Source organism: Trachurus trachurus, assembly GCF_905171665.1.
Source record: "Trachurus trachurus genome assembly, chromosome: 18".
NCBI classification, from domain to species: Eukaryota; Metazoa; Chordata; class Actinopteri; order Carangiformes; family Carangidae; genus Trachurus; species Trachurus trachurus.
The window spans coordinates 27,111,314-27,255,492 of NC_139909.1; the positions used below are offsets into that span (position 1 = coordinate 27,111,314).

Here is a 144,179-nt window from a genome sequence, read left to right on the forward strand (position 1 = left end):
GTTTCACAGAAATTGTCTTGTCTGCTCTCATTTTAGGTTCAGCCAGAAAGTTTGTCAGCCCAAAGTGAGGTGAGTCTGTTTCCACTGAAATGTATTTGAATTTGGCCTGTGTTTTTCAACTTTGTGGATTTTTTCCAGCTATCTGACGAAACAGGCAATGTGACATAGCTCAAATAATTACGACTGATTCAGACTGATTATTATACAACATAAACTCAGAGAGGTTAACTTGTTGTAGTTTTTATTTTGTAGTGGTGGTTTGCAGAGTTGCTCTCTGGATCCCAGTGGTTTTAGTTGATTGGATCTTGTCCTGAGTTGGGTGTGCTCCACTGATCCACTGCGAACCTACAGGTTTCTTCAGAGGTATATTTCATGGTTTTTCGATCTCTTTTATGTTTTTTTAGTCACCTCTTCTTTTTTTTTTTACAGGACAACTGTCAGTGTTTTTTTAATCCACTTAAAGGGACAACAAGGAGTTTGTATTTGGTTATAAAAAAGTCTCATATTAATGTGGATGAATCTACGTTACCCACTTGTTAATGGCTCCATTTTTGATAAATATATCGTTTTGTCTCTATCGTTATTTTAACAGTACAGGTAATGAAAATAAAATGTAACAATCCTAAAACAACAGTTTTAATAGGCCTCCCTACTGTTTTTGTAGCTGCTGAGCTGCACATCCTTACATTGCTTGAAAATGTGAGGGAACAGCAGATGCAGCTGGCCAGTGCAGTTAACAACCTGGCGGCGAGAGTGGGGACTGAAACTCCTGTGGCTGAAATCCCTCCGGATATCAGTCTCCCACTGGCTACCAGGTCTGAAGTTGAGGATCTGGAGCAGTGGCTGAACGACTCAGCAAACTCACGTGCCAAACTCACGTGCTAACCCTCACGTGCCAAGCAAAACATGGTGACTATGATTCTTATTTGTCCCATCATCATCTAAAGCTACTTTATCTTGGCTCTACAAATTTGATTGTTGCTTATATTGTGTTAGTTTTTTGCATATTCAATTCTTCCATCTATAATTGTGTCAAAAGAGCATCACAGATTAATACATTTGGTTTAGGTTTAATTATTAAACCCAGAGTTCAAAATCAGAAGTCAGAAATCCTTTGTTGTAATTGTATGGGACACACAACAAAATTAGAGGCACATCTTACTTGGTGCTTACGTACTGTCAGATCCCAGTAAAAGTCTCTGCAGGGGGCAGAGTCCTGGGGGTCTCAGTCTCACTTGAGTACATACTTAAATTCAGTAAGGACAAAGAACGGAAAGGAAAGTTATAAATCGTATACACTAGTATACTAATAAAGTGCAGTCGATGGCAGCAAGATTCAAGATTCAATTCAAGTTTCAAGAGCTTTATTGACATTGCACAGTCACCTGGAAAAACAAAAAAAAAAAGCAACTGCTATAAGATGCACTCAAAGTAAATTTAATGGATTAAAAGAAAAACAGCAGAATATGCGCAACCACAATAAATACAAAAATCCTATATTTAAAGGGACATTGTGTAGGAATTACTATTATAATTACTATTATCTAGCGGTGCGTAGGGCTGGGTACCGAACTTGGGTTATTTTGTGGCACTGACTGAAATGCTTCTGTAGTACCGATGGGGGTGATTACTGATTAATGAAGCACATCCTTTTGAATTAAATAATTGATTTTCGTGAATAGACGACAAGAGAAGTTACACAATGTCCTTTTAAACATGAAGTGTTGAAATAAATAAATCGAATTTAGAGCAGCAATGGCTCTGGAAAGTTTATTTTTTGAACAGTTTATTTACTTAAGTATATTTACTTATTTTTGTCTTGTTATATGAAATACTTTTATCTTTGCAGATTTCTGCTTTGGGTGCCGTTGGAGGTGGAAACACAAAAAAAATAGTCTGGAATGTCCTCTCCAGGCTGTTCTCCGATGCAGTTGCCAAAATGATCAACTGGAAAGGAGTGAATGGAAAGAAATCATTCAAAGACATGCACACAAGAACCCTGCTGATCAGTAAGTATTATGTAATACACTGGCCTTGAATATGGGGCACCGTTCTTGCAGGGCTTTTCAAGTAAGAGTATTGTTACTTTAGAATAATATTACTGTATTTTCAGGCTGGCCATACTTAGAAGCGACTTATATATATGAAAAATATACGCTATGTCATCTATGACCACAAGAGGGCAGGGAGGCTTCTATTTCTAAATCCTTCCTCATTCAGTAGCTCATCTTCATCTTCCTCACGTGCTGTTCTCCTCGCTGCGCTGTCGGACCTGGGTCTCTGACTGACTTGAATGGGAGTGAAGCGCTACGGCGCAACAGAGACAGAGTATTTTCACAGCATGTTCTGCGGCCCGTCTTCGGTCTCTGCTCGGTCCCGACCAGGCTCCAGACACGTGGCAGAGACCCAGGTCCGACAGTGCAAGGCTGTCTCTCTCTGGATGAGGTTGGCCTCACTCCCGTCAGTCTTCACAGACGGTCCACAAAGAGTTCCTGATCAGATCCTTGTCAGTTTGTTCAGGCGACAGAGTTGTTTTTCTTTTTTCTTTTTTTTGACCCGGCCTGTAGTAGGCTATTTGGTGTAACAAAGCCCCGACCATTATATGAGACCTAATTAAATGTTTCAAAAATAAATGCGACTTATAGACCGATGCAACTTTTTTTTCCTCTTCGTGACATATTTTTTGATGCGACTAAAACTCTGGTGCAACATATAGTTTGGAAAATACGGCCATCTGAATATTTACTTGAGTAAGAGTAAGAAAGTACTACTCAAATGCTGAGTAACTGCTGAGTGGTTTATTTGTTTAATTATCAGCACATGAATGTAATCAATTATATCGAAATATAAAATAGCAATTAACAAATTCAGATATTTCCAAAGAGCAACTCTTAAAAACTAAGACAATAAAGTAAATCTTAACAACGTAACATAAAGTAAGGCAGCCACAATAACTTACATATACTCGCATACAGAGGTCTATGAACTGTCCATAAACTCTTTGTGTGTGTGTGTGTGTGACACTTTGCAACATACACTTCACGCTCCACGTCGACCATTAATTCCTGACCACCTCGTCGGGAATCGCCCCTCACATACCAGGCCTATTCAGTCAGAACATATCTGCTACGGACTACAGGGTGCAAACAATTCCCAGATAAAGTAAGAACATGATATAAACGAGGAGAAATGACACGTCTGTCATTAATTGGGTTTAACCAGAGATTTCTCTGTTTTCTTCCAATGAATATGTAAGTCAGACTTATTTCAGTCGTCGTCCCTGATCTTTTGGTGCCCGGCTCTGTCCGATTTGCGAAATGGAGTCAAACGTCACTAGAAGCTGCATTTGATTGGTGAAATGCAGTCATGTGACAGAGCCTCTGTTGGAAGTATCTTTGTCAAAACCTAAACAAACAGATCATGCATTGGATCGATAAAAAATAATTGGCGAGTAGTGAGGTGTAACGGAGTAAAAGTACTGCTTCTTCTTCACAAATATACTCAAATGTAGTGCGTTACTACCCACCTCTGGCTGCTTTCTAGCTTTTCTTGAAATTCTGTAGTTGCCCAAATCACCACCAAACATTTCACTTCTTCAGCAGACCACTGCAAACAGTTTTTCTATGGGTCGCTGCCTTCCCCAGCAGGTTATTGAAAACTGTTACTCACTGACAACCTCCACTGGCTTCCCCTCTCTGATGGTCATGGACATCTGTCTCTGCTTGGGAGAAAAGGTCACTATCATCTCCTTGGTCTTGTTGATGTTGAGCTCAAGGCAGGATCTTCCACACACCAGAGAGCAGGGAACAGTGTTATCTGCAAATTTAACCAAATTACAGTTCGGTAGATCTGCAATGGCCTGTGTAGAGTATAAAGTGCAGAGGTGAAAGGACGCAGCCCTGCAGGGGTGCCAGTGGAGGTGAAGAGGATATCAAACAAGGAGCTGATCACCATCACTCTCTGTGATCTGTTGGTGTGAAAGTCTGTAATCTGTAGTCTGTGATCAATGCGGAAGCGAGATAATATGCATGGTGTTGAGAAGTTGTTCAAAATGTAACCGGAACCGGCATGTGAACTGCCAGTCAGTGTGAAACCCTGAGGATAAGCAATATACTGTAGATAATGGATGGATGTTGGGGATGCTTATGAGATGTGGCATATTTTCTTTCAACAGGAGCTGTACGGAAGAATGTTGCTGCAACCAGCGCAGCAGACACGGAAATTAATGCCCATGCAATACGCTGGTTCAACCTGGCCACTGACCGTGGGGGTGGCCGGAGAGACCGGGAACGGGCCAGAGACACATCGGCTGAGGTAAATTTTAGATGGAAGTATTTTTGTCGTTTGCGTTTTCTTCTTTAAAGCCCCTACAACAAACTTGTAACTGGATATGCAAAAGTCTCTGGTTGCTGCTGTTGCTTTGCTTTTCGGCAAACGACAGGACTCGAGACCTAATAATAAAAAATATGTGTTTAGGATGATAATTAACCTCCGGGGGCACCGTGGGGAAAACTTATCACTGTCACAAGACAGTGAGACTATCTTTTATCAAGTACACAGATATTCAGTGTGAGAGAATGATTTCATTCCTTTTCAGTGCTCAGATTTTTTCTCCTCACGCTCACATTTTGTGCTCGCACTTAAATGTCTGCTGCTTTCTTTTAAAATTTGTGCTTGAACTCAAAAATCACATACATGTGCTCACATAAAATTTCTCCTTCTTGCACACAAAAATTTAGCTTGCATTCAAATGTGTCCTGTGCTCGCTCAGATCTAATGTCTGCGCGCTCAGATCTAAGTGCACGCACTCAGAACACATACGTGCTCACAGGTCAAGGTGCCTGCTTAGACTCAAGGCTGACCTGCCCTGCCTTTAATACACTGCTCAAAAAAAATTAAGGGAACACTTAAACAACACATTGTAACTCCAAGTATATCACACCCGTGTGAAATCAACCTGGGATGATAATTTTGATTATGTTATTTTGTTCTCAACACACTCTACTATATATTGAATAATGATTTTAAACTGCAATATTTCATTAATTGAGATCTAAGATGTGTTGTTTAAGTGTTCCCTTTATTTTTTTGAGCAGTGTATATTGTGTTACGCCAGCCAATAGGGAGACAGCTAGACCATGGCCAATCAAGTTACGGATACTGCCTTGGGTGCCTTCGTTTTCTTTTTTATGAGCATAAGGCACATTTAAATGCGAGCAAAATTTATGAGATGCAGATTCGCACGGGACTAGTTTTACCACGAGACGTCGGTCTTTGGTGAAATATAGTAGGTAATTTGTGGGGGAATTTTTACTTTGCAAATTACTCCTCCGCAATTATTACACATTACCAGAGGTCCCCAGGTAATACTAATCCCGTGCGAATAGGGCTTATGACTGAACATCCCTTGTAAAATAAATGATTCCACATACTCAGAGGATCTAATATGTGTCTTGAGTATTTATTTAAATCAGGCATGGGCAAATTGTTCCACAAAGGGCCGTGTGGCTGCAGGTTTTTGTTCCAATCTGTCAAAAACACACAGTTTGACCAATGCACTGTCTGAGGTCTGAGATAAATTGATTAAATGAGTCAAGTCTGGTGTGCTGCTGCTTGGTTGGAACAAAACCCTGCAGCCATACAGGCTTTCTGGAATAATTTGCCCATGCCTGATTTAAAGAGACTCCCATGATTTGAAAGATCAATTGGAAAAACTTAAAGCTATGGTCTACGATCTGATAGACGATGAGAAAATTTGAAAAAAGCAACCCCCCCCCACACACCCCTTCCCTCTGAGCCTCCTCAGCAGAGCAGAGCAACAAGCCTGCCAGCAGAAACCAAACATGGCGCCAGCTTTGAATGTGGAGTAAAATGTCGGATTCACAGTCACAACTTCCACAATAAAAATACAAAGATTACCTGTTCAACATAAACTCCGCTGTATCAGCCTGATGGGGATCGCTCTGCACAACGCGGCTCCGCTGACCCCGAGTCTTCCTGCTTCTCTCGCCTACACACGGTCGCCTGGCGCAAGCAGTTTCTCTCCAGCTCTGGAGCTTTCCTCGCCACCGCTAATGGCAGCGGTGCCCGTACCGTCGTGGTGGAGAACGAGCCCGCAGCGCATTACGTGTGCGCATTCCTGGCCAAGTGTACCGTGCCCAAGCACCCGCAACCGTGCCGGGCCAGGGAAGTGTACCGTGCTCATGGTACGATTGCCGAGTGTGAGTGCACCCTAAGTTTAGTAAAAAGACCAGGTAGAGGCTAGACAGGCCAGATAGATAAGAGAGAGTCCAGAAGAGTACAGAGTAGTAGGAGGGAGTCACCTGTTGAGTAACACACATTTCCTAGTTGGAATGGTGGAACGATGGCATGTCGGAATAGCTGTATGTCAGAATGGTGGGATGTCGGAATGACAGGATGTCATGCAGCAAGTAACCGTTCCCTCAGGCCTATATTCCCACATTTCTAACTTTTTTTTCTCCACTGAAAATTAGGCCCTATGTTCCCATAACATCACACCCATAGCCATCTTTCCACATGTAGCAGAGAATGCGCCATGTGATAAATCTCAAATCTGGGCTGTGGGAACATAAAGCTGTGGGAACATAGGCATGGACCCGCCGTAATTACCGGTAGCCTAACTGGTGGCGGCAACGGGACTGCAGATACTGGGGCCACGGCCGCCACTAGCGGCACCGAGGAAAGCTCCAGAGCTGGAGGGAGACTGGTTGCGCCGGGCCGCCCAGCACAGGGCCCTGTGTATCGGCGAGAGAAGCAGGACTCGGGGTCAGCGGAGCCGCAGTGTGCAGAGCGAATTCATGGGTTCATGTGTCTGTGGCTGAGCAGCTCAGGGCGGTTACAAACCACTTGTAGTTTCTAAGCGGAGAGGGACAAGGCCGGGCGTCTCAGGACGACGAGGGGCAGGGGAGTCGAGGGGATTGGATGGAGGGTACGAGAGAGTAATTGACCAAGAGGAGCCACCCAGGCTGCATGGCTCCTCTTGGTCATTTTCAGCTGCTACAGAGAATGAATTTTTTCGTTCCTTTTGCTACTTCACATTGTATAGGTCGTACTATAGGGCCAAAACCACCATCTAAATGACGTTAATAATAATAATCAGTCTTTCAAATCGTAGACCATAGCTTTAAAGCAGAAGTAAGCGATCCGGTTGTTTTGGCTAACTTCCTGTCAGCAGATGGAGTTAGCAGTCCCCGCCCTCGTCCCTACGTCACCACATTCACGCGCATCCCTTGGCTGCACAGAGAGGACCGCCCCTTTATGCCGTTCTCTCTCCTCATTGGATAAAGGTTGTAGGATACAAGGAAAGTTTTCTCCTCGGCTTACAGCAGAGCAGAGTGACTGACAGACCCGTGTTTCGGTCCAAACACTCTATGTAAGTGATTGCTGTCGGAAGATATAACTATTTAAGACTTATATTAACACAAATATATCACTTACTTCTGCTTTAATCGCCCGGGCGTTTAATTGAACCGGCGTTTATTATGCCAAATGAGGTCGGACCCCGGCGTGTTTCAGACCAAACACTCTATAGAAGTGATTGCCCTCGGAAGATATAACTATTTAAGACTTAAATTAACACAAACATTCCGCTTACTTGTGAGACCCAGAATAATTCTTTCAAAATGCCATTAAAGTTTCAATGGAATATTTATTGAACTAGTTCTCTGAAAATTACCTCATTGATTTAATATAAGAAACAAACCTCAGAATCTGATGACAGTCATCACAACATACTCACTTATTCTCTATTCAGTTGGCTCAAACACTGAAAATCCAACTTTTTTCATGATCTTTTTTTCCTTTGTTTCAAAAAAGCATCTTAAAGCTATGGTCTACGATTTGGAGCATTGGTAATTATTATTAACATCGTTTATACAGCGATTATGGTCCTGTGGTCCGATATACACAATATAAATAGCAAAAAGAACCAAAAAAATCCATTCAGTCTATCAGCCGTGGGCCTGCATAGAAATTGACCAATGGGCACCGCGCGCCCCGTCCGGCTCCCACTGGCTCGTACCCTCCATCCTATCCCCTCGTCTCCCCTGCTCCTCCTCGACCCGCCTCGTCCCCACCCCCTTCTGCTTAGAAACTACAAGTAGTTGTAACCGCTCTGAACTGCTCAGCCACAGACACATGAACCCATGTGAACCCATGAATTCAGCGCCTGCTGCCCCCCACCCTCGGTCGGTCTGCCGAAAAAAAAGCCCCGCTAGGATTCAGAGAAGCACAGTACAGAAGCACAGAATGTGTTGCTGCCGTTATTACCGGTACCGGTGCCGCGCTGAGTCTCCCTGATCCTCTCCCCGACACACAGCTGCTTCCAGCTGCAGCTGACCGGTCTCTCTGCACCGCGGCGCCGCGGAGCTCCAGGCCCCGGTCTTTCTGCTCCTCTTCCCCAGACACAGCACCCTGTGGCCGGTCACCCAGCGCGAGGAGTCTCCCTGTAGCATGAGGCTGTGCTAATGGCTGCTAATGGCGGCGCTGCTCGTACCAGCGGTCGCCGCGGTCCCGTTGCCGGGGACGGCGACGACGGTACTGGCACACCGCCTCATCACCGGCAGCTGGTGCACAGCGGCGGCATCGGGACTGGCGCCGCCGCTATTAGTAGGCTGGCGCCGAGCACAGCCTCATGCTACAGGGAGACTCCTCGCGCTGGGTGACCCAGGACAGGGTGCTGTGTCTGGGGGAGAGAAGCAGGCTGCTGCAGCGGCGGTGCTGAGTTTATGTTCAACAGGTAATCTTTGGTTTTATTGTGGAAGTTGTGACTGTGAATATGACATTTTACTCCGCATTCAAAGCCGCGTTTGGTTTCTGCAGGCAGCAGGCTTGTTGCTTGCTCCGCTCTGCTCTGTGAGGGGAGGGGGGGGGGGCGTGTCGCGAGGAGGTCCCGAGGGGCGGGCCATACGAGCTCAGAGGGGAGGGGCGGGGTGTGTGAGAGGTGCTTTTTTCAAATTTTTCTCATCCTCTTTCAAAACGTAGACCATAGCTTTAAGCCGCCCAGTAGTAACAGAGGATGACTCTGTCACAGTTATTGATCCATCATTAGACAGTGTATCTGGCAGCTCACTGAAACCAGGAATCCTTTCATGAATGATTCTGGTCTTGGTGATAGTTTGCAACAGCAGCCCCTGGCTAGAAGAGTTTTTCTTTTCAGACTCAAAAATCTCCCCCTTCATTACCAGTGACCATGGCCTTGTAATGTTCACATAGATTCAGTCTTCACAAATGCAACACCAAATGGCACATTAGCACAACCATCCTCAACGCTATTGACCTGAGTGAGACCATCTCATTAGGAGACAACAGGCCTCCTTCCTCTTCCTTTTTTTTAAAGTATATTTTTGGGGCTTTTTCACCTTTAATGGACAGGACAGTTGAGAGAGAGACAGGAAATGGGAGGCAGAGAGGGGGGGATGACATGCAGGGTGCTCTACCAACTGAGCTAAACACAGCCCCTTCCTTCCTCTTCCTTGATATCAAGACTTCTCTTACAGTATCTCATCACTGCTGTCGGAAGATATAACTATTTAAGACTTATATTAACACAAACATTCTGCTTACTTCTGCTTTAAGTATGAAAATGAATAACGCATTAAAATGTCTTACATTTAACATAAAAAATGTTGAAACCTGCAGAAACCTTAATTATTTATGCTTCTAGTTGTATTCTGACCATTTTGCTTCCCTCTTGATTTGGTAGCCTAACACTGACAACTTTCTTTTGGTCTTTTTTTTTTGCAGATGTCTCCTGGAAATTAAAGTGATTTTCACCCACGAAATATTGTAGGGTTAAGGCAGTTTTAATTTTTTTTTCTTCTTTCTGGCAATGTGTCGCCTAGCATGTTTTTTTGTTTGTTTGTTTGTTCATGAATAAAATAAACTAATAAATGAAAATGAAGCCTGGAACTTTATTGTGAAAAGAAAAAAATGGTTACTGTAAAATTACCAAAATGAGGTCTCATGGTTACTTATATTCCGGTTATTTTGCATATTTATCCAACATTTTCAAAAGGAATAAGTGATGTAATGTGCAGTATTATTTTGAATGTAAGATTACATTAATGTGCTGGCCACGGAGTTATGATATTTTTACTTACTGAAACAAACAAAAATGTTATTTACAGTAAAGTAAGTACAAATACCCACAAAATGACCCGCACCAGTATTGCCAGAGGACACCGGCCCGGGTCCGGTTAGGAGCTGGCCCAGCTGTGGCCCAGATGAAAAAATGGACTCGCGCCATCATTGCCAGAGGACACCGGCCCGAGTCCAGTTGGGAGCTGGCCCAGCTGCGGCCCAAATGAAAAATGGACCCGCAGCAGTACTGGCCCGGTTGTGCCAAAAAGACACTGGCCCGAGTCCGGTTGGGAGCTGGCCCAGCTACGGCCCAAATGAAAAAATGGACCCGCAGCAGTACTGGCCCGGTTGTGCCAAAAAGACACTGGCCCGAGTCCGGTTGGGAGCTGGCCCAGCTGTGGCCCAGATGAAAAAACGGATCCAGACCGGTATTGGCCCGTTGTGCTAAAGGACACTGGCCCGAGTCCGTTATGCGGACCTGGCCCAGAACTTATGAAGGGTCTGGGCCGCATCCGGGCCAAAAGATTTTTGCTATGTGGGAAGCTGCGGCAATCCAGAGGTAATAATTATATACTACTTGCCCAGCAACAATTACTAATGATCAAAATTAAAATTTTAACTGTGCATTTGCATTTGAATCAATCAAGCAAATAACCAATACACCTGCTATGGACTGTATTAGACAGAGTTTGTACCTAAATATTTACTGATGAACTATCCCTACATAGTATTTAGGTGTATACACTATTATATTTTTCTATTTAATCTTTTCACATTCAGAATACAGTAACAGGACACTCAGAGAACTGTGTGTGTGCTTGCTTCAGGAAGAATCGAAACTTAAGACAAATGCGTGGGCGGAGACTTAGGTCACTTCCTGATAGCTGCTATGGTATAAACAGAGGGAGCACAGAGAATAGTATGAGTGATAGAGAGGGAGAGATAGAGAGACAGACAAATACAGAGAACTTTATGCTTTGAAGATTTACAGTAATTCATACTACAAGGGACACTCCACGGTAAGTTTCCCCCCCTAAATTCCTCTAACAGTTACTATACAGTTCAATTCTGGCAACATTAGTTCTTGTGTTGAGGTCTGTTATACTTTCAGATACTTTTGAGATTCCTGCTCAAACAGCGGTGCTTTCCATCAAACCAGGGGGCCTAGGTTATGACTGGGTTTATTGCAAAGAAATGGTCAAGTTTAGGGATACAGACTAGGAAGTTAGGTGAAAAACTTCAACATGGAAACAGATTTCAACTTGTTCGAATGCGGAAGTCAAAACTGTATGAGGGCAAGGTGTGGCACTCGTGTACATTCATATCTAAATAATTACACCTTAACCTGTTGCAACTTGTTTTTTATATGAACACATTTCTGTACTTTGTCAAGGGAGCTGTAAATAACAGCATGTACAACAGTTTGTTGTCACGCAGATTGTTTCTGATGTTGGTACTTTGAATTATCCATTTAAGTACAATTAAAGCAGAAGTGAGTGGTCCGGTCGTTTTCGCTAATGCTGCGTTCCAGGCAGGCTTTTGAAATCGTAAATTACAGCTTCAAGTCACAACTTACGACTTTGTAGCGTTTCAGGCAACCCACTCGTGTTTTTCCGACCTGTTTTACCGGTGAAAGTGCACTATAACGGCCACTCGTAACTTCCGACCGGTGAACTCGTACCAGATTGAACTGGTACCACTTCACGGTCGGAAAAATACGAGTTTCCTTGAACGCACCATAACAGTCACTCGTCCCTACGTCGCCACATTCACGGCGTTCCTTGGCTGCACACACAGCCCTGCATGCCGTTCTCTCTCCTCATTGGATAAAAACTGTAGGATACGATAAATGTTTTCTCTTCGGCTCAGAGCAGAGCAGAGGGACTGAGAGACCCGTGTTTCAGTCCAAACACTCTATGTAAGTGATTGCTGTCGGAAGATATAACTATTTAAGACTTATATTAACACAAATATATCACTCACTTCTGCTTTAACCATGAAGATTTCATTTGAAAATAAATGCAGTCCTATTCAGATTAATTTAATTATCAAATAAATTGTCAAATAAAGTCACGATACACATAAAAATGAACTTTTAAGTTTTAAAAAATCTCATTATTTTTTGCCTGTTTGTTTAAAGGTGTTACAATTTTGCGAGTGCCATAGGGGCTGCTGCCATCTCTGTCAACATGGGAATCAAACCCAATGACCTTAAAGCAACACTAAGGAACTTTTCAACCTTCATAAAATATTTTCATAACTTTTGTGATGATACATCGACTTACAACAAGTTGAATGACACCTCTGTCGTGGTCTGAGGGGGTCTGTATCTCTTTCTCTGGCACTAGCAACTTTGAGGAGCATGGTAGGAACCCTGCTCTCACTTTACTTTCACTTTCACTTTTGCGAGTCACAACAAGGAGGGAACAGGCAAAACAGCACTTTAGCAATGGATTATGTTTGTGTTTTCACTTTAAAATGATCCACTGGAAACAGAAACTTAGTTTTGATGTCTTCTGTTAATTTTAATGCAGGATATTTACAGGGCTTCACGCTAGTGTTCATGGGAAATGGAGTCTTCCTTCAGGCAAAACACTACCACTTTGGTCCACAGGCGCCGCCAAACTCAACCAAAACTGAAAGTTCTTTAGTGCTGCTTTAAAGCAGAAGTAAGCGATCCGGTCGTTTTACTGACTTCTTGTCAGCCGATGGAGTTAGCAGCCCCCGCCCTCGTCATGAATCTATTGGTCCTCGTCCCTACGTCACCACATTCACGCGCATCCCTTGGCTGCACACACAGCCCTTCATGCCGTTCTCTCTCCTCATTGGATAAAGGTTGTAGGATACAAGGAAATAAAATAAAAGTTTTCTCCTCGGCTTACAGCAGAGCAGAGTGACTGACAGACCCGTGTTTCAGACCAAACACTCTATGTAAGTGATTGCCGTCGGAAGATATAACTATTTAAGACTTATATTAAAGCAGAAGTAAGCGATCCGGTCGTTTTGGCTAATGCTGCGTTCCAGGTAGGCTTTTGAAACCGTAAATTACAGCTTCAAGTCACAACTTACGACTTTGTAGCGTTTCAGGCAACCCACTTGTGTTTTTCCGACCTGTTTTACCTGTGAAAGTCACTATAACGGCCACTCGTAACTTCCGACCCGTGAACTCGTACCAGATTGAACTGGTATGACTTCACAGGTCGGAAAAACACGAGTTACGAGTTACCTTGAACGCACCATAACAGTCCTTGTCCCTACGTCACCACATTCACGGCGTCCCTTGGCTGCACACACAGCCCTGCATGCCGTTCTCTCTCCTCATTGGATAAAAACTGTAGGATACGATAAAAGTTTTCTCCTCGGCTCAGAGCAGAGCAGAGTGACTGACAGACCCGTGTTTCGGTCCAAACACTCTATGTAAGTGATTGCTGTCGGAAGATTATTTAAGACTTATATTAACACAAATATCACTTACTTCTGCTTTAACACAAATATTACGCTTACTTCTGCTTTAAGGTCAAGACTGAGCTACCCCTTTTCCACCGAGCTGGTTCCGGTGCTGGTTCGGAGCCAGTGCCTGCTTAGCACCGGTTCTTTGCTTTTCCACTGCCTAAGCACCGGTTCTTGGTTCTTAGAACTGGTTCCAGACCAGCACCAACTTCTTGCTGGGCCAGAGCTAAGAACCGGTTCTTCCAGGGGCTGGCAGCAGGGTTACCATAGCAACAAGACCAGCGCTAAGATATACAGACACATTATCGCTACGTATTAAGTTTTTTTTATCGATGTAAACACAGTTGAAGCTAACTAGCTGAGCTACAGGCAGTGGCTAACAGCAGCTAACGCTCATATCAAAACATATCGCCGTCAAAACGTAGTTGCCGGTCGCGGCGATTACGGCGAAGACGGCTGCTTTTTCCTTCATTTTTTTCAGCCTGGTTTAGAGTTATCGTTAATTAAATGCCTAGTCTGTGCTTCCACGTCGGGTCCGGTGTTCAACACCCGCACGTCGGACCGGGTTTTAATTTTCAGGTCCGTTTATAACTGTAGCAGGCAAAATAAATAAATTAATTAATTAAAAAAAATAACTGTAGCAGGCAGCAAAGACAGGAGCAGCTCCTGGGTGGGGAGCGTGGCTCTGACTTGGCTCCTGATCAGTGGAAAAGCAAAGTGGTTCTTTGGAGGCACCAGAGTTGAACCAGTTAAGCACCGAACTAGCACCAGCACTGGAACCAGTTTGGTGGAAAAGAGGTATTCAGACAGACACAGGATCATCTTTCACTGAGCAATGACATTGAGGAGCTGTAATCACACACACACACACACACACACACACACACACACACTTTCCCACTGGCCAAAAAACCCGTTTAAACCCGCTAACAATCGGCTTTTGGTGGCAGTGGGAAAGGCGCACCGAGCGGGTCGACGCGGGTCAAACGACTCGGCAAGCGACGCGGGTTAAAATCGCCTTTAATCGGCTCGGCTCCGAACGGCTTGCAGTGGGAACGCCAGACCCGCGTCAACCCGCTAATTTACGTGATGACACTGAACGTTACGTGACGCCACGTCATCGCGCCGGTCGCGTCTCATATCACGTACCAAAACAAAGCTCTGCTCCGCTCTGCTCTCATCCGAGACTGGGATCAAAACATCAGAGAACACTGACCAAAAACGATAGAAAAAAAGAAAAGAAAAGAAGCGACAGTCTGTTTAACTGACGTGTTGTGCCGCGGACGTCCGTCATCCGGCCGCAGCAGACTCTCTGTCCTCCGCGGTCCTGGTGCTCCAGGTCAGCCAGCCAGAGAGTCTGCCTCGGCGGACGGACACTCCGCGGCGGGCGGCTGTGGCATGACTGTGTGTCTCTTGCACCGCGGATGAGAGCAGGGCGACTGGTTTATGCTCTGTCTGATCCCTCAGCGGGGGGTCAGACTCGGCTCATTTTGGTCAATGGGAAAGGGGCCAAATGCCGATTGTTAGCGGGTCGACCCGCGTTTAAAAAACCCGCGTCGACCCGCTAATTTTAGTGGGAAAACGGCTACACACACACACTATGATGAACTATGAAATGATGAACTATCCCTACATAGTATTTAGGTGTACACTGTATTATGATTGATGATGTCCCAACAACTTTTGCTATTGCGGCAGAGAGGATTTTCACCTGAGACACAAGACTAAGGGAGAAAAAATATGCTTCATTTGATTTACTCATGACCTCATGTAAAAAAAAAAAAAAAAAAAGACTAAAATTAGCATATTTTAACATTAACATAATATTTTTCTAATATTTGATTTTTTCACATTCAGAATACAGTAACAGAGAACTGTGTGTGTGCTTGCTTCAGGAAGAATCAAAATGTAAGACAAAAGCGTGGGCAGAGACAAAGTGATTTTGTGTGTGTGTGTGTGATTAGCCTACAGCTCCTCGAAAAAAAGCACGATCAAAATAATTTCCTACCAGAAGGAATCAAACCAATTAGTTTGACCGCCACTCTTTTTCAGAGTCGACCCACGATTTTTTTTATTTTATTTTTTGCGTCCGCATCATTACGTGGCCTTTGTCGGTCTGTCACTGTCTGCAACCTGTTAACACTTTCAGAGCATTTGTGTGCATTTGTGGGACCCAGCAACAACAAATAATATTTTCAGCTAAACAGAGCAAGCTGCCTTCACATCATCCATTCATGCGCAGGGGGTTTTATCATTTCTCAGCGTGAGAAATGTCATGTGTGGCATGAGAGCGTGTGAACTGAACTGAACTATGTGTGTGTCTCACAATCAATGTGTGAGGTTTGAGAGCCCTGGCAATAGACAAGGTTTGTGTCTACATGTTAAAGTTAAATCTTTAGGTGAAAGTATGCTGGAGCAGGAAACATTTTGTACAAAAAGTCCAGTGATGTTTTCTGTTTTTGACCTCCTCCCATTCATTCTCTATGGGAAAGTTTCGCACAATTCGTATTCTATAGAGAAAAGTAATAAATAGCACACTGAAACCAATTGAGCCGCACGTTGTGAATTTCCCTGGGTCCTCTCATAACTGTAGGAGGAGTTGTGAATGCAAAATTGACAGAGAAGATGAAAAATAATAAGAAGAAGAAATCCACACAATAGCAATAGTGCCTTGTGCGTTTGTTCCATGGCCCTGATAAAATGCAGTCATCTTTTCTTTCTCTAATGGTAGATTTGTTTTTAATGATAAAATAAAGTCACTTTGCATAAAACAATTAACTTTAAATATTAAAAAAAAACCTTCATTAGGGTCCGGGCAGCATCAGCTGCCAGGACCCTATTGTTTTTTCCCAGTGTTCTTCTTTCTTCTTTCTTCTTCCTAGGAAGTCCTACTTCCCATGCATAATCAGTGAAAAAAACTTCACAGAAATGTTCGACCCCATGCCAGATTTACTCAACTCCAAGGGGGGGTCACAATAAGCGTTTAAATTTAAAAACTTTAAAATGTCTACCAAAGCAACGGTACATGCTACAGTTTTGAAACTTCACCAAAATGACGCCCCAATACTGCTGAAACTTTTGTCCACTTAAACTCATTACAAATTATGAAGTCCATCACTCTGTTTTTTTCAATAACTGTAAGATTTATAAAACCTATCTCCTCCCACAATTTTTACTCGATTGACACGAAACTTGCTAGAGAGCATCTTCAGATTGTCCTCCACAAACGATCCACACAGATTTTTGATTTATTTAATATTGAGTCATGAAAACGTTTGACTGTAAACAGTAGGCTACTGTAAACATATACCATCCAACTCTTGATAAATACATTTTCAATCTTCTGGGGAAAAAAAAGAGAATATTTTGGAGTCGTGGTTGATGAAGTTTGGCAAATATCAGAATTTTATCTCAAAATCAAAATTTTCTAGAACGTTTTGAATTCTGCTCTCATGGTAACAACTGCAGTCAATGTAAGAGTGACATTTTTAAACATCAGATTTTCTCTTATGAAGTAAAACACTTAGAGTTAAAAACAAATCACCAACATTTCCATGGTGTCTAGATGCAATTTATGTTTTATCAGATTTTTGTTTAGATAATGCAATTTGTGACATTTTGACAATTTCAAAATCTGCTACGACAACTGCTTTGACAGATGCTGCCCGGTCGGTGACTCCCTGAGTCTATTTCAGAAGCCACACACCATGTCTCACTTCAAGACAATTAGTTCAGTGAGATAGGTGCTGGTTCTTGGTGTCAAAGGTTGTGGGTTCAATTCCAGTAAGGGTAACACATGAGGACACATTAAAATACCAGATGTTCTCAATGGTAGCATCACAGCATGCCTTTAAATTTAAAAAGGAAAAAAAAAAAACTTGTCCCAGCACCAACCATTGACCGTATTATTAGTGTGAATGCTGAATGTTGTTTGTGTCCACCATTTTCTTTCAGCATTCACACTATTGTTGTTTGTGTCCGCCATTTTCTTTATTATTATCAGTGTGAATCAATGAAAAATCTGACATTCATAAAAGTCTCAACCTCAAATTTTCTCAAGAATTGCTATAGTCCAGCAGTAAGTGGCTGCTTCCCAACCGCAAGGTCATTGGTTCAAATCCCACCATGACAACTTTGTTCGTGTATCAGCCTCCTTGAACTTAAACTACTACCACTGGGTCAGTCTCATTAGCATTTTGCTTGGCTTTCAGCCATCATTGAATAACATCAAATTGATCACAGTGCAAAATCCCTGTTAAATAAGTCTCACTGTAGCTCAGTGTGTATGGTGTCAGTTTGCCAACACCAAGGTTGTGGGTTCACATCTCACTTCAATAACCTTGTTGGTGCATTTTCCAACCGATCTGTCTCTTTACCTCTTTGTCTTTCTCTCTCGGTTTATGTTAGCATGTTTCCTGTAAAATGTTCACAAGACTTCCAGCTAGCATTCAAACAGCTTTCATTCATGACAGTATAGAACTGATGTTGTTCTTGGCAATCGGTGGCCTAGTGGCAGAGTAAACTGATCATGAGATGTGTTCGATTCCTACCTCAGACATGACACATCATTGCTTGACTTTCAAATATTCAGCTGTCATTGGACAGTGTTTGATGGTGGTGATGGTGGCATTACAGCATGTATCTAAACTTTGAAAATAAATTAATAACAAATCAACTATATGTGCTACAGCTTTGCAACTTTCACTTTCAAATTGCCCAATTTTGTCTATAAAAACAATTGCCCGGCCCCGACCATTGCTGCGCAGCAGCTATAATTACCTTTTGCTTTCCCACAGATAATCAGATGAGCCGGAAATGGATTTTTCAACACCAAGAGACACACATCCTATCATTCGGTGTATAATCAACAAGAACCTCAAGACACTCAAAAAAACACTGATGGAAGGTGACATCCACAGAGTCTTCGCATGTATTAAGTGCAAGGATTTTATCACCCCACTGATTGCTGCTGTTGTATATCAAAAGGAAGATATTTTCTCTTACCTCATACAGCAGGGCGTTAATCCTGATGCTGTTTCGCAAAAAGCCCTGACACCTTTGCATTATGTGACAATTTCTCTAGCACCTCTTATATTTGTCAAGAAACTGCTTGAAGCAAAAGCTAATCCCAATGGAAGACCTGGGCCATTCACACCACTACAACTTGCTGCTATCAATGGCAGGGAAGATGTTGTGAAAGAGCTCCTATCTGCTGGTGCACAGGTAACATTGTTACCTGGTACAGATCCTGTATGTGTTATTCACAATGAAAGGATAGTACAGATGATTCATGATTTGGCAGCTAAGGGACATGAACTAAGCTCCAAAATCAAACCTTTTGTGGAGATGCGAAAGGCTTTGCAAAGGAACTCAGTGGAAGAAGTAATCAGAGATTTTCACAGTTACATGTTGTGTGAAGATCCTCAGACCCATCTGACCATGATTGAACTGCTCTTTATGGACGAAAAAGACTGCAAGGAAAGTATAAAATGGCTGAAGGATAATGTGAACTCCTACATTGAAGGGGCAGTGAGTCGCTTGCCAAACATGCTCCCTGGACCTGTATGTGTGGCAATTTCGACTTTACATGCAGTTTTCTGTTCAATGAAGGAGATATCCAATGAGCAAGCTCTAGCTATGATCCCTCAACTACTGGAACTACTTTGCACACAAGAGAATAATGATATTCAAAAAGGTGTTCAGCAAACACTTTATGTGATAACACAGAAAACAAAAGGCATAGATGAGTGGGATGACAGTTTTATTGAGAAATTATGCAACACAATTTCTCCTTTTGTGAAGGAACAACATCCCTCTGACATTAGAGTCCACACATATGGCATATTTGCCACCTTGCTTTCAGTAAAACATGCTGTTGAGACTTTTACATCAGTGGGTATAACATCAGTGCCTGAAGACATACTGACATGTGCAGATATGCAAAGAGATGAGAAGCTGAAAGAAGTGCTCAGACGACTGAAAAATAATTTCAGTGGAGAATGCGAGGATGATACAGTCTCATCTGAGTCCAGCAAAAAGAAGAAGTCAGAAAATCATGAGGAACAAAATGATGAAGTTTGCAGTGTTTCATCTGATCCAGAAGCAGCTCCTGTACAGGAAACAACTACAAATGTAAAGCCATCTCACTTCAATCTCAGTAAATCACAGGCGACACAAAAATGGTCTCCAGTCAGCAAGAGGTGGAAGGAGAAACTAGAGAAGCTTGTGAGCACTGATGCAGGAAAACTCACCAAAATTAAAAGCATTACTTATGTGAATGATGCAGAGTTCCGCATAGCGAAGGGAAGTGATGGGACTGAAGTCTTCTTGGGGCTGAGAGAGGACGGCACTGAAGTTGCAATCAAGAGAATGTCTAAAAGCAACTATCAAGTGCTGAAGAACGAAGAAGGACTTCTACGACTTCCAGAGCTGGATCATCCTTTTATTGTCCGATACATTGACTTTGCAGAGGACGAGAACTTTGGATATCTTTGTCTTCAGCTCTGTGAATACACCTTGGAAGAATATATCCCAAAAACTGATGACAGTCTGAAAAAGGAACTTGTCAGGCAGGTTCTTGAAAGTTTGAATGTGCTTCATAGTCAGAATCCTTCAATTCTTCACCGGGATCTCAAACCACAAAATGTTTTGATTGGTAAGTCAAAGTTAGAAACATACTGAAATGATGGAACTCATGATCTGAATTTTAAAAAACCCAACAATGATTCAATTTGTAATTTTGATGCACAAAATTGTTGTTCTTTTTCTATATGATTTGTCCTGCAGATGTTAAAGAGAGAGCCAGGCTGGCGGATTTTGGCATAAGCAGACGTTTGCTCAAAGGCCAAACAACTTTACGTACATCCAGTGCAGGAACAAAATGCTGGATGGCCAGGGAGACTTTGGCAGGAAAAGTTGATATACCATACAAGTCCAACACTGATGTACAGGTCAGTTTTCCAGCTACACAAACCTAACTGATGACATGGTGAAGAGTATTTACCGAACTGTTAATATGTTGTATTTATTGTTAAGGTGGCAGGGATGCTGAGTTATTATATCCTCTCTGGAGGACACCATCCATTCGGTAATGAACCCTATGAGTATGAGTACAACATTCATAAGGGGTGGTACACTTTGGACCATGTCCAAGACGTTGTGGCAAAGGATCTCATCGAGGGGATGATCCAAAAAGAACCAAAGGAAAGACCTAAAGTTCAACAATGTCTGAGTCATCCCTTCTTCTGGACCTGTGACAGGTGAGGGAGGAATGTTGATGAACTGATGATCAATTCTTGTTATTATTTTCTGTGAAATGGTCCAGAGTGAGATGGTTCTACATGTACTCAACTGATGTGATTCAAACCGTCTTTCTCATACAATAATTGTTGATCTAAGTCCAATATTGATGTTTTGACTTAGGTCATTGTGTCCATATCTACTGTATTTCTAAGCAGTCACACTTAAATGAAGGTTAAAGTCATATTTGCCTGTCTTTAAGCCATGTCTATGTAGCAAAACATGATTTATATAATTGTGTACTAGTGTAGTGATGTCAATTGAAACAATGCTGAGAGTTTGAGGTCATTTTTGCCAAGATGTCTGTTATGGGTTTAGCTAAATTGTCACATCATCATGTCATCAAAATGACAGTGCTGCTAACACATTGATGTGAAGCAGGTTTACCACACTAGTTTAGCATGTTAAAGTCCCTGGAAAGTGAAATTGGAGTTTTGTTTCAAAATATATTAAAAGTGTTCGAAATGTATTGATAAAAACATGCAAAAAGACTCATTTCTGTGCAGTGCTTAATTTTAGAGGTTAGGGTTTCACAGTTTCACTCTGCTTCAGTGGTCTTTGTTTTTAAGGGCAGGCTTACAGAGGGGGCGCCGTGACGCACTGGCGTCCCTACTTTCATAACTCCTCCCATGTGCACAGTAATATTATAAATACTTCAAGAATGCCAACGAGCGTCTGCTGCCACTATACCCCTAGAGCTACCAGCGCCGCCGGAGCTACCAGTCCACTAGCTTGGTCTCTGTCTTAATAAAATGTAATGCAGACTTCAGGTCATTGTAAAACATTTATTTATTGATGTAAATGTGGTGTTATTTGAACATAGTCTATACAGATCCCAGAGGCAGCGCTGCTCTTATGTGAAACATGAAGCTCCACTTTTAATTCAAACAAACTAATGAGACAGCCACAGTGGGACCAGCCGGCGCCCGGTGGCAAAACTCTAAAAGCCAAAACAGCCACAGTCCAGGTGAACCTCTGCAGCGTCCGTCCCACAGCTCACCGCCACAGCAACGGCTACACCGGCAACAAAACTGAGGGCCGCCGCCGTCAGCAGATGAATCTCTGCTTGCCCTGATAGCATTAGCTCGGCGGCTAGCGCTAGGCCCGTCGTCCTGTGCTGACGGTGGCGGCCCTCATTGTTGTTGTGGTGTAGCCTTCAAGGCTCCCGTTGCTGTGGGGGTGAGCCGTGGGTCCGATGCTGCAGTGGCTCGGGACCATGGAGGCTCGGGGTGAACGGGACGAACGGGGCTAGCCGCCGAGCTAACGTTAGCGCCGGGCTAGTCGAGCTAACACGTTAGCGCCGGGCTATTAGCCGCCGAGCTAACGCTATCAGGGTAGCGGAGATTCGTGTGCCCCCAGCATATTTCCCTCACTGCTCAGTGTGTATCCGAGACATTCAGATAAGAGCTGGACTCAGACTCAGGCTCAAGCCCGTAGCTGCTCGGGTACGATGTGACAGTTAGCAGTAGGCCATTTGATTGACAGTTGAAACTTGACGAAGCTCAGCAAGTGGGCGGGGCTTCTGTGCCTGCAGCAGACATCCAGAGCTGCGAGAACTGCCTCATTTAGTCATGATTTTAAAACCTAATTTCACCTACTAAACGAATTTTTCTAGCATCCAAAATTGGATGGTTAATAGGACGAATCGCCTTGTTGTTTACAACTACTTCCGGGTAGAAAACCAGCATTCGAACAATAGTGACGGACGAGAGTTTCGCTATATATATCTACTTTTTCATGTCACTATATCGCCGTTTAGACTAATCTGATGTTTGTAAAGTCTATAAAACCAATGATTAGACAAACATTACTATTTACGTGTGCACATTTTTGTAATTAGTCATGGTTATCAGAGATTAGCTGGGCTAACGGTTAGGCTACCTGTTTAACTTAACTTTAATAACTCAGTGACTCAATAAACGGTCCATGAAAAAATATTTTCTCCAGCGGATATCTTAGTTACAACATGACTGAGCTAACTGGAGTAGTTTCATGTCGTGTCCCACAACGGGAGGGTTTTAACAGCTGACGTCCTGATGTTAGCTTAGCTACCGCCGTTAGCTTAGCTACCGCCGTCAGCTGTCCCTGTCAGCTGCAGCCACTGATGCTTTCTAGACACCGTGATTCCCCCCAACTGAATAAATACAACACATAGCAACACAAAACACACACACAGAAGTAGTAATGTTTCTTCCATCATTTCAGATTTGTCTAAACAGTGATACGGCGTGAAAAATATGATATATATAGCTAAACTCTCGTTCGTTACTATTGATCTCATTCAAATTACGTGCTGGTTTTCTACCCGGAAGTAGAATGTAAACAACAAGGCGATTCGGTCTATAGGACTTATTACACGGCTCTATTGAATGCTGCTCTCTGATTGGTCCAGCGCTGCGTTCTGCGGTCTGTTATTTCTGAATAATGACCGTCGTCAAGTATAACAGACCGTTGCTAGGGACGGCGCTCTGATCAGCGCAGCACAGAAAAGAGAAACTATGCAGGATATTTACATTGTGTTTCATTTTTACCGTCATTAAACAGCTTCGGACTAATAGCGATGTTAGATAAATGACTTGTAACTTGTTACAAGGAGAGTGGAGGCTCCTTCCACATCGTGGCTGGAAACCAGACCTGCTGATCAGAGCCTCTGACCCGGTGTCACAGCTCTCCTCTCGTCTCGGTGGCACCGCGGCTCCGCGACACAAACGCACCCCGTAAACAGTAAAGTTAATCTCTTGTTTATGACAGATACGACTACACACAATACACACACCGTAACACGTGTATGGTAATCTATCGATCCACTGATTGATTATCAAAGGCTTCACATGCACGAACGGGAGGAGGCTCGGCAAAACAGCGGAAGTGACCGGTCTTGCAGATTCGCTAAATTATGCAATTTTAAATCAATGAAAGTCGTATTTTGATCAGAATTATGTTTCAAATTAATTATTTCACTCGTAAACCGTGTAATAAGCGGGATAATGTATAGTTGGTCGGTTGTTATGGAGAAATAAACCCCTTCATGTTGTATGAAACCCCTCCGCTTCGCGTCGGGGTTCCATACAACCTGTCGGGGTTTATTTCTCCATAACAACCTCCGAACTATACATTATCCCTTACATATGTCTGGGATGTGATTAACTCAGAAAACGAATCCAGTGTCACTTTTCAGGGACTTTAACATTTCCTACTCTTTTGGGGAGAGAGGAACTTTGTACTTGTATTTCTTTGGATTTTTTAGTATTTGGAATTCATGTTGTGTAACATAAACATTCTTTTCTTCAGGAAGGAGGATTACCTGAGTAACATTGGTAACAGACAAGAGGTGACAAACTGTCGACAAGCTGACAATGAACTGATGTGTTCGCTGGAAACATGCGCTGAGGGAAGATCTTTCAAACCGTGGAGGAACAAGGTAACAACAACATAACTACTGTAAGTTATATCTTGTGTTCCTAAATACAACAGGTGTGGTTATTTGTGGTGTTGCAGGTTCCACCAGAGGTGCTGCAGGAGATGGACAGCAAGAAAAAAGCCTACCCTGAAAACACATTGGGATTACTGCGCTTCATACGGAACCTCCACCAGCATTAGTGAGTGAAACTGAGTTACAAGTCATTCAGGGCCTCAAAACATTATCAAAGACTTAATCAGAAATTACACACTAGACAAAATAATGTACATATTTTCCCACATATGATTACATGAATTACTGTATATCAATTATAAAATTATCTCATTCCTTTGCAGTGCCAGGTTTGTAGATCAAGTTGATGTGATGACAACATTTCCTGATCTCTTTGGATGTGTTTACAAGTTTGCCAAAGACCGAGGATGGAATTCAGAGGCTCCCCTGAAGAAATTGTTTCATAGAGGAGACATCACCACCAGCTGTGTAATGCTGTCCACAGCCTTGGAGGAGCAACTTGTTTTCCCAGTTCAAGAGTCTGATCCCAGTGACATGAAGTGATGTTGAATTCAAAAAGGATGAAGGACTGCAAAAATGACTTTTCACTTTGACAGGTTTTATTTAAATCTTGCCTTTATCATGAATGGGGACCAAAGGGTGTGAAATATTTCCGTATATGATTTCATATTTTTCAGCATTGGGTTTTCTTTCATTTTTTGTGTCAGTATTCAGGTCTGTCTCCATACAGTATGCACATTATTAGTGAATTATGGTTTATATAGCACACCTTTAATAGGCCCAAAGTGGAATGTAGTGACACTAAATTACTTTGCTTAAATTAAATTGCTTGTTAGGAGTAAGAACAACCCCTTTATTCTGCTTTTCCTTGACATGAAAAATGGACACAGATTTGGAGGATATTTTAATGACAGAAGCAATTTATAATATAATATTTATAATAACCCTCTCCAGATAATTTAGGCTACTTCAGTGTTTTTGTAGTGCAGCGTGTGTGTGTGTGTGTGTGTGTGAATGACACTTGTTTGTTGAGAATAATAATATTTTTTTCCCCTCTTTTACACAGTAATTTTCAATAAAGTTAAGTTTTGAGATTGTTTTCCTTTTTTGAATATGGGATATATAATTTAATTACTCGAATGATGAGCACGTGTGAAAGTTCATGTCTTTTAACCTACAAGTGAACTTGATAGTTAAAAATATAGCTCATGTTAATGACCTGTGACAACTCTCTGCTTGATTTACTCATGTAAGAAAACTGAATTAACTAAAATGAGCATATTTGATCTTCTCACGTTCAGAACACAGTACCAGGACACAGAAAACAGTGTGTGTGCTAACTTCAGGAAAAACTGAAGCGTAAGACAAAAGTGTGGGAGGAGACTGAGGCCACTTCCTGTATAGGGGCTGGAGCCTCTGCTGTAAACAGGGAGCAAGAGAAAATAGGAGAGACAGGGAGGGAGAGATCGACAGAGACAGAAAAATACAGAGAACATTTTGTTAAGTTCTAATATATAATTCATAGAGGGGACACTCCATGGTAAGTGAATTTCCTTACATCCCTCTACCAGTTACTCTGAAGTTGTAGCAACATACGCTGGTTGGTTGGTTAGTTGGTTAGTTAGTTCTTGTGTTGAGGTCTGTTTTAATGTCAGATGCTTTTGAGATTCCCATTGCCCATCGTGCCCAATGGGCATGAAGCTCTTCATAAATGATTTCATACTTTATACTTTGCTGTTTGTTATGTTTCTTATAAATTTAACAGTGTATTATTTTGTGGATGATACAAACTGGGGAGCTCGATGGGGAGCTCGAACACCTTCCGAATACAGTGGTAACAGAACTTGGTTAAGTTGTCTTTAAATGTAAATAAAACAAAATGTATTATTTTTGTAAATTGTAGGCTACAATAAATCAAAGAGTACACATCGCTATAGATAACGTGGAAGTGGAAAGAGTTTTTAGCAATTGTTATTGATCACAAGCTGTGCTGAAAGCCACATATTATCAACTTTTTAAAGAACAGAATATCAAAAACCATTGCAATTTTGTATAAATGTAAAAACACCCTAACAATAAACTCACTAAAAATTCATTCTGTACCAATCTGTAATAAATCCATTTGTAACTTATTATATTGAAGTGTGGGGACACACATATACAGTATAACAATCACAAAACCAACCCCCTTACTCCCAAAAGAGCAATATGAATCATAAACAAAGTGTACTATAATCAACCAATCATTTATAAATTCACATGAACTCAAATTCAAAGAACTGGTGGACTTCAAAACTGCACAGCCTGTTTTCAAAATCAACAACAACATGCTGCCAGACTGTAATCAGAAAATGTAAAAAAATAAATAAAAAAAAGACAGTTATTACAGCCACTGAGGAATATGTATACTCAAAAAGACAAAAATCAGAACTAACATTAAACAAAGATGCACAACCGTGACATATACTATTGTACATGTTTGTTTGTTTTCCGCACTGTTTGATACCACGATGTGTCATTTTGTTGGAAAATTTTTGATAAAAAGATTTGGAGGAAGAAAAAAACGGTAAAAACCATCAACTTATGGAACAATCTTGAGTGACATAAAAACATGCAAATAACTACATTAAAGCAGAAGTGAGTGATCCGGTCGTTTTCGCTAATGCTGCGTTCCAGGCAGGCTTTTGAAATCGTAAATTACAGCTTCAAGTCACAACTTACGACTTTGTAGCGTTCCAGGCAACCCACTCGTGTTTTTCCGACCTGTTTTACTGGTGAAAGTCACTATAACGGCCACTCGTAACTTCCGACCCGTGAACTCGTACCAGATCGAACTGGTACCACTTCACGGTCGGAAAAATACGAGTTTCCTTGAACGCACCATAACAGTCCTCGTCGCTACGTCACCACATTCACGGCGTTCCTTGGCTGCACACACAGCCCTGCATGCCGTTCTCTCTCCTCATTGGATAAAAACTGTAGGATACGATAAATGTTTTCTCTTCGGCTCAGAGCAGAGCAGAGGGGCTGAGAGACCCGTGTTTCAGTCCAAACACTCTATGTAAGTGATTGCTGTCGGAAGATATAACTATTTAAGACTTATATTAACACAAATATATCACTCACTTCTGCTTTAAAAAACACTTAAAAGGGGGCGGTGCGTGGCGCAGTGGTTAAAGCGGCTGCCCCATGTAGAGGCTACAGTCCTCAACGCAGGCGTCCCCGGTTCGAATCCCGCGTCGGGCAGACCTTTCCTGCATGTCATTCCCCCTCTCTCTGCCTTCCCCTTTCCTGTCTATCTCTACTATGTGCTATCGAATAAAGGCAAAAAAAACTTTAAAAAACACTTAAAAGAAGGATGATCAACCGATATAAGTTAGAACTTTGAACTGTGGTGTTACTGTCTATGCTGAACAGATTGCAAGTGTAACAGCCTGTTTTGTAATAGGGTAGGCAAGATAAGCTATGCTTCAGCCTGCACCTTTTCAGTCTGAATGTTTATTTATTTGCTTACTTTGATTTGTTCATTTCTGTTTTGTCTTGGATCTTCTTTAACTGTTGTATTTATGTTGAGTTGTAATTTCTATTGCACAATGAGGTGTTATATGAAACCAAAGAACAGACAACAGTTTGTTGTCATGCAGATAGTTTCTGATGTTGGTACTTTGAATTATCCATCTAAATATTATAGTTGTAATGGAATGCCAAAGCAAAACAAGAACAAAGCTATCCTGAACCATGAAAAATTACATTTGAATATAAAATGCAGTCCTATTCAGATTTCTCTATGGTAGACTTGATTTTAATTATCAAATAAAGTCACTATACACATGACACAATTATGAACTTTTAAGCTAAAAAAAAATCTCATTACTTTTTTCCTGCTTGAAGGTGAAAATCATAGGCGGCGCTATCAATAGGCTAAGGGAAGCTTAGCTTCCCCTAGATTGTCACAGAAAATAAAATAAAATCATCACAAATAATAAAATGAAAAAATAAAATAATGTTTTTTTTTTCGTTGTTGTTTTTAAATTATATTTTAGAAAGAGGTGGGAAATACATTAAAACACACATTTTTAAAGTATTATCTATGTCGATGGTTTATTTATTTTTTATTTCAGTGGTATTTGACTGGTTACCTGCGTCATTACGTACACACGGCGTAGCTACAACGCGCAGCGTAGAAGCTTACCCCTTTGCCTCGCTATGCTTCACTGACAGTCCAGCGAAATTAAAAGAAAAAAGCCCGGTAAAACGGACATTAGAAGGTTTTTGAATATCAAAATTAACGAGTCCGAGAGTCCCATGAAGCAGCAGCAATGAAGCCGACCACGATGCTTCCACCACCGGCTGCCGCCTTCTCTCCTGCCACTGGCCTCCATCATGACACCGGCTGCCTGCCCCCCGGATACCGGCCACTGCCCGCGAGTCACCGGTCTACCTCCGGACAGCCCCCCCCCCCCCCCCCCCGAACACTTGCGCACACCCTCCTCCAGTCACTGGCCTAAGTTACGTCCAGACAGCAGCCCCGACCGCCCGGACACCTGCTGCCTCCCTCCTCCAGTCACCAGCCTACCTCTGGACACCTGTGTGAGCGCACATTCTCAGCGATACAGCAGTTGCGCAACTGGATGAGGACAATGGCACAGCAGATACTGTCAACTCTGTTGCTTCTGTACATCGAGAGCGACAACTAAGAGGATTTAAACCTGAAGAAATAGTTGAGAAATATGACACAAACGCCCCGTGGCGTATGCTTAGGGTAAGAACATTGATTAATAAATTATGGGCTACTACGACAGCAAAAAAAAACAAAAAAAAAAAACAAGTAGCCTAGAGAATGAAAGGAATCATTCTGCTGCATCTCAGTTTGATGAACATCAAAACTATATACAGTATATCTGCCTGGGTAAAGACTTTCTTTTTTCTTTTTCTTTTTTTTTTTTTTTGTCCCGTAGCTTCCCCATTCCTTCTGCCCTAGCGCCGCCTATGGTGAAAATATCATTATATATAATAATATTATTGTTTTTATCTTCCCACAGATAATAAGATGAGCCAGAAATGAATACTTTCACACAGTTTGTGACCATTCAACCAAGTCAAACCCACCCTGTAATTCAGTGTATAATCAGCAAAAACCTCAAGAAGCTCAAAAAACTACTGAAGGATGGTGACACTGACATTGACAGTGTCTTCCCATGCATTGAGTGCAATGACTTTATCACCCCACTGATTGCTGCTGTTGCTAATCACACAGAAGGTATTTTCTCTTACCTTATACATCAGGGTGTGGACCCAAATGCTGCTTCCCAAAATAACTTGACACCTTTGCATTATGTGTCAATATCTCGAGCACCTCCTATATTTGTCAGAAAACTGCTTGAAGCGAAAGCTGATCCCAATGGATGCTCACGGCAGCCATTCACACCACTACAACTTGCTGCTATTGATGAGAGGGAGGATGTTGTGAAAGAGCTCCTGTCTGCTGGTGCACAGGTAACATTGTTATCTGTTGCAGATCCTGAGCATATTGTTCACACTGAAAAGATAGTACAGATGATTTATGGCTTGGCATCTAAGGGTCATGAACTAAGCTCCAAAATCAAACCTTTTGTGGATGTACACTTGGCTTTGCAAAGGGACCCTGCTGAGAAAGTCTTCAGAACTTTTGACAGTTACATGTTGTGTGAGGATCCTCAGGACCATCTGATCATGATTGAAATACTGTTTGCTGTAAGTGGACAGACTAAAGAAGAATACCGCAAGAAAAGTATCAAATGGCTGAAGGACACTGAAAATGTGAACTCCTACATTGAAGGAGCAGTGAGTCGCTTTCCAAACATTCCGCAGTATAGAGTACATCGGGCAATTGAGACTTTACATGCAGTTTTCTGTACAATGAAGGAGATATCCAATGAGCAAGCTCTAGCTATGATCCCCCAACTATTGGAACTACTTTGCAAAGAAACAAGACCTGATATTTGGAAAGACGTTCAACAAACACTGTATGTAATAACACAGAAAACAAAAGGCACAAATGAATGGGATGACAGTTTTATTGAGAAATTATGCAACACAATTTCTCCTTTTGTGAAGGAACAACATCCCTCTGACGTTAGAGTCTACACATATGGCATATTTGCAACCTTGCTTTCAGTTAAACATGCTGTTGAGACTTTTACATCAGTGGGTATAACATCAGTGCCTGAAGACATACTGACATTTGCAGATATGCAAAGAGATGAGAAGCTGAAAGAAGTGCTCAGACGACTGAAACATCATTTCAGCGGAGAATGTGAGGATGATACAGTCTCACCTGAGTCCAGCAAAAAGAAGAAGAAGAAAAAGAAGAGGAAGAAGAAGAAGTCAGAAAATCATGAGGACCCCAATGATGAAGTTTGCAGTGTTACATCTGATCCAGAAGCAGCTCCTGTGCAGGAAACAACTACAAATGTAAAGCCATCTCACTTCAATCTCAGTAAATCACAGGCAGCAGAAAAATGGTCTCCAGTCAGCAAGAGGTGGAAGGAGAAACTAGAGAAGCTTGTGAGCACTGAAGCAGGAAAACTCAACAAAATTAAAAGCATTACTTATGTGAATGATGCAGAGTTCCGCATAGCGAAGGGAAGTGATGGGACTGAAGTCTTCTTTGGGCTGAGAGAGGACGGCACTGAAGTTGCAATCAAGAGAATGTCTAAAAGCAACTATCAAGTGCTGAAGAACGAAGAAGGACTTCTACGACTTCCAGAGCTGGATCATCCTTTTATTGTCCGATACATTGACTTTGCAGAGGACGAGAACTTTGGATATCTTTGTCTCCAACTCTGTGAATACACCTTGGAAGAATATATCCCAAAAACTGATGACAGTCTGAAAAAGAAAATTGTCTGGGAAGTCCTTGAAGGTTTGAATGTGCTTCATAGTCAGAATCCTTCAATTCTTCACCGGGATCTCAAACCACAAAATGTTTTGATTGGTAAGTCAAAGATAGAAACACACTGAAATGATGAAACTGAAACTGAATCGGATCTGATCTGATCTGAATTTCAAAAAAGCAACAATGATCAATTTTTAATTTAATGTTTTTTTTTCTATATGATTTGTCCTGCAGATGTTACAGAGAGAGCCAGGCTGGCAGATTTTGGCATAAGCAGACGTTTGCTCAAAGGCCAAACAACTTTATGTACATCCAGTGCAGGAACAAAATGCTGGATGGCCAGGGAGACTTTGGCAGGAGAAGCCGACATACCATACAAGTCCAACACTGATGTACAGGTCAGTTTTCCAGCTACACAAACCTAACTGATGACATGGTGAAGAATATTTACCGAACTGTTAATATGTTGTATTTATTGTTAAGGTGGCAGGGATGCTGAGTTATTATATCCTCTCTGGAGGACACCATCCATTCGGTGATAAACCCTATGAGTATGAGTACAACATTCATGAGGGGAGGTACACTTTGGACCATGTCCAAGACGTTGTGGCAAAGGATCTCATCGAGTGGATGATCCAAAAAGAACCAAAGGAAAGACCTAAAGTTCAACAATGTCTGAGTCATCCCTTCTTCTGGACCTGTGACAGGTGAGGGAGGAATGTTGATGGACTGATAGTTTGAAGTCATTTTTTCCAAGATGTCTATATTTAGTTGTGGGTTTAGCTAAATTGTCACATCATCATGTCATCAAAATGGCAGCGCTAACACATTGATGTGAAGCAGTTTACCACACTAGTTTAGCATGTTAACATTTACTACTCTTTTGGGGAGAGAGGAACTTTTAAAATAAACAAAACTGCTATGTATTTCTTTGGATTTTTAGGGTCACTATTGTATTCCTAGGAATTCTTCTTCTTCTTCTTCTTCTTCTTCTTCTTCTTCTTCTTCTTCTTCTTCTTCTTCTTCTTCTTCTTCTTCTTCTTCTTCTTCCAAGGAAGTCATACTTCCCATGGGCGAAAACTCACCAAACTTCACAGAAACATCCGACCCCATGCCAGATTTACTCAACTCCAAGGACATGTGCCCCCCCCTCCTAGGGGGGGCACAATAAGCGTTTAAATTTAAAAACTTTAAAAATTCCTACCAAACCAACGGTAGATGCTACAGTGTTGAAACTTCACCACAATGTAGCCTCAATACTGCTGAAACTTTTGTCCACTTAAACTTATTACAAATTATGAAGTCCATCACTCTGTTTTTTTCAATAACTGTAAAACTTTTAAAATGTATCTCCTCCCACAATTTTTGCTCAATTGACACCAAACTTGCTACAGAGCATCTCCAGACTGTCCTCCACAAAACTTGCTTCTCGGATTTTTGATTAAGCAAAAATTGAGCCTACAGTGCATGAAAACGTTTGACTGTAAACAGTACTGTAAACATATACCATCAAATTCTTGATAAATACATTTTCAATCTTCCTGAAAAAAAATGACAATATTCTGGAGTCATGGTTGATGAAGTTTGGCAAATATCAGAATTTTATCTCAAAAACTGAATTTTTGAGAACATTTTGAATTCTGCTCTCATGGGAACAACTGCAGTCAATGTGAGAGTGGAATTTATAAACATCATATTTTCTCTTATGAAGCAAAACACTTATCATTAAAAACAAATCACCAACATTTCCATGCTGTCAAGATGCAATTTATGTATTATCAGATTTTTGTTTAGATGACTGAATTTCTGAAATTTTGACCATTTCATCACAACAGCTGCCCGGGCACTGACTCGAGTTAGGAGCTGGTTCTTGGTGTCAGAGATTGTGAGTTCGAGACCCAGCAAGGGTGATGATGATGATGACAGATCAAAATGTCAGTTGTCCTCAACATGAAACACAAGACAATTGTCCTAATGGTGGCATCACAGCAAGCCTCTAAATTTAAAAATCCAAATAGCTTGGACTGGACCATGTGCGAAGGCTCCTAACATCTTAGACTCATAGTAGATGTTTGACAAATACATATCATTATTTTACCTCAAAAACTGATTTTTCTTTTTACTGTGGTTTCAAATCTGCCTACACGACAGTGAATGGCTTACTCAATTTGTGAAGCCACTGTTGAACTGCCACTTGTCAATTAGCTCAGTGCGATAGACAACACTCTTGATTCCCAAGGTTGTGGGTTCAATCCTCAACTGATACAAATTGAACATTATAAGGTCAACTGTCTTGTCTTCCTATTCTCCTGTTTGTTGCTCAGAATTGCCTAAATTTGCCCAAAAGTAGCCCGGACCTGACCCATCGCTGCGCAGCAGCTATAATTTAGTATTTGGAATTCATGTTGTGTAACATAAACATTCTTTTCTTCAGGAAGGAGGATTACCTGAGTAACATTGGTAACAGACCAGAGGTGACAAACTGTCGACAAGCTGACAATGAACTGATGTGTTCACTGGAAACATGTGCTGAGGGAAGATCTTTCAAACCATGGAGAGATAAGGTAAAAACAACATAACTACTGTAAGTTATATATTTTGTTCCTACAGTAAATACAACAGGTTATTTGTGGTGTTGCAGGTTCCACCAGAGGTGCTGCAGGAGATGGACAGCAAGAAAAAAGCCTACCCTGAAAACACATTGGGATTACTACGCTTCATACGGAACCTCCACCAGCATTAGTGAGTGAAACTGAGTTACAAGTCATTCAGGGCCTCAAAACATTATCAAAGATGAGTCAGAAATTACACACCAGACATGAATAATGTACATACTTCATATTTTTCTACATATTAAAACATTAATTATGTCAATTATAAAATTGTCTCCTTCCTTTGCAGTGCCAGGTTTGTAGATCAAGTTGACGTGATGACAACATTTCCTGATCTCTTTGGGTGTGTTTACAAGTTTGCCAAAGACCGAGGATGGAATTCAGAGGCTCCCCTGAAGAAAATGTTTCATAGAGGAGACATCACCACCAGCTGTGTAATGCTGTCCACAGCCTTGGAGGAGCAACTTGTTTTCCCAGTTCAAGAGTCTGATCCCAGTGACATGAAGTGATGTTGGATTCAAAAAGGATTAAGGACTGCAAAAATGACTTTTCACTTTGACTCGACCTTTGTAGCAAGAACCGCTCAGATTTTGTTTAAACCTTGTCTGTATTATGAATGGGTAACAAAGGGTGTGAAATATTTCTGCTTATATCTATGATTTCATATTTTTTCAGCGCTGGGTTTTCTTTCATTTTCATCAAGGTCTCTCTCCATATATGACTGAAAAAAGGTGTGGTAGCACCTGCTTAAAGCAGATATCAGCTTCACGGCCGTTTCGGCTAATGCTGCGTTCAAGGCAGGCTTTTGAAACCGTAAGTTACAGCTTCAAGTCACAACTACGACTTGGTAGCGTTCCAGGTAACCCGTAGCTCGTGTTTTTACCATCCTGTTGTCTGTGAAAGTTCCCTATAACGGCCACTCGTAACTTCCGACCCGTGAACTCGTACCAGATCGAACTGGTATGACTTCACAGGAAGGAAAAACACAAAGTACGAGTTTCTTTGAACGCACCATGAGTTAGCAGCCCCCGCCCTTGTCAGGCATCAATTGGTCCTCGTGCTACGTCACCACATTCACGCGCATCCCTTGGCTGCACACACAGCCCTTCATGCCGTTCTCTCTCCTCATTGGATAACACTTGTATCCCACAAGGAAAATTTTCTCCTCGGGTTACAGCAGAGCAGAGTGACGGAGAGACTCGTGTTTAGGCTGAAATACTTCATGTAAGTGATTGCTGACGGAAAATAGGACTATTTAGGACTTATATTAACAAAAACATTCCACTGATATCTGCTTTAATTTTCACAGGCCAAAGTGCAATGTAGTGACATTAAAATATATCATCTGCTTTTCCTTCACATGAAATATGGACACAGATTTGAAGGATGTTTTAATAAAAGAAGCAATTTCCTAAATGCCCTCTCCAATGAATTTAGACAGTGTGTTTCCTATATAAAAGGTTGGATGTACAGTATATGTAAATGTCATCAAGCACTGTCATGTTATCTATGTGAATGATACTTAAATGTGTTTCTCTAGTGTGTAATTTACACTGTCATTTTCAATAAAGTTATGTTTTTATTGAGATTTTCTCTTCATTTTTGAATATGGGATATAGAATTTAACTACTCTAATGATTAGCATGTGTCAAAGTTCATGACGTCTTTTTCGTACAAGTGACCTTGATTGTAAAGAATGTAACTTGCATTAATGACCTATAGTAACATCTTTCAGAGGCTGAGATAATAATGGTTGGAGTTGCATTATTGTAGGCTTTATGACATTACAAGGTCATCCAATATTCTTCATTTTATTTATTAATCTTACTTCTACATAGGCAGTTAGGTGTATACCATGTATTGTGATTGATAATGTCCCAACAACCTTTGCTATTGAGGAAGAGAAGATTGTATACCACCTGAGACACAAAACTAAGGGAGAAAAGTTCTCTGTGCTTGATTTGCTCATGAGCTGATGTCAAAAAACTGAATGAACTAAAATGATCATATTAATATTCTTCTACTATTTGATCTTCTCACAGCAACAGAGCACAGAGAACTGTGTGTGTAGTTACTTCAGGAAGAGTTGAAACATAAAACAAAAGTGTGGGCGGAGTCTTAGGTCACTTCCTGTATGGGGGCTGGAGCCTCTGCTGTAAACGGAGGGAGCAAAAACAGAGTATGAGAGATAGAGAGGGATGGATCGAGAGAGACGGACAAATACAGAGCACGGTATGCTTAGTTTGAAGATATAATTTAAACCACAGAGGACACTACACAGTAAGTTATTTGCCCTACATTCCTCTAACAGTTTCTATAAAGTTAAATTCTGGCAACATTAGTTCTTGTGTTGAGATCTGTGTCACTTTCAGATGGGTTTGAGATTCCCGTACAAAAACATTGGCTTCCAACAAGCTAAGGGTGAGGGCCTATGATTAGAAGTAGTAGTGGTCGAGTTTAGGGATATAGATTGCTTCAAGTTGCATGTAAACCATAAAAGGGAAACATAATTCAAACTGTTTGAATGTGGAATTACAAAGCCTCAACTGTAAGGGCAAGGAGTAGCACTCATTTAGATGTACGTATATCTAAATGTCAACATAGCCTATCTTTTGCAACATTTTTTCAGTAAAAACATTTCTGTACTTTGTCAAGGGAGCTGTGAATCACAGCATACAATAGTTGGAATGGAATTGCAGTGAAGCATTGCAAAGTAAAAACAAAGCTAACCTTAACCATGAAAAAATACACTTGAGAATAGAAATTCAGCCATATTCATTCATATTGAACTATCAAACAAAAATCACTATACTGTATCCACAATAATTAACTTTTAAGCTAAAAAAGAATGTAACTTTAGTCCTGCTGGTCTAAAAGTTAAAATGTCATCACATATAATAATAATATTGTTTTATCCCCCACAGATAATCAGATGAGCCAGAAATGAATATTTTCAGACCATTTGTGACCTTTCAACCAAGTGAAACACATCCTATAATTCAATGTATAATCAGCAAAAACCTCAAGAAGCTCAAAAAAATACTGAAGGATGGTGACATTCACAATGCCTTCTCATGTATTGAGTACAATGATTTTATCACCCCACTGATTGCTGCTGTTGTAAATCAAAAGGAAGATATTTTCTCTTACCTTATACAACAGGACGTGGACCCAGATGTTGCTTCCCAAAATGCCTTGACACCTTTGCATTATGTGTCAATATCTCGAGCACCTCCTACATTTGTCAGGAAACTTCTTGAAGCAAAAGCTAATCCCAATGGATGCTCAGGGCAGCGATTCACACCGCTGCAACTTGCTGCTATCAATGACAGAGAGGATGTTGTGAAAGAGCTCCTGTCTGCTGGTGCACAGGTAACATTGTTACCTATTACAGATCCTGACCATATTATTCACACTGAAAAGATAGTACAGATGATTTATGGCTTGGCATCTAAGGGTCATGAACTAAGCTCCAAAATCAAACCTTTTGTGGACATGCACTTGGCTCTGCAAAGGGACCCTGCTGAAAAAGTCTTCAGAACTTTTGACAGTTACATGTTGTGTGAGGAACCTCAGGACCATCTGATCATGATTGAATTACTGTTTACTGTAAGTGGCAACGCTGAAGAAGAATACCGCAAGAAAAGTATGAAATGGCTGAAGGACACTGCAAATGTGAACTCCTACATTGAAGGAGCAGTGAGTCGCTTTACAAACATTCCAAAGCGTAATGTACATCTGGCAATTGAGACTTTACACGCAGTTTTCTGTACAATGAAGGAGATATCCAATGATCAAGCTCTAGCTATGATCCCCCAACTACTGGGACTACTTCGCTCAAAAGAGAGACCTGATATTTGGAAAGATGTTCAGCAAACACTATATGTGATCACACAGAAAACAAAAGGCATAGATGAATGGGATGACAGTTTTATTTAGAAATTATGCAACACAATTTCTCATTTTGTGGAGGAAAGATTTCCCTCTGACGTTAGAGTCTACACATATGGCATATTTGCAACCTTGCTTTCAGTTAAACATGCTGTTGAGACTTTTACATCAGTGGGTGTAACATCAGTGCCCGAAGACATACTGACATTTGCAGATATGCAAAGAGATGAGAAGCTGAAAGAAGTGCTCAGACGACTGAAAAATCATTTCAGCGGAGAATGTGAGGATGATACAGTCTCACCTGAGTCCAGAAAAAAGAAGAAGAAAAAGAGGAAGAAGAAGAAGTCAGAAAATCATGAGGAACAAAATGATGAAATTTGCAATGTTACATCTGATCCAGAAGCAGCTCATGTGCAGGAAACAACTACAAATGTAAAGCCATCTCACTTCAATCTCAGTAAATCACAGGTGACACAAAAATGGTCTCCAGTTAGCAAGAGGTGGAAGGAGAAACTAGAGAAGCTTGTGAGCACTGATGCAGGAAAACTCAACAAAATTAAGAGCATTACTTATGTGAATGATGCAGAGTTCCGCATAGCGAAGGGAAGTGATGGGACTGAAGTCTTCTTGGGGCTGAGAGAGGACGGCACTGAAGTTGCAATCAAGAGAATGTCTAAAAGCAACTATCAAGTGCTGAAGAACGAAGAAGGACTTCTACGACTTCCAGAGCTGGATCATCCTTTTATTGTCCGATACATTGACTTTGCAGAGGACGAGAACTTTGGATATCTTTGTCTCCAGCTCTGTGAATACACCTTGGAGGAGTATATCAGAAAAGTTGATGACAGTTTGCTGATGAAGGAACTTGTCAGGCAGGTTCTTGAAAGTTTGAATGTGCTTCATAGTCAGAATCCTTCAATTCTTCACCGGGATCTCAAACCACAAAATGTTTTGATTGGTAAGTCAAGGATAGAAACATACTGAATTGATAGAACTCACAATCTGAAATTCAAAAAAGCAACATTATTTGATTTTGTCCTGCAGATGTTAAAGAGAGAGCCAGGCTGGCTGATTTTGGCATAAGCAGACGTTTGCTCAAAGGCCAAACAACTTTACGTACATCCAGTGCAGGAACTAAATGCTGGATGGCCAGGGAGACTTTGGCAGGAGAAGCCGACATACCATACAAGTCCAACACTGATGTACAGGTCAGTTTTCCAGCTACACAAACCTAACTGATGACATGGTGAAGAATATTTACCTGACTGTTAATGTTGTATTTATTGTTAAGGTGGCAGGGATGCTGAGTTATTATATCCTCTCTGGAGGACACCATCCATTCGGTGATAAACCCTATGAGTATGAGTACAACATTCATGAGGGGAGGTACACTTTGGACCATGTCCAAGACGTTGTGGCAAAGGATCTCATCGAGTGGATGATCCAAAAAGAACCAAAGGAAAGACCTAAAGTTCAACAATGTCTGAGTCATCCCTTCTTCTGGACCTGTGACAGGTGAGGGAGGAATGTTGATGGACTGATGATCAATTCTTGTTATTATTTTCTGTGAAATGGTCCAGAGTGAGATGGTTCTACATTTACTCAACTGATGTGATTCAAACAGTCTTTCTCATACAATAATTGCTGATCTTAATCTTATGTTGATGTTTTCACTCACGTCAGTGTGTCCACTATGTCTGAGCAGCCACGCTTAAATGAAGGTTGAAGTCTCAAAGTCTCATTTCCCTCTCTTTGTGGTCCCAGTGTAGCAATGTGGAAATGTTTTAGACACCATTAGTGTCTAAGACTGTCTGAAACAATACTATAGTGTGTACTGTAGTGGTGTCAATCTTGAAACAAGGCTGAGAGTCTGATGTCATTTTCTTTTAGATTGTCTATGTTTACTTGTGGCTTTAGCTCAGTGTTCGAGGGGGGTGAGCCATAAAATGCCTATTTTATTGGCATTTTATTTACAGAATTTGATTGACAGGGGAAGTCCCGGAGCCAATCAAATAGGTTTCATTTTGCAAGTCTAATTAAACCCTGAATGCCTTTGTCAATCGCAGGCAGCAAACAACATACGTGTCACTCTCTGACACATCATTTCAGGTCGTTTGTCTTCTGTCTTACAGTACAACCAAGGACTGTCCTTGCATACAATCAATATTTTCAGAACCTAAATGTCTCAAATCAGCTTTCAGGGGAGCTTGTGTCCTTTTCACAGGAGCTCAGCTCCCCTTAGCTCCCCCATCATTCGAACACCATTTGCTAAATTCTCAGGCTCATGTGACCAAAATGACAGTGCTAACACATTGATGTGAAGCAGGTAGGCTGTTTACCACGTAGTCCAGCATGTTAACATGCATTTACTACACTTTTGTTTTGGGGAAGGAACTTTAACAAAAGAAAAAACGCCCGTATTAAGTATTGGAATATATATGTATAAGTATATGGAATCCATGTTGTGTAACTTTTTGTATAATTTTTATTTTTTTTCTTCAGGAAGGAGGATTACCTGTGCATCATTGGTAACAGACCAGAGGTGACAAACTGTCGACAAGCTGACAATGAACTGATGTGTTCACTGGAAACATGTGCTGAGGGAGGATCTTTCAAACTGTGGAGGAACAAGGTAAAAACAACATAACTACTTTAAGTTATATCTTGTGTTCCTAAATACAACAGGTGTGATTATTTGTGGTGTTGCAGGTTCCACCAGAGGTGCTGCAGGAGATGGACAGCAAGAAAAAAGCCTACCCTGAAAACACATTGGGATTACTGCGCTTCATACGGAACCTCCACCAGCATTAGTGAGTGAAACTGAGTTACAAGTCATTCAGGGTCTCAAAACATTATCAAAGATGAGTCAGAAATTACACAACAGATAAGAATAACGTACATAGTTCATCTTTTCCCACATATGATTACATTAATTAATGTATATCAATTATAAAATTGTCTCATTCCTTTGCAGTGCCAGGTTTGTAGATCAAGTTGACGTGATGACAACATTTCCTGATCTCTTTGGATGTGTTTACAAGTTTGCCAAAAACCGAGGATGGAATTCAGAGGCTCCCCTGAAGAAGATGTTTCATAGAGGAGACATCACCACCAGCTGTGTAATGCTGTCCACAACCTTGGAGGAGCAACTTGTTTTCCCAGTTCAAGAGTCTGATCCCAGCAACACAGAGTGATATTGGATTCATTAAGGACTCCAAAAATGTCTTTTGACGTTGACTTGACTTTTGTGGCAAGAATTGTCTCAGATTTTGTTAAAATCTTGCCTATATCATGAATAGGAGGAAAAGGGCATGAAATATTTCAGTTCGTATCATATGATTCCATATTTTTTGGGCACTGGGTTTTCTTTCATTATTTTTGTGTCAATATTTGAGGTCTCTCCATATGCACATTATTAGTGAAATTAAGTGGGGTAGCACATTGGTGAATTTTCAAAGGCCCAGTATGAAATGTAGTGTCACTAAAAACATGGAAATTGTTTGTTAGGAGTAAGAACAACCTATTTTCTTCTGCTTTTCCTTCACGTGAAAAATATACACATGAGGGATGTTGTCATATAGTCTTAGGCTACTAACATGTTATCGATCAGTCAATCAATTTGTAAAAATTGACGTCAAAAGAGCTCGTGGAGAAACTGGACTCAAGGCCAGGCCACGCCGTCTTGCCCTTTAAATTGAAAGCTCACACAGGTAGCAGCAGTACCGTTGTCTTTTACTCTGCTGCTTTGTTTTGCGATATGAAACCATCAGGCCAAGCTGTTATATAATCATATGTGATGAATGATAAGCCCAATAGTTGTGTTCAGATGGTTGTTGATCATGCGATCAAAAGTCCTATAAGCGCCATTACTCCGGTTACTCCTTCCCTCTCCAGTACCTGGCTGCTCAGCTCTGGGACCAGGACGTCTTTGATCCCTCTGGTCAGGGCGTTTAGACCCGAGTGTGGCCTGAATGTCCCACCTGAGCTCTGTGCCATAGCGCGCACCTCCAGCTCCAATGTTGACATAAGAGCAGTTAGTAACAGTTTTTTTTTTTATTCAGCGTTGCATATAGATTAGAAGATAAGTATGATAAGGCTTGCCAAAATGATGCAATGATGCTAGTTAAAGGCCTATGGCTTGTTGAGAGTGCATAATACATGGTTTGTTATTACTGATGAGAATGCACACAACGTGTGGATATGTTTTGTAATGTTAATAATGTTGAAATGGAGAGAGATACATTCTTTTGAATGTTTGTGGGGGTGTAACGCTCAGTTTGTTGAAAATAAATTTGGCACACCCAGTCTTTGCTGGTGCACCTTTTTCTGGCTACGCCACTGCCCTCTACAGTGGAAGTAGGCTACTACTAAAAGGTTGGATGTACCATACACTGTGCATGTTATGCTTCATATACGACACTTGTTTGTTATAAGAATGAATGTTTCCTCATGTATAATTTAAACTGAGTCATTTTGCATTTTATTGAGATTTTCTTTTCTTTTTTGAATATGGCATAGGCTATTGAATATAATGATGCAAAGCCTGTGGAACTAATTCAGGCAGACAACCCAGGCAGCGGCAATCCAGAGGTAATAATTATATACTACTTGCCCAGCAACAATTACTAATGATCAAAATTACAATTTTAACTGTGCATTTGCATTTGAATCAATCAAGCAAATAACCAATACACCTGCTATGGACTGTATTAGACAGAGTTTGTACCTAAATATTTACTGATGAACTATCCCTACATAGTATTTAGGTGTATACACTATTATATTTTTCTATTTAATCTTTTCACATTCAGAATACAGTAACAGGACACTCAGAGAACTGTGTGTGTGCTTGCTTCAGGAAGAATCGAAACTTAAGACAAATGCATGGGCGGAGGCTTAGGTCACGTCCTGGTAGCTGCTACTGTATAAACAGAGGGAGCACAGAGAGTATGAGTGATAGAGAGGGAGAGATAGAGAGACAGACAAATACAAAAAAACGTTATGCTTTGAAGATTTAATTCATACTACAAGGGACACTCCACGGTAAGTTTTCCCCTAAATTCCTCTAACAGTTACTATACAGTTAAATTTTGGCAACATTAGTTATTGTGTTGAGGTCTGTTATTATACTTTCAGATACTTTTGAGATTCCCGCTTAAATAGCGATGCTTTCCATCAAGCCAGGGGGCCTAGGTTATGACTGGGTTTATTGCAAAGAAATGGTCAAGTTTAGGGATAAACTACTTAAAGTTAGGTGAAAAACTTCTACATGGAAACAGATTTCAACTTGTTTGAATGCGGAAGTCCAAACTGTATGAAGGCAAGGTGTGGCACTCGTGTACATTCATATCTAAATGACACCATAACCTGTTGCAACTTGTTTTTTATATGAACACATTTCTGTAGCCTACTTTGTCAAGGGAGCTGTAAATAACAGCATGTACAACAGTTTGTTGTCACGCAGATTGTTTCTGATGTTGGTACTTTGAGGATTGTCACCTGAGACACAAGACTAAGGGAGAAAAATATGCTTCATTTGATTTACTCATGACCTCATGTAAAAAAAAAATGAAAAAAAGACTAAAATGAGCATATTTTAACATTAACATATATTTTTCTAATATTTGATCTTTTCACATTCAGAATATAGTAACAGGACACTCAGAGAACCGTGTGTGCTTGCAAAGTGACAAAGTGATTTTGTGTGTGTGTGGTGTGTGTGATTACAGCTCCTCAAAAGAAAGCATGATCAAAATAATTTCCTACCAGAAGGAATCAAACCAACCATCAGACTACTGTCTGCAACCTGTTAACACTTTCAGAGCATTTGTGTGCATTCGTGGGACACAGCAGCAACAAATCATATTTTCAGCTAAACAGAGCAAGCTGCCTTCACATCATCCATTCATGCGCATTTATCATTTTTCAGCGTGAGAAATGTCATGTCTGGCATGAGAGCGTGTGAATTGATTGATATGTGTGTGTCTCACAATCACTGTGTGAGGTTTGAGAGCCCAGGCAATTGACAAGGTTTGTGTCTACATTTTAAAGTTAAATCTTTAGGTGAAAGTATGCTGGAGCAGGAAACATTTTGTACAAAAAGTCAAGTGATGTTTTCTGTTTTTGACCTCCTCCCATTCATTCTCTATGGGAAAGTTTCGCAAAATTCGTATTCTGTAGAGAAAAGTAATAGCACACCGAACCCAATCGAGCCACACGTTTTGAATTTGCCTGGGTCCTCTCATAACTGTAGGAGGAGTTGTGAATTGAAAATTGACAGAGAAGATGAAAAATAAGAAGAAGAAGAAATCCACACAATAGCAATAGTGCCTTGTGCGTTTGTTCCATGGCCCTGATAAAATGCAGTCATCTTTTCTTTCTCTAATGGTAGATTTGTTTTTAACGATAAAATAAAGTCACTTTGCATAAAACAATTAACTTTAAAGATTAAACCCTTCATTACCTTTTGCTTTCCCACAGATAATCAGATGAGCCGGAAATGGATTTTTCAACACAGTTTGGAGCGACCATTCAACCAAGAGACACACATCCTATAATTCGATGTATAATCAACAAAAACCTCAAGACACTGAAAAAATCACTGATGGAAGATGACATCCACGGAGTCTTTGCATGTATGAAGTGCAATGATTTTATCACCCCACTAATTGCTGCTGTTGTAAATCGAAAGGAAGATATTTTCTCTTACCTCATACAGCAGGGCGTGAATCCTGATGCTGTTTCGCAAAAAGCCCTGACACCTTTGCATTATGTGTCAATATCTCAAGCACCTCTTATATTTGTCAAGAAACTTCTTGAAGCAAAAGCTCATCCCAATGGATGCCCTGGGCCAGTCACACCACTGCAACTTGCTGCTATCAATGGCAGGGAGGATGTTGTTAAAGAGCTCATATCAGCTGGTGCACAGGTAACGTTGTTACCTGGTACAGATCCTGTATGTGTTATTCACAATGAAAGGATAGTACAGATGATTCATGATTTGGCAGCCAAGGGACATGAACTAAGCTCCAAAATCAAACCTTTTGTGGACATGCGAAAGGCTGTGCTAAGGAACTCAGTGGAAGAAGTAATCAGAGATTTTCACAGTTACATGTTGTGTGAAGATCCTCAGACCCATCTGACCATGATTGAACTGCTCTTTATGGACGAAAAAGACTGCAAGGAAAGTATAAAATGGCTGAAGGACAATGTGAACTCCTACATTGAAGGAGCAGTGAGTCGCTTGCCAAACATTCTCCCTGACGTTGTATGTGTGGCAATTGAGACTTTACGTGCAGTTTTCTGTACAATGAAGGAGATATCCAATGATCAAGCTCTAACTATGATCCCTCAACTACTGGAACTACTTTGCACAAAAGAGAGTAATGATATTCGAAAAGACGTTCAGCAAACACTTTATGTGATCACAGAGAAAACAAAAGGCATAGATGAATGGGATGACAGTTTTATTGAGAAATTATGCAACACAATTTCTCCTTTTGTGAAGGAACAACATCCCTCTGACGTTAGAGTCTACACATATGGCATATTTGCAACCTTGCTTTCAGTTAAACATGCTGTTGAGACTTTTACATCAGTGGGTATAACATCAGTGCCTGAAGACATACTGACATTTGCAGATATGCAAAGAGATGAGAAGCTGAAAGAAGTGCTCAGACGACTGAAAAATCACTTTAGCAGAGAATGTGAGGATGATACAGTCTCATCTGAGTCCAGGAAAAAAAAGAAGTCAGAAAATCACGAGGACCCAAATGATGAGGTTTGCAGTGTTTCATCTGATCCAGCAGCAGCTCCTGTGCAGGAAACAACTACAAATGTAAAGCCATCTCACTTCAATCTCAGTAAATCACAGGTGACACAAAAATGGTCTCCAGTCAGCAAGAGGTGGAAGGAGAAACTAGAGAAGCTTGTGAGCACTGATGCAGGAAAACTCAACAAAATTAAAGGCATTACTTATGTGAATGATGCAGAGTTCCGCATAGCGAAGGGAAGTGATGGGACTGAAGTCTTCTTTGGGCTGAGAGAGGACGGCACTGAAGTTGCCATCAAGAGAATGTCTAAAAGCAACTATCAAGTGCTGAAGAACGAAGAAGGACTTCTACGACTTCCAGAGCTGGATCATCCTTTTATTGTCCGATACATTGACTTTGCAGAGGACGAGAACTTTGGATATCTTTGTCTTCAGCTCTGTGAATACACCTTGGAAGAGTATATCCCAAAAACTGATGACAATCTGAAAAAGGAACTTGTCAGGCAGGTTCTTGAAAGTTTGAATGTGCTTCATATTCAGAATCCTTCAATTCTTCACCGGGATCTCAAACCACAAAATGTTTTGATTGGTAAGTCAAAGATAGAAACATACTGAAATGATGGAACTCATGATCTGAATGTCAAAAGAGCAATAATTCAATTTGGAATGTTGATGCATAAAATTGTTGTTGTTTTTCTATATGATTTGTCCTGCAGATGTTACAGAGAGAGCCAGGTTGGCGGATTTTGGCATAAGCAGACGTTTGCTCAAAGGCCAAACAACTTTACGTACATCCAGTGCAGGAACAAAATGCTGGATGGCCAGGGAGACTTTGGCAGGAGAAGCCGACATACCATACAAGTCCAACACTGATGTACAGGTCAGTTTTCCAGCTACACAAACATAACTGATGACATGGTGAAGAATATTTACCAAACTGTTAATATGTTGTATCTATTGTCAAGGTGGCAGGGATGCTGAGTTATTATATCCTCTCTGGAGGACACCATCCATTCAATGGTCAGATGTCCTTTGAGCAGGGACGTGCACATGACTATAGAGGGGCAGGGGCTCAACATCAGAAAAGGGCAGTATGTACAATTTTTTCAGGCCTTAATATCAAAATAAATAAATTAAAATAAATTACAGTCACTATTTAGTCGGTAGAGAAAGCCTGCACGCCTTCAGGACTGCAGTCAACACGCTGGACCAATTTCCCAACTTCCCGAAACAGAGTCATGACTTCTGAACTGGTAGGCTAAGGCTAATATTGTATTGGGTGCACATTAACATTGCAGGAAAAAAAAAATGCAAAATAGAAGTAGGCTAAGCCTACAGGCTACACACACAAAACCAAGAAATGACTACTGTGACTGCTACTGTGCATATTTCAGAACAGCAGCAATATTTACAACAGCAAAGTCACAATTACCAGTAACTCAATATCTGGAAACAAATTCAAATAGTCAGTGAAATCAAGCTGAGTGAGTGATTCCTCCTGTTGCTGCTTCTGTTCACTACATTCAGGTGATGTTAGACAGAGGACGGGGTGGGGCTTAACTCTTAACAAGCAGTGAGCTAAACAAACACAAATGGCGCTTTTCTGAAATCACTCAATAACTCTTATTAAGCTCATTGAATAAGTGGACGGCGACTTGTCAGAACCGACAAGGAAGTTATGTTGGTGGATTTATAACTCACGAGATTCGACACAAGTTGCTCCACTGTCACGTCTCATCTGGATAACACAGAGTTATCGATGAGGCAGCAGCTTCTACTTCTCTCTCTCTCTCTCTCTCTCTGGACGTGCATGTGAGGGAGCGCGCACCGCGGGGCAGCCCCCCCCCCCCCCCCCCCCCGCCCATCAGTGAGGGACAGAGCGGAGCAGCAGCGGACAACACACACACACTAACGTAGACATACACAATACCGTGTATATTACAAGGAAATGCGTACGGTAGATAACCGTGGCATTTTTACAGCGCGGTTGTTTACATCCTCATGCACAACAGGAATGCATTTATTGAAAAAACATTTTTTTTTAAAAAGGGCACTTTTTAATACGAGGCAAAAAGGGCAGGGGCTCAAGCACCCTTTGGGCCCTATGTGTGCACGTGCCTGCCTTTGAGTGTGAGTACAACATTCATAAGGGGTGGTACACTTTGGACCATGTCCAAGACGTTGTGGCAAAGGATCTCATCGAGTGGATGATCCAAAAAGAACCAAAGGAAAGACCTAAAGTTCAACAATGTCTGAGTCATCCCTTCTTCTGGACCTGTGACAGGTGAGGGAGGAATGTTGATGGACTGATGATCAATTCTTGTTATTATTTTCTGTGAAATGGTCCAGAGTGAAATGATTCTACATTAACTTTTCTTTTCTTTCTTTTTTCAGGAGGGAGGATTACCTGTGCATCATTGGTAACAGACCAGAGGTGACAAACTGTCGTGAAGCTGACAGTGAACTTATTTGTTCACTGGAAAAATGTGCTGAGGGAAGATCTTTCAAACAATGGGGAAATAAGGTAAGAGGAAGATAACTACTGTAAGTTATATCTTGTGTTCCTAAATACAACAGGTGTGATTATTTGTGGTGTTGCAGGTTCCACCAGAGGTGCTGCAGGAGATGGACAGCAAGAAAAAAGCCTACCCTGAAAACACATTGGGATTACTGCGCTTCATACGGAACCTCCACCAGCATTAGTGAGTGAAACTGAGTTACAAGTCATTCAGGGCCTCAAAACATTATCAGAGATGAGTCAGAAATTACACACCAGACATGAATAATGTACATAGCCTACTTCATATTTTTCAATTATATCAATTATAAAATTGTCTCATTCCTTTGCAGTGCCAGGTTTGTAGATCAAGTTGACGTGATGACAACATTTCCTGATCTCTTTGGGTGTGTTTACAAGTTTGCCAAAGACCGAGGATGGAATTCAGAGGCTCCCCTGAAGAAATTGTTTCATAGAGGAGACATCACCACCAGCTGTGTAATGCTGTCCACAGCCTTGGAGGAGCAACTTGTTTTCCCAGTTCAAGAGTCTGATCCCAGTGACATGAAGTGATGTTGGATTAAAAAAGGATTAAGGACTGCAAAAATGACTTTTCACCTTGACTTGACTTTTGTGGCAAGAACTGTCTCAAATTTTATTTAAATCTTGTTTATTTAACATGAATGGGTACCAAGGGCTTGAGTTATTTCTGTTCATATCATATCTTACCATATAATATGATTTTATATTTTGTCAGTGTTGGGTTTTCTTTCATTGTTATACTGTATGTGAATTTGAGGTATCTCTCCACATCAGGAGGTATGGTGTGGTTGCACACCATAGGCCAAAAGTGAATGCAGTGACACTAAAATACATGGAAATTGCTTGTTAGGAGTACAACACTTTTCTTCTGCTTTTCCTTCACATGAAAAATAGACACAGATTTGAAGGATGTTTTAGTGACAGAAGCAATTCCCTAAACTCGTGCTACAGTGAAAGTAGGCTACTTTAGTGTGTTTGTGTATACCTAAATATGACTGTGCATGTTATCTTTATGTGAATGACACTTGTTTGTATGTATGATTTTTTCCCTTCTTTTACACTGTCATCTCCAATGAAGTTAAGTAAATTCTTGAGAATGTTGTTCTGTTAAAAAAAAAAAGGTCTAGCATGTGGGTTCATGTCTTAAAAGCCTACATAGACCTAAAAACGCCTGGAAATAGTTCTATATTTTTGCCCATATTGAGCTTATTTAGGCAGTACCAAGTATTATCAGGAAAACTTGCCATTTTATCTGCTGCAGCTTCACCTTTGGATGAGCATGCCATATTTCACAAAAAAAGTAAAATTGCCCAGTAAAGAAAACTTGTGTTTTGTTGAATATCTCCCTAGTCAACCAGGGGATTTTTATTTTTTTCAATGTGAAAAGTTATACTTCGGTGAACTACTTGAAGTTTTGTGCAAACCCTTTTTCTTCTGTGAGTTACAGCTTTGGATCAGGATTGATCATGACCATAGAGGCAGACTTTACCACTAAAAGCCTACTGTATACACCCACAATACTAAACATTAGCAAAAATGTACATTTTGTCAACATTTATCATATACCAACAATAGTTAAGTATGTTATGATGACTTTGGCTCTCATACATTGGAAAATAGCCTGCTGATAAATGGAAGACCAGAAAAATAATTTTTAAGCCTTCCAATGGAAACTTTCAGAAGACAATTATTGATCGTAATGATGATAATAAAACAAATAACAGTAACAATGTGCTTCAGAATAGTAACAATAATTATTATAAAAGATGAAGTAATAATAATGATGATAAATATATCTTTTTCATTTAGCCTATTCATTTTTAAATACATTTCAACATATTCAGTGCAGCCAACTTGTTTTATGAGACACACCTCTTTCTTTCAAACTTTTAATGCATTTAATACCCATGTCTGAAAGTATTTGCCATGAAATCGGCAATAAGGCGCACTTGAAATTGTTGGAGCTGCTGGCTTGACTGCACAAAAACGAGAGGTGGCTGCTGGCTGGCTTGACCGCAGTCAGCACTTCCTGCACGAGCGATACGGCTCACGGCTGCAAGTCTGCCCAGCCCATGGATGTAGCCCTGATGTAGCCCTGTACCGCCTCTACTCAAATTACACTTTCAGACCTCTGGCTGCTATTGGCTCGGGAGGCCCCGTCCCACACCGTTCAACCAATCAAATCCCGAAAGGAGCGAGGGTTGACCAGTGTCTCCGCCGCTGCCTAAGTTGACAGCAAAACTTTTTTTTTTCTAGCTGAAGGATGGCTCGTTTTGACTAGATTGCAACTCGCTGGGAACCTTTCCAAGGTAGGATTGATGCTTTGTTTGTGCCATAACTACGTTTATTTTATGAGTTAATGAATCAGGAAGTTGTCAATGGTCCAAGCCGTCTGCGTCGAAAAAAGTTTGTGGGTCGAGCATGGATGTACAGTATTATGGGGTCGAGGCGCCGAGAATCAATATCAGTGCAGCAGATGATCGGTGGAGTTGTTTTAGTTTGTGTCAGACATGCCTGTAGCTTCTAGAAATATTCACACAGGCGTTGCAGGTTGTTACGGTGTCGCCGTAACTGAAAAGACAGGATGGAGCCTACAGGCAGCTATAGGACTTGTTGATGTGTAATGAAACCCGCATAACATCCTGGTGGCAGGAAGCTGACAAGGTGATGTGGTTGACAGACAGAGGGCTTTTTAGGGCAGACCGGTGTCAGAACTGGATGCCATGGCCGACACTGTATTAAAGATAGGCCTACTCTTAAGCCGTCTTTGACTGTATGACATTGCATCATCTTAGTCAGATGAAAGATGTGAGGACCAAAAATGCCCATTACCGCTAATGACATTAAGTTAAGTTAAAGCAGAAGACAACACAATCACACACACGCATCATACACAGAATACACAATAACAACATGCACAGCCCGTTAAAGCATGTATAAGTGAGTAAGAGCAGCAAGGTCTAAAATAAGATTTAAAAAAAGGAAAAGTAGCAAGGTCTAATAAGATTTTAAAAGGGAGAGACACTATCCCATGATTACATTGAATAAGTTTGAGAACATTTCTAGGGCAGTATTTTAATTTATTCTACACTACCAGTGCGTTATTTAAATATAGATAGATAGATAGATAGATAGATAGATAGATAGATAGATAGATAGATAGATAGATAGATAGATAGATAACATTGATGACTAGTTGATAAAATAATTGATAGATGAATTAAAAATAGGCAGTGGCTGCCCCACAACATTAAAATGACCAGGGTTTCTTCTATAGCCTTTTGTTGCTAATAATGAATTGATGCAGACATAGAATATTTATTAACACACACAAGTAGAATCCCTGGTCTTTATAATAATACGATTAGCCCACTAATTAAAGATGGGGACAACATAGTTTTTGCAATCAGGCTAAAATCTTTTGTATAACATTATATTACACTAACTTCATATTCTTGTCTTCCCAGATACTTTGAAGGATTAACAAATGGAAGCCGATTCAAAAGAACATGCATTGCCACGCGCAGGTGGCAGCAGCCTGCAGGAGATCCAGAATTTACCAAACAACAAAAAAGAAAAGCACAAAGACACAAATGAAGAAGTTTGCTGGGCTTCAACTGATCCAGCAGCAACTCCTGTTGAGGAATCTGCTTCAAGTGTAAGGCCATTTCCCTCCAACATCACTAAACCTAACAGTGGGAGGTGGGGGCAGAAGCTAGAAAAGCTTGCAAGCACCAATAAAAGTAAACTCAGAGTTGAGAAGTTGAACATTACTTTTGTGGATGATGACGAGTTCCGGATAGCGAAGGGAAGTGATGGGACTGAAGTCTTCTTGGGGCTCAGAGATGATGGCACTGAAGTTGCAATCAAGAGAAAGCCTAAAAGCAACTCCCGGTATCCAGCGCTGAAGAGTGAGAAAGAATTTCTACAACTTCCGGGGCTTGATCCTCATTACATTATTCGATATATTGACTTTGTGGAAGATGAGAGCTTTGGATATCTCTGTCTCCAACTCTGTGAATACACCTTGGACGAGTACATCAGAAAGATTGATGACGATCTTCTGGGAAAGGAGGAACTTGTCCGGGCCATTCTGGAAGGTGTTGAAGTGCTTCACTGCCAGCATCCTCCGATTCTTCATGGAGATCTCAGACCTCAGCATATTTTGATTTGTAAGTTAACAAGTAGAAAATGTAAAAATGTTATTCACTTAAGTATACAAAAAGTATAGAATGTATGTTGTTGGCTGTTGTTAACTGAATCTATCTATTCATCTTGTATCTTACAGATACGACCAAACAATTGAAATTAGCTGATTTTGGCAAAAGTAGATGTCTACTGAAAAAACACACAACTCATCGCAGAGCCAGCACAGGAACAGGAGGCTGGATGGTTATGGAGACTTTAGAGGATGACGATGATATCAGACTCATGTTGAGCACTGATATACAGGTGAGTCTGTCTGTCATACACATACCGTACTCTTGATTAGATGCAAAGTCACTCAATTCATTAAACTGCTATGTCAATGTTTAAGGCTGCTGGGATTCTGCTTTATTTTGTCCTGTCTGGGGGGCAACATCCATCCACTGCACAAGAGAACATTTTGGACCATGTTCAAGATGTGGTGGCAGCGGATCTCATTCAGGGTATGATCCATGAAGAACCAGAGCGCAGATTTAAAGTGGAACAATGCTTGAATCATCCCTTCTTCTGGAAAGAAAGGAGGTAAAACTTCTTTTAAATCCGTGAACTCAGATTTTTTTCAACTGATTTGTTTTTGTTGCTTTATTGTTTTGCTGCTTGACATGCTAACAGGGCCGGCCCCTGGCATAAACACTCTATGCGGTTGTTTAGGGCCACAGCCGTTAGGTGGGGGGCCACATGATCAGAAAGGTACCGGGGTTCATCAAGTCATTTAAACATCATGAAGTCTGCACGTGCACGCTATAAGCTTTATATGTAATGTGAAGTCAATATTCAGCTTCTTTATCTCACATTTGAGACATTTGGTGAAAATAGAACGGCAGAATGACAACATTTGTGCTCAAAAAGCAATTTTACAAAATTTCATTTTAGACTTGTTTTCTACACTTATCTATTACTGTATTCATATCCTATTTCAAGCACCAAAACAGTTCATTCTCATGACTGAAGGAGTGTTTTCACAAGAGATTTGAAATTTTTCAAAAAGCAGACCTCAAATTTCCAACATTGGCCTAAATGATTTCTTTCTACAGTGTTGTAGGACAAACTGGCCTCAGTGTGCTTACAGCGGAGGTTCTAATATTTAGACATAAAACACTTGAGTATTGTTACATCTGCAAGTATCTTAAAAAGATAAATTTAAGAAAATATGTAAAAGTTGAGAAAATGGCCTCAAACCTCAGAGGGCATAAACACGTCTGTGTTCAGTTTTAACCAGTGATTTGGTGTTTGCGCTTAGAGTGTAGGCCACAAACAAAAATCTTGTTTAGGGGGCCACGAAAATCCTAGAGCCGGCCCTGCATGCTAAGCAGGTATTACCATGGTCACCATCTTAGTATAGCCTGTTAGAATGCTTATTTTTGTCCACTTTTACTTAACACAAACTTGTATGTATGTATTTGGTCCTAAACTAGAGTACTGGACAAAATTTTCTTTGATTAATTGACAGGGTTGTGTTTGTTAGAATCATTTCTATACACAATTTATTTCTCTGTATGAAATGGCTGTCTGTGTATTCATTCAAACTGCAAAATTGCCTCCATTTTTTTGTTTGTTTGTTTAACATGCTCCCTTATGTACAATCTTTTTCAGCAAACTCGAATACTTGGAGAAGGTTGCAAACAGAGAAGAGTTTGGAAAATGTCGAACAGCTGATACAGTTTTCATTTCTGAAGTTGAAAAATGTGGTAGGAATGTGTCATACGAACAGTGGAAAGACAAGGTAACTGTAACCTAATTTAATTCATCTTTTTTAAATTTTTAACGCCAAATAATTTCAATTCAGCATGCAGTATAGTTGTAAATAATGTTAGGCACTGTATTATAGTTTCCCAAAGAGTTGGTGGAGAAGATGGATGGCAAGAAGAAGAGAAAAGCCTACCCTGAGCACATACTGGGTTTGGTTCGCTTCATCAGGAACATGCGTCAACACTAGTAAGTTACAATGGTGAAGGACCTCAAAAGGTCATACATGAATAAATACACTCAACAAAATACATGCTGTGTTTGATATAAATTATTGCCTTTTCAGGGGTTTAAAAATTCTGAGTTTAAAATATCAGTGGTTCAACTATTCACAAGATGCAAATGATGATAACTGTTGACTGTTGAGATGCTAAGGATCCGACTTGAAAACGAGGTGATCCACCTCAAGGGGCTTTTCCTTTAAATAAATAAAGTTGATAATAATAAGGGATTACAGGTAGAAACTGCTTCTTCACTGGCACAAAGTCTAGGGACTGTTTGTGTACTGTACAGACAGACATAGATGCTTTGCTATAACATGTTATTTTTTCTGTTTGCAGCCCCGAGGAAGCAGCTGAAGTTGATGTGATGTCACTGTTTCCTGGTCTCTTTGGATGTGTTTACATCTTCAGCAAGAGCCGAGGGTGGAATTCAAAGGATCTCCTAAAGGAGATGTTCACAGAAGAAGAGAACAGAGGTGCCAACAGCAATGAAATGCCACTCACTAACGACGAGGAACATCTCAGCGTCGCAGTTCAAGAAGATCAGCGCAGTTTTACTCAGCCAACTGCAGACTGATGCCGGACTCTTCAACGCGGCCCTTCAGCTCAGTGTGGTATTTACTAAGTGATGGTGGGGATATGGGGGTTGTGCTTCATCTGTACAAAGAACACTATGGACAAAATTTGTCCATACAGTGTTGTGCTTTACCATGAGCGGGATAGAGCAAGACTGGAGCATTATCACTCACAGGGGAGGGTGTATCTGATAACCAAGCTTTAAAAATTTAAACTAATAATATGAAGCATTTGGTTTCCCAGCGACCTCAGTCTACATGACTACATGTACATCTGCAAAAAACAAAGAAAAACACGCACTCTCCAACAAAACTCTCAGGAACAAACTAAAGAGTTCAATGTAAAGCTATTATTAGAGGTGAATATTTCTCCCATCCTCACTCAGGTCGTAAATTCCCTATAAAAAGCAGGATTTCCTGTAGAACTAAATTTGTTGTGTATCTTCTAAAATGTCCATGCGGCCTTTGTTATGTTGGGAAGACTAAAAGAGAGCTCAGAACTCGCATTTCAGAACATAAGAGTAGTATTAGAAATTCTGATGAAAAGTCTTCTGTGGCGAGACACTTTAACAGTGCGGGGCCATGATGTATGTTCATTGAGATTTCAGGGCATAGAAGAAGTGAAACCTTTGAGAAGAGGGGGAGACAGGGAAAGAGTTTTACTGCAACGAGAAGCATTTTGGATACACATGTTACAGACTGAGTACCCTAAAGGGATGAATGAGGAGTTATTGTTGGGATGTTTTCTATAATATGTGTCGGTAAAGTTTTCTACTGTGTGCATATTGTTGGTAAAGTTTTCATGTGTATATTGTTGGTAAAGTTTTCGTCAATGGTGTGTATGATGGGGAGTCTCATGGAGTATATGTTGGATTCTGTATTTTCTATTTTTTTGTCCAGTAGGTCATTCATTGTGATACTGGACGTTCATTTTTCATTTTCTATACTGGATCATTTTTTATACTGGATGATTATGTTATATATAGAGGGAGCTACGGCTTTTCCAGCGCTTTATGTTTTCACTGTGCTGTTATGCTTTGTCTCCTTTTAGTATAATGGCTGACCAAAAGTTTTTTAATGGGTCTCTTTTCCTGTGGATTTGCCTGTGATATTTGATATGTCTGGGTTGTTGAATATTTGTTGTTTTTCTATATATTGTTGTTTTTCTATATATTGTTACATTTTTCTACATATTTCTATTTTTCTAATGTCTGTAATGTGGTATTTTTCTCGAATGTTAATACTGATCAATCAAGTGATTAACCACACCTGTGAGTATTTAAATGCATCACTTCCTGCTGTATTTTGCACACTGAGGAAGACGTTGTCGAAACCGGTTTGTGCATGCTAAGCGCCGACGCAGTATGTAATAAAAGACAATGAGAAGGACACGAGTGCTGCTGGCCTTTCTTTTGTTTCTACATGTACATCTGCCCCATTCACAAGAACCATTAATGGTTTTGGGGCAAAAATGTCTTTAAGGTATTAATTTATGTAGGTACTTCACTTGCCCAGTTGTGTTCTATGAAACAGGGACCCAGTCCATTTCAAATACAGTGATTCGCTTCTGTGATACTTCATCAGGGCGAACTGTATGTGGTACAAGTATTGTGAGGTTATTTGAACAAGCTTCATCCTTTACTCAAAAGGTCCTAGTTTTTAGTTGAACTTTTGTTCATTTATCATGCTCTGCTTTCTGCTTTATCTGATAGAATCATTGGAAATCAGAATGACTATATCTCAAGATTGTTTACTGTAGGATACGTAATCGTTAATTGGTTAATTAATTTAATGAAACCACTGTATTTTTATATCTTTATTAAATTCATTTATATTTTGATGTATGAATTTTGTAACACTGACAAGATCAGGTAAATGTGTCTTTACGATGAGCCAGAAATATTTAGAATTTATTTATGTATTGTAAATAACTGTTTTCCATGACACTGTTCTTCATAAGTGCAATTTTATTGGATGTTTTCATCATGAATTTTGTATTTGTATTTATGTATATTTATATGGTTGAAAAAGGGGACACATTAAGATGAATTCAGTCTTATCAAAGAGCTTAATGTAAACAGGACATTTTTTGTATGATGTGTATTACATCATGTTTTGCCTTAATAAAAAGACGCTCTTCTGTCATTTTTGTGACTGATTTCGTGCTTTTATTGTGAAGGAAACTTCCATTTCCTCTGATTAAAAGCCATCCCATGAATTCCTCTCGGGGCGTTATTTCCAAATGAAAGAGAAAACTCAGTGTATCATATTGAAATTGAATAATTGCGCAAAACCTGTTCTTTGTTAATTTTATTTTTATTCTTATACCGGAAGCCATTTTTCACCTCAGTCTCATCCCGCGCGACTTGACAGAGGAGCCAGCAAAAGTGACGTTGCAGGATAAACAAACGGGAGTAGGTGTTGTCGAGGCTGCTCGGACGGAGGCTGAGGGGGGGCAGCCTGTGTCTCGACATTGTGGTCTAATATTTCGGATAATGCAGTCTTCCAAAAGGAGCGAGAGCGACTGGCAGGGGCTCGTCAGCGAGGTGAGTGAGCGGCGGACACCGGGGAGAGCAGCCTCTGAGGCGGGCTGTCTCTGTGGACGCTTCCCTCTGCTCCATATGGAACGAGCTCGGTCCGTTGGATGGAAACACGGAGGAGCTGTCACATATCACATTACCAAACTCTACTTTGTCGTGTTTAGCTAGATAAGACTGGTTATTGATGGGGTGAGCTAGCATGCTATTCTGTCAGGCCGATAGCATCCCACTGTAATGACGCTCCTGCCCACCTCTTCTACACATGGTGATGTTAACCAGATATGAGCCACCTGTGGGACCGCGTTTAACCACTGACAGGCAGACGTTTTGAATATACGAGTCATTGACAACGTATCATTTTGCGGTTAAAAGGCAAATAAGTCCATAAATTACCCGAATTAGCAGCTATTGTAATGTATTTACGGTATTAAGAAAACAGCCTTTAGATAGGCTACCTAACTCTCCGTATGAACTAAATGGCTGTAGTTAGTCGCACTCCACATTAAAGAAACAGGAATGCAGAGGGAGACACCTACCTGGTCAAGTAGGAGTGATGTATTTTTTAAATCAGCATAGAGAAACATGGATGAATCATATATATTTAGAAAATCTTCCTGCCCTGAGGGTCTGTTCATTCAGATGTGGTTAACAAGGAACATCCTCCCTGTGAGTGAAAGAGGTGACTGATAATCTAATGATGAAAACCACTTCTTCTTACAAGTGTGTGGAGCAGGCTATTCGAAATGCTTGGTTGATCAGAAATTAAGTTTAAAGTTTAGAATTTAGAAAACTTTACCTATTGGGCTAAATCCAAATCTACAAAGATATAAACCATACTACAAACTTTACTACACACTGCTGTAATGGCCTCTGTGAAAGCAGCTGGTGTTTAATTTGGTTATGAGCTGGTCTGACAGCTATCAAGGTTTACTCTACCTCCTGCTCCTGTCTTATCTGCACTTTAAACACTTGATCCCAGTGTGTGTTTTTCAACCTGCGTGGAACTGGTCTGGGTTGGTATCATTTGTGCAGTCAGGTTTTCCATGTCACATTAGAGACTGTAGGAAATTACCAAGCAAAATAGATACAGTTAACTGTATATCTGATGATGTCTCTTCTCCCTGTTCTGTCCTTGTGTGTGTGTGTGTGTGTGTGTGTGTGTGTGTGTGTGTGTGGTTAGTTCCTGGTGTGTAAGCGTAAACTGGAGAGTAAGAAGGAGGCCCTGCTCATTCTGTCCAAAGAGCTGGACACGTGTCAGCAGGAGAGAGACCAGTACAAGCTGATGGCCAACCAGCTGAGGGAGCGCCACCAGGGACTCAAGAAGAAGTACAGGGAACTCATTGTGAGTGATGTTCATCTGTCTGTCTATCTATTCATATGGCTTCATTGTGCTGATGAGGATGTGTAAGGAGATAGTTGCTATTTGATGATGAAGCTTATTCTAGTTGTGTAATTCTTTTAATGTTTCAGGATGGTGATCCGTCGTTGCCACCAGAAAAACGCAATCAAGTAAGTTTCTGATTTCATACTTGCACTAGTGCTAAAAAAAATATTTGCTTTTATTAAGTTACAGTGTAAATTCTATGATGTGATTAAATGATATTGTTCTTGGAGGGCACAAGAACCTGAGTGCAAAGGATCTCAATGGACAAACAACCTCATATTACTAAACAAACACAGATCACATGATGACTTGGGGACAACGGAATAGGTCAGCTTTCACCATGTAGACTTGAAGGATTACTTGACAGATTACTTCAGTTAGGAGTGACATCTCTCCCAAGGGTGTGGGTGGATCCTGTGAGACACTTGTGCAACTGCATAGTGGTGCTTTCAAGGATATTTTGCCAAGAGCTGCAATAATAAAAAATGACTCATATTTTTAGAGGACAAACAACCAGCAGACATGAGTGAGCATTATGAAGGATAAGGCCGACATGCACACAGTAAATAAGGTGTTTATTGCAATGTGGTTGTAGAAATGAAGAACAAATACGAGTATGTTATGATGTAGACCAGGAAGTGACTGAGAGAGTTTTCTGGTTCTGATGCTGATTTTATATGGCTCATATATCAGCCAGTTTATTATGTGATTATGTACTGTACTTCTTGTATTAGTTAAATTAATTAAGATTTGATATTTTCATATTTTCAACGTTCCATCTGTGATAGTTGTGAAAAGAGCTGTGACTGCTCTGAGTGATTAATACGGAGACATTAGTCTTTGCCAAGAAGTAACTGAGTGTGTTTTCTCTCAGCCTCATGCTCTATCTTTGTCCCTGCAGTCTGTTCATCCTGAAGTACACTATTTAGTCGTATGGGCTCAATGTGTTTGATGGCACGTAATGGTTTACCTGTTATTCCTCTGTAAGTTGTGGCCTAATTGAATGGTTTTTGGTGTGTTTGTTTCCATTGTTGTGTAAGAGGAATTGAACCAGCTGTGTTTTCTCTGTCCATTCATGTTTTTTTTTCTCATCCTCTCCACCATCTTCTCAGGTGAACCTGGCTCAGCTGCTGAGGGACTCGAGGGAGCGAGCGAAGCAGCTAGCAGAGGAGGTGAAGGAGCTGACTCAGAGGCTTGCAGAGGCCCAGGGGGACAACAAGGTGAAGTTACCAGTGGCACCACACATAAACTTAAATTGCAGTTTAAATACCACTCATTTGACCCGACCACCTCACTGTGCCTGTATAGATGTGTTTAAGAGAGGCAGTGAATTTAACATGTTTTATTTGTTTCTACAGCTCCTTAGAATGACGATCACTCGCCAGAGGCTGGGGGATGAGGAGGTGGGAGTGCGCCACTTCCCTGCTCATGAGCGTGAGGATCTGGTCTGGCAGCTAGAGAGAGCAGGGCTACAGGTTTCTACATTTCTCTTTCCCTCTATATAACAATATAAAACTTTGATGACTGTGTCACATTGACATATTTTCAGCGCAGATACAGTGAATTTTCAGTTACCCCAAAACACTTAATGAAAAAGACATTATCCTACAATTAACCTTTTTTTTCTTTTTAATTTTGATTGGAAATTTAGACCCAGATGACTGTCAGATCCCCTCTAGAATAGTATTACTTTATGAGGAGTCAAATTATAGGAGTTGCAACAGGTTTGGGTTGGCTCAGCATTGTTTTGTTTTTTTAAAGTATATTTTTGGGGCTTTTTTGCCTTTATTTGACAGTATAATTGAGAGAGAGACAGGAACTGGGGAATGACATGCAATAAAGGGCCGTCCGATGCAGGATTTGAACCGGGCCTGACTGCAGCAAGGACTATAGCCTCTGCATATGGGGCGCCTGCTGTACCCACAGCACCACACGGTGCTCCATCGCTCAGCATTGTTCTTGGAGTGGCAGCCAAATAGACATTTCTTGTTGAATTGATAAACATAAAGAACCAACTTCTGCTGTCACCTTCCTCACTAGAATGATAGATGTAGGATAAAGAGAAGTCATTCTTACAATGACCAGGTTGGGACTCTGCCACTATTGTCTCTTACTCTTAATTCATTATCAGATTAATTTGGCCTTAAGTGCAAAAGAGAGTCTGTGTTTTTATTCCCTGCTTAGATTTCTGAATTTGGTTCCTGTGGCTCCACAGTCCCTGGAACTACTTTGTCAAAAAGTGAGTAATGATACAGAGAGAAATCCATCACATATTTCTTAAGCAGCTTCAGTAGTTCATAACACAGTTCATTCACATTGTGCATTATGCATCAGGGACATTGCTCACTTCAATTGGAAAGACTCTCACCCCACCACTCCCATCATTCTCTGTGCTGTACATACAGCCTTCACGAGGCTCTTAAGATTTACCCCTTTGAGGCTGTGAGGGGGTCGTATTGGACTGTGTTATATTGATGAAACAATACCTTTTAACCTGCTGTTGATGTTCTCAAGCAAGACACATGATTTCTATCTGCCCGAGTGGAGCCACTCGGTTGCAATAAGTTGTGGAGTTGCAAGTTCCTAAGGTGCTGAATGCTGAAAACAGTGGATGCACTCTCAGCAAACTCTAAGTAAACAAAGCTTTGAAATATCAGTCATTTAAACCTTTCAGCAGCTCAAGCACTTTTTTTTTTGTTTTGCCCGATTCCAGATGGAGGAGATGGAGCAGCATGTGAAGGCTCTGACAGACGAGCTGCAGGACGTGAAGGCAGAGCGCAACGTGTTCAGGGAGAAGGCCGATCGACTCAACGTGGAGCTCAACCACATCCTGGGCAACCGCGAGGCCCGCATCATTGATGTGGACGCCCTCTGCATGGAGAACAGGTGGGTGGGACCTCGAGGAAGATATCTAAAGGACAGAGCCACTGTCATTAGTCACATTATTTTAAGCCTGATCCACAAGCTTGAAACATTTGCTAACTGGATAAAAAATGTATTGCACTTTTTTTAATCAGTCTTTATCACAGCATATGATTTGAACTACTTATTCTTATCTGTGATTAGTTGTTTCCAAATTTCAACAGTTTTCCATGTTTCATATTGAAAATATTCATTATTCTCTGAGCTTCAGTTAAAAAAAAAAAAGAGTCTCTGTTATGTTTTGCACGTAATCTGCATACTCATCTCATCAATCTTGTTATGTGTGCACGGACTCCTCTGATTGGGAATTTAATTGTTGTTACTGTAGGTATTTGCATGAGCGTTTCAGCCAACTGCAAGAGGAGGTGAATCTGCTCAAATCAAACATCATGAAGTACAAGGTACAGATGGCGCAGCTCTATTAAAATGTAAATGTAAAGGTTTTTTTTGCAGGCTTATAAATCCTGACAAAATCCATGTGTTTTCACAGAATTTGTATTCTTATGCATATTCACTAAGTGTAAAAGAGGCTGCTTTTTATTTAAAATGTTCATCAAACATGGCAGGGCCCGGCTTTTATTCTTGTGTCTTGCGCTTCCCCACAGACAGCTCTTGAGAGGAGGAAAAACTCCAGCACATATGGGAAATCAAACAGCAGTCCCCTCACCGGAGTCCTCTCAGCCAAACAAGGTGGAAAACACAAACGCTTCAGCTCACTTTGAATTCTCTTTAAACTCAGACACAGATAGGTGCCAGAGCAGCGCATCTGAAAACCGTATGAAACATTTTCCCATCACGTTTGTTTCAGAACATGTCGGATAGGTTTTGATCAGATAAACTCTGCAACTGATTCTTCTTTTAGTTTAACAAACCGTCTTAAAACACCTTTTTGTTACAAACCGTGAATCATTGCATTATTTAATGAAACTCTCTTTTTTTTCTTTTTTTTTTCTTTTTGCCGATCCTTCAAGCCGCCGCCCGGGCACCAGCTGGGTTACTAATTGTATTCTGAGTGGTAGAGAGCACCACTGGCAGGGAAATGAGCCTGCCATGATGACTGACAGTTGCTGGCAGAAGCAGCACAGTGGGCTCTGGAGTTAAAGTTAGGAGAGTGTCACCTAGTAGACAGCTGCTTCTAACTCTGTCTTCCTCTTGTCGTGCTGTTTTCCCTGTCTCTTGCTATATCACCCTGTTCTTTCTTTTATCCCTTTTTTTTTTTTTTTTACCATTTTGTCAAAGTTTTATTGCTGCGTTACTGACAGAATTTAAGTTATTATACAAAATGCCGTCAGTATGCGAGGCCATGTTTTCATCACAGACATCTGGCTTATAATAAAAATAACTTCCTCCCCTCTCTCTGTTATTTGCTTCTATTCACTCGTATGTTTCCTCTGCCCCCCCCTCCTCCTCCTCCTCTTCAGTCCAGGAGATGCTCCTGGAGGAGCAGGGCTGCAGTCTGCCAGCCACACCTCAGTCCATCTCCGACCTCAAGTCCCTGGCCACGGCTCTGCTGGAGACCATCCACGAGAAGAATCTGGTCATCCAGCACCAGAGGCACACTAACAGGTACCGAGAAGGCACGTTATAATGATGTTGGAGGAACTCTCACCTGCTCCTCTGCTGACTCACTGCATAATGTACTTTTTTTAATATGGGTCATCCTTAAAATTCAATTACCTCCTACTTTTACGATGTTTGCCGACCTGTTCTGAGAATCCTCCTCCACCTCCAAGGCAAACACTCCACATGCACACACTATTCATCAGTCACCAGTAACCTGAGCTTTCCCTACTTGGTCTGCAGGATCCTGGGAAACAGAGTTGCAGATCTGGAAAGAAAGCTGAAGACCTTGGAGGTTTCAGGGCTGTGGAGCCTTCCAGGTGGGTTTTAAGTCCGAGAGTTAAAGCTTCTATCAAAAACCAAAAAAAAAAACATGAATGAAATCTTGAAAGTCTCACCATAATTTAGTATATCAAGTAACATCAAGCTCAGCTCAGTTATTAAACAATTACAGTAATAACAGTAATTTGATTGTTGTTCCGAGCTTATGAAAGTATGAAACAAACAACTGGTCATTCATTTCAAAGCGTTCTCTCTTAATGAGCTGTATTCCAGCAGCACAGTCATTTGTCATGGATACAAATTACTGTAACTTGTGTGTAAAATAATCATGATAGTCAATCAACTTGCAATTATGTACATTTGTTTTTGTAATTCAGGTTGTAAGCTGTGGGTTTTAAGAATATGTAAACACAGCAAAGTCTGTTAGGAAAAAAAAATCCAGCTGTGGTTTCTTCTGAAAACATCAACTGCTCCATATGTAATGCACCAGTCTCAGTGTGTGTGTGTGTGTGTGTGTGTAAGCAGCACTCTAGATGAGAGAGCGGTTCAGTATTACTGCATATTCCTCAACCTGATTGGTGCGTAGCATAACAAAAGAACCTGCAATCACACTGCACCATTAGCAAACATAACCGTGTGTGTGTGTGTGTATTTACCGTACCGTAAATGTTAAAAAGAAAACTTGCAAGTAACTCATTGTAAACAGTGCTATAATTACTGTTCCCGTTATAGTTAATGTGTTTTGAAATTTTAGAGGAAAAGGTTTTTGAACCCTCCCTATACAGTAATCTGCTTTTGATTAATAACCCAAGAATGTTTTATGTAATTGTTAAAGCTCGGCAGCTGGTTTAGATCTATTTCACTTCTTCTCTGTTTCAATCCAAATACATTAATGAGGATTTATGTTCATAACAGTTTGCTTTCTCTCCTCTCTCACTGCGTCTCAGGCTTGACCTACCATGTATCTGTGGGAATTGGGAGTATGTATTCCTTCTGCCCCACTTAGCCCATCCATGCCCTCCACTATGTCATGCCAGGACAAATCTGGGCAGACGCCCAGAAAGCATGTCACCTCATGCCCACCGTTTGCAGTGTGTCGACTCCATTGACCACCCGCTCATGTGTCCGTTCATGACACCACTGAATCAGCCAGGCAACCTGAATATCACACACTGACTCTTTTTGGTCCAGTAGTCCTGTCTTAAATTATACACCCAAGACAAAAAAAAAAAAAAAAGATTCACCCCAACATTGGGGTTGGGAATGTTTTCAAGGCAGTGGAGACCTTTTTAAGGCAGCACATTACTGTTCTGTTCGTCCATTTTAAAATGCATTCAGATTCTCACCGACAAGAACTTGAATCATAAATCATAACAGAAAAGGCTGAAGGCTGCCTGAGAACAGACAGATATACAGTATGTTGCAGACTGTCAGAAAAGAGAAGAAACTGATTGTGATCAACAGAACCAAACCAAACAAGAGTGAGAGGAGAAATAAACAGAGAAATATGCTCTCAAAACTCTCCTCAATAGAAAAAAATGCTCCTTTAATTTGTGGAGCACAGTAAGAATTCATGACCCAAATATTTGTATTCAAAACCACAATTACATACAGTATACAACACCTACTTAGTTTTTTTGCGCCCACATTCATGCGTTTAGAAGAAATACTTTGATGTACACTGTATCTGTAACAGCCTTCACTTTTGGCTAAGAGACACGGCTGCCAACTGTTCCCCTCCTGTAAACAACTCCCCCACCGTCCTCAGGGAAACTAAACCCAAGTATAAAAACTGAATGCTCTCCCTCCTAATTCAACCCAGAGACAGGTTTTTACCCACCCAGAAAACAGTTCCCCTTTATCCCCACTGGAGGGAGATGTTGCGTCGCGTATGAGTGGAGCCGGCGAGGCGGAGGGGCTGCGGCTGGATGGAGGTGCCCTGTCATGAGACCGTCATTCTCACTGCCATAAAACTGACAAGCATCCATTACTGAAAATGATTGCCCACATTACAAACACATTTAGGGGAATGTGCCGTTATTAGGGAATTTGTAGGCGAGGGCCCAGAGTGCCTGACGACCACGCTGTCCACCACAGTTAGGGAGACGGAGATATCGAGAGAGATGTGAGCGTCTGTGGCCTTGATGTGATATGAAGTTGGGCTGATGGATATTAAAGGCAAACAGGATAGGATAGAGGGCCTTGGCTGGCCTACCTGAGGCCCGGAGAGCACTAGAGGTGACTACATTGTCTCCGGGTGAGAGAGAGCGGAAAACAATAACAATCACATTGATGCAGTGAGTCAGATAAAGTTGTGATTGATAGATCCCCTCCTTCCTAGTCCACCCCCACCCCCAAAGCTGAATGAACACAAGCTGATATGTAACACAGAGTGCATCAGATATTGAACAGACAGAGAGGTGGATACTGAACGCACCCACATCGCTCGTTTTGGTTCAGTGACAGACTTTTTTTTTTCTCCCCCTCCCTCCCCTCCCCGTCTTTTCCGTCTCTCATGTCTGTGATGTAGAGTTTATGATCTGGTGCGTTGGGGATGTCGTGTCGAGCAGAAAGGTCTGTCATCCTTTGCAGGATGGGTGCATATGGATCTACAGTACGCTGTATATTTGTTGTGAGAGAGTGGTGAGGTGGTTAGATGACGGGGCGAAGTCACTGATGCTTCCTGCCTGCTGTGCTGACAGCCTCTAGGAAATACACCACTATGCTGAGTCCCTGGCCTTGCTCTGCATACCTGATAACCAACATCACCATATTACTGGCTTTAAAAGAGCAGTCTGCAGAAATCCCCTCAGGCCCCCTCTCTTGAAACTTGAAAAATGGGCTTGGATGCAGTGGCCTAGTCTTAACACTACAGGCCAGTTATCTGCACTTAGTGAAGGACTCTTCTCCTCTCTTTGTCTTCAGACAGCTGTGGTGTGACACTATGGCACTGAAGAATCTGCTATTTTCTCTAAAAACCAATACAGCTCAGGGCAAAGGCAGAGTTTAGATGCAGAAATTCCTTTGTATCGATACATCATGAAACCACAGACATGTGATTATTATACCAATCACTGATGTAGAGATTTTTTTGTTGCAGTTGATATGACCGTTAGGAGTCTGGTTGTACTGGGTCGTTGTGGGCAGCGTTGCAAGTCAATGAGTCCAACTGCTTAATGGCTTCATTTTCATTAATCACCTAGATTTTTCAGATTTCATTGACTGAGTTAAAATCCTGTCGAGACATTTATCTACACTGAAATTTTAGAAGTTAAATTGTTATTTTGTAATTAAAGGGTACATTTAGGAAAAACACAACTTTGACAAACTAAACTCTTATGTTTAGTTGAGTTTAGTTTAGTTTATTTATTCATTTGGTCGATTAAAAAAGAAGAGACTGATAAAATGCATAGATTGGTCAATTACATGCAAGCAAAAGGTGGAGGCTGAAGCAATAGTTTATTATGCCTACCCTTTGTACATAAGATTTCCATTTACATAGTGAAAATAAAATAAAAACAAACAAAAGACAAGCAAACAACTGACAACAAAACAAACAATGTCAACACACTAGTGTGCATGGTGGCAATGCTAACATGCTGCTACAGTATTTAGTGCAATCAAACAAATGTGGTGAATCTGGAATCTGACAGCTAACTTTATTTAGCTCAAACACAGTTTACTGATGGGAGTGTTATTCATCTGCAGGTATCTGATCATAAATCAAAAAAACTTGTTGAAACTTTCACCTGGGGTCAACAGAGTGATCATTCATCCTGACATCCCATCCAATAGATGCTTAGACATTCAGTCAAAATCACAAATGATAACCTCATGATGGCAGTAGAGGAAAAGTTAGCCAACGCCAAAGTCTTAGTCTTACGGATTAATTCTCTTTGGTCCATGAATGTCTGTACATTTGTGGCAATTCATCATATTGTTGATGCTGTCTGGCCCTCTCATCAGACAGATTGTCATCCCCTCAGCCACACCGCTGAAAATCCCCAAACATGATGAATCAGTTAATATTCTCTCTAAAAGAAATAAGGCAACATCACGACACCTTTATTTGCAGAAGCCCCAGAATCCAAACAGCCCTGCGAGTGTAAACAGCGAGCATCCACAACAGTACGGACTGCATTCATAACAATATGGTCTCCGTTCACCATTCATGATTCTCACGCATCGTGTCACCCAGTCATCCATTTTCTCATTCTTTCTGTTTGTTTTTGTGCCTCACACTCGGGCGGTCAGAGAACCAGGCGGGCTCGTGTCTATTCGCAGGGTTTCTCTGAGGCAGAGGCTGATGTGCACGCTTCCAGATTTTTACATGCTTCTGTGCATATAGTTTTGCTGTGTGTATATTTGTGATGTCTGGTTTCGTGGCGCGTAGTCTCCTATGAGTAGCATATGGTGTCAGCCTAAGAGGCACGCAGCCATCACTAATGAAGACAGATGACAGGGAGCTGAAGCCACTTCCTGTAAGCACTCCAATGCATACATGTGTTTGTACGCCATGTGAAAGCACTTACATTGCAGCATCATACTTGTGCTTGGATGAATCCCATCCATTCCCATCTTGAGCAAACCTTTCGTCAAACTCTTCCTGTCACTCACTTTGTGTCTATGTTTTCATTTGCAAGTGAAAGTAACGATGACTTTATGTCCTCTGATGGCGGTGTCACAGGGACGCGAGACAGCATCGCGCTGAACGAGAACCATCAACCGCAGCTTCACCCGACACGTGTCCCATCGCAGCCGAGCCGAGCGCAGCCACCCAAAGGTGAGTGTGTAATTGTGTGTGCAGCCGGCTTCTCCTCCCATTGATAAGAGCACCCACCGCTAACGGCATAAACACTGTAATTAGCCGCTACGTGCTAAACACTCCTCGCTTTCTTCCATGTTTAACACCAAGTCCTTCCCCTTCCCGCCTCCACTCCGTCTCCGTTTCTCATTGGTGCAAGCTGCCCAAATGCCATGGCATTTTGGAAATGTGAAGCAAATTCTCGCCCGCTGACATTCAGAAACTTCTGCCATCTTCTCTTTGAAAGGGGAGGAGGGTTGGGGTGAGGGGCATTAATATGGATGCCAGTTCAAGTAACGTTGCTTTTCTTCCTGCATGTGTTTGTGTGTGTATGTGTATGTGTATGTGTGGGGACAAGGTGGCTGGGATTCAGTGTGCAGTCTTTAACCTTTTTGTCTGCACATCCACGAATATGGGTCAGTAATCACCAAAGTGAGAGCATATTTTGGCAGAAAGAAGCAGAACTAAGCTGTTGCTGTTGCTGAGATGCGGGGCGTCACACTTGTCTTGTGTCCCGTTGTCTGGGGCACTGCTGCTATATTTAGCCTGTTGCCATGGAAGCACTTCAGTCACATAAGTAATTGAAATAACTTTCTACATTGACACAGTGGTATAGCCCCGAAAGAGGAAAGTTTCTCTTATGTTTTCCTCTGAATTGACTTTTTTTTTTTATTCTATCACATTTTCATTTCAAACTTTGGGCTTGAAAAGACTTCCTGGGTCGTGAAGGGATAGACGTAGCCCATTGCCCTGAGAATCAACAGGCAGAGCTTTTTTTTTTTTTTTACCAAACTCTTTGTAACAGCATTTTTCCTGCAGCTAATACATTACCATGGTGTGTGCTCTCATCAGCATCTCATCGCTCTCATCCGCATCAGTAGAAAGAAAGAGCAAGCAATAGTAAAATATGCTAAATAAGACACCCCAGTGGTGCATCGCTTTAAAAAAGAGATCATATATTTTTGTCATAAGGACAAAAATATATGATTTTCTTACAGTAATGTAAAAGGTTTTGTATTTTACACTTGTCTTGTGTTCATAGTGTTGAGCTATGAGAAGATATATTTGTGGTTTAAGTATCAAAAACCAACTCAGTGCTTATATCTCTCTCAGGCTTTCTTCCAAGGAATAACTGATTGTGACTGCTTTGCTGTGACATCACAAATTTACAGCAGCCTTGACAGCTTGTTTTTAAGGTTCAGTCTCTGAATAAAAGCTGTGTGTATTTCTCTGTGAACCAAGCTTTTTGATACTTCCACGTTATTACTGTAGAATCTAAATGGGCTTTATAATCAAGAAAGATATGAAAATCTCAATTGCTGCAATATGGGACCTTTGATAGACTGCTGGTAATATTTTCTAAATTATCACTGGCTGTTTTTAATTGCCTTTATATGCATTTTTTTTCTTCTTCTTTGAAAATGTATTGTAGACCCTACAAATTATGCCATTCAGGAAATCAATTGCAGCAATTGTAATCATCAGTTTAGCCTTTTATCCTTCATCAACAAATTATGAATTGCAAAACACACATTTGGTAGAAAGGCATGCAAACCGTGCCAGCTAATCAAAACCAGTCTTATATTTAGAGCAACCAAACCGAGCAAAAGTGCTTGTTTTCTAATGACCGCAGATCAAGCGAGCAATTAAAATGACCAGTTGTCTCATCACCCATCTCCCAGTTGCGTCGGACGACAGGAGTTCACACGAATCGCCATGGGAATGCCGCACGGCTGGCAGCGACCTCGGCACAGATGGCGTCAGCGGGGAAGACACACCTGCGCTGCTCAACCGTCTGGAGCCTCTCGCGGGGGCGGAGACGAATGGGACGGACAGGAGAGGGGGAGAAACGGTGACCCCGGATGGAGACGGAGGAACGGAGGAGGGGCGGAGTCCGGTGGAGGAGGCGGGGCACGAGGAGGAAGGGGTCGAAGATGAAGAAATAGGTTCCACGGTGGAGGAAGGGGAAGAGGCGGCGTTGGCTCTGGACGTGCTGCACACCGAATCAGACCTTCCATGGCTTCCAATTAAACAAGCCTCTGTCAATCACTCAGAGGTGCGAGATCAGCCCTGCCAAACCCAGGACAATGAGTCTAATAATGCACCAGAACATGTAGAAGTCTCTATGTCAATCCCAGAGAACCAGGGCACAGAGGTGTCAAGTAGAGGGGAGAGAGCGCCGAGTGACACCTGTCATAGCGCCAACTTGGCTTGATCTTAATTCACAGAAAGCAGTTTATTTAAATCCCTGTCCGTCTCGTCCTTATTGATGATTGCATTAATCATCCCTAGTTGCATTCTCACAACGTAGCCACCACTCACCAGCTCCCCGTTCCGCCTGACAGCTCTGTTTTAGTCAATAGAACACAGAGAAAACACTTTCACACTTTCACTTTTCATCCACCGTTGACAGAGCCGGAGGTGCATTTGTATCTAGACAGGCTTGTTACTGCGCAGGAACAGACAATCTTGGAATCAATGGAGTTGCAAACTTCGTGCCCTACAGGAAGAATGTAGCTTTGAAAATAAAAAATGTGGCAGCCTCAACTCCAGGTCCCCATATTCCCTCCTTCCTCTCCCTTGCGATAAGATAATCCCAATTGTTTGCTTCTCTCCCTCTTCCTTGGGGACGCCAGTAAAGGGTTGAGTGCTGCATTTCTCTCACGGGGGAATCCGAATTGGCTCACCAAAACTTGTAATGAATGTGTTGTAGTCATATGTAAATGAATCATATTGACATAAAAGATTTTATTGATGTCAGTCCAGCTGTACAGGTGAATCCTACCAGTCGTTTACTTTTTATTTTGCCTCATTTAGAAGATGATATTCAGATGAGACTACATGTGCCTTATATGTGGAAATATTAACTGATATTTATAAATATGAATGCATAAACCTGGAGTATTGATGGCTGTTTTTTCTTTTCTTTCCATAATAATGGAATAATAATGTAATAATCCCATGATCCATATCAGAAAAATACCTTAAAGGGATAGTTCAACATTTTGGCAAATTGGCCCATTGCCATAATCCCTTTAGTCATAGCAGTAGGTTCATTACTGTACCTTTAATTGGCCAGATCGCCCTTGAAAATGAGATCTCGATCTCAATGGGTCTTTTTTACCTGGTTAAATAAAATAAAATAGATAAAAATAGTCTGTGTAAGATATTTTTTAGAGCCGTGAGCTGCTCAGAGCTACACTACGGAGGCTTATGGGATTTTTTGGTTTCCCTCAACAAATACACAATCCAACAACTCCAAAACGCTCTGATAGACAAGTTGTGACCTGCACATTCACCACACTATGAGATAATAACGGAACGTTACCAGACCGAGTTGTTTTCGAGGTAAATTCATGCAAAACCGCTGATGCGCGTTCCCATCGCGTTCATTTGCCTCGAAAACAACTCTGTCTCGGGCCAAAATGTTGAACTATCCCTTTAAGCACAGGAAAAAATATCAGATTTGTCCAGTGCAGAACCCCAACCACAGGGCCCTTGTGGAAAGACTGTGACTCAATACATAAATTATTTGGTAAGATAAAGAAGAAATGGTTCAGCTCGTGCTGCTCCAAATGAAAACTTGACCAGCCTGTCAGTTGTGTGAGAGGCTGAGCGCACAATAACAATATTCACTTTGGCATAATGGATGTCATTTTAACACCCAGCTCCAAATCAGTATAAATTTTGGAACATGAAAGCAGCATATCTGAAGAGAAAGGTTGAGACCCACTGGTCTAGTGACATTGAAAGTTGGACTGATGTTGGTATCAGCTCCCTCTTTCAGCTAGAAACCACACAAGTAGAGTTTTATCTGATCACAACTCCACCTCTGTCACAGGAGCTGACTTTGTGAACTGGGTGTAATATTTGTTTGAATGTGCTGTTTGATGGTGATGTTCTGAACCAGAAAATGAGGCCAAATCCGCAGAAAATCACTCTGACTAATTTCTAAGTGTTCACAAGGTTGGTCTCTCATTAATTCTAAATGCAGCAGCCTCAGTCTTTTGATTGTTTTACAGATTAGAGCAGCTTAACTTGATTCTCTTCCTTCCAGCCTTGGGAGAGCATCGTTCCAGCATCACAAATCTACAGCGAGATGTCACAGGAATATTCAAAAATGCCAACACCATACCCAGCAAGCACTGCAGCGTGGTTGTGTAACTTGGAAAAACAAACTTATAAACAGCAGAAGTTTCCCAGCAGTGTAAAATGGATGCACGGACACGCCCGTTTTGTCTCCCAGCCAAAGTCCAGAGCCCACTGGGTATTGAGAATCAGTGGTGAGGCCTACTCTTCCTGCGTGCAGGTGACAGCTGGCCTCTCCAGGCAAACGCAGCGTCAAAGCCAGAATCCATGAACTGCTTATTCTGCAGAAGGCCACTTGCTATTTTTAATCTCTGACACAAAATAGAGGCGAGGAGAGAGACAGAATTCGAGCAAGGGAGCCATGGTGTGTACCCAGTGTCGGCCATGTGCCAGGCAGCTGATTTGGCACACAGCAGCGAGACTCTTTTTTTTTTTTTCAAAAGAGTTTGTTAAGTTTATAAACCAGATGGAATCTGAGCTGAAATTGCAAGATGATACCATTGGGTTCCTCATAAAGTAATTTACCAGATTTTTCTCCTATGCATATGAATGCCTCAAAGAAATTAGTGAGCTTTGCATATCTGTCAGGAAAACCCAGCAGTGAGATGCATTGTCTAATTCAGGGAGGATGCGACTGTGGCTGTGGAAGCCCTATCGGCAGCTCCTGTGGGAGACTTAGACATTCATGTGATGTGAATTGAAGCTGACAATGTTTATTGTCTGTCCTGCCTTAAGTTCCTTAACCATTAGCCATCGCTTTCATCATTCCCTGCAAGGCTTTATCACTATGCAACTTGATTATCATTATAATCCAAATGAGGTTGCACTAAAACCTGTCCACCAGTTTGAAAAAGTAACTCCCAACAATTTATTATGACCAGAAAGCACTAAATCATCTTTATTGATCGCTGTTTGACAGGTCTATCATGTCAGTATGTATGTCAGTAAGTAAAAAGGGATTCCTGCATAGAAACAGAAGTGTTTGAAGAAATCCATATCCGTAAAGCACACACTATATCATATAGGTCAGGTTTAACCAGAAACCACAAATCTTAAGGTTGTTTTCAGTTATAAAAAAAAAGGTATTTAAAGAACGAGAACAGGATTAGGTGTCACAGGTAAAGACAAAATATCTGGAAGTGTGTCTGTGACTTTATCAGTAACTTCTTAAATGAACCTCATACAACCATACAAACAACCGTTTTAGATGTACTATATGTGTTGGTACCTGCTGAAGATTCATCAAAGACACCCCCCCTTTCAGTGGCTTCCTGTCAGGGTCTGACTGGCCAGTATCTGCTGGTGTCACACAGCTGAAAGATTCCGGCTCCTTCTCCAGCCCCCCCAGAGAGCAAAAAAAGGATTGCTGAGAGCTGTTGTAGCCAATCATCACCACCGCCGATAAAAATGAGGCTACGGTACCAGCAAGTAGCCCATGCCAGAAACTAATCTTACCCCCTTATCTGTGACAGTAACATCCCCCAACAGAGGACCAGTAAAAAATGTGCATCGCAAAATGCTACCGATTGGCCCCACGCTGCTGAAATCACTCAGGTGTGTGTTTGCCTCTCTATATTTGTGCTTGAAAGAGAGATCAAAGGAGGAATCATTTATACGAGTGTGCATGCCTATCTTGTGATTTTTGTAGCCGTGTGCTAAGCTGCTGTCCTTTCATGCTTTAGATTTGGAGATGGGTTGTACCGTATCATATATATACCGCTAATCTTATCACAGTATCAACTTGCTTTGTTCTGATCCCAAGCCCCCCACTTATCCCACCCTGGAGTCTGGCTAGTGAGGAAGAGCAGCCGGGTCACAGCAATGCACACCGGCTCTAATAAGTGTGACCAGGGATCCAGAGGGGGGCTGCTGGATGTAGGAGGGTTTGACACCCCATCATATCTGGGTCCTCCAAAGGTTTGAGGGATGGGGGTGGACAGGGGCATTTGTAGCCAGCAGTTTCCAGGCCAACCACTCAGCAGGGTTAATTACTATACCAACCAGATGCCCCTTCCAGTGATGGTCAATGCCCTTGTGATCCATGCTTCATTCACTCACCTTGCCTTTTTTTTTTTTTTTTTTTACGCTTACCTGAGTTCTATCATGCGGTGCCTCACAGACACTGGAGTTGGCCGAGCCCTGCGGGTTCTCTCCCCAGGTGCTGCGATTTGAGGAGTGTAACTTTCTGCTCTGTTGCTGACAAGGCTGTTATTATCGGAGATAATAGAGGAAAGAAAAGACCAGGCAAAATATGTCAGTCATCTTTTTCCTGCTTGTTTCATGTGGAGTTAATAGTTCTAATGTATCATAGACATGATACGCATAGCTGCACCATTTGCTCGGTTTGCAATTTAATCCAGATTTGATATCTGCACTTGTTATGTGCATTTTCAGCTGTCAGATTTGTATAGTCAGTTGCAGAAAGGTAAATTTGTGTCAGTCTAGACCTCGACTCCACTTTGTATTGGTCTACCACATGATGTCCTCCCACATGGGATTGGTATATTTTGTAAGCTTTAGGTTGTTGATTGATTTGCTTGCTTTCCAAGAGTCAGATGAGAACATTGACATATATACTGTATCGCTCTCATATCTGTAGGATAAATATGAAGCTACAGCCAGCAGCAATTGAGCGTAGCATTAAGACTTGACACAGAGGTGAACAGCCAGTCAGCTTCTGCCTAAAGGCAGCGTTAGATATGATTGCAGAGTCCAAAACCAAATTCCTCATGGAGGAAAATAAAGGGTAAAGTTTAAACGCTTTGATGTAGAAACTATGATTCACTTTTTACACAGGGTCATGCTGCAGTATTTCATCACCAAGTTGCAGGTTGCACTTTCAGGTTTAATGTTAACTGGCTGCTAGCTGGAGCCTTGTGTTCATTGAAGTCTCTGGAATTTGGACTGTATGGGACCGGCCTTCGTATGGTACATATAGGAGTTTACTTGATCACAGGATGTGGCCTGCTGCTGCTTGTGGTCCTTCGTCCCCTCTGACCTCCCTCAGTAGCTTCCGCACTTCCTGTCGGCAAAACTGCAACAACATCAACAACAACATGGCTCCCAAGGCCCTGCTGGGAAGCAAGGCAAGCAAAGTCGCAGGATGTTGGAGGAGCGAGGAGCTTGCGGACAGCAGATAAGCAGAAAGGCCACACCGGGGGTCAGCACGTCGCCACGGCATACAGTCAGATCTCTATTAAGATAGAAGATGGTGGTCCAGTGTGATAAGAGCCGACGGGACCTAGTGATGTGATATCAGTGATGGGGCACTGGCAGAACATGCCACTGTCCCCAACCAGCAGGGGAATCAGGGCTGGGCCGAACCTTTGGGTATAATGATGTGGTCAAGGTGGTCCTCAATGATCTTCATTCAAATTTCACGGTGTTAGGGGGAAAGAAACCATGAAAATTTTCACCCTAACATTCTTACATTTCGATTTAAACTTGAAGGAACAGTGGTTGAACTTCTTGACGGTATATTTGGTACATTAAACATCTGAGCTTTTCCAGCATACTATAAATTATCAGTTCTGTTTTTCAGAATATGTATACGTATTGAACTAGTGTTTTCTTTAATTTCTCCCAAAACAGTATTCGCTTCGTTCAGACATCTTGCACAGCTGTTCTAAGACAAAAAAATAGCACAGAAGTAGATATTAATGAATGGATCCGTTCAGGAAGGCAAGCCACTTCAATGTTTCATTTAAGTTCAAGAGTCTCAATTCATAGGAGCTCAACATTTCCTCTCAGATTTCACTTCAGCGCTTGTTCACCAACATAGTGTGTCATTAGCCACGTGACATCAAGATAGCAGCGTTCTTGGGTGTACTTTATTTGTCAGAAGCTTTATCACAGGAATATTTTGCAACAAATGGGGCTTTTTTACTGCACAAACAGGCAGACTGACTTGATTGTAAAGGACTTTTCTGTAGATGGCATGCTCGCTCACAGTGTGATGCTGGGTTTCATTTCATAAACAGCACTGCATTACTGTAGCGCATGATTTTCAGAGCGTCCATTTCCTACTGTTTGCAAACGTCTGACTGTAAGCAGGATAATAGTGAAAAAAACACATCTTCAGATATAACTTAATCTACTCTCTGATATCATAACCATCAAAAAGTACCAAGATTGTAGTTTTTGAAATAAGTGATTTTTGCAGTTCAATTGGGTTTCTCATTTGTGATTGAAAATACATTTGAATGTTTTGCAAAGCTTTAGCATACTTCCATAAAACCTCCTGACTACCTCCACGCCAAGCACTTAATTCTGTGTTGTCCATTTTGATGAAATGCGTCATTCTTCGAACAGTTCACTGGTTGTTCAAACTTCTTGTTAATCCTAAATTAGCACATTATGCAAACCCACAAAATGCACTGAGCAGTGGACTACAAATAAGTACTGATGCAATGGAAACACACAGCCTGACAGACAGAAAGCATTTGACTCTAAACTACAAATCAGAATCTGATATTTTTTATTGTGTGTTGTTGAATGTGCTCCTCCTGACTGTCAAATAGCGTTTTGCATTTCTTTGAAGTAATTTTGCATCTGTGTCACTGTTTTACTTGATGTAGAATGTTGTGTCTCTGTAGCCCTTTTGCACCTTTTTGTGGTCACTCTTTATCTCTATGGTCATTTTGTGTCTTTGAGTTTTGCCTCTGCATTTCTAGCCCATTTAGTGTTATGTGTCTTTGTACTGTTTTGCATCTCTTGTGTTCATTTTGTGTCTGTCTGGTTGATTTATTTCTCTCTGTAGTCATTTTGAATGAGGGCTTTTGGGTCTTTTATAGTTGTTTCACATTGTTTTGTGTTAATTCTACTCCTCTTTTGTCTCTGGTTTCTCTTTCTTTATAGTTTCTTGTTGCTTCGTGTCTTTTTCATGTTCTTTTGTTTTTCTTTTTGTGACATTCTAAAAGGGAAACCCAACAGCAAAAATACAAAAATGATTAGATTGGATTCGGTTGGAAGATACTCAGTATTATCAGGAACAAATGAGGACATCACTACTTTCAACTCAGTTGCTTATGCCTATGCCTGTTAATTCATCTTCCAATAATGAAAGTATAATAGGGCAATAAAGGGTTCCCTTTTGGATTATATTTTCTCCTCTGGACAGATGTAGCCTAAATTATTGTTGTAGTTTGGATTCATGTAGCAATATTGTAAATGCTCAGGCCCTGGCATTGTCCATGCTCTCCCCACCAGCTCGGCAGCTATGTTTGCCAGAGCTATTTCATACACAATTGGACTGCTATTTAATAGCCTGTGAAAGTGAGACAGACAGAAAGGTGGAAAATCCCCAGTATTTTAAATTATCCTTGAATATTAGAGCATTATGACTTTGTTCTAACGCTGACTTCTCCTTAACCATCACCATCAATCCCCCTGCTATAAGCAATGAGCCATTCGCCATTATGCAGCTTGTTAGCAATGTCCAGGCTGTGTAATTACCTGTGTCAACGGCAATGATTGTCTTCAGTAACAGATTATTCATCACTTTATAATTGTAGAGGTTGAAAAGGGTTTTTAAGCTCATCTAATAAAACTTAAAACGCAAAAAATGTTCACGCCTCTCACTGTTCTTGGTTGCACCTACCAGACTGGATCAAGTGTTTGCACATGATGAGTCCTGTAACTAGGCTACTGTCCAAATAAAATAACAAAAACTGAGTGACTTCTGGGATTTAATTTGAAATGCACCCAGCATGATCTAAAACATAAAAACAGGAGTGAAGAAAATACGCTATATTCAGAAATCTCCTTATAATCAGCTGCAAGCACAGCATTTGTGTAAGAAAAAAAAAAGATTTTATTGAACACTTGCAGTAGGCTATTTCCATATAAAAACAGTCTGTTTTCCTGTTTTTTGTCTTGTCATTTAAATCCCACTCAAAAAATGTGAAACATGATAAACACATCGGCTACTGCAGCTTTCAGCTCTTCCAGCATCAAAGCAAGAAACACTTCAAGAACTCAGCTGTAGTCTGTTAGATTGACATTTACCAAAACCCACCATTCTTTCAGATGGGATGCTCTCAGTGCATGAGACAAAACACAGACCTGCTTTTACTGCAGTGAACCAGGCTTTGCACTAAAGGGGGCGAGGCTGGCTGTGTGTGTCTGTGTCTCTGTGTCTGTTGTTTGGCGGGCACATCCTCGACCGAGAGGCAGCAGCAGCAGCAGCAGCAGACCTCCTGCATCCTCCCCCACACATCCTGAACCGCTGCACTGTTTCTGCGGGCACGGCCACGAGCTTTCACGGGCAGCATCATGCGCGGGACTCGGTAAAACAGGGACCTGCACCGTGCTCACCTGCTCTCACTAATAAAACGCGGCTTTCGAGTCATTTTGTCAAGGATAATAATGATGAGGTAAGAGCTTCCGGTCGCCATTTTGCCGGTGTTTAACGGTTTATGGGAGAATTTGCATGGAATAATCGTCCGTTAGAGCCGTTGTTTGGATCGATACCAGCGGCAGGATGTCCAAGCGACACCGGCTAGACTTGCGTGACGACTACTCGTCGGTTAAAAAGAGCTCCTCTGATGGGTATGTAGCGTTAGCGTTGCCTAAAAGCGCCAGACTGTTGCAGTGTCTTTGAAGTGTGCTGCAGACTGTTTGTTATTGTCCCGCTGCTAGCTAGCTCGCTAGCCGCGCTAATGTAAAGTAGGGACGAGTTTAGCTAGCGAGCTAGCAGCGGCTAACCAGACAGGCTGGCTGCAGACGGAGGCTAACGTGAATGGAGCTAACTTAGCAAACAGTTACCCAGCAGCCATCGGCCTGGTCTGCACGTGGCTACATGCTAGCCGGTGCTAGGATAAGCTCAGTGTTTAATAGATAAAGCATAATTTTACGATACAAAGTGACATAATGAGCACAGACGCTTGGTTGTAATGTTATGTGGCGTTTAATAAATAACGTTATAAGCATTACGACTGCACGAGCCAGGCTGGTGTTAGCCGCTCAACAAGATGTAGGCTACTGTGAGATGTCACCGGCAAATCTGAGCTCTCTATCATTGCTATCAAGATAAGCACAGTCTGGGCTGACTGTAGGACTGCTGCATGTTTACATGCATCTTTACATGAGACGACAGGCCTGTGGAAGTTGAAGGAACCTGGGCTGATGGCGCCCCGGCTTGTCTGTGGACAAGTGACACCGGACCGGAGGGTACAAAGCTCAGGGTCACTGCTCCGGATTTGACTTTTAATTGCTCTTGAGAGAGATGCTAAATAAAAATCCCCACCAGGATAAATAAAATGTGATTTGTGTAAAGTCTGACATCAGTAACATACACAAACAAAGAAAAATAGCATCATATCTGGAGTGGAGACTGCAGCTTCCTGACAGTCAAGGACACTGAAGGTAGAGATGTCTCCATCCAGACTAGCTGTTTGGTCATGATGTGCCCCAGCTCTCTGGTTGTCACCTCATTTCTGTTACCCTGTCTGTATGGGCAAACCTGCATCATATTTAGTTGAATGTTTTTATCTTGCAAACACAATTATTCGATAAATCATTCTAACTTGAGCAGTTCATTTGCATATATGCAAGATCAAGCTGTTATTCATAACCTTGATATATTTCTGTTGCTGTTCTGTGCAGGGAGACACATTCACACATTTCACACAAACCGTCCTGTACATTTGGGCCGTGTGCAGCCAGCCTCCCTGCAATACTTGGCTGTAAATACTTAGCTTGAGGGTACCTCAAAGTCAGCACTGTGCACATCTTTTTTTCAGCTCACGTGGGGATATAAATAGTTCATATTTTCCATCTGGACCTTTTAAATTTTGCAATTGGAGAAAAAAAATAGCTGTGGATTGTGGGCAATTAGTTTATTCATGACCTTTGCATGCTACACTTGATTAGGCCGCAGTGAATAAGAATTTGCTGTAACCTTTTCATGAGATTTTTTTTTTTTTAAAGGAAAACTGGACACGGGCAAATATTTGTGCGCTGTCAGGTTCATGTTGTGCCTTTTTATCTCTGGTTTAATCTCCTGTTGTGTATTCACTCAACCTTTTCAAGGCCTAAATGGTTGCCCTCATCCCATGTTACAGTTGTTTTGCAATGCCTCATCAAATATTCATCCTCGTGCATCTTCCTCTCACAGGCGTGACTACGGCAGGGACAGAGATCGTGATGAACGCTCCAAGGACAGGGACCGTGACCGGGATCGGGACCGAGACCGTGACCGAGGCGGGGACGCGAGGCCGTCCGGGGCGTCCAACAACTCGGCTGCGTTCGGCGGAGCCTTCCTCAGGCAAAACCCCATACAGCAGCAAATGAACCCCTTCACCAACCTGCCCCACACGCCGCGCTACTACGAGATCCTCAAGAAGCGGCTGCAGCTGCCAGTCTTTGAGTACAGAGAGACCTTCACCGACATCCTGATGCGGAACCAGTCTTTTGTGCTGGTGGGAGAGACTGGCTCCGGGAAGACCACACAGGTAGAAAGCCAGAAGGTTTAGCACAGCCAGAATTGAGTTGTCAGTTACCTTAATAAATACACTTTAATTGGGATTTGACTGAAATAAGTCCAAAATGTAAAATTCAGTAATAAAATTGGTGTAATGATAAAAAGAAAAACCCACAAGGTGCAGTGAACAGATGCTGCATTACAAACAGTGTCTCTCTGGAGCTGATTCACAGTATGTGGTTATTAGATTTATGTTAAGTTCTTGAAAGAGCTGGGTTGTCTGTTTTAAAATTTGCAAGAGAGAAGATTAGAGTAATCACTGGTTGGTCTCCTCCTGAGGGGAATATAAACTATCTTTCAAACGCCTCTTAAATGAAATGGTGTAATCTCGTCTGTGCTTTTCTGGCTTGATGCAGGAAAGCGTGTGTACTCCACACATTGATCGTGAGGTTTTGAACTCCACTGTTAAGTAGGGGCTACATTCATGGATGAGTTTTAGGGATCATCGTTCTTTAGATGAAGAGAGGAAAAATAATCAGACGGTTGTTTGATGCTCTATTCAGCCAAAAACGGATCAAGGTGATTGTGGATGAAACAACAGGTTTCTCATGTTATCAGAGGAGAAAACACTGTGTTCTTTTATCTAGATCAAAGTCCAGCCAAGTCACTGTTAAATACAAATAATAGTGGCAGTTGAAATTATATAATCAATATATTATTAAACGTTCTGGTGTTTAGAGTCAGGTTTGTTAAGTACTAATAACAGCTTACTGAATGTGAAATGTTTATGTCCTCCAGTCCTCTAATTAGATCGGAGACATTTCTAAACTGCAGTGATCCAACCTTCAACCGTATTAGAGTGCACGTACGTGTCTCTACGTTCAGGCTCGTCTTAGCAGGCTGCTTCTGTTTTGAAGCTCAAAGCGAGAGCGTTCCTTTTCATGAAATTGTGACGGGTATGATTTACAAAGGTATTTGCTTTGCAGGGAATAAGCGACTGTAGCAATGCACTTTCAAGTGGTAGCGCCATGTTAATCCTTTATTTTTGAGGAATATTAGTAATAGGCTGGTGCACCTGCTAATTAGTTTCATCCCCCCTCCACCCGCTCGCCTTTGATTCCTCTCACTTCTTTGCTTCCTTTTTAAAGTATTCTTTCCACACGTTTTATCCGTTCAAACAAAAAAAAAAAAAAACCCCGACGTGTGTCTTCCGTCTTCCAGATCCCTCAGTGGTGTGTGGACATGGTGCGCTCTATGGCGGGACCGAAGCGAGCGGTGGCCTGCACCCAGCCCAGGAGGGTGGCGGCCATGAGCGTGGCCCAGAGGGTGGCGGATGAGATGGACGTCATGCTGGGCCAGGAGGTGGGCTACTCCATCAGGTTTGAGGACTGCAGCTCGGCCAAGACGGTGCTCAAGTAAGAAATCAAGAATCCTGATTGGTTTAAGAATCAGTTTTAATACTCTTGGTCCCAAGGGAGGGTATATGGGGAGGGAGTGGGGGGGGGGGCTGGTAATAGTACATTATGTTAAAGGGATAGTTCAACATTTTGGCAAATTTGCCTATTCCCATAATCCCTATAGTCATAGCAGTAGGTTCATTACCTTTAATTATCAGTGCATGTTGGTCTGAGATCCACAGGGAAGAGACACGAGCTGCTCAGTGAACACAGTGGAGGTGAATGGTACAGGTCCCCTGTCCCTCATCAAACTCATCAAATACACAATCGGAACAACTCCAAGACGCTCTCATGGAGAAGTTGTGACCTGCACATTCACCACGCTATGAAATAATCATGTGTAATTATGCAACATTACGACACATGAAGTAAATACTCTGAACTACTACCACACTACCGTCTCTGGAATGTAGCTACGAGGTTACTGGCCTCGAAAGCAACTCTGTGTCGTAATGTTACATTATTATTTCATAGCGTGGTGAATGTGCACGCCACAACATCTCCACAAGAGCATTTTGGAGTTGTTGGATTGTGTATTTGATGAGTTTGATGAGGGACAGGGGACCGGTACCTTTACCTCAATTGTGTTCACTGAGCAGTTTGCTCCCCTGCCCGCTGATCTCAAAACAACATGCACCGATAATTAAAGGTAATGAACCTACTCCTATGACTACAGGGATTATGGCAATAGGCAAATTTGCCAACATTTTGAGCTATCCCTTTAACGGGAATTAACGTTTGTATATATATGTATGTAAGCTTATGTTTATATCATCGAAAATGCCTTAAATTAAGTTATTTAAAAAAAGAAGAAGAAAAGAATCAGCTTTAATTTATGAAAATCCATCTTTATGTTTTTCTTATTGCCCCGGTGCATGGAGGGGAAGTGTAATGTTTTTTGCCCACAGCACGTTAAAAAGGATTAAATCTATAATTTTTAAGCAGGGATTTATTTAGATAATGAAAATGTACATGGCGATAAAACCTTTTGTGTGTAACTGTCTCTGTTCCTGCCTTGCTGGATCTCCTCTGTTCACCCACAGGTACATGACAGATGGGATGTTGCTGCGGGAGGCCATGAACGATCCCCTGCTGGAGCGCTACGGCGTCATCATCCTGGACGAGGCCCACGAACGCACGTTAGCCACAGACATCCTCATGGGGGTCCTCAAGGAGGTGGCCCGCCAGAGGTCTGATCTGAAGGTACAAACCACTGTCTTTCGTTCTTTATGGCCTTAGTTTCAGGATTTGGTAGCAGGTCGTAGAGATTCTTAAATCTCAATGTAGCTATTTATCCAGCGTTCGCCGTTTGTTCTGGGAAATCAAGTGTAGCTCACTTTTATTCTGTCCTATCCCCTGACTTGGTGTCGAAAGTACTCCTGACTGACATCTGATTTGTTTCCATATGTCCCACCTAATGCCAACAAAACGCTGTTAAAGCTCTAAATATTACTTCCCCCCTCCAGGATAAATCCAGTGACATCCAGTGTTTATGCCCCTCTTTTGTCACTCCTCCCTTTTGTCACATTTTTTCCCCTGACAGTGTCCCCATGTCTGACAGCTGTGTATCTGTTGAGGAGAGAGAAATGTTGCTGTTAGGCTCAGAGATGCACATCTATTCTGCACCGCAGCACTAGCGGAGATTGCTCCCAGAGTCAGCCCCATTTTAAGCCAATCAACCGGGAGGGGGGGGGGGGGGGGGGGGGGGGGCAGCGACGTGTCGGATGTGGATGGGAGTGTACAGGCAGGCAGAAGTTTTATAGGCGGTGTGTGCCAGACATAATTCTCGCACAGCAGATGGATAATGACTAGTTGTTTGTCAGTGTGGAATCAAAGGTTAGATTGTTGTTCGCGGACTGTTAAATGAGGTCTAGGTTATTGGGAATGATCATCCACCCACACCCCTCTATCTCCTTCATCCCCCATCCCCTACCAAATTTGAAAGTTTAATTTGCCTTGATTAAGAGCAATTATGATGTCTCGCAGAGCGTAAAGCGAAATGCAGAGACGCTGGCCCCTGAAAATGTTTGAGATTGAAAATGGGAGACGTGTTTCCCATCAGAATCCTAATGCGCTCTATCTAATGGCTCTGGAGAGAACATTGTGTACCCAATATCAGGAACAAGGACTGCCATAGCTCTGTGTAGGTCAGTGACTTGGCCGGTAATGCCAAGTTCTACATTATGGACACCATCTTGGGTTTGTGCCAGCGCGCTCATCCTAAATTCTTATTCAGAGTGTCATCGTCCCCGTCTAACTTTTTACACTCTTCGTCTGTCCTGTGTTTGGTTACCAACTTGCCATGTGTCTTTATCTCTAAAGAGTTAACTCATTTGTCACTTAAATGGATACTTCAACATTTTGGCAAATTGGCCCATTGCCATAATCCCTATAGTTTTAGGAGTAGGTTAATTGTCGGTGCAAGCTATTTTAAGAACGGCGGAGCAGAGCAAACTCATCAAATACACAATCCAACAACTCCAAAATGCTCTGGTGGACAAGTTGTGATCTGCACATTCACCACACTATGAGATAATAATGGAACGTTACGAGACAGAGTTGTTTTCGAGGTAAATTCATGCAAAACCGCTGATGCACATTGCTGTCGGGGGCAGTTTTTGGGCAAGCAGTCTCTGTATTTACCCCGAAAACAACTCTGTCTCGTAACGTTCCGTTATTATCTCATAGTGTGGTGAATGTGCAGGTCACAACTTGCCAACGAGAGCATTTTGGAGTTGTTGGATTGTATATTTGAAAAGTTTGATGAGGGAAACCAAGAAATCCCATGAGCCTCCGTAGCGTAGCTCTGAGCAGCTCACAGCTCTGAGCAGCTCACGGCTCTGCTCCGCCGTTCTAAAAGCAGCTTGCACCAACAATTAAAGGTAACGAACCTACTCCTAAAACTATAGGACACTATCAGCCTCAAAACATGGGGCGGGTGCTGTACCAACTGAGCTAAACACCGCCCCGTCTCTCTCTCCTGTGTCCTTCTCTGTCCAGGTCATCGTCATGAGCGCCACGCTTGACGCCGGCAAGTTCCAGGTGTACTTTGACAGCTGCCCACTGCTGACCATCCCCGGACGCACGCACCCCGTGGAGATTTTCTACACACCGGAACCGGAGCGGGACTACCTGGAGGCGGCCATCAGGACCGTGATCCAGATCCACATGTGTGAGGAGGACGAAGGAGACGCTCTCCTCTTCCTCACTGGACAAGAGGTATGGGGTTATTGATATTTAATGAGTTTTTCATGCAAAGCCTGTTTTGTTCTCCAGGTAATCTAGCTGTATTATCTTCAAGCACTTTCATTAGATGCATGTAGAGCTGCTGCTGCTAATGATAATGATAATTTCAAGTCAGTTGGTTAGGTAGTGAGTCGGTCAGTGGGTACGCCCTGAGCTACCAGTAGTGATGATAGACATCTGAATGTGATCAATCAGACCCCCCGACCTCAAGGTTGAAAAACACTGACTTAAATGGTCTACTTAAAGCAGAAGTAAGCGATCCGGCCGTTTTGGCTAACTTCCTGTCAGCAGATGGAGTTAGCAGTCCCCGCCCTCGTCCCTACGTCACCACATTCACGCGCATCCCTTGGCTGCACACACAGAGAGGACCGCCGCTTTATGCCGTTCTCTCTCTCCTCATTGGATAAAGGTTGTAGGATACAAGGAAAATTTTCTCCTCTATATAAGTGATTGCTGTCGAAAGATATAACAATTTAAGACTTATATTAACACAAACATTCCGCTTACTTCTGCTTTAATATTAGTCTCACACACTTCGTAAAATATGTTATTTTGGTTTGGTGGCTTGTTGAGCTGTGACACATTGAACAAGGTGGGAGGCAAGTATAAACCCCAGGTGATCAGTGTCTAGAAGCATTCATTTAGATCTAGCAATAGTGTATTTTTTAATAAAAATCAGCCAAAAATGATTGGCAGCCAATCAATCAAGGCGTCTCTGTTTCTACTAATGTTAGAAAACTGCCCATCTGAATTTTTTTCAAATTTCTGTCTGCTTCAAAACACATATATTGTTAATTCACTATACTGTAAATAACTATTAAATGTTTAGTATTTGTGGTTGAAAACAAAGTCGCAAAATAGTTGCAAATGAAACTTAATTGTTTTAGCAATAGATTGATATATATAATATTGTTATTTCTGACCAATTAAATCTACAAACTTAAAGCAGATATCAGCTTCACGGCCGTTTCGGCTAATGCTGCGTTCAAGGCAGGCTTTTGAAACCGTAAGTTACAGCTTCAAGTCACAACTACGACTTGGTAGCGTTCCAGGTAACCCGTAGCTCGTGTTTTTACCATCCTGTTGTCTGTGAAAGTTCCCTATAACGGCCACTCGTAACTTCCGACCCGTGAACTCGTACCAGATCGAACTGGTATGACTTCACAGGAAGGAAAAACACAAAGTACGAGTTTCCTTGAACGCACCATGAGTTAGCAGCCCCCGCCCTTGTCAGGCATCAATTGGTCCTCGTGCTACGTCACCACATTCACGCGCATCCCTTGGCTGAACACACAGCCCTTCATGCCGTTCTCTCTCCTCATTGGATAACACTTGTATCCCAGAAGAAATGTTTTCTCCTCGGGTTACAGCAGAGCAGAGTGACGGAGAGACTCGTGTTCCGGTCGAAACACTCTATGTAAGTGATTGCTGACGGAAAATATGACTAATTAGGACTTATATTAACAAAAACATTTCACTGATATCTCCTTTAAGGCCGTTCACAAATCTAAAAACATATTTTAACTAGGGCTGGGTATTGTTGAGCATCTCACGATTCGATTCGATTTCGATTCATTAGGTCACGATTCGATTCGATATCGATTCGATTCGATATTGATTGAAATGCTTCGATATCGATTCAGTATCAAGCAGAAATACACAAATAAGAGTACCGTATTTTCCGGACTATAAGTCGCGGTTTTTTTCTAGTTTGGCTGGCCATGCGACCTATATTCAGAAGCGACTTATATATTTAAAAAAAACCTACGCTATGACCACAAGAGGGGAAGCAAGGCTTTTATTTCTAAATCCCTCCTCATTCAGTAGCCCATCTTCATCTTCCTCACGTGCTGTTCTCCTCGCTGCGCTGTCGGACCTGTCTCCGTTGCGCCGTAGCGCTTCACTCCCAGTCAATTCAGAGTATTTTCACAGCGTATTCTGCGGCCCGTCTTCGGTCTCTGCTCCGGTCCCGACTGTGCTCCGGACACCGGACACGGAGCAGAGAGCCAGGTCCGACAGTGCAAGGCTGTCCCTCTCTGAAGCAGAGGAGAGGTCGGCTTCACTCCCGTCCGTCTTCACAGACAGTCCACAAAGGGTTTCTGATCACAGGGTTTCCCGCAGCGCTTTCCTAAGAAAGAAAGAGCTGCCGCCTAAACTAACGTGTTAAAAAAAAAAAAAAAATAGCGATATTCGCCGCCGCCGCCCCCCGTCGGACGATCGCCTTCATTCATCTCCGCATCCTCTCCGCATCCTCACACACACATAGTAGCTACACACCACAGAGAAGCGCGTATGCATAACAGCAGCGCGCTATAGGTGCCGGCCTTTCGTGTAAACAAAGCCCCGGCCATTATATGAGACCCAGCTATTAATTAAATGTTTGAAAAATAAATGCGACTTATAGTCTGGTGCGACTTATATATGTTTTTTTCCTCTTCATGACGTATTTTTTGACTGATGCGACTAATACTCAGGTGCGACATATAGTCCGGAAAATACGGTACCAGTTTTTTTTTTTTTAATAATTATTTGTTTAGTTTCATGCCTTATGAACAGCCATAGTATAACTCATAGCATAACAAAATATGACACTGCTTTAACACTGAACTACAGTGCAGCTAAATTTAAATTAGGCTATGTGTTACTTTCCTAAATAACTCATAACATTTTGAGTAATAAAACAATACAAAACAATATTATTAATAATAGCCTACTGCACAACTGAAAATATTGTAGCGACCCCGCAGTAATGTTCTTGTTATGATGTTTAAGTTCTGTGATTTCTGACTGACTGTCAATGTGTATGGTACGGGCAGGTGGGATGAGAAACTGAGGGGCTGGGGTGAGTGTGAGGAAGACAGAGTCCTGTCTGTGTGTAGGTGAGTGAGTGAGGAGGAGCAGAGGAAGAAGTGAGAGCAGCTGTCAGACAGTGTTGCCAACTTGGCGACTTTGTCGCTAAATCTGGCGACTTTCCAATCCCTCTTGGTGACTTTTTTTTGTCAAAAGCGACTAGCGACAAATCTAGCGACTTTTTCCAGTGATATTACAAACGTTTCTGGACCTGAAATCACGTTATCACAGCTGTTTTCAACGAGCAGCGGCGCTGCCGCGGGCACTCCCAGGTAGTCAGCCCACACAGTAGTGTCACGGAGCTGCCTCCGCTGCATTCAGAGACGCGCTGCTCCACGCCACAGACATAAAGAGCGCCGCTGGCCGCCGCTGGCCGCCGCCGGCGCACCCACGGAATCGGCGCCTATAAATACAAAATTAATCCCCACATCTGCTTTCAGGTTTGAAGGTGCTGGCTTAACGCTGCTGCTGCTACTCACTCCCATATTGTTATGGTTTGGTCTAGTGCGGCCCCCGTCCGTACAGCGCGAATCACACGAGGGTGTTGCTCGCAGCGCCCCCACTGGCCAGGGGCTTGAATCGATTCAGAAGATTGCTGAATCGATATTGAATTGCAGAGAAAAGAATTGCAATGCATTGCTGAATCGATATTTTTACCCAGCCCTAATTTTAACTACTCACGCACATGCCTCCTCTGCATAGGAAATGATTAATCCTCAGACTGATAGCTGTTAATACATGTGACTGTGCCTGTTTGGGAAAATACCAGCATTTGCACAGTGAAGGAAAAAAAAATATATATATATATATGTGTAGTATATATTTTTTTTTACGAGGAGTGACCCAGATTCTGCCCTTCCCACGGATCTCTGAAATTAAGTCATTTATTATTTTTTTCTCTCCTCCTCCCTTCCCTGCAAATGTTGTCCACTGATGTGTAATGGGGGGCAGGGTTCATGCCCAAAATGATGAATTTTGTCACAGCTGGGTGGACGGACAAGCGCGTGCTCGCAAACACACACACACACACACACACACACACACACACACACACACACACACACACTCACACACACTCACACACTCACACACACACACACACGGTTAAAGAGTAAAAACACCAGCAAATATGTCAATCTCCTGATCATTGGACATGAGGAGCCCGACAGAGTCTGTGCAGTTTGATTAAATGGTTTTCCAGAACATGTGATAACTTGTGTTTTAAGATTCTTCATCAACTCAAGGAGTCAGTGACTCCTCCAATCCTATATACTAACAGCATGTTTATTAGCAGTAATTATTTGTCACCCAGCAGCAGCAGCAGCAGCTTGACTGTTGCAGTACACCTTCGTCAGTTTTCATTAGTCAAAGCATGATCAATATGCAGCTTGTTAAGAAGGGGATGAAGTCATCGGAGGGCACGGCGTTTGAAGTGGTCTCCTTTGAGGGCTGGTAATTGATTTTCGATTACGTGGTATCCCAGCTGCTCGGACGGCCAGAAACACCGATAGTCTCTCCTCCTGAACGTGTAAAGTTTTGGAATGTGTTAGTCTTTTATTTTTTCTCTCTCTCTCTCTCTTTTCGCAGTTCGATGTAATTTGTTGATGCATATTCCGCCCCCTCTGCACTGTGTCAAGCTAAAGCATTATTGAGAGCACTCCCACGGCGAGTTCATTATCAGCCCCCCCTAATTGGGTTAAAGAAGTTAATGTGTGGTAGGTCTGGCAGAGATGGGTGTTCAAAGGGGTGCTGCAGCGTGCCCCCTCAAGCGCTCCTTAACCTCTTCAGTCTCCCAGCAACATTGATGCAGACTAATGATCAGGAAGGCAGATCCATCGCACAGCCATAGACTCTTTTTATCCCACTGTTTAATTTATAACAGACGAAAGCAAAAACGCTCAGCGGCTGGCCTCTTCTCTCTTCCACTGTTTTTTTCTTTTTTTCAGTGAGATATTTCTCTCCCACAAACAAATAGAACCGAAGCACCAAACCCCAAACAAGAAAGTCGAAACTTATCACAGCTGTTGAGCAAAGATAAGTCCTAATATTTAAGCTTACCCCTCAGCAGCTGACATCAAAACACGGGGATTGGCAAGGGGGGGGTGGGGGGGTTGGTGTTTGCTAGTCAAGAGGAGCTCCTAAATGTGTTGGTTATTAGCTTGGCTGTAGATTGTTGCTTCTGGGGTCGCAGGAAGAGCTGGTGGACAGGTTCCCAACACTGGCCAACTGCCCCCGTGTGTGTGTGTGTGTGTGTGTGTGTGTACGCACAGACGCACACTCTGTCTTCGTGTCCCTGAGGGACAGACAGCCAGCTTGCTTCCAGCACTTTGGCAAAGAGGTCCATTTTTTTTCCCCCCTCCTCCGTGGCAGCTGCTGCATCCAGAGGCTTGATAGGCTATTAATACCCAGGATAATTTTACCAATCCATTCAGATTTACCGTTTTCCACTTGTCACCGTGTTGATTAAGAGGCACATGGCCATCAGCGGGGTTTGACTTAATGCAATGAACAAGGGGGCAAACGGGGCTAATAACACATTTTCAGTTCGGGGAAAAAAAAACAGGAAACATCGCCACAGTGATTTCTCACGTTGTGGCAAGTGTTACCAGCTTCACACAGTGGTGCACAGGAAGTCACTTTCAGCCAATGCTTTAACTAATTTAAGCACAGCTTTGCTTTTAGAAAATGACACAACGATGTCGGGGAAGTTTTCCGCCGTAGGAAATCAAAACGGTTGCACACGTGTCGCTGTGATGCTTGTAATCTGTTACCACGACCACCAGCAACATCATTTTGTTAACCCGAGGGCGCGTTTTCATCAGCACCTCCTCCGTGGTGGTGGTGGTGGCACTTTAAAGAGCTGCTGCATTGTTCCCATGGGCCTGCAGGTGGTGCAACAGCACAGGCTGTAATGTGACACATATAGTAACTGCTGCTTCATGAGGATTAAATGATTGTTGTTAGGAAAACAAGGAAAACGCTTCACAACAGCGGAGAAAGAAAAGCTGTTACATGTTGTTCAGGGCCACACCAGAAAGTACTTAAAAGCTCCAAGTGTGATCGTGTGTGTGTGTGGCAGGTAAAAGAAAAGACATTTTCCCATGTTAGCGGGGCGCTTGTGTCTGCGGGGTATGTGGGTGTGTTCAGTACATTTAATATTGTACTCCAATAGGCCCTTTGAGAATAGGCCCCGGCCCTGCGCTCACCATCATGCTTTTCTTATTCCTGGTGCTACTCAGGTCCTCTGTCTGTCTGCCAGCCCACCGGCTCTAGAACGTTCAGCTCCACTAAACTGATCTGCCATGATTTGCCGCTGGTTATGCATCAGTGCTGCAGTCTCATCTCACATTCCCCCTCTACAATACTGCACTGTGGAATAATGAACCCTGTTTGAGTCTGTCTGGCTCCGGCGTGTGTGTGTGTGTGTGTGTGTGAGCGGGCGCGTGCGTGCTGGCCGTGCCCATGTTTTCCGTGATTGCTGCATTTGACAACAGAGCCACAGGGAGTTCAGCAAAGCATACTGCAGTCCAGGTTTAATTTCCTCCGTCAGATGGAGCGATAGTTAGAACAAATGTACTGTAGCAGGGAACCACGGTTTCCCCCGGCCGCCCTTTCCCCTTATCATCCAGTTTTGCCGCCATTGTTTATCCAGGTGTTGTTGAGATCCTCTTTTGATTTTTTTGTGGCGTTTTTTTTTTTTTTTTTTTGCATACGCGTGCGACGCCCCGGATTAATCGCCACGCTTCTGTCTTTCAGGAAATTGACGAAGCCTGCAAGCGGATCAAGAGAGAGGTGGACGACCTGGGGCCTGACGTCGGCGATATCAAAATCATCCCATTGTACTCCACGCTGCCTCCACAGCAGCAGCAGAGGATCTTCGAGCCACCCCCACCCAATAAACCAAACGGCGCCATCGGAAGGAAGGTATAACTGCCTGGTTGCTATAAAAACACTCAAGAGGGGGAGGTTGAGGCAGGGAGTCTGAGAGAGAGAGGGTAAGTAAAAAGGGAAAATTGAGTGGGGTTGATGTAGAAAGGACAGATGGGGAATAAGGTGGGTAAAGGAAGAGAGCTGGAAGGTAGGGACTGAAAACTTTTTTTTTTTTTTTCCCCTTTCTCAGCTTTAGTGCAGAACTGACTCACACAACATATGCTGCTTTTGTCAGTATGCGATTCTCTGCTCTAAATTATAACTGGGGTATTACTCACGCCCTCTGAGCCTGAGGAAAGTATTGCATTCTCAGTCATTTTTATCTTTCCACTACATTTGCACATGCCCTGCTGCTGCTCAGAGAGGAGGCCTAAGACCTTTGCTGTCTGATTTTTGGGGGAAGGTTATATAAGCTGACCAAAAACGTGGACTTTTTTTTTTTTTTTTCTCCCCCCTTTCCGCCGTACACTACGCACGAGGATGTTCTTCCACCTCTTAATCTCAGAGGAGTTGGATGATCCTCTTATTGATACAGACACAAGACAATTCCTGCGTTTTTTTGTGTGACAGCTCCTATTCAGATGGGGCTCATCATCAGAGCAGCAGCAGCACCACCTGCGCTGCCACACTGTTGGCCGGGGATCTGACAGAATATCAGAACATCATCACTGCCAGCGAATGAGCAAACATTCACCCCCAGCATCTGATAGGGGACGGTGTTGATGAATGACTCATCGCTACAACCCCTCTAATTGAGGCAGATCAAGCTGACATACGAGCAGTGAAAAATATTTATGGGCTGTCAGAGTTAAACAAATTGCGATACTTAAAAAACGCTGAATTCAACCTGTTTTGCCATGTGAATAAATATGCACCGAGTCAAAATTTAAACCGTATTATTTGACTGTGAAACAGACACTAAGTCTCTCTCCCAGTGTTTTGGCTCTGCTTGTTCAAAGAGATCCTGACATGCAGCAGCGCCATCGCATGTAGCTCCTTCCTCCTGTTGAACATCTTTTCCTGACTTCTCCTTAATTCCCTCGACTTAAGTTACTTCAGAATATCAAGCGGGCGACGGCGCCGTAACCTCTGAACTGTCAACCCCGGTGATCACTTCTAGCTTCCGAAACAGCGCCGACTGATTCCCCGTTTTCCCCTCAGACCAGATTTGTCAGGGACTTGTCGAATTGGCCGAGGTCGCGATCGGGGGGTGGGGAGGGGGAAAAAAAAGTTGCGGCGCTCGAAGTAAATGTGCTTCTCCTCCATATCTGACTGAGCGACTCATCAAGTGAAGAATGCGGAGATGTCATCCAAGCCAGCCCAAGAGGAAGTAGTGAAAAAGGATTAATGTTCGCCACGTCTGCCGCTACGCATGCTAACGACTGCATTAGGCACCCCTCAATTAACATAAAGCACTGGCTCGTCATTGCTCTATTTCTCCAGGAAAAGCCACTGATCTTCCATTTTTTTGAACAGTTTAATCATTTAGAGCCAAGGCGGCAATTGACTAATTACAAACAAAGACTATAATCTCACTTTGCTTCCCAGCGTCTCAAAGATGGTCTCTAACAAATGTGCCGTGATGAGTGTTGGGCTTGTTGTTTTTTTTTAGCATTGTCACGTTTGGAATATTCCCTCAAATGTCACTTGTGATTCCGCCACATATCCATTTCAATGAGCTCCGAGTGTGGGCGCGTCAACACAGCTCAAGGCACGTTCCTCCCTTCCGCAGTTGGGGGAAAAAGGCTTTATTTGTCAACAAGGCTGCGTCTCCCAGCAGGGAACGTGAAAGATGGCCCGTGTTAGCCATAGTACTTGCTCTCCTGCAGGTAATAACCCAGAAATAACATGCAGAGATGATGCTCTAATGATATTACTGATGAAGAAGCCAGGATTATCCAGTGCTGCAACAGACTGGAAGGAGCCAGCCTGCGTTCAGTGTAATGGCCCCAGCCTGGATAATCCTTCAGAATCAATGCAGTCAATGAGGCCACCCATATGATCATGAAATGTGAGAGGGTGTCATGTGCGGCATCTGCTGGAGCACCGACTGTGTCCCAACACTCAGGGCAGCGCAACCTCACCTATTCTTTTTTTTTTTTTTTCAATTTTTTTCTAACTGGACTTTGAAGCATTCCGAGCCTTTGGTTCCTTGCTGGGACGTTGGCATATAGTGTCTGTCATGAGACACCGTCTGATAGCCTGGTCTGTCTTTGTTTGGCCAGCCACTTTATTCTCAGACTGCCACAGTGTGGCTAATTGCTTTCACAATGTGACTCCTCTATACCTTTGGGCCTCTGATAGCTCTTTTCCACTGCAGGAACTTAACAAGCTGTAAGCTGGGGCTTCCCACTGAATTCTGGGAGAAAGTGTGAGTCTGTGTCACAAGGTTTTTTTTTTTTTTTTTTTTTTTTTTTTTTGCGTTTTCATGGTGTTTTTACAACCTGAGACATTTTGGATAGGCTGAAGGACAGCATCTTGTCTCACCTGCAGATTTTTTTTCTCTGCACATTTTGACTGTTGGTTGTATCTCTGTGTCGACCAGACACTTTACTGCACTTTTTCATTTCATACTTTGCTTGCTCCAATCGGCCTATTTAATTCTTTTCCGTTGATTATCTTTTAATTCATATCTTTTTGATCCAGATGCACTAGAACAGGAGGCTGGGGCCGTTTAGTGGCTGTTTTGGTAAGCAACTGGAACCAGGGTGAGAGAGACGGGTCTTTTCGTCAAAATAAAAGCACCAAGCTAATAATTTGTTTATTTAAAGAATATAATTTACAAGAAAATCCCAGAGCCATTAAGTTAACCATTTTCTTTTATTGTATTTAATTGTATTACAAGTTATTGTCTATTTTATAGGTTTTATGTTGGTGAACACTTTTACTTTGGTGAATTTGGTGATTTCTGGATCCGCTCTCTAGACTGGAACCACCAGGCTCTTCTCTCCAACCTACAACCTACAGAGTTGTACCACAGGTTGTTGTTTTCTGGGGGGAACTAGTTGTGGCACACGTACCATTTTAGTAAAGGTCTTATGAAACGACTGGGAATATTTACTTATCATCTTGGAAATAAATTAATAAATGTTTCCACGTGCCCCTGGTTGGGAATAACTGCACTGGAACAATGAAGGTTTTCGTTGTGTGTGTGTGTGTGTGTTAAAGCTGTCTTTGTTGTGGTGTGACAACACATCTACTCAACTACTGAGAGTCGACTCCCCCGCTGGTACCTGGAACTTGGATGTGGAGTTGTTAGAAATGCATTCTGAGGAACTTGTCCACAAACAGGTGGTCAGCGGTATAAAATGAAACACTCTCACAGTTCTCATGTCAGTCACGTCCGGACCGCCATTCATCGAAAAACTGCATGAAAAATGCATCTATTCTCCAGATAGCACCGTCTGATCAGTTTCATATGGATATGGACGCTCACTTCCTTCTCTTCATCCCTCTGTTTGAATACTAAAGGGAATGAGTCTTTCGACAGGTGAATTACCTGAGGTCAAGGGCTGAATGCAGGGGGAAAAAAGGCCCTCCCTGGCATTAATAACTTAACAGTCAGGCATTCTCAGGCTGGAGAGAAATCCTCACTTAAAAGGTGGGATTTAAAAGTCTCTAAGGCTCACAGCTTGAAGACAGCTGAAGAGGCACAGCTACAAAGGAAGTGTGTCAAGTGTGCAAAATTGGTTCTGCGGACCTGTATCAGCAAAGACTACAGAGAACTGTTTGGTTTTGTGCTTGGCGTTTTATCATAAAGACTAGCAAGGAAAGCAGACGGCTACCACCAAATGACTGCTCAGGTCAGCCTACAGCTTGTTCCTGTCTCGGTCGATGTCGGGGGAGTGAGCCAGGAAAAGGATTGTAAAGTGTGGAGAGGCGTGTTTTTTTTTCTTTTTTTTCTCTTTTTCCCTTCCCAAACACCCACTTCCGTATTAAGCCGTGACACTGCAGTGGCAGTTGCCAGTAGAGTGGGCTGTGACCTGGCTGCCACACTCTGAAGTGCTATGATGAATCTAAAGGATTTCTCTGTCCAGTCAGTTTCCACTGTTATATAAGGAGAACTCACCCTAGCGGCGGTCAAGGTTCGCGTGAGAGCAGCTGCAAATCTGTCTCCCACTCCTCCCCTCTTCCCTCCTCTCCCTGTTTGTGAATATGCTGACAGCTAGTGACCCACAGGGTGATGAGAGGTTTTTTTTTTTTTTGCTCCAATTCAGCTGTCATTTCTCATAGTCAGCCTTGCCATAGGGGATAATTGTAAAAGAAAAAGATCTGAGACTGGGAAATGGTGCCGGTTCACGGTTTAGCCCCCCACCCCATCTCCCTGGTAACAATAACATCTGCTCTGATACTTCACATCTACTCCCACCTGTAGTATCACCACACTTGTAACCCTAACCCAGAAAATTTTGGTTTGAAATTTGCTACGAAAATATTTCACAGCACAAGACTTAACAAATCAGTGGTGTGAAGAGCTGAAGAAGGAAGTGCTAATAATAACTCTGCTGTCGCTACGGAGGCATGCGCGTATCCTCCATCGTTTTGCTGCGGGCTATGCCGTGGCTAACGTGTCAAAAATATGTACCATGTCAGTTAATATCATGTATCAATACATCAGGGCTGTGGCAGCTACAAGAACTGCAAACGATCGACTTGTTTTCTTCCGCAAGTGAGGATTGTTGCAGCTGAAGGCAGGAGATGGACGGAGCCGCTCTTTAAAAACAAGTATTCACTATTAGACACATTTTCAGTTTAGTTTTCTCAAGTTTGCCTGGATCTACATCATGTTTCTATGGGAGATCACACTAAATGTATAAAATGTCCTGATTAAGATCTGATCTAGTAGTGGGTTGGTATCAACAGGTGAAATCAAACAAGGCAAGGCATCTTTATTTATATAGCACATTTCATACCAAGGCAACTCAATGTGCTTTACATAAAGACAAAACTTTTTTTTTTTTTTTAAAGAACAGCATAAAACAGCATAAAAACAAACAACACAGGAGCAAAGAAGAATAAAAGTAAAATAAAATAAAATAGATAAAGTTTAAAGTTATTAAAAAGAGCTCAGCTATAAGCACATGAAAAGAGAAATGTTTGTAGCCTGGATTTAAAAGTGAAATATGATTTAAAACTGAAATATGAAAATCAACCCTGTCTACACTATAATGTATACCTCTGTTAAACTCCTGAAAACCTGTCAAGAAGGAACCTTTTTATTTGGGGATCATCTGCTCTGCCTCCATGTCTTATCACATTAGTTGTAGGACTGTGCAGTTTTCATATTGTAATATTTCAGTAGCACATATAAGTGGTGGTAGTAGGCAAGTTACTGTCAAATCTCTAGAGCACATACACTAATAATAGCAGGTTTGCTGCAGAAACACTTTTCTGGTGGTCAGGTCAATGACTATCAAAATATTTCATTGCCCTGGCACTTTGGATGCTGTGTGTCTGCGCCGGTGTTTGCAGCGCAGCTTCGCCGGAGCCAGCTTTGCGTAGCGCACAGCAAGAGCCAATCAGCGACAATGAGCTGTGCACAGTTGGTGTGTCTGCAAGACAGCAGTGCTCCAAATTTCCAGACGCGCACCGGGTTCACATAAGAGATCTACAGCGGCCGTGATTTTTTTTTTTTTTTTTTTTTTAGGGGGGGAGAGAAAAGATGCTTGGATGAAAACAGCAACCATTGTTGAGCTCTCAGTGTGCTAAAAAGCAGGTCACCTCAGAGGAACCATTACATCAACTATTTTCTGCCCCTTTTTTTCTTTTTCTTTTTTTGTTGAAAATCTCTGGAAAGAGCTTTGTAAGAGAAGGAAGCCGGCCGTTTTCCTCCAAAAGCAGCAACATGCTGAGGACAGTCGGACAGAAACTCAACCTCACACACACATCATAACACAAAGGACAGAGGTAATGCATTTGGATGGCACAGTGAGCACCTAGCCAGCTCTCTCCACAAATACACTGAAAGCACACTGAACTTGATTGCAGGAGCTGTTGTGGTACTCCCCTGTTGGGTTGCATTAGACAGAGTGTGCACAGAGCACTGCAGAGACATCTCTACAAGCTTCTTCAGTCAGCTCGCTCACATCAGGGAATATTGTTCACGTTAAAGCAAAGCTGATATCTGGACTTGCTTCTCTCTCTTTTTTTTTCCTCCTCCTTGGGCTCAAGAATTACTATGATTTTTATTTCTAAATTTAGCTCTGCGCTTTGTATTATTTCGCAGAAAGAAAAATGTTCCGATGCCTGACACGTCCGAGTTGTTGAGTTGTCTGTATTTGAATGCTTGCATGTTGGAATGGATTTTCTAAATAACCACACATATTAGAGGCTGAGGTCTTGTCAATTCCTCCACCCCTCCCCCCCAGCCCCCCACTCCCTCGAGGTAGATCATTTCTTAACCCGCGTGTTCTCATTTCCACAGGTCGTGGTGTCAACAAACATAGCCGAGACGTCCCTGACCATCGACGGCGTGGTGTTTGTAATTGATCCCGGATTTGCCAAGCAAAAGGTTAGCGCTCCCCCCATCCCCTCCCCTCCCTTTTCCCCCCACCTCCCCAATCTTCCCCCACCACCACTATCTGCTGCGATCATCTGCGTCTGTTGCCTGAGAATCCCCAGATAAACACAGCAGTGCACACCTGACAGCAGCAAAGACGGAAAAGCCAGTTATTCCTTTTTCCTCTGACATTTCACCAGCCTGGAGCCAAGTCTTATACACAATGCAAAGAAAGAGATTATATATGCACTGTAGTGGATTGTGTCTGTGTGTTATTGTACATTTAAAGTTAGCTCCATATGCAGTACATTGTGTGTTAGTATATTTTTAAACTATTTTGAGCTGCACCCCTCCTAAAAATGTACATCATGGTTTTAGCTTCTTTTTTGAATTTTTTTTATCCATCTGAAATGTGTCATCATCTTCTTCCGGTGTCAGGTTTATAACCCGCGGATCAGAGTGGAATCGCTCCTGGTGACGGCCATCAGCAAGGCCTCGGCCCAGCAGAGAGCCGGTCGCGCCGGACGAACACGCCCGGGAAAGTGCTTCCGCCTGTACACGGAGAAGGCGTACAAGACGGAAATGCAGGTAAGAATTTGAATTCTGCGAGGCGGAGGCAGGCGATTGATTCTCATATCTCACAATTCCTCAACACCGCCGGCTCTTTGTTTCCCCCCAGAGCAGCCTTCAAGATGGAAACGCTCTCTGTTATTCAGTATTTGCTCTTACAACTCCATGAGTCCTAGTTTTTTTTTTTTTTTTTACCTGAATTATATTTCCAAGAGCTCGGTGCTAAGGCGCAGAGTCCCTGCCCTTCCTCATAACTTGGGCTAACAACATAGCCACATTTTGACAAATGATCCTGCAGACTCCCGGTTCTCCTCTCTCACCACGTAATTCTTTCACATCACGCCGAGCGGCAAAGGGGATTTTTATTAAACAAGTTGAATGGCCTTTCAAATGCCCCGGACTCCACGTCTCGGTTCAATTTGACAAATAAGTGACGCGCGAGGAGATGATAAGATCCTGACTAATACATTTTGAATGGTCTTGGGATTCACTTGTACCTCTTACCTGCTGCAGGACAACACGTATCCAGAGATCCTGAGGTCTAACCTGGGCTCCGTGGTGCTGCAGCTGAAGAAGCTGGGGATTGATGATCTGGTGCACTTTGACTTCATGGACCCACCAGGTTAGTAAGAGACAAACACGGCTCCTGTGGTTTGAATTCAGCCAATGTCCAATGTATTTAAAGATTGTGATAATTTGATTCTCCCTAAATCAAGTTGATATCAAAATGTGGCCTGCAGTTTTTAGCAATAGTTGTAGTTTTCAGAATAATGCTTCCACACTGCGATTCATAAGAAACCATGCAGCATGTAATCCAGTGTCACCTCTGTTTTATCTCGGAAAAGTACTTGTGCCGTGTGCAGCATGAAATCAGATTGTAGCTGCGGTTATTATTGACAGATCTTTTAATATAACCCACTGTAAACAGACACAACGCAGCAGTTTAATGAGTGTTTTTAAAACCACACTCACTTAGCTGTTACTGCCAGTGACCGTGGGTGTCATCAGACCAAACAAGAATGAAATCTGAAAGCTTCAGAACTTTCAATATCAAGCAGCAATTGAGATCTTGATCTTGGGTGCCATTTGAATCAATACAAATGCAGTTGCCATGAAATCCAGCAACATTTAGTTTTAACCGTGGTTGTTCTGATGTGCAGTATCAAATCTGGGTCGGCTGTGTCTCGTGGGAGCTGGGGAAAGACTACAAAGCCAAAATAAAGTGATCTTGGCAGATATCAAATAGTGCATAGTGAATGTCGAGATTTGCGGATAAGTGATCTGGCAGACACGTCGGTAGTGTTTTTGCAGTTTTTATGAGAAGTCGACTTTAAGTTTAGATTATTGCCGTTCAAAGTGAGAAAAGGCGGTTATGTGTGTGAGTTAGAGCTCTGTGTGATCAGACAGTTCATGTTCTCGCTCTCCGAGTTTGTGTTTCTTAATTCTTGTACATCTGCTCGCATCTGTTCCAAAACACAGACCTTGTCTCATTGAGATGCCAAGTTGTGGCATTCCTTAGTAGAGTGTGTTCCTACATCTTCCTGAGGAGACCACCCCTCCCTCCTTTCCCTATCCTTAACCCCCGCACTCCCCCTTCCCTCCCTCCTTTTCTCACCATAATATAGTTTTCATCTCACCTCTGAGATTAAACCCATCTCTCCCCGTCCACTGTGGCAAACGCCATTTTGAGAATGAAATTGGTTACATCAATAGCGGTGCTATCACCTTGGCTATTGCCTTCCCTTTATATTCCTCCAGTGAAACGTGACTGACCTCCACCCGCCACCCCCACATTTCTCACAACACGTAAGGGTAAAGCGCCAACATACGGGATTGGCCCCGTCTTGCCGAGTCTAACTGGGAACAGTGGGGTGAAGGGAAAGGAGAGGATTACCTCTTATTTATTTGATCCACTGGCGGCAGAAGGTTTCTCCTAACTGGCTCCTGAGCGCACGGGAAGCCGGAGCTAGTAGAGTGCAACAAATGATGTCTGCTTTGAGTCTGTGAGAGTTCCTGGACAGGGCGCTTCATAATATCTAGTTACAGCAGATCAATTTTGATACGGCGTGTCGAAGGCCCACCTCGGAGTAAATGGACAGGTCAGAGAAGCACCGCTGGAGTGTCAAGGATGAAACAATAACATTATGTGAGTTTAAGGGTTTTTTTTTTGTTTCAAATTCTAAATAAGTGGATAGCAGTGAAAGGCTGCAGTGGTAATTGTGGTAAAGACAAGCTGATATTTGCCTCATTGACTTACTGATGTTTATCTGTTATGTGACATATTGTGCTGACTCAGAGAAGTAGCCTTTTTTTCACCCCTCTTTTTTTTTTGGGCGGATGTGACTCTGCCAAGACGCCAGAGGGCACGTGCACGTTCAATTTGTTAGAGTTAAGTGAGTGAAAATGTTGTTTATTTTGTGAGTAATAAAGTTTTAATGGTTTCCCTTATACAAAAAAGGACTAAACAACAGAGAAAAACATCTGTACCAGCATCGGCAATCGGCCAATTTGTTATTTTAGACATTTGTACCAGTACCGGCCCATAATTTCAAATTTGGTACATCCCTAAATTTGTATGGTTCCACATTCATCACTTTTTGAGTGATAAAGATTTATTGGTTTCCTTTATACAATAAAAAGGAATAAACAACAGAGAAGCAACATCGGTACCAGCATCAACCATAGGCCAAATTGTTATTTTAGACCTCTGTATCGGTGTTGGCCTTGAATTTCACAATTGGTACATCCCTAATTCTGTATGATTATATCTGTCCTGGTGTGTTTGGCTGCAGCTGTACTCCCTGGTGGTAACGGCAAATTTGGTTTAATACGACAGGTTGCAGTTACCCAGGGAGCAGCCGAACAAACTATTGTCGTTTTAATAAAGAAGCTGGACAATAATTGTCCTTTTCCAATCACACTCTGAACAAACGTGATCTAATTTCATGCTGCACACGGCGTGAGTCTGCAAACAGCCGAGCTGGAGCACACTGAGAGGAAGGAGTGGGTTACCTGGGCTGAGGAGCTGGAGGTGTGCAGCCTGTCGCCCGCAGCTCTTCATCTAACCGCTCACTGTGGCCGCTCCTTCTTGTTCCATTACTCCCTGCAATATTTCAAACTGATCCGCTGTCAAGAAGGAAAATAATGCAGAAAAAGTCTGTTGTCTTCTTTTGGTGATGCATATTTGATGAATGACAGTGGTATGTGCTGAGCTCACTGACAAAACACGCTGCCTTGTAGCTGTTGCTGTTTCAGAATAAGAGCCAACTTCGTAGTTAAGTGCTTTTAATGTGAAATGTTTGCTTTGCATCCCCTGCATATCTTCCAGCAATGACACCCAGTTCATGATAACGCAAATATATAAATATTACAATTCTTTCATCAGTGTGCCAGAGGCTCAGTCACCATTGTGTGACTTAAGAGACATTTATTTAAATGAAAATCTTTGAGGTTGCCACTTCAAATTTCATCCGAATTTGAGTAAAGATATTGTTTCCCTGATCATCAAAGTAATCAACCCCAACTGCCTGTGGCTTTTTCCATTTGAGCTTGTCCATAATCTTAACGGATCCCTGATTTTCCTCTTACTGCGAAACGCTCAAATATCTAGTTTATTTTTCTCTTTGCTCAGCGCGCTCCCCGCTCACTAAACACAGGAGCGACAGTGCGAGCCAGCCAACCAAATGGAAAATCCAAAAGAAATCAGTAGCGATTTACACAAGGACTTGGCTGGGTGGGATTCATTTGCCTCGTGACATTTCCAAAGAAGTACCTTTCAAAGCCAATGCGGTTTAATGTACCTTTAGCCTTTCGTCTTATTGATTTGGCCCTTGGTTAATATATCGGATTCTTGTGTGTTGAGGCAGTCAATACTTACTTTCTGATGAGCCACATTGTGTATAGATTGAATTTCCACACTGGTTCATCATGCCAGCAGAACTTGGAAATCAGATTTTCACCTTAACGTTCAGCCCCGCATAAGCCGTTGGTGTGGTAAGTAATGTGGCCGGCCGGCGCTCACTTTGTGTTTTAAGGAAGAAAAGAAAAAAAAAAGTAGCTTTGATGCCCCAAATCAATATTTGTTAATCATAAAAAAATGCCTCCCTGCTGTTTGAAATTGAATTTTTTAGGGGGGAGCACTTGAGAGAAATGAAAGTGAACAAGCACCACAGCCAGAGCTTGAAGCTAATTTTCAGTTAACATGCAACTGGTCATTAGGCTTCAGCTCTCGGGAGCCAAAGGTCAATAATTGCATCTGGAGGAAAAATCTTTTAACCAAACGGTGGAAGCCTTTTGTGTTGAAGCATTAAGTAGAAAGTTCTCCTGTAATTGCATTAGTTGTTTAGGATTGCCTGAGCACAGGATGAAAAATGAGCTCTGCCATGATTACTTCTCCGCTAAGTTGCTGTCTAGCGTAACACTGGCCATCACACGCTGAGAGCCTCCTCATTTTGATTCACCTCATGCTCCCTGCCACAAAAACCTGCAAACAGCCTCCCTTTGTTTGAGTGTCTGTGTCTTTTCTTAACTCGCATTTGTCTTCTATTAAAGGTCCGAGTTACAGCAGGTGATGGGACTCCATTGTTTTCTCTCGGGCTGCCTTTTATTTTTCAAACACACTGTCAACTGTGGTTCATCAGGTTGCAGATCTTCTCCACTACTGAGCCAGAGAGCCAGTTTATATATCTTAGCAAATAACCACTGAAAGACATGGGATAAAGTCACATTTTAACTCATCTTCTCTCCGGCTATAAAGAAATCAATCGTGGTTATTATATTTTTATTTATTCCCTGAATATTATCTCCTCTATTGGAGGAAATTATGTTTGGGTATTTAGTGGCTTGAATGAGAAATTTTGTGCACTGAATATTCTACATTGATAGAGCGCTCATATTTGACAGTTTCTTAAAAGATGCAAATTCCTCGGTCTTGATACCAATTTGATCCGAAGACATGAATAGCAAATGAAGCTTGATTTATTTAAATGCACAAACAGCCAGATATGATATTTATCTTAGGCTGTTAACATTTAAGTCTAGATAAATGTATAGTAGTGTGACAGTTAAGATGTACAAACCTAAAAGGATCATTTGCAACGTGGGGCGATTATTTTCTTGACTCACTGGTTGAGAAAAACACAACCACAAAGTCTAAAGTGTCTTATTTTATCTGACCAATACTCCAGAATTGGTTAACTAACAAACGACAAAAAGGCAGCAAGTCGTCACATTTGAGAAGCTTGAAAATGATTTGAAACAATTCATTAGATGCAGATTGATCTTCTTTGTCTAATCATTTCAGCTCCAATAGTAAACATGCCGGCCTAATCTGAGTGTTAGTGAATCCTCTATCCTTCTAAATTGTTCTATTGTGTTGCTGTAATGAAGGAATGACACTTCGGGAAATTGTTTTCTCTCCGTCATCTGTGTGTGATCGGTGTTTTTTTTTTGTTTTTTTTAACAACAGCCTGTGTCTCCCTCCTCACCCTGTCTCTCCCTCAGCCCCCGAGACCCTGATGCGAGCCCTGGAGCTGCTCAACTACCTGGCGGCGCTCAACGACGACGGCGACCTGACGGAGCTGGGCTCCATGATGGCCGAGTTCCCCCTGGACCCCCAGCTGGCCAAGATGGTCATCGCCAGCTGTGAATTCAACTGCTCCAACGAAATCCTCTCCATCACTGCCATGTTGTCAGGTAATGCTCAGGGCTGGCCCGCCGCACGGGTCTGAGCTGCTGTTACTTTCCACTTCCTGTGCCCGTGGGCCCCAGCTTCAGCAAATGACCAATGAGCTCAAAGGAAATAACACAGAGCAGCTTTGTTTATCTCAACTCTCTTCAATGTCTTGTTTTATTTGACTGTTCACGTTTCATAGATTTGTTTTAAAAAATGCCAAAAAAGTTAAAACAGAGGTCTTAATCTACTTAAAATAAGTGTCATGTGTAGCTACTGAACTTAACTACAAGGCAAGCAGAGGATAAAGTCAGTGGTGTCAGCTATTATTTGTGAAGGAGGGGGAAAATACATGTCTGGACAAAATGTATAGGTGTAGCTGGAGCAGCAGCAGCAGCAGCAGCAGCAGCCTACTACAGCAGTAATTGCACTTCAGGCTTTCCAAAGCAGAATGCTGCTCATTGAGATGAATCTTGACGCCTTTGAAGGGAGCGCAAGGGGTCTTTGAGTGGGGAAATGGATTTAAGTAGCTGTTTGGACGTGGCGTGCACTTAAAGCAGGTGTTTCAGGATGACAGGTTTTTGCTGAGTTCATTAGAGTAAGCAGCAAAAGTCCACCTGAGAACGGTGCCGCCACAGCAACCAACCATGAGGCCCAATAAACACAGCTTTACCCCCCCCCCCCCCCCATTATAGCTCGAACCAAGCAGGTTTTGACATTAAACAATTCAGAGGCAGGGAGAGGGCAGCCCCACGGCCCTCTGGGTAAATCACCCCACTCCTGCTTGATGATGAGTGCCTCGTTTGGACCGGATGACACTATGTATCTAGTAAAAGTTGTAATACAGCAGACCCTCCGCCTCCCCCCTGTTCCACCATAAAGACTTGGCGATGCCGTGTGCCCTGTGAAGTGCTCTGTGCCTCTCTTGAGCTGAGGCCTTGTTCCTCTCTCTGGGATTTGCTTAACTTATCCCTGTGGGCGGCTGCGTTGGGGCCTATACCAACCTTGTTTAGTCCCACAGTGCTTCGTCCGACCCACGGAGGCTAGGAAGGTGGCCGACGAGTCCAAGATGCGCTTCGCCCACATCGACGGAGACCACATGACCCTGCTGAACGTCTACCACGCCTTCAAACAGAGTGAGTGCTCCGCTCACACCTTCACTTTGACACTAATGAATAAAATCCCTGGCATCTAGGGCTGGGTATCGCTGCTGATTTACTGAAATCCATTGGATTCTGATTCACAAGGTCCCGATTCAATTCCATTTCCCATTCGATGCAAAGACGGAGCTCTCTAACTGGTTGCATTATGAAATATATCAATGTTTACATTAAAAATTGACCCAAAAGCATTAATGCACATTTACAGTCAAGGGTGATAAAAAAAAAAAAAAAAGTTTAATCAATGTGTACATTCCAGCAGTGAATGAACACAACAAAATGTAAACAGCAGCGTGAGATCTGTGACCACGCTGCTCTGTGATCTTTTACAATTTTGTAAGACTAACAAACAGGAAATGGCATACATTAAAATACTGACCAGATTTTATGAATTCACATCATATCTTTCAAATGAAGATTGATATGAATTGGAAAATCGATTCTTTTTTTAAAACCCAGCCCTAAAGGCTAACTCCTAACTCATCTAAACTTGAGCCCCCTCAGATGGAGCCTTCTCCTACTGAAGGCAAAACCCTCTAAAATTCTTTACATCCACATTCCTCACATCCTCCATCTCCCTACATTTTAAAACCTGTCTTGAAAAAAGGAATCTATAATATTTTCCACATTTTGTATGTTTGATATTCTGTTTCCATTGTCAGTGATGCCCCCATTGACCACAAATCATTTAGAAATTGTGTAATTCATCACAGTGAACAACATAAAGTCTTCATGAACTCTTCTTGTATAATAATAATGACATGATGCAGTGTAGGCTTCAAGTGCTTTACCACACAGTCAAAACACAGACATGAGTCAGAAAATAAATAAATAAATAAACTTGAGCCCCCTTTTCCTCACACAGACCACGAGTCCACTCAGTGGTGCTACGACAACTTTGTCAACTACCGCTCGCTGATGTCGGCCGACAACGTGCGCCAGCAGTTGTCGAGGATCATGGACCGCTTCAGCCTGCCGCGCCGCAGCACCGACTTCACCAGCAGAGACTACTACGTCAACATCCGCCGAGCGCTGGTCACTGGCTTCTTCATGCAGGTCAGTCGTGTGCGCTCTGCTCACCCAGCCGTGGCGTATCTGTGACCCGTTGACCTCGGCTAATTAGTCTCCCATTACTTTGTTTTTAATGACTCATCAGTAAACGGCCTCATTAGTTTTTTCCTTGGTTATTTTTTTTTTGCAAAGGCAGTCTTTGTATTCAGCTCCAGTGCCGACCTGCTGCTCACTGACGTTTGCCCTTGTTGGGTTTGATCATTTAAAAAAATATTAGTTGTGCAAAACATGTGTCCCCACTAAAAACAGCAGCAGAGAAGTGTATTGTAACGGATAAACACCCTTAAACACAAAAGGCGAACACACACACAGCTGCTTTGTTTTAAACACATAACAAGAAATCAAGTCAATTTGTGCCTCGTGCGAGGAAACAAATGGCATTTCACAAGAAGCCATTTTCAGGGCTACCTGAAACAAGCAACCTGACAAGTTGAATTACGGTGTTAATATTTAAATATTTGTCAACATTAACCTTTATCTCGCAGACAAATTTGCGGTTCATGTTGGAGCTTTCGCAGCATTGGAGATCATGTCTTTGTTTGGAAAGGCCTTTATTGAGACTGATTGCCTTGGTTAATCACAACAGCCACTGCAGCTTCACCAAGTATCCGCAGAGTGGGAAAAAAATTCATCACTGCCTGATTACACACAAGTTCGTCCTCTGTCAGGATGTCGTGTTTCTATCAATAGAAATTATTACAGAAATTAAATCCAGCGCCAGTAAAGTTTTATTTGGTTTGTTGTTTTTATTGGTTTTCCTCCTTTTCCCTGTCAACGACTCTCCTGTTCCCCAGATCGCTCACCTGGAGCGCACCGGACACTACCTGACGGTGAAGGACAACCAAGTCGTACAGCTGCACCCCTCCACTGTGCTGGACCACAAGCCCGAGTGGGTGCTCTACAACGAGTTTGTGCTCACCACCAAGAATTACATCCGCACGTGCACGGACATCAAACCAGAGTGGTGAGTGTCAGTAGCAGCTGCATGTTTGAGTTTTGCATTTTGCATTCAAGACAATAAGAACGATTATTAGATGTCTAAACCCCTGATGTCACTCTCATACTGTTCATGAATGAAATGATAAATGGAATCATTTGTTATCTTTTCATATATATTTTGTGTCTCAGGGACAAAGTTAGTTAAATATATGCTTTGTTTTTTAGACTCCACATTTTATTACTGTTTTTCCAGTGCAATTTTTGTTTTCAAAATAGCTTCAAAAAGATAATTGTTGTTTTGAATTGCTTTTTGTTTTTGTCCTTTTTGTTTCCCTCGGTGCATTTTAATGTGTGTGTCCAGCGGAGGATGAATTCCCTGCGACTTCCACCTCAAAAATCTACAAATCATAAAGGATTTGCCAAAGAGTGGCTGAAGTTTAGAATAAAACTCCAAATGTCCTATAGGGCAGCTCACACCTGCAGTGTGTGACCGCTCATTCTGACTACTGATGACATAATGATGTCATACATGTGCTCTGTGTTGCAGTAGAAGTAAAATAAAGCTGAAATTCCACATTTCATGTCACATGTGCATGAGGACGAACCCATGACAGCTAGAGCTGCCAATGTGGATTATTGTCATTACCAAGTACAGTGCTGATTATTCTCTGGATTCATCTGTTTATCATATACTGTTAAAGTGTCAGCAAATAGATAAAAAATAATAAAATCCCAAGATTCCCAGAGCCCGTGGTGACGCCTTCAGATTTTTAGTCTCAAACCACAGACTTTTTTCTACTTTTAGAAATGACTCAATTGACTAAATGATCATAACAATTAGTCATTGATTTCTCTGTCCGTTGACTGATCAGTGTCTCAGTCTTGACTGAGAAGAGTCTAATAGAACAAGAAACCCCCCGCACCGCTGTGGCCTCGTATTCTCAGCACACCCTGACGATCCTACCTGTGTTCCTCTTCCCCCCTCTGTGACCTCGTGCAATTACGTATCAAATTTGTTGTGGCTGCAGCGGCAGTCAGCGTGTGAATATGGAGGAACAGCGTTCTCCCACAAGTAAACACCGAAGACAATTTTCGTGACTAATGTTTACTTGCTTTTCTTTTCCTAGGTTGGTGAAAATTGCCCCGCAGTACTACGAGATGGGTAACTTCCCCCAGTGTGAAGCAAAGAGACAGTTGGAGCGTATCATTGCGAAACACTCATCCAAGGAATACACTCAGTACTAAGAAGGTTTGCATGTGCTGCAGCAGCATCCTCAGTATTTGTACAAAGGAAGAATCCGAACTCATTTGAGCCTTCTATATTTTTTTTAATGTCCACCGATCACCTCGTTTCGAATTCTATTTTTGTCTCACCGTGTTTAGCGTACTTTCCCAACAACTGATGAATCGTCTCCAGTTGCTTTTTAGGGCCACATTGCGTCATTCTTTATGGAGCCAAGTGGATTAAAAACTGACTGTGTGACCGGTTATCAGGAAGTAGTCATCAACCGTTTCTGTCTGCAGCATGATATTTTATGTAAAAGTTCAACATTCCTCTTAAAGACATCAATAATAACAAATCCCACCTCGGGATTCTCTGCCGGTGTTTTGCTTCTACTGCTAAAACAGCGTTGAGACGCTTTTGATGAAATGTAATTTATACTGTATTTTGATGCAGGAGAAATGTGATGTTCTCTTGTCTGGAGATACTAAGAGGGGCACATTTTCTGTCAACTGTTCCACTTAATAAAAATGACTTTGTAATAAAATATTTCTCTAGTGTCAGCATTAAAATAACACGATAATCTGCACATAAACTTTTCACTTAACCCTCACAGACACACACACCCGCACTGAGCAGTCACGTTTTGACCTGCCAAATCCAGCTTGTTTCTTGGCTCTTCAGGGAAGTTAAATCTTCTTACTGGGATATTGATAGCTTCAGAAACAGTTGGAGTGAGGGGGAATGTTAATTACAAATGTTTCGGAACAAGATCAGTGTGAAATCCCTGCTGTGCCGGAGCCTGTTTCAGCTGTACTGCTTTGTGTCAGTGCCTCTCTAATGTGGAAGGTACAGCTTTTGCAGTTGGGAGAAGTGTGGAATTGGAAGCACTGCAGTGATCTGAAAAGTAAGCAGAGGAATGATTAGTGTTGCAACTTTTTATTTTTTTATTTTTTTTTATAGCAGTCCAACATTTACACTCTCTACAGCTTAAAAATATAAAACGTAGCATCCAACAACAAACTAGTGAGAATTTCTTGGCAAACAAACTTTCTAGGGAAGCTCTCCCCGCTCGTTCTGTGGGTCAGCAGCTTAACGGGGCCGGCTGCCGGTGGCTGGCCAAGCGTGAATTCCATGAAGAGTTTGTAAAACAGGAGTTTGTGGAGGAAACCTCTGGAGATGTAGATGGGGCCACTCAGCAGGGTTCAACTTGGCTGGGGTCCCTGGGAACTCCAGTGTACATCCATAGAGACTGAATATGGCTGCTGCTTCTTTATGGCCCTAAACCATTATCCACTGCCATCAAAACAGTTGTCACTTCATTTTCTTCACATCATCTTATAGATTATTTACATACAGGTGCATCTCAATAAATTGGAATATCATGGAAAAGTCCATTTCCAATAGTTCAAGTCAAATAGCCCCAACCATCTATTGAGTGGATATAGATGGACATACTTTTAAAAAGGCCAACACTTTGCTTTTTTAAATTGGACTTTTGTAATAGTCAATTTTTTTGGGAAATACTGAATTTGAGGTCTTCATTAATTGTAAACCATAATCATTCAAATTAAAATAATTTAAATAAATAAAGACATGCAATCTTTCATTCTGTGTGCATATAATGTATTGGTTTCACTTTTAGAATGGACTTTTCTATGATATTCTAATTTATTGAGATGCACCTTATACAGCATAGCTCATCATGTTTGAGCTCCACATTATGTGGTAGTGTAAATCAAAGATTCCATCTTGTTTCCATAGTAATTACCTACTTCCTATTCTTCTTCCAGGTACACACTGTCCTTATGTTCAGATAACTTTGCCTTCCCCTCCTCTGCATCTCAACTTTACATTAATTGTAAGGGAATGTACATAACACTGATGTAAGGATGGAGGCAGAAATGAACCTGTAAGCATTTTTTCCAATCTCTGTAGTGTCTGGGAGTAGGCAGGCAGAAGATACTAGACCTGCTCTGGGAGTTTTAAATTAAGCCTGCAGATTGTATAATATGCTAAGTCAGGAAATTAGCATGTGTGCTTTAATATTTTTGGACTTTTGGGAGACAAGTTTTTAAGTGGATGGCCCGTGGCTCAGGGACGTACACAGGACCACAAAATGGTGCCAGGGAGATTAGTCTCTCCTCCAAAGTGAAGCCAATAGAAAACCCATTAGTTTGAGCTGATCTGGAAATTATATGGAATTGATCCTGTGGTAAGAACAGTTTTTCATGCTCGATACTTCCCATTGATTCGCGCTGCCATAATTACAAATGAAAATCATTGCGTCTCCCAAGTTTTATTTTGTTAGTGTCTGATGTGAGAGGCTGCGACCATTGCATGCGGCCTTACTTCTTATGCTTAATCGTTAGCCGGCGGTTTGTCGGATGTTCATGCATAGGAATCCGTAGATTTGATTAAAAAAAATGGAACCCTGACACCACTGGGATGGGTTTTGTTGTTTACCATTTGTTCAGCTGTGGAAGAAGTTTCTGGAGGTCAAGGAAGTGCAGGGATGAGCCAGTGTACTGTATCTGTACAGGGTATCCACAGGGTCTTGAAAAGTATTAAAAGGTGATAAATCAATTTTGGGAAAATTAAGACCCTTAAAAAGTATTAAAAAGTCTTAGTCTTAAATTTTGAAGGTATTTTTTTCTGAATTAGCTGTCCAAGAGTTTGAGTCCTAAAAAACATTGTGAAAGTGTGTGAATTTATTTGTTTTATTAAAAAACAAAGATGAACTGGGCGAGTGAGTATCCGAGTAGTCGAATGCCATCCAAGTCAAGCGAGTACTCGAATATCGGCTGATTTGATTTGAAAATCTTTAATGTCCCCGAAGGGCAATTTGGTTTGCAACAAAAGTTGCAAAAAGAGTCAACACAGTAGAGCTCACATAGCACACACATGATACAATAAATACATATAGTCATCACAGATTACAGTACTGTACATCCTACAGCCCTACTGGAAACGAAATCAAAGGCCTATCTTGAATTGTGTTGTATCATAGTGGTCTATCACAAACTAAAACTGTTCAGTTAAAAGTGTCATTGATGTAAATGGTTACAGCTTGAAGTGGCTGTGAAGTGTTGAAAAATATTGAGAAAGTCTTGAAAAGGTATTAAAATGAACTTCAAGATTCCTGTATAGACCCTGCTGTATCTGTATCTGTATCCCTCCTCACAGCTGTTCCATCCACGCCCCACCCCCCCCCTCCTGCTCCCTGTTCCGGTGTTAGGGGCCATTTTATGTGGCTCTTTTGACGGTAACTCAACAAAAGTAGCAAACACAAACAAATACCAGACAGGTATTGTTGAGCGTTGTTTCCAAACAGTGTGAATCACCGGCCTCGCTGCAGCTCAATCTCCCGCCACCCACAGAGTCCTGGATGGTGCCTCATCATCATTTGAGACCGTGGGTTGGGGGGGAAGTTTATTGCACAACACCTCAGCGTTTCAGGAAATCCATCCACCCACCCACTCTCACCCCCCCACCCATCCCATGCCGGTCCTCCCCCCACACCACACCACACCACCACCACCACCACCAGGGCCGCCGCCACCAATCGCAGCCGAGACAGGTGTCTTATCTCCATCGCGCAGCACAAGCACAGCCAATCTTGCAGGAAGATGGCGACTGGAATGTGACAAATCCATCTGTCCTGGTTTGAATTTGTATGCTAATTTGAAGTAATAGCCCCTCTGGTGACAGTGCAAGGGAACAATTCAATCATGCCATCTATGACAGTTGCTTTCCAGCCCTTCTCTGTGATATGGGAGTATATGCACGTACCGCCGGGTTAGGCTTGATAGATTGGTTATGTAGGGGAGATGTGGCATGTAGACTGTATGTTTAAAATGGGCTGCCAGTTTGAAATGAATCACGCAACTACTGAAGGCACCTGTGCAGAAACACGCAGCCTCTACCTGTAGGCGGAGGAGGAGGGGAGGGGGGAACAATATTTGATTTGACCTCATTTATTTCCCCTCTACGTCGCTCTCAGATTGGTAGCCGTCCTGAACTTTCACCCAATTTCACCGCAGCAGCCCTTTTTTCGTGGCATATGTGTGAACGATGGGAAGATCGGCGCACTAACACAATTGTTACATTGTCACACTGAATTATCTCAGGCTGTTGATTTGATTCAGTGAAGAGCTTTCATGTGTCACCAGGCAGAAGAGGGAAGATCAGAGAAAGCAGCAGCACATGAACGTAGCGTAGCCTATACCCGCAGAGGAGGCTTTCTATATGACGTGTGGTTTCTCCTGCCGTGCTTTGCCTCTCTCTCTGCTCTGTGCAAATGTATGGCACTCCCTAATTAGTGTGACTGCTGAGCAGTCACACTATTGTTCTTCTGTTTGGCCATTTTCTTCCGCCTTTTTACGGTCTTCTTCTAGTCCTTCATACTTTGTGCTATTTCAACAATTCATATATCAAAACGTGCAGCTTTTTCTGGACTTTATTGGCATTACTTTTCTCTTTTTAACTCTTTATACTTTTTAAAATATTTAACTTTTTAGATGTTGACAGTGTGCTGATCATTAACAGACAACAGTCTCTTTGATAACTCCACTGTAGTGTAGGGGTTAGGGTGGCCGCTTCCCAACCCTAAGGTCACTGGTTCGAAGCCAAGGGAAGAACTCTTGTTATGTTATGTTGAATTCTGCTCTCCTCCCCCGCCTTCAATTGGTCACAGGTGTTTGTTATCTCCTTGATTACTCATACCAGTTTGCAGCACATCATCACATAACAATGAATGACAACAGTCTTGAAAGCAGTGTGCTCTCTGTAGCCGAGTGGCAGAGTAAAGGTTTAGTGATCATATGGTCATGGGTTCGATTCCTGCCTTAGTCATTTCACATCATTGCTTGACTTTTGATTCCAATTATTCAGCTGTCATTGGACAGTCTTTGATTCCTCATAGTATAAAGCTCATTGTATCAAAGGTTTTCTTTACCCCTCACATACTGTCTCTGTCTGTAGCCTAGTGGTTAGCTTGCTGGTCTGGAGACCTGAAGGTTGCTGGTTCAAATCTTGCCTCAACAACAATTATAGTGAATTATTTTCCCAGTCGTCATCTGTTGACTTCTGATAACTTGCTTCATGTTGAAACTGCTGCTCTCAGCCTGAAATTCACAGAAATTTTCATTCTAAGTCATTCAAGCTTGACTCTCAAGCTTTCTTGATGTTGACAGTGTGCAGATCATTAACAGACAACAGTCTCTGCAACTGTGTGTGCACTGTGGCCTAGAGGCAGAGTGGAAGTCTAATGACAATGAGGTTGTGGGTTCGATTCCGACCTTGGTCAAACATTTGTATGGTGATCACTGCTTGCGCTATTTGCTAATTCTGCAACAGCCTTCAGTTGCTATCAGCAGTCACACCATTTCCATTCTTGGAAATGCTTTTTCTAGTCTTTAAATTAATCTACAACACAGGACAGATTATGGTTGATAGTGGCAGATAAGACTACAGGAACAAACTGCTCTTCATTTTGCTTGCGTCATTCTTTTTCTTAACCTCCAGATCAGGGCCTGCTTTCTTTCAGGGCACTCATTGGGGTTTACCTCATTTGTTCCTAGTGGTAATATATTTCCATTAAAATGTGCAACACCATAATCTGAATGTGTAAAATTCACCCAGACTCGCAATTGTGGCAATTCAAAAGGCATTGAAAATGAATATATTTTTATTTCACAATATTGATGCTGCTAACAAAGCCTCATGAGAGTTAACTAGATGAAATGCCGGCTGTGTTATGGCCAATCACTATGGGGAACGTTCGCTGTCATCCCTCTTTCTCTCCTTGCTCTCACTACGCCAGTGAATTCTTGACAATTTCTGCAGGAGAGAAAAGAAAATGCACAGCGCTGCGCCAATTGACCGCACTTCAAACGGGGGTGCAGATCATGCGTGGCAAACGCGTTTGATCAAACAAGGAGGCCAGCAAAGAAAAACTGATGAACAAAAGGCCCGTCTAACTTGCACGGGTCTCACATCATGATAAATAGTGTGCTAAAAGACAGCTCCCCAAATGAGCTCTGCTAGCAGCCCTCCTTGTGCAGCTTGCAGTGAGCCCAGAGGTTTTCTGTGCTCAGCATGGCTGCACGTGAATAACACAAATTCAGCAGCACAATGTTGCTGATTTAGTTGTGAAGAAAGCTCTACAATAATTCTAATGCGTTTCATATTGTATTCAAACAAGCAGCTTCTGGCTCAGGCTGTTCAATTGAAAATATAGAACAAAAAGGTATAATGGGTATGTCAAAATTCATTTAAATTCATCACAATGGGATTGATTTAACTTTTTCATAGTGTATATAACAAACATAACACATTGAATGCAATCATACAGCATTTCTAAGTCCATCCTGACATTGAAAAGTTTTGAAAGTCATATTAACACAATAAAATATTTTTATTCTGTAAAATCTCTCATTGATTTGAATACAGTCATGTGTTTGATGCTTCCCGCCTACATGAGTCTCTGTCGTGCTTGTGTCTATAATGTAAAGCTTTACTAGGTTTATGGACAACAGCACTGTATAGGTCCATGGAGACTGAATTGTAAAAGATGAGTAAGAGGACAGTGATTCAGCTCAGCAAGATTTTCATGGGAGGATAAACTATTTTTAAGTGCAAGGTGCTGTAATGGAATTGCGGTGACATAACGGTTAATTGTATGTCAGACTATAAATCTTGTGAGTTAGTAAATCTTGAGGCGTTTGCTGTGAAGCTCTTTGAATCCTTTCAATGTACTTTTACTTCCCATTAAACATATTTTTCTTGTCTTTTTAAGTGTGTGTTGATTTGTAGATGGTCGAAAAACCAGGAGAGCATTTTACTCCTCATTGAAAAATCAACCTAAACTGTATGGTACTCGCTGATGACAAGTGCAATAGTTAAATTAATACTCTATAATCATGAGATCATCACTGTATCTGAATACAATTACATTTGATCATGGTTTTAGTCTCTATAGCTAATTTCCCCTTTCACGCTAACTGTACACTGTGGAAATTTGATGTAACAGGCCCATTTAAATTTCATTAGGCTTTAATGTTTTGCATAATTAAGGGTGTGTCACTCTGAGTGACAGGTGCGTGAGCGTAGTCTTGCCACGATGTGGCATGTGCTGATAGTCTTGGCTCCACACTCTTACACCTGTTTGTCTAACTCAGTGTTTTTCAATCTTGGGGTCGGGACCCCACGTGGGGCTCACCTGGAATTCAAATGGGGTCGCCTGAAATGTCTAGTAATTGGTGTGAATGCTGAAAGCATTCACACTATTGTTCTTCTGTTCGGCCATTTTCTTTATACTTTTGACACTTAACTAGTCCTTCATACTTTGTGCTATTTCAACAATTCTCACATCAAAATGTTCAGCCTTTTCGGGACAGGTGTGCTATTACTTTTCTCTTTTCAACTATTCATACTTTTTGCAATATTCAACTATTTCTCTTTCCCCATAGAGAATGCATTGGAACAGTCTTGAAACTCTTCAAATCTTCTTCAACCTCTCTTTTTCCACAACTCTGTCTGTAGTCCAGTTGGTAAGGTGGCCGCTTGCCAACCCCAAGGTCACTAGTTCGAATCCAGGCTGAGCAATCTTGTTATGTGATGTTGAATTCTGCTCCCCTCCCCCACCCTCAATTGGTTACAGGTGTTCGTTAAGAGAGGCATTAATTGCTACTGCCACCGTTTGCAGCACATCATCACATTACAATGGCAACATGTTTATGTCTGTGCTCTCTGTGGCGAAGCGGCAGAGTAAAGGTTTAGTGATCATGAGGTTGTGAGTTCGATTCCTGGTTCAAATCTTGCCTCAACAACAATTATAGTGAATTATTTCCCCAGTCGTCCTCTGTTGACTTCTGATAACTTGCTTCATGTTGAAACTGCTGCTCTCAGCCTGAAATTCACAGAAATTTTCATTGTAAGTCATTCAAGCTTGACTCTCAAGCTTTCTTGGTGTTGACACAGTGTGTTTCCAACAGGTGCAGCTTTGGGCTCGTTAACTTCAGAGTGAGACAGAGTGCAGCTCATCAACAGACAACAGTCTCTGTTACTGTGCGTACACTGTGGCCTAGAGGCAGAGTGAAAGTCTACTGACCATGAGGTTGTGGGTTCGATTCCTACCTCGGTCAAACATTTGTATGGTGATCACTGCTTGCACTATTTGCTAATTCTGCAACAGTGTTCAGCTGCTTTCAGCATTCACACCATTTCCATTCTTGGAAATGCTTTTTCTAGTTGATAAATAAGTTACTGATAATAATTATTCTTTTCAAATTATGATTAAAAACACCACACACAATCTTAAACAACTGTATTCTATACTTTCACCGTCTTGAATATAAATCGAGTTCAAATAACATTCAGCATATGAAAATATCTGAGCTGGCTGGTGCATCTTGATTGATGGGGGGTCGCCAGAAATTTGTGATGTCGGAATGGGGTCACGAGCCTGAAAAGGTTGGGAACCACTGCTTTAACTCCAGGCTAAGGCTAAGGCTCTGAGCTGCAGAACCAGGCTATATGTCTGTCGTTATCTACTGCAGTCAGTGGCTGCTCCTGTCCAATGTTACCCTGAAAAAGCCCATCCTCATCAGCATAGAATGTTTTTATCATAGGATAAAGGTGATCATATAGAACAACTGTATATTGATCCTTCCCTCGAAGGAGACCAAAGAGTCCCAATAGCACAGCTATATTTGTCAAGCTGTGCAGCGCCGTCTCTCACAGCACTCATCCACTTGTTGACAGTGTTTTGAAGGATGACTCATCTGACCATATCACTTCCCTGTACACAAGTGCCTATGAATTTTGCACCACTGACTCCTCAGATGTACATATTTGTCAAGTGTGATCACGTCCTACATTGACAGTTGCTCTTCCTATATGTCACACCAGTGTACAAGCATCATCAAACGTTTGCTGTCGAGCCATATTTACTGATCTATATCAGATAGGACAGCTACTGTATGGAGATTAGGCTGGTAAATCCTGTTAGTGTATTGCAGTGATGTGTCAAAGTTACTATAGTGTATGATATTAGTGACCAAAACAGCTTTTGCAGTTAAACCTCATCTTACTCTGGTGCAGTGGGCTACATTATTATTTTTCCTGTACGTGACACAGAATGTAAGAAAGAAGAGAAATCCCTCTAAAGTTGGTCCCAGAAGTGGAACAAGTGAATGGAAATTTTTAGCATATACTTCTCCAAAGAATTATAGGTTTAACATTTTAACTTGAACTTCAGTATTTCATCTTCATTAAACGCCGTGCTCAGCCACACAGGTGTTTTCACTTATTCTGGCTGATTAGACCTCTGCTAAGGCTGAAGCTGCACCAGACTGCACAGCGAATTATGCAATGTCACCAGTCACTGTGAAGGAAGAGGACAAATGATAAAGGTGTCAGCTGCCCCACCGTTCAGGATGTCAATCAAAAACAGTGTACAAACATATACCCACACAGACCTGAGTGGTGGGCGTGACAGGGATCCACAAGGCTTTAAACACAGTATATATCTGTAATGTTTCCTCATGCTGCCTTAGACACAGACGTGTGAGTATTTTCACAGCTTGGAAACAGGATCACCTAAATACAATGCAGCTATAATTAATGGTTTTAATTACACCATTTGTGGCCATGTCATAGTGTTTGCCAAGAAAATGTGTGCTGTTGCAGTGATCTGCAGGGCTGTGTCCAAAATCGCTCTGTAATTGCTGTCTAGTGCACTTTATTTACCCTCCTCCATTCTCTGGAAGTGTGCAAATCCTGAGTGTGAGTGGAGGCAGCAGAGGTAAGATTTTCTCTGCAAATTACAAATTAGTGTCAAAACCTGAGTCAAGTTCCAAGTCAAGTGTAAGTGCTGAACATTGTGTTACTAATCTCACAAGTCATGTGGCTGTGAATTGAAGGCACCTTTTAGGCTAAAAGTTACTTTCAACTTAACTCTAAATCATTCAACAGCAAAGTGATCGAGTGTGCCTTGGTGTTTCTTTTTTGTATGTGACCTAAATAAAGTCATTTGTAATTTATGAACTTAATGTTTTGCATGTTGTTGCCCATTTTTGACTCATGAACATTGAAACTCGTGAAAAGTTAAATGAATGTAATAAACTAAGGCTTTACTCACACTTTATCACTTTATGATACAATGTAATCATCTTGATGAGACCTCCTCATTGTTGAAGTGAAGGTAAGGTTGGAATTTTTGTATTTCAATCTGAGGCAATTTGAATTGAACACACCTTCAGAACTCTGATGTGTCCTAAAAGTTCCCACAGTGCAGCTATTTGCTAGAGACCACTCAGTGCAGGCTCTTGTTGTGCATTTAATAGATATTCAAAAACAGAGATAATAAAGAAATGAGCTGTCTTAATTCAGATTTCCTGTATCTGTCATGTGGGTTCCTCCACCTCCCTGTCCCTTTAGGGGACCAGCAACAGGTCTGAGTCTATTCGTTCCAATGAACGAGAGATGATGACAGTGCTGTCTGAATGTATGGTGAGAAATTATTATACCCTTTATAGTGTAGCTACTCATAGTGTCCCACAATATTGGTATGGTATTGTTTCCTTTATAAGGCCATCCTGTGTGACTTGCCTCCTTATTTGTGTTCTCTCTTGGTTTCTAAAGTCAACACCAGAAGCTGTAGTCTCAGGCACGGTAGATTGATAATGTATACCATTCCTCGTACACGGACTGTCTTTGGGGAAAGTGCCTTCAAAGCATTTGCACCCTCGTCCTGGTATAAATTACAGAGTCATCTTAAATTGGATTATCTCCCAAGTATGGAAGATTTTAAAGCTAGGATCAAGGACTATTTGACTGCTGAGTGCACATGTTCTCTCGCCGAACGCAGCTGCTGATTATAATGTATTGACGTGATTTGCTGTTATTGTTTTAGCTGTTTTTATGTTTGTTTTGTTGATGTTGTCTAAATGTGGATGTACTGTGCTGCTTTCTTGGCCAGGACCCCCTTGCAAAAGAGATTCTGAATCTCAATGGGATTATTCCTGGTTAAATAAAGGTTTAAGTAAGTAAGTAAATACATGTGAAAAGTAGCGTATCTTACTGTATGGTCACTTACCATCCATCCATCCAACCACTGGCTGCACATCTCATCCATACAGGCTCATGGTGGGGCTGGAGCCAATCCTAGCTGACATAGGGCGAGGGTGAGGATGCTAGTCTATCATATGCCATCCTAGAGATGAACAACATAAACACACACATTCACAACTCGGTGCAATGTTAGAGTTGTCAACAAACCCAAATGTGCATGTTTTTGGACAGTGGGAGAAATCTGGAGAACCTGGAAGAGACTTTTTGCTGATAGGTCCACGATACCTGAGGTCTTCAACAGAGGGCGTCGCAAAATCTTTGGTTGATTAAACTATTTTTTTTATTTTTTCTACATTTATGTTTAAAGGGATAGTTCACCCTAGAATGATATTTCGCTCATTATCTACTCACCCTCATGTTGACTAAGGGCTGGAAGAATTTTCAGAGTCCACCGTCCCTTCTCTGAGTTACAGGGGGTCTTGGCGTAGCAGTGCATTTCAATGCAACGGTTGCAAAGGGACACCAGAGCTCTTCGTAAAAAAACAAAAAAACATCCAAATACCTCCATGATTCGCAGTAACCGCACTGACGCCGGCGCAAATCACGCGAGATTTGGACGGACCAGGAAGAGGAGCTTCGAGAAGCTTCCGCTACAAACAAGCTTAAAATATAGACTTATTTAATTTTTTTCGGGACAATTACGCAATTTGGGGCTTCAGCACAAGACGGACATTACATACGAGCATCATGGAGGTATTTGGATGTTTTTTTGTGTGTGTTTTTTTACGAAGAGCTCTGGTGTCCCTTTGCAACCGTTGCATTGAAATGCACTGCTATGCCGAGACCCCCTGTAACTCAGAGAAGGGACGGTGGACTCTGAAAATTCTTCCAGCCCTTAGTCAACATAAGGGTGAGTAGATAATGAGCGAAATATCATTCTAGGGTGAACTATCCCTTTAAAATAAAAATGTCAGTTTTAATAGCTTGTCTGCATGCAGTTGACAGACACTGTTTATGGCAGTGGAATGTAAACTGAATGTCACTGTAAACTACGTTTAAAATAAAAACATGAATAGCCTACAGTAGGCCTATATGAACCTGTAGCTGTGGAATAGCACAAACCTGTGTTCAGTTTAATATAAAACACAATTTCATACAATATAGTCGGGGGTCTCTCCATCAGTTTGGGGGTCCTTGGTCTAAAAAACGTTGAAGACCAATGCACTACACAGTCCTCCACACTCAGCTCTATGCATCCGGAATAATGGTGAACGAGTGAGTGATTTTGAAAACAACCCCAGTCTGCTTTAGCTAATCAACATGGCAATCACAGCCCAGGTGTGTGGTCTTGGTTAGCACTGTTGCCTCACAGCAAGAAGGTCCTGGGTTCGAATCCCGGGCCGCCCAGGTCCTTTCTGTGTGGAGTTTGCATGTTCTCCCCGTGTCTGCGTGGGTTTCCTCCGGGTGCTCCGGTTTCCCCCACCACAAAAAAAAAACATGCCAGCTAGGTTGATCCTCCAGTCAGTGCCCCTGACCAGGGAACTGGCTCATAATCTGGAGTTGGTCCCCGGGCGCTGCACCGCGGCTGCCCACTGCTCCTCAGGGATGGGTTAAATGCAGAGAAAGAATTTCACTGTACTAGCTGTATATGTGACTAATAAAGTACCTTTACCTTTACCTTGGGGGCGGGGCTAGGTGAGACAACACGGGAACCACCTCATAGCACTGTTGACAAGAGCTACGTGGGACGCCCTGTCTTCTGTGGAGGAGGTTAAAAGTCGTTAGGACGCCATGTCATTGGAGGCATGAATGACAACAAGTGTTTGAAAGCTCAAGGTGAGAGTCAAGTAGTTCCACAGGAATGGAGCCACGAGCTCACAGGAGCTGGAGCACCAGGTGAATTTAATTGGCAGCGGGACTACAGGTGTCCGGAACACTTCAAACTACCCGTCCTTCAGCCATGGGCTGATATTACCGTCCAGTTTAAGTATTCTTCATCACCTCGGGGGCACTTATTGACTCTGGGTGGTCCAGGTCCGCGCACCCCACTTTGGGAACCACCGCCCCTTCCAGAGCATCCTGCTCCTGGTTTTTGGAGGGGGAGAAGGCGCTCACGTGACCGGGGAGGCAGCAGCCTGCACACCGCCGCTGCTCGTTTGAAAGACTGCACGGCACCGACCGGACGGAGGAGAAGAAGGAGAAGGAGAAGAGCGGGACACCGACACAGACCTACAGACAGACACAGAGAGAGAGAGAGAGAGAGAGAGAGAGAGAGGAGGGAAAGAAAGAGGGAGCGCGCACACACCAGGAGAAGAGACACTCGTCGAGGGAGGGAAGACTTGGTAGAAAACACAGCATCTCCGTCTGCTACAGAACAACTCCGCAGACAGACACACACCATGGACGGCTATGCCCGGACCGAAGATGAGCTGTTCTCCTCCTGCCTCCTCAACCTCACCTGGGAGAATTGCTACGAGCAGGTAGGACCCCCCCCCCCACACACACACACCCCCACCCCCACCACCTCCTCTGTGTGCAAGGCGCACGCTGTAGACAAATTGTTATGCTAAGTTGTAAAGGATGTTTTGAGTGAGTCAGCGAATGAGGTGAGAGCAGGTGGCAACTTCACAAACTCAATTATCATTTAGGAGGAGGGTCCTTCCTCCCCCTCCCTCCTTGTGTATTTGACAGGCACCAAACTTTTGACACTACATTATTACATGTTTGTATGTAAATGTAAATGTTTTGTGTTCTACTGTCCTTTCTATGACTCTATAAGACAAAAATTGTTTAGTAAGGTAGATCCAAATAACGAATGTGTGTGGTTAGACGATGCTGAGAAGCTAAAACATCCTTTTCAGTTGAATATATTTGCATTTTCTTTATTTCTTGAAAAGGCTTGGGCAATGAGACGAAGAGCGATAGTCTATATAGTTGAGTACTGAAGTAATCTGAAATAGTTTATTTATGTGTCACACCTGTGTGGTATAGGTAACACCAACAGGAAGGACTGTCTAGTCTTTTTCATTGTATTTGTCATTAATGTGTCTTGTAATCAGGGGATGGGCCACAGTGGTGGCATGACATAAAAATAACAAAATCATTCATTCATTCATTCATAAATGAAATGGCGTGTGACTACTCTGAAAGGTTGCCTTCACGAACTTCCACCCTTCGTCCCTGTCAGGACTCAAACATCCTGCCCTTGAAATCAATAATAAATTAACCTAGTAGACAAAATAAACTCTTATCCAGGAATTCTATCAATAAATTAAAGGTAAACACTCACTTATCATTCCTTTTGAAGTGAGTAAACATGCCTCATCTTCATTATTATGTGGACTGAGCGATGCTTTTCACGCAGAGATCATAAGACTCATACCTCCCGTGTCCTGAGACCCACTGGGTTGCCAGTTCTGGTGTTAAAAAAGCAGGTAATGCACACGTGGATGGAACTGAGTTTTGTTGCTGAGAATAGACTTGACGCTGGAGCACTTTGATCCTGGAGTGTTGGGGCCTGTTCTCACACAGCAGAGCAGCAGCGGTGTCTGTTTTGGAGATAATTACCTAATTCCTCCCTCTTCCCTCAAGCTTAATCAGTTCTGCCTTTAAAATACACTTATCGTGCCATATGAAATCCCTCCTAATTCTCACATTCTAATTTGTGTGAGGAATGTGTGAGGCTAAAGTCATCTGCCACAAGAATGCCAATGAAATCATCCCCTATGAATGCAAAGAAGGCTCCCAGCTATTTAGCAATTTATGCTCAATGATTGATGCCAAAATATTTGTACAGTGATTTTTATGGTAATTTACTTGAATGCCACCATGAGAGCTCAGGGTATATATACAGGATATTTATTTTCGTTATCAGTATCCAGGTTGCAATACAGTGGAGGAGGACATCTAAACAATACATCTCGTGTGGTTAAGTGGGCTACCATTTTGAATTACAAGTAATCACAAATTAAAGAGGATTAGGCTCTTTAAGCCAGCGCCTGCAATTGGCTGCGCTAAGAGTCATATTGTTACAGTTATTTAGGCGCAGGAAACAAAAGCCACCCCAAACATGATTCAGAATTGCAAAGTCATTGTGAATGGCAAGTTCACGACAATTAAGCCTCAGCAGTTTCTGCTGCAAAATGGATTTTGGCACATCACTTGGGGGCCACGCGTTTACAAACTTAAGACACTTAAATCCACAATGAAGAATTGACTTAGCGATGTAGATTGGAGCTGCATCCAGCCCCCTTGGTTCAACTCGGAACACAGGGGGTTTAAAAATAAAACTTTTCACTTCTTTGTTTACTGAAAACGTAGTAGCTCAGATTCAGGATTTGAACAAAACTTTCCATAGTGCGGGTGAAGATTCAGGCTTTATTTTATACTTTTCTGTACTAATGGGTCCATTAATCAGCCGATTAGCTTAGCAACAGAAAATGAATCTACATTTAGTTTGGTAATGAATTAATCTTGTAAAGTTCAGTTATCGAGTATCAGAAACTTGTTGCAGCTTCTAAAATATGAAGATCTGCTGTATTTCGTAATTATAACAACGTTATTGTCATGATACTTGTGAATAGTGAAACATAGTCTTGGTGCAATTTCCTTAAAACTAAGAGAAAATAAGTTTGAAAAACATGACTTTTGCATTTGTTTGGTAAATCAACAACATGAGGATGTTGGATTAATGGAGAACTGAAGCGACGGTTAAGTTGCAGGTGGTCCAACATGTCTGAGTTGAAAAAGAAGTCTGGTCTCCCTGGGAAAAAGCTTGCATGTAATCTCCTAAATTCAGTTTGGTACAGTCTGCACAAAGTGAACCCTCTGAAAGCAGGTCATCTGCTTGGCCAGCATGTTGTTAGCCGCGGACATATTCTCCCTCACCCTCCCCGAGTCCTACGGCGGCTGGGTAAATAAATAAATAAATAAGGAACTAAAGGGAAATGTTGACACAGCCTGTCCTTGTGGCCAGATTATCCACTCATGCTTGAGCTCTGGGTAAAGGCCCTGCATTATTCAGCCTAAGACACAGAGACGGGGGGGAAAACTGTGGAAAAGCTGGGTCTTGCCGCAGGAGTGTGTGTATATGTGTGTGTGTGTGTGTATGTGTGTGTGTGTTTTGGGGTGAGCGCCCTCACTTTGGGGATGGGGATAGCGGAGATGCACAGGCCAGGGAAGATGATGTTTTTTTGCTTAATTATGAACTGAACTCATTGCCTGTCACTTTACTCCATTTCTTTTTCCACTCTGTGCATCTCTCCCAGTCTTCCTCCTCTCCTCTCCTCTCCTCTCCTCCCTCCCTCCCTCCCTCCCTCCCTGCCAGGCTTCTGGAGGGCTGCTGTCCATGGTGCTGAAAGTTTCATCACACATTTTGTGCATGTCTTTTTTAGAATTTGAGGCTCCAATCCCTGCCCGACCCTCGCTGCTCTTCAAAAGCAATGTATTCAGTTTGTCTCGACAAAAAGCGTGCCAGCACTTGGCAGTCCACCTCAAAAGGGTGAAGCCTATCATTCAAGACGTTTCAAAAAAGCTGCAGGTAACACAGCGTGCTCTCAGAAGCAGTAAGGACTAATGCGTTTTTTTTTTTTTTTTATGTGTCTGCCTCTGCCTACAGCATGTTTCATCACAGCTCGGCTCAAGTTACATTACTACTCGCTCAGTGGCTTGGTTAAATGAAAGCTGCTTTGTGTGCGCTGGTATATACAGTATTTAATCCATGTGAGTCGCTCCTTTTTCTGTGTAATGAGTCGCTAGCCTGCACAGTTTGGAGAAGGCACTCAGAGCAGCAAGAGGCGGATGAAAACATTAAAATATTGTTTTTGTAGTTTGTGACTTTTTGTTCCTTTTGAATTCTTGCTTATGTTTGAGTTTGGAAATAGCAGCTCCATCTTCATTGGCAGGAAAATGTTATATTTTCTGTGTTAGTAGATTCACAGAAAGTTTAGTTTTGTCTCTTCTCTCCCACTGAGTTGTCTGGCTTCAGGGTAGAGGAATAGAAGTTCTCATCCAAAGCTGAAAAGTCAATTTACAGAAAATTAACTTGAAACTTTTTTCATAATTGATTGTTTGCCGTTCGTAAGACGGATCAATCCCTGGTTCCAGCTCCTCCAAAAAGTAGATTTATTGCTTTTCTCTGTTTCATACATCTCTGTGAGCTGAGTATCTTTTGGTTTTAGACTCTTGGTAAGACATTTGTCTGATATTTTGTCAAGTTTTATAGACCAGTCCATTAATCAATAAAGACAGTAATCATTAGTCGCTGCTCTGGTTGCAGAAGATCACATCCAACACAACCGAGGGTGTTTGCAAGTAGGAAGCAAGTGAGGGATCATGCTGTTGTTTGATGAGTGACTCTGGTTGTTCAATGTGTCTGTGTGGACGGGGTCAGTTACCCAGTGGCAAGTGGGACTCATTGTGTGTTCAGTATCACACACTGGCACTTGTTGTGTAGACTCAGTTGACTGATCACCAGTGAACCAGTGATATGCTGCAGTTAGGTTTAGCAACAGGTGTGCTGTTTAAAATGTTCTGTTTAAATTAAACAATACCACTAAAAATAAAGCAAAACATTCAAGACTTGAAAATATATACTCCCTCATGCACAATGCTCCCATTCAGAGTTTGGCATTAGAACATGTGTGTGGTATTTTATTGTTATACAGTAGCTGGTTATGGTGATAAGGTATTTTTAACCATTTTAATACCGTTGGCTAGTTCAGCCAATAACAGTGTGGTTTAGAAGTATGTAACCGTTGTTGTTGTTGTAGTAGAGGAGATACTTGAGGAAGTGCTTAGAAATTGGATAGAAATTTAAGGAAAAACATTTTTTAAAAGGTTTTATCACCAGTTGAGATTCTACAAACTCATTCATGGTTTCAGTCCGATCTGCTCTGTGTACAGTGCCACCTATGACTCCTAAAGGAATATTTGCAATTACATACACAGGCATGTCTTTAAAAAAACAACAACAAAAAAAACAGTTTCCTGCCTCCTCCTCCAGCTAGTAGAGGACTGGATCAGAGCCTGTCAGTGTTTTAATGAGAAACATGCTCTTCTCCTGCTACATATCACCATGATATGGATGGCTAATTATTTGAGAGTTTGCACTTATACTCACTGCTGACCTATTAACTGAGGGCCAGAGTTTTATATATATGAATAGATTTAATCAGGAAATCACATTGAGTGAGACCTGAGTACAGAAAATGCTATAAATAACAAATACAAACACACACACATGTACATCCTCTAATTTGATCATATAGCTACAGTGTTTTGGCACTTGTTGTTTCTGTGTTTAAACTGATACAGGAACATGTCTCATATACTGTATGTACAAACACATAAAATAACTGGAAGTAAAGATGAATCTAAAGTTTAGAAATGTAGAGCTTTTGATGTCTCTCTGTTGCCTGGTGGGAGGGACAACATGGTACATCCAACCCATATTGATTAAGCAGACATGGTTTTTGAATAATTAAAATGGCAACAGCATAGAAACATGGCTCTCAGTACTTTATTTATTTCCTGACGAGCCACTGCCCTGGTCTGGTGCTCCAGCTGTGCAGCTGCTGCATAAAGGAGAGGAGACGGACTAAAGCAGAGACCAAAGCAGGTTTCTTGAGCACATCTTAAACTTGGATCTACCACAAACACACTCTATTTCAATTCCAAAGGGACTTTTGAACCACCAGAGGGAGCAACAAGCTTTGATTCCTCATGGAACTGTAAAATTTGTCATTAGTCAAATGTAGCCTTTTTACTCCCCCACATCTAAATACACACCGGCTATCAGTCTGGAGGGGGAAAACTGTGTTGATGGGACACAGTTCAACTCCTTTTTCAGCCTTTACTATTCGTGTGTTGGAGGCTTGTCTCACACATAAATTAATGTTATCACAATATTAGTGTCTAGAAATATTAATCATGTTTTTTTTTTTTTTTTGCACTGTGCTGTCTGAATCAGCGTCTTAGTGTGGGGAGTCAGTGCATGCACTCCAGACTACATTCTTTGATTATGTGTGGGAAAATGTCTTCCTCACCATTAACAATCTGTTGATACCTTGCGAAATCTGAGATGAAAGAAAATGCAGCTTAGACTGTGAAAAATCCTTGCCTTCTCACCGGGAGGTAAAAGTACTCTCACAAACATTGAATTGTACATCTGAAGTGTTATCAATCCCACCTGAAACGGAGGGCCCCGGTGGCAGAGCTGAACCCCTGTGCTTTTGATCGCTCCAGCAGTGCCTGTAAACAAGTATTTTCCCATCTCCCTCTCTGTCTGCATCTCTGTTTCTCTCTCTCCCTCTCTCCTCCTCCCCCACCAAGATTTCTGGAGGGGGAGGTTCCTTTGATTATCTCCGCTGCCGATTAATTGCTTTTCTTAACCTCTGCACAGACGTGCTCCTACACCGCCCCGGAGCCGGCTGCACGCGCCCAGATGGACCCCTGCCAGGAGAAAAACAAACCACACCATGCCTCCCCCCCCCCCACCTTCTCCCAATTACTGACCTTCATCATTTCCTTTCGCCTTGGATGTTATCACTGGCATTATCAGTGTATTTACTTTGTTTGTTTAGCTTGTTACTTGGCGCACTGCAGCATTCTTGGCTAGATTTTGAAGGCAGGCTGAGCTTGTGTGAGAAGTGTATTAATTTCTGGGAATAGTTACAGCAGTTAGATGAGATGAGTCTGTTGTCAGGTAAATGTATTGTGTCATAAAGTGTCTACGGGTCACCAGCTGAGGTGGAGGAATATTACACTGCCTTTTTTTTTTTTTCCAGGAATGTCCTTATTCGATGATTAAATAGATTTTGGCCTTGAGTTGTGCTGGCCAAGCAATTTCAGTGACATTATTTCCAACACTGAGTGCTCTTTTCCATCTCACTTTGCCTTTGAGACACACGTGTGCATCAGGTCTCTGAAAAGGTCCCAGCACCTTCCTCCAGACGTTGTCATGGAGCAGCAGCAGCAGCAGCAGCAGCCGGCCTCCTCCGGACCTTGGCCTCTATTTTTTTTTTTTTTTTTTTTTGTCATCCTGAAAGCACGTGCAGGGTCCATCTCAATGATTTATGCACTACATCTCACATGCAGACCACCGCTACTATACTGTTACAGTTTGGACGGTGCTAAAATGTTCTCAGATGATTCAGAGTTGCCTTGCTACAGGGCTAAAGAAAAAGTAAAAAAAAAACAAAAAAGAAATTCCTGAAATTTTTATGTGGAGTGAGTTCAAGATTTAGACATGAAGAAGTTACTTTCTTAGCCTAGAGTTATTGGCAGAAAAGTGTTGGGATATAACCTTTCTAGTCTAGCGGGAGTTTCATAATCCATAACTCAGACTTTTTGGTCTTGGTCTCTCTCCAGTTCATCTTTTTTTTTTTATCTCAACGAGTGGATCCAGACAAACTTCTCTTATAACTTAAGTTTTGCATGTCGATGTTTATGACATTACTGTAAGTGGCTTTAGGGATTTTCTTTTTTTTGAGTGTAGCCTAATTGGTTGAAGTGTTTGATATAGAGAGCACTGTGGGGCTCTGAGACAGCCCACACATACAGTATATGCTGTCACACACACACACACATGCACACACATGCACAAATGCAAAATCTGCATGTGAGACATGAACAGACCCATAATGTGCACACTGACTCTCTCATTCACTTCCTAACAGGCCAGACTCCCTGGACTGTATAGTACAGTATGGTGCAGCTGATTTTCCCCATCAGCAGAAAGCCGGGATGAGCTGAGCTAATTGAGCTGGGAGGCCCGGCGGGGGAGCAGGGCCCCCTCGCACACCAGCTCGTCACTTCCTTTTTTCATCCATCCACCACCGTGTTTCTAGTCCCATATCTCCCAAACAGTTTGTGCTGCACAGAAGAATCTACTCTGCTGCACTATTCAGTGTTTGAGCAAAGCCAGATGCATGTTAATGTGATCTAAAGTCTGTGCTTGGTGGGAAATGATAGCAGTGCTCTGTTGCTTTTTGAAGGTTAGTGTATTATTTGTCACTTTAAATTATTACTAAAGACAACACTGAAGAAAATAACTAAGTCATAGGCTCTCAGGCATGTGACCACGCTCGCAGGGAATTATTTATTTGAGTTCAGCGCTACACCTGAGAAAGAATTACAAGCTAAAATGGACAAACTGCATTGTCTGTATCACAGCAGAGCAGCCAACAACAAAAGCAGATTACCTGTTCTATTAGAGGGATATTAAGACGTTACATGCCATCCGATGGGCCCTGGGAGGCCCGTCATAAAAGCCACTGCAAGCTGTTGAGACGCAGACTCGGAGTTGTTTCCATCTTTTAGCTGCACTTGGGGACTGATTATGGTCAGGCAAACAGCCTTTACCTGGAAAGTCACTTTCACTTTCTCGTCCACCATTTGTTAGTATGGCTAATGTCTCATTAAGCCTCACATAGGGGAAATGATGTGCTCTTTGGGTGAAGGTTAGGCTCTTAACTTATCATGAGACAAAAGAGGGGCTGATTATCGTGGCACAGGCATGCCTCAGCCTATGTCTTTCACAACAAGTCCTATTTGTGTTCCTGCTGGAGCTGCTTCATTACCCATAATCTATTAGCCCTCCCTCCACCTCCCCCCAATAAAAGTTAAAACATTTGGGCTAAATGATGAATGCACTATCACTTTTGCATGGTGTTCTCTGGATAGGAGTGGACGGAAAAGGGGTGGGGGGTAAATTTTACATTATCAAGGAGATAATTACAAAGCAATCATAAGCTGTTTCCATTAAAGTGGTAAACAAGCCAAGGGCTTGTGCTCTTTTCCCAAGAATAATTAAAAGTCGCTTTGCATTCTATGCATCAGTGTCCTTTCCTCCACTCAGTGGCCACCTCTTGGCATAATAAAGCTGGCTGCATCTTACCGCAGGGGAGGGGTCCTTCACTCATAAGTGATTTAGCATTTTCTCAATCTTTTTCTGTCTGTCTTGTATCTTTCATAAATTTGTATGCGTTAATGGTCATTTCATCAGCACTGCAAACAATTACGACTCTGCCTTACCTTTTCCTGAGTAGTATTAATCAGTTTCTTACTGGCGCCAACAGGCACATCTGAACAGCTGTGAACGGCTGTGCCACGAAGCGGGACGGCTCCCAAATATGGAGAACCGCTCCTCCATGGCTTTGTCTTTAATGCCTCAGTAACAAGTTAATTCATTGATTGGTCCGGACTTGAGAGAATGGCGACTTGCCGGCAGAGAATATCAGATGAGAAGCCTATCTATCCATTTAGTAGAAGTCTCAACCATGAGGATTGGAAACAACTTTCAACCTTTAACTTCTTCCAGGATGAAATTAAATATGATTAATATGCAGAAGTATTTTTTATTCTGCTTGGATTTCAGCCACAACTCAATACTAAAACGCTGGGATTGTTTTATGTGTGAAAAGTTGCTCCATCTGGTGGATTTCTGCAATTGTTGATGTAAAAGTTTTCAGTGATTCATTGTTGCTTCACATATTTACACCACGTACATTGTAATAACAATGTAATAATTTTTCTTAACCCTTTTACCTTGGTCCAAGTCTCTGAGGAGAGAGCCAAGCACAGGAAAACTAAAGATAATTTCCTTTGCATGTTATCAACTTCCTTTCTGTCTTGAAGCCATGTCTATAACTTAAGATGCCTGCGGGCTGTGTCACATCACAGCGCTGACAAGTAGTCGTTACTCCCCTTCTAACAACACTAGAATCAGTCAATTATCCGTGGAATCGATCAACATAACCCCACTGCCACTCATTTAAAAGAGCCAATCAATCTGCATGGGCCTTTTCTGTATTTTCCTCACCGTGTTACAAGCGTGTGTGTGTGTGTGTGTGTGTGTTACAGCCACTGCAGATTGTCCTGTGATGGATCTACTGGAGTGACATCTTGTCTTCTGATTTATGGTTGTTTATTGCCAGAGTGAGACTGGAGTTGACCTGTCAGATCAGCTGCCACCACTTCCTGTGATACCTGTGAAGCGGCACACTGAGCTACGTGATGGTCGTCCTGGTCCGAGTGTCGTCTGAAGATGATTCAGAACATAATATTTACGTGTACATGAACTCTGAATGTTTCTACTCTTCAGCTCTTACCTCTGACTCATTTGCTGCTCTGTTGGCATGTGCCGGCTGCGCTCGCCAACTCCTCTGTGACTTCATTACTAAATGAAGCGGCCCATAATTCCACATCCCACCGTGGATAAGTGCTGCAGCGGCACTCTGTGAGGCGGAGAGGGTGGAGTGGGGAAGGGGGACACCTTGTCCTCCCCTACCTGATGACATGCAAGGTTTATCACATTGAGCAGAGACATGGTCACCTTACCCCAGGCCTCATTGTGACAGCCAGCAAGTCACTTGAGAGCACCATTGGAAATCAATAAGCCCCCGCTCTTTAATTGTTAGAAAAAAGCTTCCCTGTTTACAGCATCACATCATCAGTCAGGACAGCCTGACTTTCATTTATTTTTGCCTTTTCCTCTCTCCTCCGTGTCTTTTTCCTCCTCCTGACGCTCTCCTCTGTGACATGTGCTGGCTGGCTGATTGTTTGGTAGATTACGTAAGAGGAGCTGGCTGCATTTCATTTAGAGGGACCTGTTTGATATGCACACAGAAGCTTTTCTGGTTAACTTTAGGGTGCTTAAGGCATTTGTTTGTCTTATCTCATTGAATGTTTGCCTCAGCGTGCGCTCCTCCGCCGCTGTCTCATACCAACAGGGGACATGTGCTCGCTTCTGTCCTCTGTTGACTTGAAATGAATGCGGTCGACGTCGAGCACGCACACAAGAAAAGGGACAAACCCTCCGCAGCACACTTTAAAGGGACATTGTGTAACTTCTCCTGTTATTTATTCACGAAAATCGATTATTTCGTTCAAAAGTCTGTTTTTCTGTTGTGTGTGTGTGTGTGTGTGTGAGCGTGCGCCAGCCGCTGTTCAGGATCATGGAAATTGTCCGTCTTCTGTTTAATGTGTGAGCTAATAATCAATATATAATTATATATCAAACTGGACCTCTGACATCCTAAAATAAACTGTTGAAGTGATCATGATAGTTCTGCTGCTCAATTACAAGCAGGCAGATTGGCTCCTCTCAGGATGGACACTTTTTCTCTTTCATTTCTCAACAAGTGAGAGAACCACAAAGTGCATCACTGCGTGATGATTTTTGTCTCCCTCTCCGAAATTTGGAACACAAAATAAAAACACATGCGAATAAAACGCAACGGACTCAGTGTGCAAGGAGCCTGCACGTTACGTTTTTTGTCGGATGACGGATACGAAAAACGCATGCCTTTACACTGATGCTGCATTCACCTGCAGTCGGGCAGACGGCCGTCGCTAACAAACCAGATGTCATTTTAGTCACAGAAGTCCAGAGAAAGCCGGTAAAACGTGGTTCAGGTAAACAATACCACATCACCATGACAACATATTGTCACGTGTATTGTTTTGCCTCGTGCTGACGGACCACTTGTTTACATAGAGGCTTGTTTATGTCGTTACCTGCAGCGGCTGTCGTCCGTCTGCCGTCTGCCCAATTTCACGTGAATGCAGCATGAAAAATACAATTGAGTTGCTTGCGATATACAACCGCAACGCTAGATGGGAGGAATTCCTACACAGTGTACCTTTAAATTATCTCGCAACCTCTTGATTCATTGCTTCACCAACTGGGGTGTCCTGAACTCCGGACTGGAAACCACCAACCTCGCACAAAATGATGCCATGATTTAAGATCAAACCCACAGTCTCTTTACCACACAGGTCAAGGCAGGTTATTGTGCCTGTCTTGTGAAAAGCCCAAAGCCAACAGTTACTCCGTTTCCACACTCTTTCCTCCATCTGTGGCTCCACAAGCTTCTCCTATTAGTGCGTTACCTGGGGAGGACCGCAGCTCCAAAACTCTGATTAGGCCCTCTCTGGCTAATTAACTGCTCGGGCCACAGTTGGCCATTTGCAGCGTTTAATGGGGGGGACGATGCCGCAGCTGTCCTTCGTCCGTCATTCATCCGATTTGTGCCCTTTATGCCACGATTTGTGCCATAAAATTTATAAATAGCCAAAGCTAGCTTAGCATTCATCACTCTCATTAAAGTGACAGAGAATATGCGGCATACTGCATCGTCATGTGAGCAGCAGTGGAGGCTGTGCTTTAATTATGAGAGAAGGGGGACAGGGGAGAGGAGGCTTTTGTCCTAGTAGAAGAAATTCCTGGTGATTCCTAGAGAGAGGACCTAATTACGACGATGCTGTGGTACTTTAAAATGCCGCAAGCGGGATGATCACTGTTAATTTTCCTCTGTCCTCCCTCTTCTCTTTTTGCTCTCTGGCTATTCAGGGCAACAGGCTGCTTAATTATTTATACCTATCCGTTACGGCATGAAAATCGGGAGGACACTAACATGCATACAACAGAGGGAATCTAATATTCCCCCCCTCGTGTGTCTAGTTGAGACTTTGACTCTCTTCAGTCCAAATCCTTGACTCTGTTGAGCAGCGGTGGTAGGGGGATGGCAGCCTTCACTTTAATTCCAGAGGAGACGGTTTATTTTGTGTTTTTACGTGTTTGCGCCTACACACCAACATGAACACACTCTAATAAAAGAACACCAAAAAAACTACAACATACTCACACACTCCGCCACCCACTTGGTCACACAAGCTCCAGGCGTGATAGTATCATCCACTTGTCATGTGTTTATTAGACAGGGAGAGTGTTTGCCCACTCTGCCCTCTTGTGTGCATACAAACTGTTTTTCTTTTTTTTTTCTTGAGCAGTGCTGCAGGATCATTTTGAAGTTGTTTAGTTTCATTTTGACTTCTGGCTGTGTTTTCCATTCAACCTGCACAAGCAAGTTTGCAAGTTGTTGTTTTTTTTCCCAGCCCTGCACACACAGCATTGTCTTAAATGTATTTGTGCCTGTTTTTGAGAAGTTTAGTTTGCCCAATCTTCATATTGGTTCATGTTTCAACCCCCTTTTCCTCTCTGGATGTTTATTTCCAACAGTGTGTGAGCATGCGTGTGTATGTGTGTGTGTGTGTGTGTGAGAGAGAGAATAGCCTGTACTTTTTTTTCTCTCTCTCTCTCCGGTCTTTCCCGAGGGAAAGAGGATAGCACATGTGAACGGATCACTTCTGATTAGTGGGGGTGCTTTAAAAAGATGCCTGTAGTGTTTTTCTCCAGAAACAAACAGTGGTGTGGCCTCCCCAGGGAGGACAGCCATTTTCTTAGCACAGCACAACCCCCAAGAGAAGCTGCTTTATCTCCCAAGTGCTGTTAACTTTGGGTTTTAAACTGTGTGCTTGCCACCGCCTTGTTTTCCACATCACACGGTGATGATATCGTGCAGGATGGCAACGGAGCTGACTTTTCTGAAAAAGGGAGGAAAAAAAATAGTCTGTTAGATTCAGCCTCATCTATTCTACACCGAGGATGGCTTATTTTAGTCACAACATAAACTCGCTGTCACTCAACCCTCACTGCAAATTTACATATAAAGTGTCTGATAAGTATATTTGTGTGTTGACTGTGCACGTTAGCACAATTTGTGTCGAAACATAAAGGTTGGGAGAAATTTGACTTTGTTTTGAATAAATGTGAATCATCTGGCATTTTGTGTGAGGAGAGGCAGAGCGAGGGGAAGATGGGGAGGTAGGTAAATAGAGTGGAGGTGGTGGGGGTGGTGGGGGGGGGGGGGTGCGGGTGGCAGAAGCAGGCGACTGATTTGTCTCCGTTCTGTCGGGAGGATTTACGGTACAAGTGTGTTGAGCCATCAATCAATTGTGGCGCACTCCAAGGACAACTTTGCCTCTTTATGCAATTTGTAAGGCTGTCCAGTCAAATTGATTCCTTAACCAGGAGCCGTCCAGCTCCCAGAGAAGAGTAAGCCCCCCCTGAAAAGAACATCAACCTCTGTGTTTGATGTAAACCAGACAATAAATGATACGACTGTTTACTATTGATGGCCAAAATCAGACTGCAAAACAAAGTGGGTGACAAAAAACAAGATTAAAAGTGATTGCAGAAGTGATTGACTAAATGTGATTAAATGGAGTGACACAGGATTGATGCTGTCGAGAGCCTGTGACAAATGACTCCGGCGTTATGATTGTTTTACTCTCAGTCCTTCATGGATCATATCTCCAGCACAAAAACAAATTATATTTACAACCAAAAATGAACATTTACACCCCAGATTCAATAGTGCACGCACTCAGCCTCTGAAGTATGGAGATGTCAGTTCTGCAATCTAGTTCCTAGCAATCATCATTTTACTGTAGGAAACTTGTATCAACTTGTCTGGATTTTTTTTTTTTCATTTTCAGCAGTAGTGCTGTGGCTCTGCAGGTGGCATTGTCACTCACTTGGTTGGTCCATGTTTTTATCAGAAATGTCAATAACTATGGGATGGATTGCCATAAATGTTTCCCACGGGATGCAATTGGATTGGTTTACTTTGTGTTGAGTGTGAATTAGCAAATGTGATCATACAAATAAACCAAACTGTTAACAGGGTAAATATTGTAGCAGAATTCTCTCAGCTTGGCAGCGTTGCCATAGCAAGCTGCTGTAGGTGCGAGCAGAGCTGTTTTTAACAGGTTTGAACATTTTGGGGTGGAAATGCCTCTGTTCAGCCTGTAAATGTATTTAAATAGGATTTTCAGGTCTTTTCCTCAGTTGTCAGTATATTCAAAAAGTGATCACTTGAATCAAACGATCAGTTAATCATACCACCTTAAAAAGAAAACCCAGGAGTGGTGCATCTTCACTTCCTGCTGAGCTGGCACTCGGTCTTCCTCCATGTCGACTCTGTGGTGATTTGGGACGTTTAGCGGACAATATGAAAGCGATTACGGAAGCAGGCTGTACACTTGAATAATTGATGCAGGAAATCAAGCTCAGCTTGTCAGAATTCATAATGATTCCCCACTCTTTACCCCAACATACACACACACACACATACACACACACTCCCATATGCATACACACACACCCCAAAATATTCTATTCTATTTGTGTACAAACGCCTACGATCAACTGCTGTGACTCACTTGCCGGGGTGCAGTGATCACATTAATGCGGAAATAATAAAAGAATCCAACTTTAATAGCATATAATGAATTACACTGCTGAGTAAATGTCTTGGCATTGCTTTTAATATGGTCTTTAAGATTTTAGATTAGCATCCCCTCATTTTTCTGCTGTGAAAATCAAATTCAAAGGAACATTTTCTTTCCATTCCGCTGACTGAAATGACTAGAAACATAAATATAGAAACAAATTGAGTCAAAGATTATCTAATGGAGCGTGCGTCAGTGCAGTTTGTCACAAGCTTTATATAAGAGTATTGCTCTATCGCTACAGTTCTTTAACAGTTGAAACCATTTGATTTACCAAATTGCACCAGTTTAGAGCGCGCACTTATCATTCATTGGAGACATGAAAACAGTGTGCCACCAGTAAGCTGCTGACAGCTGGCACAAGACACACATCACATCCATGTAAAGAATGGCTGAGTTTGTGACAACAAATAGCCTGAAAATATAGTTCATTTCAGAATGATCAGGGGAAAAAAAAACATTCAGTCTGAGGGCTGTCTGACGAAGAGCGCCGTGACATGTCAGCCTCGCTGCACATTTTGTGTGTGATAAGAAAAATCTAGAGGGAGGGAGATCCATTATTAACAACAGTGGTTTCTTTCACAAGATATCTTTTTGGAAGTGACATTCCTGGCCATCACAGCAAGTGAAATGTCAGTCAGCATGATATGGTGTAAGGCTCTGGACCAGGGTAGCCCAGCGAGGTCCTCAAATTCTCCTTTTTTTTTTAGAATATGAGATATTTAATGAAAGTGCAAATCATTCACTCTGGAAATGTTAAATGTCATTCCTGATAAAAACAGAGTAAAATGTCTGTTAAGACTTTTGTCCGTTAGTACAGGTGTAAATGAAAGGGTGCTGAAATCTGATGACTCTGTGCCATGGCTCCTGCCTATTGACAAGTAAAGTGACAGTTTAGCATTGCTGATGTGCATCATCTGTAAACGAGGTAATAGATGCTACAGTTTGGGCGGCTTTTGACTGATGGGAAAACTGAATAGCCATTTCACTTTAGAAGAAATATGTGAATTTAACAGCTATTATTTCACACATGTTTACTCTGTGCCGCTTTGATCCGTCTGAGGTGACGTTAATGTTGTCAAAGTCATCAATCCAAAATGGTGCTCCTAGATTGCCACATCCACTAATAGCCTGATAATGTGCAAAAATTAGGGCAAAATGCCCAAATGGTGCTCACTGCCATGACCCAATACCAGCCCACCAATCAGACTGACATGAAATAATACAGAAAATGCTCGCCAAAATCCAGGGTGTGAAAAAACAAACAAAAAAGAAGGAGGTTCTTCTCCTTCTTTGGGGATTTTCAAAACATGAGCAGCACAGATGGAAAGCTGATGACATGTCTGTTCTCATTTTCCATTTGTTTACATAGTGCCACAATTCACCTCAAATTAACTGGTCAAAATAAGCTTGAATGGTCATCATCTGCTGGTGCTGTGAGTATTAAAACTGCAGTTCTTGTTTGGTTGGGGGCAGGGGGTGGCCACTGGTCATGTGTTGAGGTGGTCCGGTAGAGACTAAACAGCAGCAGGAGACGGTGCCGTATTGTGAGTGACTTAGAAGAAAAGCCCATTCTGCTTTGAACACAAGTCGTCATACCGGGAGTTCATGAGCAGGTATTTGAAGATAGTTGGACTGCATCAGAGGGTAAACGTGTGCCAGGAGAGATTTAACCACCGCAACCGGACTTACACCACAAAGTCTAATCAGTGACTTTGCTGTAAGGCAAGTTTGGTATTCGTCATTCAGGTAACAGCAGGACACCGTGCTGTAGAAATAGATTCTTTTTTTTTATTATTGGATTATTTGGACACGCTTTCTTTGTGTGGCAGAGAAAATGCTGAGGGATAATTTCGTCCTGGGTATGAGAAATACACATGGCAGCCGTGTGGAAAGTTGAGCTTAGTTTAGAATAGGATAAAAGGCTATGGATGGAGTGATTTTTTATTTTTTTATTTTCCTCCCTTCTTGATGCTCAGTTGTGTTAAAAAGCCCAAGACATGTTGTGTAGCACATGATTGCTTCAGTAATTGGCCTCTATGGGATCGTTGGATTAGTGTCGACATGTATCTGTGCAACCTATAACCTTCTTTATACTAAGCAGTTCTAAACTCTGTCCACGGCCAGAGGAGTTCACAGAGAACAAGTGAACACTTCATGGACCCAGCTGTGCGACGGCTCCCTCCTCCACCCCCCAGCAGGACATGACGAAAAACAAGATATTTGGATCAACAATTTTTATTTTATTTTTTTTCCATCCAGACAGTTGGGAGCAGAGGTGCCAGTCTGACCCATCCAGGTTTGAAGGCTGTAGACCTGGCTAAAGTGTGACGTCCAGTCCACCTGCCTGGACATCCCAGTCCAGCCGGGCTCAGAATAGCTTTTTGTGGCACCTGTCTAAAGAACTGGACATTTCAGGCAGCGCTGCCACTTCTGGCTCCATTAGAAAGTTGGTCTTTGTTCAGCTCCATTTCTCGCTGCTTATTCAACATTCTGCTCACCTGTGCATTTGCCAAGCAAGGCATTGTGCTGCTATTGATTGGCCGAGACCTGGTCAGTCAGGAAGAGTGTGTGCCCGCCAGGTTATCAGTGACATCACTCCTCAGAAAAGCAGCGTTTGCCTCTTCTTCCCCTTATCGATAGTTTGGGGAGTGCATTAAGAGTGGCTGCTCAGCCTGATTTATTGAGACGCGCCGGTGCCTTTCTGTGCACCCAAAGGGCACTGGGTAACAATCCAGTCCCACTTCCTTTCCCTGCAAACAGTGTTTATTTACTCACTCTCAGGGAGGCAATGAAGGCAGCTCTGACAGACAAACAATCTTATGATGCACCCTTCATGTCAGGACTGGATTTTTTTCTCTCCCTCCCTCTCTCCTCTCCTCTCCTCTCCTCTTCTCTCCTCTCCTCTTCCTCCCTCCAGAATGTCTCAGTCAGTTGTCAGTCCTTTTTCCCTAGCCATGGGCCCTGTTGACACAGGAATCCGTCACTCCTCACATGGGGGAGAGTGGGACATGTTGGCGGCCATTACTATTCATGAGGCAGTGTGATCCACTCTGTCACCCGTTGTCAGCGAGAGGTGTCTGTCTGCACCGCCGCTCCTCTTACTCTCTTTATCAGCCAGGGGTGGCTAATGAGAAGCACCAGGTTAATACCACCACTAGAACAGCAATGGCTTTAAACCTCTTAATTCATTTAGACACTGCTAATTGAAACCCATGTGAACTACACTCTGGACACCATCCATTTTCCCGCAAGCCATCGCTGAAAGGGAAATGTGTATGCGATTTGATCTCATTTTTGAAACTGATGCCAGGATTAACTCACCTTGAACCAAATCGTTTCCCTCCGAATTTGCATTTTTTTCTTTTCTGAGCAGTTCCCAGCTCTGTGCTAGATAACTATTAAGCCAACATTAAGTCTTGCTGGGAAATGTCAGAAGACAGCCACAACAAAATTATACTTAGAACCAGCGGTGACATGCGACACCAAAAATAACCAGCTCCGGATAGTCGGAAATGTCGCGGTCCAATTACACTGAGTAGAAACAGCAGCCATAACTAAGACTAGACATCCTCCTGCATGTGGCAGAGTGTAAATTAAAAACTCTTACTCACCCCGCAGTTGTCAGACATGACTTAGTCATCCTGCACTTCACTGTTTAATCAGCATGCAGTGAACACTGTGGGCTTGTTGACTAAAACCTGGAGTTCTTACTCTTCCTCCTTCAGCTTCATGCATATTTATCCTTTCAGCCTTTGTCAATGCTGCTGGAAATGAATATTGACAACAGTGAGAGGGTGTTCTCTATCCCACCACACGGTCAGCTGGGTGCATCTCGCACCTTAGGGCCCTTCCTCTGCCAGCATGTGTGTGAGATAGCTGAGCACAATGCATGCTGGCTCCTTTCTCCCCCCTGCTCCCCCCACCTGCATTTACTGCTGTCTGTGATGCATCTTTATGCTGCACTGAAGGGCTGTGGCCTAATGATATGAGATCATTCTACCTACCTTAGATGCAGCTGTAAATATTCAAATGAGCCATCATCAGTCGATGGTGTGGGAGATAACGGGTCCATCTTTTACCTGCCCCTTCTTGTGTGCGACAGCAGGATATATTTAGTTGACGGCATCATCGTCTCCAAAAGCGCTTGATTTGCCGGCATAAATTTCAGCGGACACACGTCCCTCCCCGCGCCTGCAGAGGCAAATGCTTATTCATTTACCCGTTTGTCATTTCAATAGTTATTTTATGGTGGTGCTGTATTAATTGAACTGCTTCTACTGCACAACAATTCAAGGCCCACTACATCTATTACAAAGGGAGTGTGCCGGAAACATCGCTCAGCGGGCTCACAAATCAGCCTAAGCTGAGAGGGGAACCTCACAATAATGTAACACAATCGCACTAATCTTTCATTTACAATGTGCTCCTTCCTCAGCCAGGCAGGGAAAATGTCCTAAAAGCCCGAAGTGGCTGCGGTGAAAAATCAGATTGGTTGCATTGGAGTTCCAGTAGATTGGTGTGCCGGGTTGTTGTCTAGCTCCATTGGCAGAAATGTCCCACATGTTAAAGAAGATTACATAAGATTTCATTTCTGCTGCTCATCATTTCAACTGTCACCTTGGAGGACTGTGCAAGATTGTTTCTAAACTTCGGTGTATATTTCAAAGTAGGAAATATCAGGAAGTTTGCCCAATTATATCCCATGATCATCATAGCAGGGGTGGTAGGTCAGAATGATCAGCTGCAGTCAGCAACTTGTGGGATGTGTATGTGTGTGTGTGTGTGTGTGTGAGAGTCCTTAGCCATCAGAAAACTGTTAGATTTCTCTCTTTGATGAAATTGTAATAACAGTATTTACATGATTTTAAAGTTTTTTTTTGTTTAAATCAATTGCTCAATTGAGGAATTGAGATTAGTTTTACTTTTGGCAGCAGGTAGAGAATTAGATTTGAGAGCTGTATGCACAGGTCACATATCGTATGCTATCTTCAGATTTTTGTTTAGGTTAATTCATTTTTAGGTTCACATCAAGTAACAGTAAAGTGTCTTGTAAAACAGAACTAAGATTTGTTGTGATCCTGGAGATGTTAATTCTTATCTGTATATTCTACAGGCAGACATCAAGAAATCCAGACTACCACAAATATCTTTTTAGAAGCAGATAACTGATAACAAGTGGCATATTAAATAATAATTACTGTTTTTTTTTACAATCTGGACCTTATTTCTACCATAAAATACGATCATTTACTCACCCAGATAACTTTGGTGTCATTACAAGTTGTTCCGACGAAATTAGATCCAGCCGAGAGCCGCGTATATCCGTATAATGGAGTCTACAGGGCAGCAGAATGCAGCCTCTAAATAACACATTATCTGCCGCGAAACTCGTTCATTCACCAATATTTAGTTATGATACACTAGTGCTATTCCCCTCTGAGTCTGGGGTTACCTGTTATCAACATCCGGGGTCTGTAGGTTGACCTACCTCTGACCTGGATGATGTCATCTCTGAGCGCCGCCCGGCTCATTCTGATAATAATCATTCCACTTCGGCATTCAGGTCCATTTTTATCTCAACTAGCCGGAGCTTTAGTGAGTCCAGGTTGAGGAGAGGAAGCCTGTGGAAGCTGAACTTCATCCAGCTGCTCATTCTGTTCTGACAAGTCAGAAACACGCAGAAACGAACCGTAGCATTAGCAGTAGCAACAAGCCGCGGAGATGACATCATCCAGGTCAGAGGTCAGTAGGTCAACCTACAGACCCCGGATGTTGATAACAGGTAACCCCGGACTCAGAGGGGAATAGCACTAGTGTATCATAACTAAATATTGGTGAAATGAAGGAGTTTCTCTGCAGATAATGTGTTATTTAGAGGCTGCATTCCGGTGCCCGATAGACTCGCATTATATGGATATACGCGGCTCTCGGCTGGATCTAATTTCGTCGGAACGACTTGTAATGACACCAAAGTTATCTGGGTGAGTAAATGATTGTATTTTATGCTAGAAATAAGGTCCAGAATGTAAAAAAAAAACAATAATTATCCTTTAAGTATAAAATGGAGCAGATAAAGGAAGAGCTACAGAGGGAAGATCATTTTACACTGAATTCTGTGTGTATCATATCACCCTATGAAGTTGATATGGCCAATATGTTGGACAGTTACTGGCAGATACAGTGTAACAACAGTGATACTCGTGCCCACCTGATGAATTCAGTTCAAATATTGACTCTATTTCTAGCTCTGTTTCCACCACAGAAAAATATCTGCTGCTTGTGTGGCTCAAGGCTCCATCATGTTCAGCAGGTGGTCACTACTTTTTCTCCATCTGCCGTGTGGTGCTGAGCAGGTTGTGTACAGCGCGTATGTCAGACCTCTCTCTGCTGAAAACAGTTGCTACAGCTACGGCTGTAAACTTAGAGTGAACCTTAACAGAAACTTTGCAGTCCCTAAAACAAATGCAGGAGAAGTTAAGACTCTGAATCATCAAATAAATGGATAATAGCATATTACTGTGCCTAACTAATATCTTATCTTATGTATTTATTTTTCAATTTCTATTCTTTATTTCTAGTTTCTACCTGACAGTGTCCACACTTTGAATCTCCTGCCTCGCATCGA

At 42.2% G+C, this 144,179-nt stretch overlaps 7 protein-coding genes across 8 annotated transcripts; all 7 read left to right on the plus strand.

Moving 5' to 3' along the window:
• Positions 1 to 1,939: 1,939 nt before the first annotated feature.
• Positions 1,940 to 24,450, plus strand: LOC311001980 (uncharacterized protein; the record flags this gene model as incomplete). Its single annotated transcript, XM_083993160.1, has 8 exons — positions 1,940 to 2,009; positions 4,175 to 4,314; positions 5,948 to 6,206; positions 19,487 to 20,206; positions 20,338 to 20,501; positions 20,587 to 20,810; positions 24,142 to 24,271; positions 24,349 to 24,450. 8 exons carry the CDS (start codon positions 1,940 to 1,942, stop codon positions 24,448 to 24,450), a joined length of 1,809 nt encoding a protein of 602 aa, XP_083849286.1.
• Positions 24,451 to 29,334: 4,884 nt separating this feature from the next.
• Positions 29,335 to 34,419, plus strand: LOC311001655 (uncharacterized protein). Its single transcript, XM_083992764.1, has 6 exons — positions 29,335 to 29,543; positions 31,395 to 31,558; positions 31,644 to 31,867; positions 33,595 to 33,724; positions 33,802 to 33,902; positions 34,062 to 34,419. Exons 1-6 carry the CDS (start codon positions 29,345 to 29,347, stop codon positions 34,279 to 34,281), a joined length of 1,038 nt encoding a protein of 345 aa, XP_083848890.1. The 5' UTR covers positions 29,335 to 29,344; the 3' UTR covers positions 34,282 to 34,419.
• Positions 34,420 to 37,879: 3,460 nt separating this feature from the next.
• LOC311001981 (serine/threonine-protein kinase/endoribonuclease IRE1-like) lies at positions 37,880 to 40,857 on the plus strand (the record flags this gene model as incomplete). Its single annotated transcript, XM_083993161.1, has 6 exons — positions 37,880 to 38,621; positions 38,708 to 38,871; positions 38,955 to 39,178; positions 40,166 to 40,295; positions 40,373 to 40,473; positions 40,638 to 40,857. The coding sequence occupies 6 exons, from the start codon at positions 37,880 to 37,882 to the stop codon at positions 40,855 to 40,857; spliced, it is 1,581 nt and encodes a 526-aa protein (XP_083849287.1).
• A 6,754-nt stretch (positions 40,858 to 47,611) lies between these two features.
• On the plus strand, positions 47,612 to 48,601 carry LOC311002256 (2-5A-dependent ribonuclease-like). The gene is made up of 4 exons (XM_083993552.1): positions 47,612 to 47,718; positions 47,829 to 47,958; positions 48,036 to 48,136; positions 48,285 to 48,601. Exons 1-4 carry the CDS (start codon positions 47,642 to 47,644, stop codon positions 48,502 to 48,504), a joined length of 528 nt encoding a protein of 175 aa, XP_083849678.1. The 5' UTR covers positions 47,612 to 47,641; the 3' UTR covers positions 48,505 to 48,601.
• A 3,328-nt stretch (positions 48,602 to 51,929) lies between these two features.
• On the plus strand, positions 51,930 to 54,723 carry LOC311001982 (serine/threonine-protein kinase/endoribonuclease IRE1-like; the record flags this gene model as incomplete). Its single annotated transcript, XM_083993162.1, has 6 exons — positions 51,930 to 52,145; positions 52,262 to 52,425; positions 52,511 to 52,701; positions 53,773 to 53,902; positions 54,008 to 54,114; positions 54,486 to 54,723. Exons 2-6 carry the CDS (start codon positions 52,363 to 52,365, stop codon positions 54,721 to 54,723), a joined length of 729 nt encoding a protein of 242 aa, XP_083849288.1. The 5' UTR covers positions 51,930 to 52,145; positions 52,262 to 52,362.
• A 2,368-nt stretch (positions 54,724 to 57,091) lies between these two features.
• ccdc149a (coiled-coil domain containing 149a) lies at positions 57,092 to 71,114 on the plus strand. Its single transcript, XM_083992342.1, has 12 exons — positions 57,092 to 57,267; positions 58,442 to 58,603; positions 58,732 to 58,770; positions 59,758 to 59,865; positions 60,004 to 60,120; positions 61,359 to 61,531; positions 61,896 to 61,968; positions 62,173 to 62,257; positions 62,989 to 63,133; positions 63,371 to 63,447; positions 68,097 to 68,192; positions 69,896 to 71,114. Exons 1-12 carry the CDS (start codon positions 57,217 to 57,219, stop codon positions 70,426 to 70,428), a joined length of 1,659 nt encoding a protein of 552 aa, XP_083848468.1. The 5' UTR covers positions 57,092 to 57,216; the 3' UTR covers positions 70,429 to 71,114.
• Positions 71,115 to 78,488: 7,374 nt separating this feature from the next.
• Positions 78,489 to 109,854, plus strand: dhx15 (DEAH (Asp-Glu-Ala-His) box helicase 15). 2 transcript variants are annotated; one of them, XM_083992817.1, is made up of 14 exons: positions 78,489 to 78,676; positions 80,419 to 80,755; positions 81,946 to 82,139; positions 83,225 to 83,384; positions 85,182 to 85,400; positions 92,034 to 92,201; positions 98,632 to 98,718; positions 99,145 to 99,294; positions 99,790 to 99,898; positions 104,779 to 104,970; positions 105,961 to 106,083; positions 106,973 to 107,163; positions 107,973 to 108,142; positions 109,245 to 109,854. In XM_083992817.1, exons 1-14 carry the CDS (start codon positions 78,669 to 78,671, stop codon positions 109,360 to 109,362), a joined length of 2,226 nt encoding a protein of 741 aa, XP_083848943.1. In that variant the 5' UTR covers positions 78,489 to 78,668; the 3' UTR covers positions 109,363 to 109,854. The 2 variants fall into 2 exon arrangements, with proteins under 2 accessions (XP_083848943.1, XP_083848942.1); XM_083992816.1 differs by lacking the exon at positions 78,489 to 78,676 and adding an exon at positions 78,722 to 78,851.
• Positions 109,855 to 144,179: the final 34,325 nt, after the last annotated feature.

Coding starts and splice junctions, on each gene's coding strand:
- ccdc149a (XM_083992342.1), top strand. CDS start 57,217: ATGCAGTCTTCCAAAAGGAGCGAGAGCGACTGGCAGGGGCTCGTCAGC. Junction 57,268..58,441: donor GGCAGGGGCTCGTCAGCGAG/GTGAGTGAGCGG, acceptor GTGTGTGGTTAG/TTCCTGGTGTGTAAGCGTAA. Junction 62,258..62,988: donor AGTCCTCTCAGCCAAACAAG/GTGGAAAACACA, acceptor CCTCCTCTTCAG/TCCAGGAGATGCTCCTGGAG.
- LOC311001655 (XM_083992764.1), top strand. CDS start 29,345: ATGAATACTTTCACACAGTTTGTGACCATTCAACCAAGTCAAACCCAC. Junction 31,559..31,643: donor AGTCCAACACTGATGTACAG/GTCAGTTTTCCA, acceptor TTTATTGTTAAG/GTGGCAGGGATGCTGAGTTA. Junction 33,725..33,801: donor TCAAACCATGGAGAGATAAG/GTAAAAACAACA, acceptor GTGGTGTTGCAG/GTTCCACCAGAGGTGCTGCA.
- dhx15 (XM_083992816.1), top strand. CDS start 78,784: ATGTCCAAGCGACACCGGCTAGACTTGCGTGACGACTACTCGTCGGTT. Junction 99,295..99,789: donor CGTACAAGACGGAAATGCAG/GTAAGAATTTGA, acceptor TACCTGCTGCAG/GACAACACGTATCCAGAGAT. Junction 99,899..104,778: donor TGACTTCATGGACCCACCAG/GTTAGTAAGAGA, acceptor TCTCTCCCTCAG/CCCCCGAGACCCTGATGCGA.
- LOC311002256 (XM_083993552.1), top strand. CDS start 47,642: ATGATCCAAAAAGAACCAAAGGAAAGACCTAAAGTTCAACAATGTCTG. Junction 47,719..47,828: donor TTCTTCTGGACCTGTGACAG/GTGAGGGAGGAA, acceptor TTCTTTTTTCAG/GAGGGAGGATTACCTGTGCA. Junction 47,959..48,035: donor TCAAACAATGGGGAAATAAG/GTAAGAGGAAGA, acceptor GTGGTGTTGCAG/GTTCCACCAGAGGTGCTGCA.